The sequence below is a fragment of the Sminthopsis crassicaudata genome, chromosome 4, assembly GCF_048593235.1.
Source record: "Sminthopsis crassicaudata isolate SCR6 chromosome 4, ASM4859323v1, whole genome shotgun sequence".
Lineage (NCBI taxonomy): Eukaryota > Metazoa > Chordata > Mammalia > Dasyuromorphia > Dasyuridae > Sminthopsis > Sminthopsis crassicaudata.
The window spans coordinates 38,858,250-39,002,428 of NC_133620.1; the positions used below are offsets into that span (position 1 = coordinate 38,858,250).

Here is a 144,179-nt window from a genome sequence, read left to right on the forward strand (position 1 = left end):
TTCGGGTTCCCTTTTTTAGATGGAGGAACTGTACAAATCAAAGAAGAGGTATCCGGGGTGGAGGTTACTCCAAGGTATGAATTGCAAAGTGGAGTCATGTTCCAGAATGAAGATTATTTTATCAGTTCATCAGTTAGAAAATTGAGGGATCTCTTCATTTCCCACCCAGCTGAACATGTTTGGACTTTCACTATGCCCTCAAGAATTATCATCTTCCTGCTAGATCATAGCAGCTCTGAAACTCTCACATCTCCTCAGTACCCCTTGCAATTCCCCAAATAGAAGAGGGTGCAGCTTGGACAGTGGAGAGCTCCTCCCAGATCCTCTACTGAAGGAGGGCACTTAGGGCATCCATCTCATAATTTCCCATCTGGCTGCATTTTTTTTAGACTTTCATCATGTCCACGAACTAAGTACCCTTTCCCCTCTGCCCCTTTCAGCTTCCTTTTATATACTCTATTCTCCAATTAGATTGTGATGGAGGGCAGGTACAGATTTTTTTGTGTTTCTTTATGTTCCTGATGCTTAGCAAAATACCTAGAACATAGTAATTGCCTAATAAATGCTTAGTGATTGATTAAAAAGGTTTAAGGGCATGATAGAGAAGTCCTGGAGAACAGCCTGAAGATTAGTCCTCTGAGTCCAAAGTCAGGCACACTAGCTGTTCCTGAATCTTCCACACTTCCACCCTTGAACTTTCTTTCCACTATACCAGGTGTTGGAGATCAAATGATGTAACATATGTCAAAAGCTTTGCAAACTGTAGCATGCTATAAAAATGGTAGCTGTTATTGTAGTTCATGTCAGGTACTCCAGAAAGGCAAAGACAAGATAAATGCTGGGATTCTTCTCCTCTCCTCACTTGGTATTCTACTCCCTCCCCATCAATGGGACTATCCTTTCCATTTGGACTTTGTTTTATTGGTTCAAGCCAAGTGATACTAGGTCCTAATTGTGAGTGTGGAATATGTGTATTAAAATATATATGTGTGTGTATGTATGTATATGTACACATATATGTATATTTCTATTGTGTATACACAATGTGTGTGCAGATATATTTATCCATGTGTATATGTTATATTTGGAGAGGGAATGAGGCAACTAGGTGACTCAGTGGACAGAGTACTGGCCTAGGAATCAGCAACAGGTAAACTCAAATCTAGCCTTAAATAATATCCATGTGACTAAACAAATCATTTAATCACTGTCTGCATCAGTTTCCTCAGCTGTACAATGGGAATCATCACATACTTCCCAAGATGTAGTGAGAATCAAATGGGATAATAATATTGGTAAAATGATTAGCATAATGTGAGGCACATAGTAGGTGTTTCTTAAATGCTTGTTTCCCTCTTTTCCCTCCTTAAAAGAAGTATCATAACAATTGTTATCTCCCAGGGTTTTTGTGAAAATAAAATGAGATCACATTTCCAAAAGCCTTTTGCAATCCTTAAGGGTTTATAGAAATGAAAGCTACCATTCTCACCCTCATCTTCACTATTATGACATAGGTAAAATGTTTGTTTGTTTTTTTTCCCTCACTTCAATTCTACAAGTCATTCCCATAAGAAGCAAATTTAAACCTACTAATTAATTTTATAGGATTAGGGCTATATCTGATCACAGATGTATGGTTAGAAATTAAATGCTATATTGAATGACACAATTGTAATTCAGCTACATTGAATTACACAACTGATAAGCCTTAAACAACAACAAAGAGTGGAAGAGATTTATATTATATGCCTTTTAAATAATAGAGCAGATTTTGCCAATCTATTCTTCAAGTTTGGTTGAATTAGGCATAGGTGCTATTAATACAATGATTATATTTCCTAATAATCACAGCTACAATTCTTTATTCTGTACCACAAAACACTTTTTTTTTTGTCGGGGAAGACAGGATGTCCAGACATGTAGTTTAAGTCATGTAGGGAAATATCATGAAGAAAGTTGAGCTGCCAATGAAGATTAGTAACCATTGTGAAATTATAAAGCTGAGAGTTTCCAAGAACATTGAGAGGCTAAAAATTTGCTCAAGGTTACGTTGTCTATTTGTGTCAAAGGACAGGATTTGAACCTATCTTTCAGGCTAGCTCTTTAATCATTATGTCACACTATTCCTATAGAGTAAGAACTATCTTGTTTCCGTATGATCTCGAAAGAACAGGATTTCTTAGATTCGGAGTAGGGACTCTGTGATGGCACAACTCTTGGAGAGCCACTATCCCCAAGATTTGAATTGTCCATTCCTCAAAAGCAATCACCAAAGCTAACTTTCTGATCAATGCAGATTCACACAAAATATGTCTCACAATTTGCCAGTTTTAATTATAGAGAATATATTTTTCCCCCTTGCCCTTAACTAGGTCATTTAATAAAAATTTCATTTTGTTGAGATGTGAATCAAAGACATTGACCTCAGGCCTTTGACCCATTCATTCATAGCATTCAAAATACAGTTTAATGGCTCCCAAATTCTTTGCTAGGGTCATCTTTTGTCAAACATTGGCAATTCAGTGAAAGAGTAGTTGTTAACATTAGTTGCCATTCTCTCTTTTTTTCTGGCTGTGTTCCCCCTCTCCCAACCCTCCACAGCCATCAGAATAATTGGGCATTAAGGATAGTCCCGAAGGAAACCTGCAAGGATTGGCTGTCCCACTGTTATCTCAAAAGTAGCTTTTTATCACTACATGAATATTTGTAGCCAATTAATTCTTCATTATTGGAAGAGATGTTGTCAAATAGTCTCCCTCTAAAATTCCATTTAGAAATGTTAAAAATAGAAAAGCCACCAGTTAATCACTAAACTCTTCAGCCAATGGGCAACAAATGCTATTTCCAGAGTTAACATCACTGGTGATTGAAGTTCACTCAAAATTAGAATTGAGTCATGAAGGGCTATATTTTAAAGCTGACTCTTTCACTGACTGATAAAGCTAGAGTTGGTTAAATTGTTTTATATCTATCTTTACTCTATTTTTACCATTTATCATTTGTATTTACAAAATGGGAATATCTTCACAAGGAAGATTTCCCCACTCACCACTTCCACCACCAAGGATGAGTTAATGTTTAAACTTAGAAAGTTTTCCTGGTGACTGGTATTCCCCCACCCTCCAATAACTCTGTACTTATTTTGTATTTGTTTAACAGTGTATAGTTTCTCCCAATCCAATCAATAGAATGTAAACTCTTAGCAGGCAAGGAATATTTCATTTTCGCTCTGATCACCAACATCTAGCACAGGGCTTGATATAGGAGTGAAAACTTCAAAGATTGGAAGAGCGTAAATGTAGAACTGAGGTTATCCAGGCCAAGGGTTCTTACCCTGGGATCCATGGATAGATCTCAGACGAATTTGTGAACTCCATTGGGGAAAAAAAACAATGACATAATCTTTATTTTCACTAACCTTTGGTTTCCTTTGTAATCCTAAATGTTTTATTCATTTAAACACATTATTTTGAAAAAGCATTCATAGGTTCCCCCAGACTTCCAGTCAAAGGAATCTATGATACAAAATGGATTAAAACCTCTTGAACTTGAACTCAATATAAATGAGTAAACTGAAGCCCAGAGAGGGAATATAGTAAGAGCTAACATTTATATGCTGCTTACTATTTGCCATGCTCTTTAGAGTTATTATCTCATTTGATCCTTACAATAACCCTGGGAGATAGGTGCTATAATTACTCCCATTTTATAGATAAGGATCCTGAGGTGGAAGCCAAATGATTTGCTGAAGGTCACAAAACTAATAAATATCTGAACTCAGATCTTCCAGATTCCAAGCCAAAAATTCTAGCCACTGTATCACTTGCTTCCCTTAATAACTTAGTTAAGGATACACAGGTGGTAAATAGCAGAGCTGGGATTTAAGTTCAGGTTTTTTGACTTCATATTTAGTGTTCTTATCAATATGCTATTTGTTTAGCTAAATAGAATTAAAAGGGAACATAGTGTTATTATTGATTCCAGAGGATAAATTAGTGAATAAAATGAAAAAGCTTGGTCGATTTTGTATTGTTTTGAAAACTAAAATGGAAAAAGATTAAAGCAAATGCTTAGTTCATTATCATTATTTTGCCCAGATTAAGTCCTCTAGAATTGATAGAAAAAGAACATTGGACTTCAGGTTTCCAAACTAGATTATTCACTTCACCTTCAAAACACTTGAGATATCATTGCTGTGGGATTTCCCACACCTGAACTATTATATTAATACTGCCCATGTCCAACCCACCCATGAATATATTTTAGTAGAAATTTCAATGAGTACATGAGATAGTTGAGGAGCTTTAAGTTATCCTAGAGGCCAGCTAGTTCAACCTTTATCATCTCACAGATGAAGAAACCCATCCAAGTAACAAATAACACTGTATGAATTATATAACTGGTACCCTGACTCAAGATCGTCTCATCTTTCCATGGCACCAGGCTACTTCCTAGTCTTGGGAGCCTTCCAAAATTCATTACCTGATAGCTTTGACTATGTGGATCACAACAAAATGTGGCAAGACCTCAAAGAAATGCAAGAACCAGATCAACTTATTTGACTCTCAAAGAACCCATATCAAGAAGCAAGATTTGGAACCAAACATGGAACAACTGCTTGGTTCAAGATTGGGAAAGGAGTATGAAAAAGCCATAAATTGTCACATTGTTTATTTAACTTATATGCAGAGAATATCATGTAGAATGGCAGATGGTGAATTAAAAAACTGGAATTAAGATTACCAGGAGAAATAGCAACAATCTCAGATATGCAGATGATACAATTCTGATACAGAAAGTGATGTTGGTAAAAGAAAATTATAGCAACTAACTTGAAGCTTAATATATAAACAAACAAAAACTTAAGATCTTGGAATCTGGTCCTATTACTTCCTGGCAAATAGAGGAAGAAGAAATGGAAACAGTATCAGATTTTATATTCTTAGGCTCATACTTCACTGCAGATGGTTACTGCAGTCATGAAATTAAAAGGCACTTTCTCCTGGGAAGGAAAGCCACAGCAAATCTGGTGAGCAGGCTAAAAAGATGAAATATCATCTTGTTAACAAAGGTATTAGAGTCAAAGCTGTGTTTTGTTTTTTTGGGTTTTTTTTCAGTGCAAGGTGTGGCTGTGAGAATCGGACTATAAGGAAAGCTGAACATTGGGGAATCAAGGCTTTAAAATTGTGGAGCCCGGAACACTTTTGAGAATCCCTTAGATAGTAAGGAGATCAAATCAATCAATATTTAAAGAAATTAAATCAAACTATTATTGGAAGCACAAACACTGAAATTAAAGCTGAAATATTTTGGCTACATCATGAGAAGACAATACTCATTGCAAAAGACCCTAATGTTGGAAAAGATTAAAAGAAAAAGGAGAAAGGCAAAACAGAGGACTAGATGGAGAGACAGTGTCATGGAAGCAATAAACATGAGCTTGGACAGACTTTGGGAAATAGTGGAAAACTGAAGAGTCTGGTATGTTCTGGTCCATGGGGTTACAGAGTTGGACTTGATTGAACAATAGTAATACTTTCTTTTTTGGTTGGATCTCTCTAAATTTAGCTGGATTGGTTTTCTTATGGCAGATGTACCACCATGCTATTGTTGAGCAATATTCCAAGTCTTTCCAGGTTAGTAGGTCATGCCCAAGAGAACCTATGGACAGTCACCTGCATAGAAGCATTTGAATATACTTCTTTGGAAAAATTAATAAGAAATAAAATTAAAGATATTATTGCTTGGAATAAATGTCTGAATGACATCAATGATAATAATAGCAACAATAATATATAACATTTATGTAGCATTATTAGGTTTTGAGTTTTTCTCCTACTGATTTCCCTTTGATATTAAGGCTACATATTGCCAGAAACTAGCAATTATGGCACCTGGGGCAAATAAACATTAGAAAACATGCCAAAGAAAAGTATCATAAGAGGAACCCTGGGATCAACTTTTAGAGACAAGTTCAGATGAAAATAGCACCTTTAGGAGGACACACTGCACCTTTATGTTTATGAAATATAAAAATACTGTGCAAAAAAAGCTAGAATACCTTAGGGTAGAGACTCTTTTAAGTCACAGATCCACTTGGCTATGTAGTGAAGCCCTCAACTCCTCAGAATAATAAATAAAACATTGAATGTGCAAAAATAAAGTGCATAGAACTACAAAGGAAAACAATTATATTATATTTTTATTTTTTAATTTCATTTTATTAAGATTCATTTTTTCCCTTTGACCCAGCATTGCTGCTATTGGGCTTATATCCCAAAGAAATACTAAAGAGCGGAAAGGGACCTGTATGTGCCAAAATGTTTGTGGCAGCTCTTTTTGTTGTAGCTAGAAACTGGAAGTTGAATGGATGCCCATCAATTGGAGAATGGTTGGGTAAATTGTGGTATATGAAGGTTATGGAATATTATTGCTCTGTAAGAAATGACCAGCAGGAGGAATACAGAGAGGCTTGGAGAGACTTACATCAAGTGATGCTGAGTGAAATGAATAGAACCAGAAGATCACTGTACACTTCAATGTTGTATGAAGAGGTATTCTGATGGAAGTGGAAATCTTCAACATAAAGAAGATCCAACTCACTTCCAGTTGATCAATGATGGACAGAAACAACTACACCCAAAGAAGGAACACTGGGAAGTGAATGTAAATTGTTAGCACTACTGTCTATCTACCCAGGTTACTTATACCTTCAGAATCCAATACTTAACGTGCAACAAGAAAATGGTATTTACACACATATATTGTATCTAGGTTTTATTGTAACACATGTAAAATGTATGGGATTGCCTGTCATAGGGGGGAGGGACTAGAGGGAGGGGGGATAATTTGGAAAAATGAATACAAGGGATAATATTATTAAAAAATTACTCATGCATATATACTGTGAAAAAAATTCTAAAAAAAAAAAGATTCATTTTTTACACCAAATTTTGAGTTTTAAACTTTTTCTCTTCCTCTCTTCCCTTCTTCCTCATTAAGATGATGAGCAATTTCATATGGGTTATGTATGTGCAATTATTTAAAAAAACATATACATGTCAGTTGTGTTGTATCACAATATTTTTTTTTGCCTAAGGCAATTGGGGTTAAGTGATTTGCTTAGGAAGTGTTAAAACAAATGAGGTCAAATTTGAACTCAGGTCCTCCTGATTTCAGGGCTGGTACTCTATCCACTATGCCACCTAGCTGCCCCCACAATATTTTTTAAATGAGAATTTTTGAATCAGAGATTCCATGTTAAGAATCTCCACTCTAGGGCAAAACAATTTTAGGAACACAGCTCTACCCATAAAATAAACCTAAATCTAAACATCTCCTTTTGTGTGATCATTAGGTGTACCTAAAACACAGCAATGGCCATCTAGCTTTAGTTCATTTGATATGTCTGAAATGGAAGTGAATGTAATTTAGCCTAAGCATATAGAACCCTTCCTTGTACAGCAATTTGTTTTTTAGATTCAGACTCAGGAGGGTAGGAACAAAGGTTCTGAGAATAAATAATGCTGACCACAAAGCCTTCCTTTTAGCCCACTTCCAGATGTTTCCCTGAAATCCCAAAGCTTCTAGTAACCCCTGACCCAGGTTTTTTTTTTTTTTTACTTTCTGAAGTAAAAGGTGCCCTGGGACTGCCTGGTCTGTGTCAGTGAGTAAAGGGTGACCTCTCAAAGCTTTATGTTGGCCCAGTTTCTCCACAGCCTGACCCTTGAATCTCAAGTTCATTGATCCCTGTATCCTGCAGTTTATAGCTTTTAAGAGACAAAGTCAAACACTTAACATTTAACACTCACTAGCTGTGTGATCTTGGACAAGTAACTTAACCCCACTTACCTGCCAAAAAAAAAAAAAAAAAAAAAAAGGAGGCAAAGTCAGAAAATGAAAAGTAAAACAGAATTCTCCTCTTCTCATCTGCCATATACTCCCATTCCTTCTGAGGCATCAGCCTGCTTAATTCAAAGTTTATTAAGAACCAATTATGTAGAAAGTCTGACAAAAACAAAACATTTCCTTCTCTCAAAAAACATAAATTCCGCTAGGTAATAAATACAAAATGAATAATATACCAATAAATACAAGGTAATCTGAGAAGGGAGAGAATGCTGACAGCTGGCCAGAGAGGGATTGGGGTAGTGATTAGTAAAGGCTTCCTAAGAGACTTGAGGGAATATATGAATTCTGAGAGGTGAATGATGGATATAGGAGTGGGGAGGAGCCATGTATTCCTGGCATAGAGGACAGCCTATGTAAATGCATGGAGTCTGGAGATGACACATCTAGTTCTCTGAATGATGAGTAGTTCAGATTGCCTGAAAGATAATTTGATAATAAAAAAATCAACCTGGATCAGCACATGAGAGACAGACCAGGATGGACTGTAAGGGCTAAGCTGTGAAGCTTGTTGTTTACCTAATACACAATATGGCACTCTTGAAGATTTTTGAGCAAGGGAAGACCATGATCAGAGCTGTGATTTAGGAAAACTGGTAATTTTGTGAAGAATTGATTGGGGAGTGGTGAATGGAAGTAGGGAGACCAATTAGGAGGCAATTACAACAATTTAAATGAAAGGTGGTTAGGGTCCAAAGTGGGATGGTGGCTCTGTAATCAAAGAGAAGGGTATAGAGGTAAGAGATATAGCAGAGTAGACTTGACAGGTCTTGGTAACTGATTGAATATGATATAACTATGGGATATTATTGAATATGAGTCAACAAAGGATGATTCCAAGCTTATGAACTTGAGTGACTTGGAGAATGATGATACTTTCAATGGAAAGAAGTAATTGGATGAGAGGCAGGTTTAGGGGAAAAGAAAATAGGAGGGAGTACATTTTTCAGAGTACCGAGTTTATAATATTGTAGAAATATCCAGGCAAAGATTCCAACGAGTGGTATGACATGAGACTGGAGTTCAAGAGCAAGAGTTGAGAGCTGGAAAATATAATTTGGGAATCGTCCTACTAGAGATGACACATTATTCCAATCAATCCCTGACCCCGCCTTAGTTTCTACCTCTAATGTAATAAATATTCCTTCTGGAAAGGCCCAAAGGCTAAAAATATTTCCCTTTGTGTATTGACTCTCCCATTGCATAAGTACTTTTAGTTCCTTTCAAGGCAGAAGGATAGGTGCTTATACCTACCCACCTCCAGCATTAATTCTAGCAGTAGTAATACTTTTGAAAAGGAACATGATACTGAAATAACTCCAAGACCAAGAGTATCATGAGGAGTCATGGGAATGAGGCAGAGGATGTCAGGCACCACTGCTAAAAATAGTGAGATGGAGATCAAAGCAATAAGACCCTCAAAGAGCTTGCATTCCGTAATGGGAAACAACACATGTGCCCATGAGAAAGTAATTTTTTCATATTGACTAACAATTGGAGATATTAGGAATGTGTTAATAGGTTTCATGTAGGTTGGATTTCAAAAGAAATTAGGAATTCTAAAAAATCAAAGCAAAGGAGAGAGTTGGCCAAGTATGGGTGTTCAATATTGTCTAAGCAATGTGGATGGTAGGTGAGTGTAATCCAGCTTTGAGTTATATGCTCCACGTTTTCTACTTTTATAATTTTAGACAGGCCATTAGACTTGTTGAAATTTCAACTTTCACATTTATAAAATGAGGATGGTAATATTGACACCACCTAACTTGGTGTAATGGAAAGAGCTCTGAATTTAAAATTAGGAGAGACTTGGGTTTGAATTCTGCCTTCACTATATAGTCAATGCAAGGCATTTAATCCCTTTAAGACTCAGTGTTCTCATCTTTTTTTTTTTTTTAACAGCTTTTTATTTTCAAAATACATGCTAACAATAGTTTTCAACATTTACTCTTGCAAAACTTTGTGTTCCAAATTTTTCTTCCTCTCTTCCCCCACCTTCCACACCTAGACAGCAATTTAACATTTGTTAAATTTGTGAAATTCTTCTCTACATATTTCCATAGTTATCATACCGCACAAGAAAAATTAGATCAAAAAGGGAAAAAATGAGAAAGAAATAAAAAGCAAACTTACAACAAAAAAGGTGAAAATACTATGTTATAACCCATATTCAGTTCCTATAGTTCTCTTTATGGATACAGATAATTCTCTCCATCATAAGTCCATTAGAATTGGTCTGAATCACCTCAATGCCAAAAAGATTCACATCTATCAGAATTAATTATCACATAATCTTGTTGTTGCTGTGTACAATATTCTCTTGGCTCCAATTACTTAATTTAGCATCAGTTCATGTAGGTCTCTCCAGGTCTTTCTGAAATCATCCTGCTGATCATATTCCATAACTTATGCCATTCTCTAACTGATGGGCATCCACTCAGTTTCCAGTTTCTTGCCACTATAAAAAAGAGCTGCCACAAACATTTTTGCACATGTGGATCCTTTTCTGTTTTTTATGATCTCTTTGGAATACAGATTCAGTAGAAAGTATCCTCATCTTTAAAAAGTAATAATCATTACTTAATTCACTGTATAACTAACGGCTAGTTGTACCCTAACTCAATGAGAGGTTCCATTGAGATAATGTATGTTCAGTGTTTTTTTTTTTAAATAAGGTGATATATGTTGTTGCTGTTGTTATTTATCCTTCATTCACAAAGGCAACCATGATATGAAGGAGGTGATGAAACAATAAGTTCAGGAATTGGATTTAAGTGAGGGAAGGCTATCTAAAGCCAACCCCACTTTCTTCTCCAGAGCTATCTAAGTTCAGAGGCAAAATATAGATTAGGACAACCTTAAAGCATTGTATAAATTCTAACCATTATATCAGCCATTATTGTTCTTGAGAGACAACATGGCATAGTAGAAAGAGGGTCAGTCCTTGGCTAAGATGACAGGAAAAAATAATGATGAATGTTAGAGGGGATGTGGGAAAACTGGGACACTGATGCATTGTTGGTGGAGTTGTCAAAGAATCCAGCCATTCTGGAGAGCAATTTGGAACTGTGCCCAAAAAGTTATCAAACTGTGCATACCCTTTGATCCAGCAGTGCTACTACTGGGCTTATATCCCAAAGAAATACTAAAGAGCGGAAAGAGACCTATATGTGCCAAAATGTTTATGGCAGCCCTTTTTGTAGTGGCTAGAAACTGGAAAATGAATGGATGCCCATCAATTGGAGAGTGATTGGGTAAATTATAGTATATGAAGGTTATGGAATATTATTGCTCTGTAAGAAATGACCAGCAGGATGAATACAGAGAGGCTTGGAGAGACTTACATCAACTGATGCTGAGTGAAATGAGCAGAACCAGAAGATCACTATACACTTCAACAACAATACTATATGATGATCAATTCTGATGGAAGTGGATATCTTCAACATAAAGAAGATCTAATTCAATTCCAGTTGATCAATGATGGACAGAAACAGCTACACCCAGAGAAGGAACACTGGGAATTGAGTGTAAAATGTTTGCACTATTGTCTTTCTACCCAGGTTATTTATACCTTCGGAATCCAATTCTTACCATGCAACAAGAAACTTGGTTTTACACACACCTATATTGTATCTAGGTTAAGCTGTAACACATTTAATATGTATGGGATTGCCTGTTGTTAGGATTACCAGGTGAGAACTCAGGTTGTCTGGACAGTGACAAGATGAGAACTCAGGTTGACTTGACAGTTCTTTGGCTCAGACCTTTGGTTTGGGCCTTTAAAGGAAGTTTACACCTTAGGAATTCTAAGAGGAGCAAGCTCATTGGTTGGAGTACTTCTTCCCAGAAGCCCTTGCATTATCCCACGCCCATTATCTGGGAGGATAAAAGAGGCAACATTGGGCCTGGATGAGCAGTCTGGATTGGGGAAGGACAAGAGCTGGAGGAGATTCAGAGCCAGGATTCAGGAAGAAAAAGAGGCTGGCTGGAGGCTCCAGAAGCCTCCCAAGAAACCTGCTCATAGAGGAAAAGATTATACAGAAAAGAAACCTCCTCCCAGAGAAGGATTACAACTGACAGACAATCAGAACTTTATAATTTGGCGACCCACGTGGGGCCAGGACTTTTCCTTATCCTGACAAGGACTTATTCTGAGCCCTTCAGAGGAGCTAGACTGGACCATAGCAATTTGGTGCCTGAACAGGGACAGACACAATCCTGATTCCAGTGGAAAAGCCTCCAATCCAGATCTCAGTCTCTCTGACCCAGAACCGTGAGTAACAAGAAAATTTTATTAAAGATTAAGTGAGCGTGCTAATAGATAAATAAGGAACTTAACTTGTTAAGGGCTAAACCAGCAATCTTTTATAGCTTATATAGATGTTAGCTAAAGACAACCCCTCGACCTCAGCCGACTCAGCCCCAGCCCCAGAGGCAGTCTCAGCTCCAGCCCCATTCAGGAGTGGTACTATAGAGAATATAATTAAGATAATCGAGGAGCAGAGTTTACTTGTAACCTGGGTACAGATTGCTAAACTCTTGGCTGCATTAAGACACACGTCCCCTTGGTTCTTAGAGGAAGAAAAGATAGATATAGATAAATGGAAGCTAATGGGATTTGAAATGAAAGAATTTCATGCAAAAAACGGGCCTCATTCAATTTCTGCAGAGGTATTTTATATCTACAACATAGTTCAATTAGCCTTAAACTATCAAGCAAGTTGTAGGAGAAGGAAAAGTTTTAAAAATGAACAGAGGAGGAAGTGTGAGGAAAAAAGGAAAAATCAAGATCTTGCCCTAGGGCAAGAGGATTTAAATGAGGAATTAGGGTGTGATTCTCTTGAAGAAGCTTCAACCCCGCCTAGAGAGCAGATTATTGACAGGCCCACATCAACTCCACCTTCAGAGGTGGAGGAAGAAGGAGGAGGGGAAGAGGCAGAAACACAAACAGAATTGCCTGTGAAGCAGCCTAAGCCTATGACAAGATTAGAAAAAGCATTGGTTAAAGCTAAGAGAGAAGGACAGGATATAAGTGATTTTATACATGCATATCTTGTGATTGAAGATATTGACTCTGTAGGTAAAAAAAGGAGAAGATATGCACCTTTAGATTTGAATAAAATTAAAGATTTGAAAAAAGGTTGTACCCTTTATGGGGCTACATCAGCTTATGTTAAAATGTTACTAGATGATTTGTCTTATGAAGTCCTAACCCCGAATGATTGGAAATACATAGCAAGGACATGCCTGGAACCTGGAGAAAATTTGTTATGGCTTGCGGAGTTTCATGAATTATGTAAAATCCAAGTCAGATACAATTTGGAAATAGGAGTTAACACAAAATTCACTTTTCAGCACTTAGCTGGTGAAGGTTGGTATGGAGAGAATTCAGAACAGATTAATTATACCATTACAATATATGAGCAAATTGCTAAGGCTGCAATAAAAGCTTGGGGTGTCCTCCCTGGACAGAAAGATCGGGGAGAGGCTTTCACTAAAATAGAGCAAGGTCCCAATGAACCTTTTGAAGATTTTGTGGGAAGTTTGCAAACTGCTGTCAAAAGAACTATTGGAGAAAATGCAGCTACAGAAATAATGACCACACATCTGGCTAAGGAAAATACCAATGAGATTTGCAAAAGAATTATATGGGGATTAGACAAAGATGCTCATTTAGAGGAGATCATAAGACGCTGTGCTACAGTGGGAACAAATGCTTTTTATGCCTGGATGATGATGAATGTGGAAAGACAGGGTCCCTCCTGACAAGGGACTTCTAGAGAAACTCGGCGATGTTTTCAATGTGGAAAAATTGGACATCTAAGAGCTCAGTGTAAGTATGGAGATACAGTGAGAAGACAGGGTGAGATAAGACCTAAAACTCCATGTCCAAAATGTCACAAGGGTCTCCACTGGGCCTCCGAATATAGATTGAGCCAGAGAAATGAGAGGCGGGGCCCAGCTTCAGCCCCCGGAGCACCTGGAGAGAGACAGAACAAGAGAAAAACCTCAAAACAAAGGAGAAGATCTAAGAAACATCTGACACTGAAAGAGCATGGCTGATAAGAAGACTGTTAAAGAACTTTAAAAACCAGCAGGATCATTGGATTTCCTAACACAAGATGAGACTAATGGACAATGGACTTATGGACATTTATAAATTCTCAATTTATGATTATTTGATCATGTTATTTGTTACATACTTCTAGCATGTATTATGGTACTATGTTATGTAATTATGTGTAATACCTCCCATATTGATGGATTTATGTTTCAAGGTCATGACTACCCTATGTTCTAAATCAAAAGAAAGGGGGAGATGTTAGGATTACCAGGTGAGAACTCAGATTGTCTGGACAGTGACAAGGTGAGAATTCAGGTTGACTTGACAGTTCTCTGGCTCAGACCTTGGTTTGGGCCTTTAAAGGGAGTTTACACCTTAGAAATTTAGGAGGAGCAAGCTCATTGGTTGTAATTCCCACAAGCCCCTGGGAGTACCCACTAGTCCATTCTCTGGGAGGATAAAAAGAAGCAACATTGAGCCTGGAGAACAGTCTGGATTGGGGAAGGACAAGAGCTGTAGGAGATTCAGAGCCAGGATTCAGGAAGAAAAAGAGGCTGGCTGGAGGCTCCAGAAGCCTCCCAAGAAACCTGCTTATAGAGGAAAAGATTATACAGAAAAGAAACCTCCTCCCAGAGAAGGATTACAACTGAGACAATCAGAACTTTACAGCCTGTCATCTAGGAGAAGGAGTAGAGGGAGGGAGGGGAAAATTTGGGAAAATGAATACAAGGGATAATGTTGTAAAAAAAAAATTACCCATGCATATGTATTGTCAAAAAATTATAATTATAAAATTAATAAAACAAAAAAGAAAGAGGATCAATCTTGAGAATTGAGGTCAAGTTCCACCTTTGACACACATTGAGTGACCCTTAATTGACTTACCTCTTTAGTGCTCTAAGTCAACTGTAAAACCAAAAGTTTCAGAGATCATTCTAGTTTGCATTAATAGAGAGAAAACATGATGAATGAACTATTTATTCTGCATTGGTAACAGAAGTCTCCATAGTGCATATCCTACAATAAAGTCACAGATCTCAAAAAAAAAATTGTGCTCATCAAGTATCATCATGTTTCTTAGTTGTCTGTATTTATACTAGATTATAAACTACCTGAGAACAGGGACTGTATCTTATCTAACCTTTATATAGCCCTACTATCTGACACAAAGTTCTACATATTAGAGGCTTAATAAATACATGTTGTATTATATCAGTCCAGAAAATCCACTTCTATATAAAGAGTATGTAAAAGAGATTGAGCAAGCATTATTCCAAATTATTTAGATTGTAATGAGATTTTAAGGCTCAGAGAAATTAAATAATTTTTCCCATGGGAGTTAACATGAGAACCTAAACTTATAGAACATTAAGTTTGGAAGGAACCTTCCAAAATGATCTGATGGGCAGAGATGGACAGTTTGCTGGCATCATGAATGAAATGCAGTTCTTTGAATCAGGAAAAGTCAAATCTGAAATTTGCCTCAGATACTTACTAGCTGTGTGACCCTGGCAAAGGAACTGAACTGCTTTTTGCCTCAGTTTCCTCATCTGTAAAATGGTGATCATAATAACATTTACCTCCTAGGATTGTTGTGAGGATCAACTGAGGTAATCTTTTGAAAACCTTAGAGTGCTATAAAATGCTAGTTATTATTGTGGTTATTATTATTATCATTTTCCCATAGAAGGGAGTATAATAATTCTAAAGAGAAAAAATATTAATGCATAGATTCAGTTTTGTAAAGTATGCTTTCCCAAGAAACCAATCAGTCAGTCAGTCAGTCAATCAATCACTCAGTATTTATTGAGTTTTTGAGATGTGCAAATCTATGAGCTAGGACTTGTGAGATCTTTCTGATCCTTCAAATGTCATGTGTGAGGTTATGAGCAGATGGCTGCTCTTCTTTAGGGAATGGTAAAGAACAACTTATCAGAATGGAATTCTGCATCTAGAGAAAGAGCTGATACATAGAAGGATATGATTTTACATATATTAATGTGTATATGCATGTCTAATATATACACATTTGCATGTATAGACATGTATATATGTTCACATACATATATGTATATACACATGTGTGTGCTAGAACTGATACAATGCAACAGCCACTTTCTTAAGTCACATTTGTCCATTAAACAAACATTTATTAAGTATTCACTGCATTCAAAGTACTTATACTATAGGACCATTTATTCCATTTAAAAAAAAAAAACTTTGTCTTTGATTTTATCTATATGAGAAATTCTGTTAGGAAACTCCTGCTACCAATGAGCTCTGACCCAAGCCTAACTTTGTTTTAGTCATAAATTCCCATGAATATTTTGCCAGGAGACATCAGAAAGAGAGGGTACAGTTTGTGGGGAAAAAAAATGAAGAGTGCCAGAGTTAGAATAACAGGTTTTGGATTCGAATGTCACTACTTGATTTAACTTGGACCAAAAAAATCAGTTCTGTGGTCTTCAGTTTCCTCATCTGGATTATAATAATCTCTGAGATCTTTTCCAGCTCTGAATCTATGATTCTTTGAGCCCAGATCTTTGGGGTTTGGAACTAGATGGCCTGGATGAGACAGTGTCATAGAATGAGGAGAGGTCATAAAGGGCACCATGAGATACCAGAAGGCACCAAATGAGTAAGGAGGGGCAATGGCGTCAAAGAGAAGTTGTAGTATGGGAAGAGTTCAATATGCCATTTCTACCAGTCCATCTTGTATATAATTGGGTTCAAATCATTTCACTATTCTAGAAATGTGCTATCTATAGTATTTGGTTTGAGGGTTAGGTAGAGTGATAATAGCATTTATATGCTATCTTAATGTAGTATTATATTTATATAGCATATATATATAGTATTTAATATGTAGTATTATATAGTAATAGTATTTATATAGTATTATATAGTATATAGCTTTGTAAAGCCACATATCCTCCCTGAAACTCAGTTTCCTCATCTGTAAAATGAGGGGGTTGCATCAGATGCTCTAGGAGGTGTCCCTTCTAACTCTAAAATATAATATGATAATGCTAGATATTTAACAAAGAAGAGGAAAAAATAACCTAAAATGTTACTATGGTCATGTAAATGTAAGATTAATTAAAATAATGTATGAGAATTAATGCTGTTTATGGATAATTGCCATGTTCACCATAACTATAAATTCTGACTAGTATATACCCGCACTGAATTCTTTTAAAAAATTATTAAATTTTTAATCTGTTGAATATAATAAGCATTTCCATAATAATACTAAAAAAGGATGATTGCTCATGAAACTGCGTATCTCAACTTACTATTTCTTTTTCCAAACAGAATAAAGTTATCATGTAAATTTTTTTCTTCCCTTCCTCTCCTGCTCTAGGGATTGCTACCATTAGACACATGCATGTGTGTGTATATATATGTGTGTGTGTGTGTGTGTGTGTGTGTATGTATATATGCATATACACACATTTTGTCTGTATATGTATATGCATACACAAACATATGTACATAAAATCATTCCATATATCCTTCTATATATCAGTTCTTTCTCTGGAAGCGAGTTCTGTTCTGTAGAGCTGTTCTCGTTACTATTCCCTAAAGAAGAGCAGCCATCTGCTCATAGCCTCACATACGACATTTGAAGGAGAAGAAAAATCTCAAAAGTCTTAGCTTAGAGCTTTGCACATGTCAGAAACATAATACTGATTGATTGATTCACTGACTGATTTCTTGGAAAATTATATTTTACAAAATTGAATCTAGGCTTTGAATTTTTTTTCTCTTTAGAATTATTATATTCCCTTCTATGGGAAAATGATAATAATAACCATAATAATAGCTAGCATTTTATAGCACTCTAAGGATTTCAAATGATTATCTCAGTTGATCCTCACAACAGTCCTAAGAGGTAAATGCTATAATGATCACCATTTTACAGATAAGGAAACTGAGACAGAAAGCAGTTAAGTTCCTTTTCCAGGGTCATACAGATAGAAAGTATCTGAGGCAGATTTCAGACTTGGCTTTTCCTGATTCAAAGAACTGCATTTCATTCATGATGCCAGCAAACTGTCCATCTCTGCTTATCAGATCATTTTGGAAGGTTCCTTCCAAGCTTAATATTCTATAACTCTGGGTTCTCATGCTAACTCCCATGGGAAAATTATTTAATTTCTCTGAGCCTTAATATCGAATCATAATCTATATAACTTGGAATAATGCTCAACCTCCCTCACCTGGCACATCGACACTTTAATACTTGATCAACTCAAGAGTATTGATCTGATCATTTTGGGAGAATTTGCCCCTCCTCAGGCAAATGGTGGGCCCTTGCCCCCGGGGTCCCACAATCATATGCCCAACCTCTTGCAGAAGAAAGCTCAGTCCACTAATGCCAGTCAGCGTCTTCTCTGAAACATTCAAGGAGCTAGACATGGTAATATACCCCCATAATCCTTGCTAGGGGGAAAGCTGCAGGCTGTTAAATTGGATCTCTGATTTCCTCAATATAGGGAACTCCCAGATGAGGGGAATTCCTTGTATCAGCAGAGTCACACACCCAGTCCTTGGCTTGTTCTGAATCCTTGGCAAACCCCAACTATTGAATTATAGAAGGAATCTTAGCAGTCATCCAATCCAGGTCATTGATGAGGGAACTGAGGCCATGAGCAATCTTTATCTTTCTTCCCCTAACAAAATTGTTTGTTACATCTGATCTGAGCTTAATTGCCTTTTAGTGCTATTTGCATTTGTTATTTTTAAGATTGAGTCTGTGTGTGTATGTGTCTTAGTCTGTCTCTCCTTCTATCTCAGTCTCTGCCAGTCTGTCTGTTCCTCTCTCTGTGTCTCTCTCTCTCTCTCTCTCTCTCTCTCTCTCTCTCTCTCTCTCTCTCTCTCTCTCTCTCTCTCTCTCTCTCTCTCTCCCTGTCTGTCTTTGTCTCTGTATCTCTGTGCCTCTGTCTGTTTCTCTCTGTGTCTCTCTGTCACTCTCTCTGTCTCTCTGTCTCTCTCTGTGTTCTTCTCTCCCTGTTTGTTTTTGTCTCTGTCTCTCTGTCTCTGTTTCTGCCTGTCTGTCTCTCTCTGTGTGTCTCTCTTTCTTTGGCTCTGTCTCTTTCTGTGAGTATCTCTGTCTCTCTGTCTCTATCCATGTCTCTGTGTCTTTCTGTGTCTCTTTTTCTCTCTGTCAGTCTCTCTCTGTCTCTGCATGTTTCTCTGTGTCTTTCTGTCTCTCTTCCTCTATCTTTCTTTCTCTCTGTGTCTGCCTGTCTGTCTCTGTGTCTCTCTTTCCTTGGCTCTCTGTCTATGTATCTCCGCCTCTTTGTCTCTTTCTTTCTGTGTCTCTTTTTGTGTCTCTTTTGTGTCTCTTTTTCTCTCTGTCGGTCTCTCTCTGTGTGTATCTCTCTCTATCTCTTTCTCTCTGTGTCTCTGTTTCTGTCTGTCTGTCTCTCTTCTAGCCTGGAAGCTCAGAGCCTTGCTCCCAGACTTGTCCAATCTTCCCCCCCACCCCCAGCCAAGGACAGATTTAGCCCATTGCAGCTCAGAACTTTGTAGTTCAAGAGATTTGCCGGCCTCAGCCTCCACAGTAGTAGGAATTCCAGGCGTGTAGCACCTTGCCTGGCTCTCCTTTCTGTTGCTGCAGAAACATAGAATGAGAGATTTTTAGAGCTGGAGGAGGCTTCCGGAGCTAACTAAGACCCACCGATTTCCCCAAAGAAATCCCACCGCAATGAACCCAACAAGCAATGATCTGATCTCTTCCTGAAGACCTCCCAGTAGAGGGAAATCCATCCTTTCTCAGGATAGGGTTTCCAACTTCAGGCTGTTTCTAATTAAGAAGTTGTTGTTGGTTTTTCCACTTGACCTTGAGCCTAAATTTGTCTCTTTAAAAGTCCCATCCATTGTTCCTATTTTTTTTTTTTTTTGCTACAGCCAATCAGAATAGCCACAATATTACCCTAAAGCCCTTTCTTCTACAAGTTGTCTTGTGCATCCCTGGATTTTCAACCAATCTTCTTAGAATGAACTCAAGGCCTTCACGTCTTGGGTTGTCATTCTTTTTGGGTCACTTTCCGGTTTATTAATGTCTTTCCCAAACTGTGATATCCAGAACTGAACACAGCCCTAGAAATGTGGTCTGATCAGGGGAGAGTACAGCCAGGAAGCCCAGTGAATAGAGTGCTGGCTGGGCCTGAATTCAAATCCAGCTGCAGAAGCTTACTAATTGTAGAAGCCTAGGCAAGTCATTTAATCTCTGTTTGCCCCAGTTTTCTCAATTGCAAAATGGAGTAATTGCATCTACTTCCTGAAACACTGTGAGGATGAAATGAGATGATATTTGTGAAGTGCTTAGCATGGTGCTTAGCACATAATAGGTACTATATACATGCTTATTCTCTTCTGTCCCCTTCCTTCCTTATTTCTGGAAACTCTATCCCTTTTAATATAGCCACCTGGGACTCCATTTTACATTGACTGGTATTGAGTTTGCAATCTGCTGAAACCCTCACATCTTTGTCAGGCAGATTGCTCTCCTATCATGCTTCTTCTATCTTGCTTTGGGAAGTCCATTTTTGCAACCCATTTTTAGACTTTATATCCATCCTTATTTCATTTTATCTTATTGGATTCTGTGCAATGTTGTAGATTGTCAAGGTCTTTTTAAATCCTGTCATTCAGTACATTAGCTATCCCATCCAGCACTGTCATTAGTAAATATAAGCATGCCATCTGTGCCTTTGTTCAATTCATTGATTAAAAAGACTTAAAAGCCTAAGGAGAAGACAGCAATGTGACAGTGAATAGAATACTTAGGGTTTGGAGGGATGAAGACCCTAATTCAAATCTAACCTTAAACACTTAGAAGCTGGATGACCCTGGGCAATCACTTCATCTGCATTTGGCTTTATTTCCTTAACTGTAAAATGAGAATCCTAATGGGTGCTATGTCCCAAGCTTTCTTTTTTAAGTGTTTCCTAATGTACTCTCACTTAAAAAATATATTATTTTTTCAAGTCTTAGAATAGGAATTCGAGTTGAATTTATGGCTAACTCCTTATTCTAGATTACTTTTTGACTTCAGATTGATGTTAGGGCTGAGCTCTGTGAATTTGTGAAGGGAAGTTCTAGGCTGTTCCCGTTGCTGCTTTCTCAAGGTATTGAGTAGTATGTTATTATTGTCTCTCAGAAACAGTTCAAGTTGGAGATCTGAAAGCTTTCAGTGCCCCCCAAATGGTCTGATTAAGGACAAAGTCTGATTGCTGTCCCCTTAGCCTGAGCTCTGCACAGTCCTGATCTAGGTTTAGGTCTGAGTAACAACAGTGTTTAGAATGCTAACTGACAGCTCCTTTTAGCCGGCTAGGAATCTCTGCTGATTGAGAGCGACAGAACTGAAGGTTCCTTTTGGACCTGGAATACCCTTACTCCTCTGCAGGCTTGAAAGTGGACTAGATGCTGAAACTAGCACTCTACTCTGCAATTAGATTCTGAGCCCCCATGCTGCTTGCTTCTATACTTGCTTCTCTCTTGGTAAACAATCCAGGGCTCCACACTACTTCTTACCCCTGAATTCCAGCTTTAAATGTTTTGCTTTGGGTTTGTGATACAGGGCCCAAAGCTGCCAGTTGGTACCTGCTCCTGTCATGTGCCCAACCATGGGCTTGATTCACAGAGCATCTTAGGTGGCTCAGAAGATAAAGTGCTGAGAAGACTTCTCTCCATGAGTTCAAATATAGCCTCAGACAGTTACAAGCTATGTGACCCTAGCAAATTATTTAACCTTGTTTGCCTGTTTCCTCTTGTATAAAATGAACAGGAGAAGGAAATATCAAACTACTCTAGTGTCTTTGTAAAAAAAAAAAAAAAAAACCGAATGAGGATTCAAAATGATTGGACAACAAGATGGATTTGGGGACCAGTTCTTGTTCTGGTGCATAGTGTTTTCTTGTGCTAGGGTGCTCCACAGAGCTACACTTGGCCAAATTCTATCCCCAGTGTCCACAGATGTCTCTGTCTATCTTCCTATGCAGACCTGGGCTGGATAAATTAATCAATGTGACTTTTTTTTTCTTTGACTTTTCAGTATGTTTATGTTCAAAATTAGTTTTGGGGTGTTTTAGTGGGAAGATTTCTATTCAGCTATCTTCATCCTATTTGCAACTTTGGCCAACTTTTGAATTCATCCTCAGAAATTTACCCTTGCCTTATCTTCTTTACATCTTTTAAAAATCTAAATTGGTTGGCAAAAGCCCTGTTCTTCTACATCTATCTCTTCAGATAATTCTCATTTCCCCCCTTCTTATCTCTTTTTATTTTCTAAGTTTCATAATTGAATTTTTCATCTATCTTTGGCTTACATTTTCTTTGGAAATTTACTTCAGGGATTACTACCTAATATTCTTCTGAATACTTTGAAATGTGCTTTTGCAAAATTTAGAGTGAACATTTAAGTATATCTGAGGGTCCTTTATCTTGAAGGGTCATTTGTATATTATCTTAGCCCTGCTCTTCTTCTTCTTCTTCTTCTTCTTCTTCTTCTTCTTCTTCTTCTTCTTCTTCTTCTTCTTCTTCTTCTTCTTCTTCTTCTTCTTCTTCTTCTTCTCCTTCTTCTTCTTCTTCTTCTTCTTTTGCATTAGTTCCTATAAGTCTTTCCATGCTTTTTCAATTTCCAATATTTGTAGTCTATTATAGTACAACAATTTTCTATTATATTTAAATAGTGCATTTAAAAGTCATTGAGGCAGCTGAATATTGCAGTGGGTAGGCCTGAAGTCAAGAAAACCTGAGTTCAAATGCAGCTTCAAATATTCACTAGCTCTGTGACCCCAGGAAAGTCACTTAGCTTCTGCCTACTTCAATTTCCTCAAATGTAAAAAGGGGATAATATTAGCAATTATCTTCTAGGATTGTTGTGAGAGTCAAATGAGATAATATTTGTAAAGTGCTTAGCCCACTTGGCACACAAATGGTGCTTGATAAATGCTTGTTTCCTCCCCTCCCATCATCCCCCAAATACTTCCTTTGTTTTAATCAACTTTAATTGGTTGTTGGTTTGTTTTTATTCCAAATTCTATTTATTTAATAGAAGCCCCTTTAGTACCAAATGTAGCTAATAAATTATTCAACTGATCTGTGACCTCTTCTGGAGCAAAAATGCCCTGATTTCTCTCCAAAGTGGTGTCGTTATTGATCAATAAGAAAATCCCCAAACAGGGAAATTGCAGCATGTCCCTTCTCAAAATGATGTGATTTGTAGTAACGTGATGAAAGTAACTGGATGAAAAACCAGCAGTGGAGCCTTGGACATCTTCCCATGCAGCCCAAGCTTGGCTTGGCACAAATATGACTGGAAAATGTCATCTTTAAAGGAAATGATGCCCCAGAAACAAAGACAATAACATTCACAGAGCTATTAGCACTGGCAGAGTGCTTTACAGAGATGTTCTCAGATCAAAGGAAAGTGAGTTTAGAAATCATCAGGTGCTTGTGCCCAAAGAACTGGGAATGAGTTCATTCAGCATTGGCACGTGAGAGCTTAAATATTGGCTTTTGAGGAAAAGAAATCATTGGAAGACAAAGAAAAGTAAAATGTTTTTTCTCATTTATTACACTAAGGGATGTTTAAAAAAAACATCACTTTTATGTTCATTTAATAAATTCCACAGAATGATAGGAAAGAAATGAAGATAAAAGCGAATGGAGTAAGGGACTTTATTTCTCTGTGTTTCACATTCAGAAGTTCCATAGCAGTATTCCAAAGGTATATGATGTCAGCACCCTTTCATAGAGAGTAAAGTGGTTTAGGATTTTCTTCAGACAAAGATGAGTTGTATTCATCAACTTATTGAGGTAATTTTTGAGAGGTAATCCATTGAAAATTGGCAAATTCCATTTTGATATAATTGTTCCCAGACCTCCCTTCTTTCTCTCTCTCCTTCCTTTCTTCTCCCCCTCCTTCCTTTTCTTCCCTTTTTCCTTCTTTCCCTCTCTTCTTTCTTCTATCCCTTCTTCCTCTCTCCCTTCTATCCTTTCTTCTCTCATTCCTCCTTCCTTCCTTTCCATGATTCTTTCCTTCCTTCCCTCCCTCCTTTTTCTATTTCTTTGCTCTCTACCTCTTTTCCTCCTTTTCTCATTCCTTCCTTTCTTTTTTTCTTTCCTTCCCTCTTTCTCTCTCTTTCCACCTTCTCTTCTTTCCTCCCTTTCTTCCTACCTTCCTTTCTTCCTTCTTTTCTTTCTTTTTTTTTATAATATTATCCCTTGTATTCATTTTTCCAAATTATCCCCTCCCTCCCTCCACTCCCTCCCTCCATGACAGGTAATCCCATACATTTTACATGTGTTACAATATAACCTAAATACAATATATGTGTGTAAATCCCATTTTCTTGTTGCACATTATTTATTAGCTTCCGAAGGTATAAGTAACCTGGGTAGATAGACAGTAGTGCTAACAATTTACATTCACTTCCCAGTGTTCCTTCTCTGGGTGTAGTTATTTCTGTCCATCATTGATCAATTGGAAGTGAGTTGGATCTTCTTTATGTTGAAGATATCCACTTCCATCAGAATACCTCTTCATACAGCATTGAAGTGTACAGTGATCTTCTGGTTCTGCTCATTTCACTCAGCATCAGTTGGTTTAAGTCTCTCCAGGCCTCTCTGTATTCCTCCTGCTGGTCATTTCTTACAGAGCAATAATATTCCATAACCTTCATATACCATAATTTACCCAACCATTCTCCAATTGATGGGCATCCATTCAACTTCCAGTTTCTATCTTCCTTCTTTTCTTAAACAAAACAAATTTCCTTCTCAGCATCATAAGTAACCCAAACATTCCATTTATTCCCGATGAATATGATTTGCAAATAACTAAGCAGCCAGTGTTCTGGACTTTTCAGCTATACTTGTCCTTTCAAAGGTTAATATTAAGGACAGCTGGGATGTGGGCAGCCTCTCTGGGTCTCTTTTTGAGTTTGCCATCATATAAATAAGGCTCTTATTAAAAAGTACTATAATTGCTAGCCTATATACTTAAAGTTCTATAAACCATCCCCTACCATAGGTCTGCTCTCTAGGCTAGGGAAGACATTGCTTACACAAGTTTTGTGATTCCTGGATTGACAGGGTTATTTTCCTGTGCTCTGATTACTTTTCCCCAAATTCTTGCTTTCCATTTTTTACTTTTCCATTTACTTTACTGTAAATGAATGACTCTTGCTGTCATGCTCTGCTTGAGCAGCTGATTTATTCCTATGTAAGAAGAGAGATCTTTTCTATGTCTTTCTTTATTATGAGCTACAGCAGCCCTCTGTACTTATTAAGTAAGCTTCTAGTCAAGCATGACATTTTGTATCCTCACAATTAGTTGGGATTTAATTTTGCCCATTATTTACTAACTAAGGTTTTCAATTATAGGGAATCCCTTTCTCCCTTCCATCCCCTTTAAAAACATACCCCAAAGAAAGTTATATCCTACCAAACTACCAAATTAGGGAGTCATTAATCCAAAACCAAATTAACCACCCACAAAAAATTCTTCTTTTAGCAAAAGAAGAAGTCCATAAAATAGAAAGTTTCTTATTGCACTTAGTTGTGTGATTACTAAGGATTGATTGGACCTCCATAAAGCTCTACTGCTTTCCTGTCTCATTGGGTCATGGAACTCACCTTGCGCTTTAGAAGCAATGCCCACACTCTTGTCAAGTTCTGCCATGTTGGAAAAACTTTACATATGGCCCTAGCAACATATTGTATCTTCTTTCTGCCGATCCGCTGAACTAGAGAGCTGGCCATTAGGTGAGGAACGCTTTGGCCATGGCAACCCATGAAATATAGGAATACAAAATGACTTTGTGCCCTGCAGGGCCCCTTTCTACTTCTCCAAAGGCAGTGACAGATTGGCAGTGAAGGGGGCAGAGGGTGTTTAAGATTACACAGTTATTTAGGGTATCTATAAATGTTAACTTAGCTATTAATCCACTAAATGTGAGATCCTCACCCCCTGGATATATATTACAGCAGGAACTGAATTATATCATTCTTCATAGAAGGCAACTGACACAATGTATAGAGCCTTACATTTACAATTAAGCAAACCTGAGTTCAAATCCTGCCAAAGACTGTATAGTCCTTAACAAATTACAACTGTTTTTTTTTTTTTTTTTTCAGTCTCTGTTTCCTTATCTATATAATAGGGAACTAGAAAAATCCTCCTTTTCCACTTGTATCAAATACGAGAGCACATATGAAGTTCTATGAAAATTCTGGTTATTATTGTTAACATGTCTTGTATATTCTCAGGGTTTAGCATAGTGCCTGGAAATGTAGAAGCACTTAAGAAATATTTGTTGACTGGCATGAAAACAACAAAAAAAGTTGTAGCTAAATAGAAGAATGGTTCCCAAGTTCTTCTTGGCTAAGCAGATGAATTAGGAGCATTAGTCTAATCATGGATCCAAGAGTAAGAAGAATCATTATTCTAAGAGCAGTTTGGCTAAATAGGTAGGTAAAATAATGCAAAGCTTCTTAACCTATGGTTTACAATCCCATATGGCACTGCATAACAATGTGGGGAGTTTACAAAATGATGATTTATTGTCTACCAAGAATTAGACAAGAATCTCCCAATGAAATAAGCTTACATTTAAAACACTCAATGATCTTAGTGCAAAGGTGGGCATAAAGGAAATGAAGAAAAATACATTGAATAGCACAATTCTGGAATATGAAATAGAAAATTCCAAACACTTGTAGACTATATGGAAGCCTCACGAACATATATTGCTGACACTTTCTTTAAGAAAAGAGTTGGGATGGGGCAGCTAGGTGGTGCAGTAGATAGAGCACCAGCCCTGAATTCAGGAGGACCATCATTTAAATCTGGTCTCAGACACTTAATACTTCCTAGCTGTGTGATCTTGGACCAGTCACTTAACCCCAGCCTTGGAGGGGGGGGGGGGGAAGAGTTGGGAGGCAGTGATGTGTCAATCACCTGATAAGATCATGAAATACAAAATTGATTATATTTTAACAGGAAGGAAATACCTGCTTACTGGTAAGGGCGTCATTTCTGAATCAGCTTATCTGTACAGTCAGACCCCTGACTTGTTAGGACCAAGATCAAAATTGATATCAAATGATATGGAAAAGAAGGATCAGATGAAGATATGTCATTCAGGTAAAGGGGTGGAACCCTGATGTTTATTTAGATGCATTGTATGAGATCCAGCAATCATCTGGTGAATCAAGCCTGGAGGTGAGGAGAATAATTTGAGGTGTCTCTGTAGATTTGGGAGAGGATAATTGAAGTCACTGAAATTAAGAGCTCTCTGGGGCAAAGCTGGGAGTTACCTCTCCATTTCCTAATTTAAGTCTTTGAGTTAGTTTCATTTATAACAAAAAGTCCATTTGGATGTGATCCTCCACTGAAAGGATATGAGTCGAGGGTATCATTAGAGTTTGTCCTTCATTCTTGAAGAGGAACAAGACATCAGGGAACTAATACCATGACATGAAAGTGAATGGGATTGAAGTGAAGGAGAGTTGTTCAAGGCCTTCTGCCTCACTTTCTCCTCTCAAGACATCTGGGTCCAGTGGATGGATATAGCTCAAGGCCTCTTTTAACTAGTCAATGCACACACACACACACACACACACACACATACACACACACGTAAAGAGAAAGAGATAGAGAGACAGAGAGACAAAGAGACAGAGACAGATAGAGAGACAGAGAGAGATAGAGAAATCTGAGAGGGGAAGACTCTCAGTGTTTCTGGCCAAAACAGAAAAAATTGCTATTTACATGATATTTACATGTTTACAAATTACAATGTAAATTGAAATTACATTTACATATCAACATGTAATGTTTATATGTTTTAAATACTAAGAACTGTGATTCTCAGCACCTTCATCTTCCTTTTCACTGCTCTATTTTCTTTTCTGTGGGATCAGAAATGGTCCCTAAGAGGAAAAATAATTTTTGCCTGTTTCATATTAAATTTATCACTCGGAAACCAAATCACTATTTACCTCTATGGTCATACAGTTCTTCTTGGACAGTGTAAGAAAGCCATCCCAAAAGATTTAGATATGATCCTGGAGATTAACACAATAGAATATAAAAGGTAGGCAGAATAAGCATTTTTAGTATGTTCTGTGTGCCTCACACTTGGCTAAACTCTTTCCAATGATTATCTTATTTCTTCCTCACAATGCCTGGGAAGTAGGTATGATTATTATTCCCATTTTATAGTTGAAGAAAACTGTGTGAGACAGAAATCAAATGACGTGCCAAGGGTCACCCAGCTAGTAAGTGTCTAAGGGTGGATTTGAATTCAGGTCTTCCTGACTCTAAGCTTGATTAACCACCTAATACTATATAAATGTATATCTGATTTCTGCTGGACCCTCAGTAGACCCCTTTAGGGCAATGACCTTGTTTGGTTTCCACTTGGGACTTCTCCATGCTTAGCTCAGGTGATTTTCAGATGGTGGAAGGTAACACATTTATTGAAACAGATGCTTCTCTATGCTAGATGTTCCAAAGTGTTAGAACTATTCACAAGAGAATGACTCTTGATCCTCATGGCATTGTTCTCCTATCATCTCTAATCATGGCATTGTGCATAAAATACTGGACCTGAAATCCAAGTTCAAATTCCACCTGAAATAATTATAAACTGTATAACTGACCAAGTCATTTCATTTTTCTTCATCTATAAAATAGGAATAATGGTATCTTTAATACCAACTTCATGGGGTCACCATGAGACTGAAATTAACCCAGAAAAATATTTGTCAAACTATAAATCACTAGGTAAATGCACTTTATTATTATTATTATTCATTCACTTCCACTTCTGAGCTGAACTTTTCTCAGTCTTACACATAAAAATGTTTTTCTACTGTTTGCTCCCCTCACTCCTCACTGCAGGGGCGATAAAGGGATGGAAAAAAACCAAACCTCAATTTGAAGTAGCATCTTTGGAGCTTCAATAGTTATCATTGGGATAACTAATCCACCCTGTTTGCTACTGCCAAATTTTGGTTTAATAATTCCATTCACACCTCCACCCAGAACACATCATTTAAAAAAAAAAAGTTGAGTTCCACCCATGTTTCTTCCCATCTCTCATGACTCATCACCATCCTGGTCATTCACTGTTACTTGGGAGAGTTGGAATCTACTCAGAAAGATTTACAAACTACTTTAGAGGCTGCCAAGATGGCATATAAATGGCATTGACTACCACCAGATCTTTAGTAAACTCCTTCCATTGTGACCAAGCTTGGCTTTCAAACTGGAATTTCTGTTACTAGTTGACTTTAAATGTGAACCATCAGACCCTTCCCAGTAGAATAAGTAATGAGTCTGGTAGTTTTTTAGTCAGAACTCCCCAATATCATGTCGCTCTATTCAATCTTCTATAGTTACTGTTTTGGGATTGTAAACTGGCTTTCCCAATTCCTCCATTGGTGGTTGAAGGCTGAAAAAAGTTTGTAGTCAAGGAGTATCTAGACCTCTGGTGTCAGTGGGACCAACTTCAGTACTTCATAAACTGGGGAACCAAAGAACCATAAATAGGAAACCACTAGGAGCCTCTGTGTTCCTAAGCTTCTCATGTGGTTCCAGTCTCTGACCCCATAACCAGGTATTCTGGATAGGCATATGGTACATCATCCATTGTTGGGCACATTCAGTGTTTGAGTATAGGCCAGAGATTCTTAACATGGAGTCCAAAGATCCTCAAGAATTCCATGAAGATGTTTCAAGGGCTTATGAACTTGGATGAGGAAATATATTTACATCACAGGAAATATTTTTACTAATCTTTAACTAAAATTTCATATTTCCTTCACTTTAGAATTAGGCAAGAAACAATATTTTGAAGAGTCCAAATTCTTTATTAAACAATCAAGGGAGTTGGTTCAACAAAAAAGTTTAAAACCCCTGATTTAGACTAATAAGAAGACAAGTTTTCAATGATATGATCAATATTGACCCGTTTCCCATTGTTCTCTTTATTAGCTAATTTCACACACTGTGCATGAACAACATAATGGCAAAATGGACAGGCTTGTGATGTCTGCTTGTCTGCCAATTTTTTTTTCTTTTCAAAACCCCTTGTATCTCTTCATAGTATTTCAAGATTCTATGGAACAAAATTTGAAAAATGCTGATTTGGTCCAATTTTCCCATTTTACAGATTAACAAACTAAGATCTAGAAAACTGAAGAGTTAGTGAGAGGAGAGATGAGACTAGAATTCAGAGCATCTTGACTCTAAGCCTACCAGTCTCTTTGCAATAATATTCTTTTCCTCAATTTCTTTCAAATCCATTTCCATTTGTTCAGAAATAGTCATCATCTTCCTTATAATAATATTTCACCTCTAGTAAAACTCCTTTATCAAACAAGTGGTACTTTCAAACCTTCATGATGGATAACAAGATGGTATAGTGGGTAGTGCAACAGACCTGGAATCAAGAAGATCTGAATTCAAATCCCTCTTAGCTACTTACTTAGATTCTTAGTTATGTGCCCCCAGACCTCTGTCTGCCTCAGTTTCTTCATCTGCAAAATCGTGAGAATAATAGGATTCCAGTAAGGAATCAAATGAGATATTTGTGAAATATTTTGGAAAGCTTAAAACACTATATAAATGCTAGTTATGATGATGATGGTGATGATGATGATGATGATGATGATGAAGGTGATGGTGATTATGAAAGAGTTTGACTTTTGTTGGTAGATGCCTTTAAGAACCCAGGGTTGATCACCTCCCTGAGGCATCAGAATAGGAGTCTTAGAAAGATTATTAGACTTGAAGTCCAAAAGACTTGGGTGTGAATTCTACCTGTGACACTTACTAGCTGTGTGACCTTGAACAAATGACTTAACATTTCCTAGCCTCTGATTTCTTGGCTCTTGATTAAGGATAATACCTTCAAGCACCAACCACCCACATAAGAAAATATATGTAAAACAACATGGCTTAATATTTGTCTAGAAAGTGTTCCAGGCTCATATTCCAGGTTTTCCAAAGCATTCTCCCTGCTCTTTAAGCACACCCAATTTAGCTGGAGGAACTAGAGTTGTTAGAGAAGCATCTGAGGCTAAACTGTGCAGTACTGACCAGAAGGATAACAGGTGGGCAGGGAAAGAGGAGATTGGGGTGTTTGGGACAGTCTTCACAGAGAGTGGAACCTGGCTTGATCCCCTGAAGATTAAAACAAACCACAGATTCTTTGATCCACACCTTCTGGATCAATCCCCAAATTCTGTGCCAGTATTCATCTATTCAGTTACACAGACAGCTCGTAGATGAGCCTGTTCATCTTCCTCTCACTCCAGCCTTATAACACAATTGATGATGCTTCTTAAGCCCCATCAGTCTTCCTTTCCCTTTTTCAGGTTAAATAGTGTTCATTGCTTTCAAATTTTCAATTCTTTAGGGTTTTTAAATTGTTTTTTCTTTTATGCTCTTTAATTTTTCTGTTCTTTCTTTGGAATTAAGAATCCAGCCATGATGATCTTTTAGCCAGGATTCTAATTCTAAGATTATTACCCACGTGGAATTTTTGACTCCAAGATCATCTAAGATAGATAATTTACTGGGTCAGGTGATCAGACCTAGAGAAATCCAGGAGTCTGGGATTACAATTTGAGGAGATTTTGGATTGAGAACTGGGACTGTGCTCTAAAGGAACTGAGACAAGCTATAAAACTAATAAAGTAGCCCCTCTTGGTCCCTCCATCCAGTCCTCAGACTGAAGTGGTAATGGGAATAGGGGAGGAGTATAGAATTATGTCTCTCATGTGTTGGAGACTGTATGTGTGTGTTCAAATCTTTTGAAGTAAATATCTTTTTATAAAAAAAGGAAGGAAGGAAGGAAGGAAGGAAGGAAGGAAGGAAGGAAGGAAGGAAGGAAGGAAGGAAGGAAGGAAGGAAGGAAGGAAGCAAGGAAGGAAGGAAGCAAGGAAGGAAGGAAGGAAGGAAGGGAATGAATGAGGGAAGGAGAGAGAGAGGGAGGAAGGAAGGAAGCCAGAAGAAAGAAATAGAAAGGAACAAAGAGAGAAAAGAAGGAAGGAAGAAGGAAATTGAGATCCAAATAGATTTGGGCAATCAGTAATTAATAAATGTTTATTTAATGCCTAAAATGTGAAATATACTAAATACTGAGGATACCAAAAAAAGGCAAAAGACAGTCCTTGCTTTCAAAGAGTACAATCTAATGGAATGATAACATTTTGCTGTATCTATGGAACTAGGTTGGGAGGAAAACATTTTATGATTTTTAAGGAGATATCAAAATGTGAGTTATTCTCACTATTTAAAATAAAATAAAAAAATATATTTTTAGAATGAATTCATTATGTTCTAAGCAAAGGTATTTCTCAGCCACATCTATAACCTAATTGCTTTTTGTGGTTGTTGTTATTGTTCAACAAAACAATAGAGAAAGTGATAGGCCTGGAGTTGGGAAGACTTGAGTTCAAATCCAACTTCAGACAGAAGCTTTATCACCTTGGGCACTTAAATCACTTAACCCTGGTCTGCCCTCAATTTCTTTAACTGTAAAATGCTATTATATAGCTTCTGTCTCCCAGAGTTGCTGAGAGGATCAAATGAGATACCTGCAAAGTGTTTAATACAGAGCCAGGTGCATGAGCTACATAAGCTCTAGTTATTATTATTATTATTATTATTATTATTGTTATTATTATTTTGTTGTTGACAGGATGAGCCTTGTTGAAAAGATGGGCCTTTATTTCATAGAGAAGTTTGGGATCTGCATAATTTCTCAAAGGCAACAACCAGCATTCCATTCTTGCTCATGTGCACTATCTCTTTAAGACAGATAAGATTGCTGAATGAGATCTATCAGAGAAGTATCTGAGGGGGGAAAGTAGGCTGATCAATAGTTAGAGCAAGGGATATGTGCTGGACATTTGGACCCTCACCAGCCAACTAGCCTACCTGCTCTGCTTCTTAGCCAATATTCCATTTCCCATCCCCATGTTGCTATGTGCTCCATTGTTAGCCACATGGGATGGAGGGAATGGGATGATGGTCCTCAACATCTTGGTGATGAATTGATGGAAAGAGATGAGCAATAGTTGCCAGGATGGACAGGTAAGAATGGTTTGAAATCAGCTTTGCCTCACTGACCAGAATAACAACCTTGATGAGCTCCCAGATCCACGGGAATACTGAAGCATTCAAGTTGCTCAGGCCATCTATTTTGAAAGGTCTGAAAAGAGTAGTTATTTAGAGTGGGAGACAACTGGTACTCAGGAAACTGAAAGTAAGAAAGGGGACATTTAAGATTTGCCCTATCCCTCCCTCCCACACGCCCCCACACACCCCTCTCTCCAAAATGGAGAATTATTCATTCATTGACTAATTTTCCTAGGGAAGAGGTGGAGGCTCAGCCTTCCAGAACATGATGAACCAGAACAGTGCCCCACCCCTTGAAGTGCCTGCTGTTGTAGCACAAAACAACAATTCATAGATCCTTGCCATATCTAATTCATTTCAAACTTTGGAGGAGGTTGTTTTGTTTTGTTTTTGGTTTTGTTTTTGTTTTTAAAGGATTCATCATTCATCATTAAACATTCAAAAAAACACAAGACATGGTCCCTCATCATCTCTATCTTATGAACATCCTAACTCTCTTCAAGAAGTTGATCTTGATCATCACCTGTTAGAATTCTCCCCTCACCACTCATTTTATATCTCTTTTGTCTATGTCTATTTCTTTTAACTTATCTTTGACTGTGTAGAATGTAAGCCCTTTGAATTCAGGGACAATTTTAATCATAAATAACGGCTATGGAATCATAATAATGGCTAGCACTTTTATAGCACCTACATATATATATTGCACCTATTTTATAGCACAGCCAGATATTGTGATAAGTACTTTACAAATATTATTTCATTTTATCTTCACAACAACTTTGAGAGGTAGGTGCTATTGTGATTCCCCACTTCACAGATTATGAAACTGAGTCAAACAAATAGTGACTTATCTGAAGGGATTTGAATAAAAGTTTTCCTCACTACTATTTATAAAATATGAATATATTATATGTATATAATATAATATGAATTATATTTTTATCCCCAGCATGTAGTAGTCAACAAGAATCAATTAAAATAGGAGCCTAAGGTGCTAAAAAACTAGGAAGACAAAGAAAGATCAGAGCATATAGAACCTGCCTTCAGGGTATGAACAATCTAATGATTCAAACCCAGCATCTTTCCTCCTTCTATTACTTCTTCTTGTTGTTTGTATATCATTCTCAAAGGGAACCAAAGAGATGATGTCATGAATTGGATTTGAATGAGGGAGGACTGTTTGAAGTCACCTGCCTCACTTTCCCCTCCAGAATAATCTGGGTCCAGTGACCAGATATAGATCAAGATAATTGGAGATGGGCCCCTTGTCTATTACTTGACTATTTGAAAGTAAGATATTCCTGGAAATTAGCTTGCAAAAGAGTGCCTTCTTCCAATATAGGTGCTAATCGTGATATAACCTGTGCAGTGGGTACCCAGTCAGCTCCCTGACCACCCGTGGGGTGCTTTGGGATTATTGTAAGAGACAGGACTTGAAATCTTTTGGCTTTGCTTTGGCTGGGGGGAGGGGAGAGAGGGGAGGGAAGGGAAAGGTGGAGTGGCTTTCTCAACTTCCCTCTCTGGGCCTTGGGGACATTTTTGCTCTGCTTGTACTCAGATCTCAGCCTCTGGGCCCCAGTACAATGGGCCAGTGTTTTAGGCAGTGAAGGAAGGAGAGGAATGTGTGTGAGTGGGGGGAGAAAAGGAAGGGGGAGAGGAGGGACTGTGTTGACTTTATTTAAAAATACTTTTTTGGAAAATATTTCAGATACTGCTAGGTTTTGTAGAGCTTTCTTCCCTTCCCCCTGCCTCTCCTCCCCCAGTTTTAAACATAAATGAAGATTTTTCAGACTTGGTTGGAGGGAAGCTAGAGAAAGAGCCCCACTGTTACTGTCTGTGCCAGAACCACCTGCATGAATGTTCAAGGGAAAATGGACCCAGGGGGAGGTACCAGAGGGAATCCTCTGGAGCCAGGCTGCTCCAGCCAAATAAATTAGTATCAACAGGCCAGGATGCATTGTAGCCCCACGTAGTTTCTTCAAAACCAGCTACAATACTCAGCAGGAGGAGGCATTTGGGCTCTGTCCTGATCCTTGTGAGAATGTGGGTATTGTAACTCTTAGGAGGATGAATGGATCCAAGTCTCCTCTTCAGCTTTCATGGTGTTCAGGGAGAGGGAGCTGAATCCTACATTTAGAGGCTGTGCGATTGTTCTCCCCATTTTTTAGTTAAAGAAACTGAGGCTGAAAGAAGTTACATGATTTACTGCTGGTTACAAAGCTATAAAGTACCCAAAACAGGACTTCCTGAATCACTTGTGTGATCTTGGGCAAGTTGTTTAATCTTGCTCAAACTCACATTCCTCAAATGAAAATGAGTGGATTGGACTGGATGGACTTTAAAAATTTCTTTCCAGCCCTAAATTGATGATTCTATGATCCTTGCTTATTTGGATGGGAATGAGAAGGAATCTTGGTGAAGGGAACATAGTGTAACAGCTATGTTAATATAAAAATATGGGGAGAGAGGGATGGAATAGGGAAAGGAGAAAGAGAGAATATAAGACAAGAAAAGGGAGGAAAGGAGAGGAGGAGAGCAGAAGAGAGCAGAGGAGAGAAAAGGAGGAAGACAGAAGGGAGAGGGGAAGAAGAGAGAAGAGGAGAGAGAAAAAGGGAGAAGAAAAGGGTAAAGGGAAAGTAAGAGAGGACAAGAATAGAAAAGAGAAGAAAAGAGAATAGAAGAGGAAAGCAGAAGGAAAAGGAAGGTAAGGGGAGATAAAGAGAGAAGAAGAGAAGAGAGGAGAAAAGAGGAGAGGAAAGAAGAGAGAAAAGAATGAAGGAGAAGGGAGGAGAGAGAAAAGTAGAGAAGAAGAGAGAAGAGAACAGAAGAGAGAAAAAAAGAATAGGAAAAGAGGAGAGGAAAAGAGAAGAGAGAAAAGAAAGAGAAGAGAAGAAAAGAGAACAGAAGAGTAGAGGAGAAGGAAAGGGAAGGGAAGGGGAGAAGAGAAGAAAGGAGAGGAGAGGAATATCACTGAGGTGCCACTACCACCAGTCACTGCCACCAAAGGTGGCCCAAGAACCTTAGGAACAGCAGAGCCCTCTAGACCATGAATCTTGCTTCGGGTACAGCTCTTGTAATCTTCCTGGGGAAAGCACCTTCTGGGAAGATTTGATTTGGCAATTGACTGAGAGTGTTAGAGCCCCTGCTACCTCAGCAGCCACAGCTCCAAGTCCTTGGTTTTATCAGTGGAAAGGACACTGAAAGAGATGCATGTGTGTCTACTTTGCTAATACACCTGGAGGATCATGGCATCCTTCCATCTGTTGCTCAACTGAAACTTCTTGTATGGATTTCCCCCCAGTAGAATGTAAATATCTTGAGAGTAGGTATATTCTCTTTTTTATATTTGTATTATCTCTCTCCCCACCTCTCCCCTTTAGAGAACTTTGCATATAGTGAAGTGTAATGAATATTCTGTCTCTTTTTCTTTCTCCCTTTCTTCCTCCCTTCATCTCTCCCTCCCTTCTTTTCATTTTCTTCCCTTCTCCTCCCTTCCTTTCTCTTCTCTTCCCTTCCCTTTCCTTTTCTTTCCTTTCTTCCTCTTTTTCCTTCCTTCTGTGTTGAAAGATCACTGGATTTGGAGTCAGATAATCTGGGATCAAATTTTGGCTCAGTACTTCCTATTTGTTTAACCATGGGCAAACTGCTTAACTTATCTGGGCCTCAGTTTTCCCATCTGTAAAATGAGCAGGTTAAATCAGGTGACCTCTAAGGTCCATTCCAACCCTGAAGCTATAATTCCAGGGACTAGAAAACTCCTAAAGGGAAAAGCAGTTTATCCCTCTTGGCATTGTCAAAAGTTCATAGATTTAGAACTGGAAGAAATCTTAGTATAATTAACTCCAACTCCTACATTTTTCCAAGGTCATCCAGGTAATAAGTAACACAAAGGTCTGGAGAGAGTAGATTTTCAGCTCAGATTTTTTTTTAAAGTGACGCACATACTGTAATGTCTGACTCAGAAACCCTGGAAAGATTTTCTTTCTAGCAATTGTGTGTGTGTGTGTGTGTGTGTGTGTGCACCTGTAGCCATACCAACCTCAGCTTTCCTGCTGGGAGAAGCCAGAATTCATGCCTTCACTCCCAAAATTTATTCGTTTGATACTTCCTTACTCTCATGCACAGACCTCATCACTCTAGACTCATATCCAGCCTCAAAACTGGATTTTTTGTACATTTCACTCCTTCCACAAAGACATAAGCATCAAATTCCCAGAAACCCTGTAGTCTATACTACAGCAATACAGGAATCCTTTCTACACCCTCCAACAAGCAAATGTGCATGGTGGAGAGAATAATTTACTTGGGATTGAGAAGATTCAAGTTCAAATCCCACCTCAGACATTTCCTGCTGTGAACCTGGGCAATTCACTTAATCTCTCTGAGCCTCAGTCTCTTTATTGGCAAATTGGGAAAATAATAGTAGGAAATGAGTAATCTGTATGAGTAATCTCATAGGATTGTTGTGAGGATTGAATGATTTAATGCATGCAAAGTCAAACCTCACAGCATTATATAAGCGAAAGCTGTTCAAATATCATCATTATTACTACTGCTATTACCCAAAGTATAATACAGTAGCCCAGAGTGAGTTTCATCATACCTTTAGTATTTCACTCAAACTGAACTAATAGCTAGCATTTGCATAGTGGTCTAAGATTTATAGAGAACTATACATATATTATATGTATTTTGCATATTTGATATAAAATATAAACAAAATATCAATTAATCTGCACAACAATCCTGTGAAATCCCCATTTTGTGGATGAAGTGCAATTGAATGACTTGCCCATGTTCAAATAACTAGTCAGTCTTTTTTCAAAAACTGAATCTGTGTTGTCTTGGTTTAAACCACTATCCATGAGTAGGGAAGCTTTCATCTTCTCTGTTTCTGAACTGAACCAATTCAACACTATCTAGACAATTTGGGCCCTGATTCCCACCCTGTCCCCATCATATTAGATGCTAAACTAAGTACAGGTAATTTATCAGCACATCCCAGTGCAGAAGTCCCTGAGATCAAGAGATCCTCCATTTGTCAACAAGCCAGCTGGCTGGCATTATAAGCATGTGCCACCATGGCCATCTTAGATCTTCCTAAGTCAAAATCCAGTATTCTGCCCATCATCCAAACAATTTCCTCACACTTCTTGTACATGACAAGCCATTGTTCGACTTCTGTGTCCAGTGTTGGCAAATCACTACCTCTAGGAGCAACTCTTCATTTTTAGAAAGGTTCTCCTTACCCCCAATTCTATTCCTTTGTCTTTGCTACCTATGTTCTCTTTCTGCCCACTGTGGTCAAGCAGAGCATGTCCAATACCTCTTCCATAGGATTATCCTTCAGAAATGAAGACAGTTATGTTTCTTCCTATACCAAGTCTTCTTCAAACTAAATACCCACAATTCCTTCAATGGATCTTTTCATGACCACAAATTGTCAAACCCTGATCTGATCCTATCTCGTCCCACCTACAAGCTCCAGAAGTTCCCCGTTGTCTTTAAGATCAAACATAGTTTTCTACATGGAATTTAAAGCCCTTCCTTCTCAGTCTGGTTCAAGCCTACGATCAAGGCTTATCCTTCACACACCCTCCATATCGGCCAAACTATCTCTTTACTTTTCATTGGAAGCAACATCCCAGCTCTCATTCCTAGGACTTTGTACCAATTGTCCCTGTGCCTGAAATATACTCCTGCTTCAGCCTTTTAGAGTATCTTCAGCTCTCAATTCCAATGCCTTCTTCTCACCCCAACTGCTAATAACTCTCTGACTTATTTTGAATTTAATTATATGTACATATTATTTTGCAGATAAAATTCAAGCTCTTCGGTATCTGTTATATAGTATATACTGTTATATAGTATATCTGTTATATAGTATATATCTGTTATATAGTATGTACTTAATAAATGTTTGTTGACAACCTCTCAAGGTTGGTATATGTACTGAAGATATTTCTAAGCAGATATATTAAGTGAAATTGCATATAAATATTTCTAAGCTGACTGAAATTGTGTCTCCCTATTTCCTCCCTACTTGTATGTTAATGAGTTTAAAAATATATACAGTCGTGTGCTAGGTCTCCCTCTAAAATTATTATTAATATTGTCTCTTGTCACCGTCTTAAGTCTAAACAATCAATGAAACTATATACAGACATATATATATACATATATATGTATATATATATATGTGTGTGTGTGTGTATATATATATATATATGGTTTGTTGCACATGCCGATTTCTAAGGAGTAAATGCTCACAATGAAAACTTAACAATCAGCTCTTCCTTCAAATATACCCTTGTATATCAAAGACTAAATTAAATTGGAGAAAATATTGACCTTACCCTGCTTTCTTCTTATTTACCCTTTAAGGATCTTTATTTGTCCAAGGGGGATGTTTTTACACTCCTATTTCTATTAACACAGTGTCATTATTCTGTAACTGTGAAAAGTTTGTGATCTCTTTACAATGTGTGAACCACTTTGTCAAAAAAGAAATAGTTGATGGACTAACCAAATAGCTAACTACTGACTCCAGGCGTTTTAATTAGCTGGAGAAGTTTAAGTAGGAAACTAACCAGCTGCAAAGCAGTCAACCCAAGGAAAACTATAAGCTCAGACCCTCCTTGTGGAGTCCAGTCTTTGTATTTTTACCAGAGGAGAGCAGATTGTGGGAGGAATGAATGCAGAGAAAATATTAAACTCCTTTTCTTCCACCACCCTTATTGTCCATATTATTGGAGAAACCAGATCACTAACATATAAATCATTCATTCAGGAGCAGAACAAGACAAACATGGATTCAAATGGATACAGAAAGATAACCACTTGAAAAAGGAAGCTCCCTTAAGAAACATGACCCCTCCCACCAGAGAGGATCATAGGTTATGGACTCAAGAAAGGATTTCCAACAAACAAGTTCTGAGTTTATCCTTTAGTCATTTATATTCTCTGTGGTCAGATTCTCTCTGCCCTGGTCCTGGGTTAACATGTGAAAGAGTATGCCCCAAATCTGGAAGTGGGAGAGTGATGTTTTATATTGTTCTTATTATGGCACCTTTGTAAATGCCCTTTTCTTAAAACCTAACAAATATTAAAAAAAAACTAATTAATGAAACATGGGCAAAAAAAGGATTACCCTAGAATCCTAAGCAGGATTGGTCATCTTTGCCTCTGAAGACACTAAACTACATACATGATTGGAGGAGTAACCCCAAATTCATAGAAGTAGCAGTGTACAGTAAATAGAATTCTGGATTCAAATCTCAGCTGTGACACTAACAACCTGAGCAAGTAACAGCTTTTTTGCACCTAAAGTAACTCCTTGAAATTTACCGTTATATACCAGACCAGTTAAGATTTGATATGTGTGTGTTATGTATTAGTATAGACAGTGCTCTATCTTACCAGCCACTCTATAATTAATAATATCACAGATCTAAATATATATATATATATATAAAGATATATATGTATATAGATATAAAGATATATAGATATAGATATAGATATAAAGATATATGTATATATACATATATAAAGATATATATATATAAAGATATATATGTATATAGATATAAAGATATATATAGATATAGATATAGATATAAAGATATATGTATATATACATATATAAAGATATATATAAAGATATATATGTATATAGATATAAAGATATATAGATATAGATATAGATATAAAGATATATAGATATAGATATAGATATAAAGATATATATATATATAGCACATTTATAACAATAACAAGAAGTTTGTTAAGGTGAGACTTGTCATTGATGCTCCAGATTCAAAGTTACAGAAAGGAATGGAGAGAGCCTTAATCCCACATTCCTTTTCTTCTCCTTGTCCTGAGGTGTACAAAGGAAAATTGAGTAGGAAATTACAACTTAACAGCAATGAGTTGACAAAATTATGTAGGCTTTAAGAATTTCACAATGGCCTCTTAGCATGGGGTATAAATTAAAAAGGTAATATTTCAGATTCTTCTTTGGTGAGTCCTATATTCAAAGCACACCCAGTTTCCTTTTAGGTGACCTCTTGACTTAAACAAGAGTCAACAAAACTTGGCTAAATAACACAATTTTTTTAAGGACTAGGTAATCTAATAGGCTATTCTAAATGCCATAGAACAGGAAATATTAAGAAAATATAAGGAATATAAATATATGTTTTGTCCACAAAACATTCTTTCGAGATACTAGATTTGAGACAAAACATATGTAAGCCCTAGACCTTGAGGTATAGGAAAAGATCACAAGATTTAGAATTAGAAAATTGGGTTGGTGTTCTATTTCTGTCACCAAATTCTCCATGTAATAAAGCCATTTAACATCTCTAGTCATTAAAATTAATTGTTTACAGGCTACCATGAGACTTTTATATATTTTCTGAATCTTTTGTAGATTAGAGTATAGGCTGTCCTATAGCCATTATGTGTATTGTTATCTTAAACACCTGTATAGCATACTTTCTTTTCATTTGTGGAGACTTCAATATGAATATAATGTAGCTATGTCCTGAGCTTTAACCCAAAGGCAACTCTGCAGGGGAGAAAAACAAACCAAAGTGATATAATTTGGCAATAGCCTCTCAATTTGGATCAGATCTGTGCAAGCACAGAGCTTGGGCACTGCATCTTAGGTGGTATCTGTAAAATGAAAGGGTAAGACTAGATCAAAGCTGCTTAAACCATGGGTCATCACTCCATAACTGAGTGTGGAAGTCACAAAATAATCGATCTTAAACTTGGCTGAAATAACACACTTTTTATTAAGGACTAGGTCATTTCTAAAAGCATATCCTAAATGCCATAGAACAAAGTTATAATTTATTATCAGTAAATGTTTGATTTATGTGCCTATAGTATATGCCTATATACCAAGGCATTTCTTAGATGAAAAGGAGTTGTGAGTGAAAAAAAGTTTAAGAAGCCCTGGACTAGATGATGTCCAAGATCTCTTATCTCTTTAAACTTATGATTCTATGAGCTAATATCTCTTAGGCAATGGCATTCATAATGTCCAACTTTGTCAAAGGAATTGATATGCAATATGTCAACTGTTTGCTTGGTAGGAGTTGTCATTTTGAAAAGGGGATGGGGGAAGAAACAAAAGTATTCCAAAAATGTATGACTGAGAAGATAAAAAGCCTATAACATAGAAGTGGTGCTTTTCATTCCTTGTGCCGCTAAGTTAAAGAGTAACTTAACTAGGCAGTTACAGAATTCTGTTCTCTTGTAGAGGCAGTTTTCCCCACTGCTGCACATTTGTATAAATTAGTTTAAATTCAATAAGAATAACCTTCTTTTGGGAGGGACCCCTAAGTCTCTATTAGTTCTTCCTTCGTATATGTACTCAAAGATGACTTTGTAAGATTGTTGGGTGGATTGGGTACATTTTCCCCAACCTGACCATAAACTCTGACCTCAGAGCCTTAGACAAGACTATATCTAAGATGAGGTTGCCTACAGTTCCCGACTCTTTCCTTTGTTACAGGACTTTATGATATCTCAAAAGGCATTTGGCATCTTCCCCTTCCCAGGCACTGACAGAGCAGGGTGGAGGTCCCAGGGCAGCAGGAGCCAGGAATTATTCAGTGGAGGTCACAATGACCAGCGATCCTTGCTCATCTCTGTATTTTGACTGGTCTTAAGGTTTGCTCTGGGTTCACTGACTTCTTCATGGGAGAAGTAGGTTCTTCTTTTGGTTTTCAATTTATGACTTTACCACCCCTTGCCCTTGCACCTGGGGTAAATTCTATTTTTTGATTCTAATCTAAGACTTCTTCCTAGCAAGGGAGAATAAGCTAAAAAAAACCAACTGGATAAAGACTATCAAGACAGTCAAATATGGGACTGGTAGTTTTATTTCCCCATAGAAAAGAGAATTCTAAGCACTGAAGCATTTTAGAATGGTTTAATTAGAATCACTGTTAATCTCTCACTACTAGTATAGTCGGTTGGGATGATACTATTCAAGACTTATTGGACATTTATGGCTTTCTTGTAAGAGCTTAGAATTAGTCATTTTACGTTTTATCTCCGTTGAGCACCAGCTGAACAATGCCCAGTTGGTGCCTTCTTTCCAGGTCTCTTTACTTCTCTATTTATTTCTCTGTGTTTCTGTCTCCCTGGCTCTCTGAATCTCTTCAGGTGAATCATTTCCTTTCTGCTGCCCTGGGACCTCCACCCTGCTCTGTCAGTGCCTGGGAAGGGGAAGATGCCAAATGCCTTTTGAGATATCATAAAGTCCTGTAACAAAGGAAAGAGTCGGGAACTGTAGGCAACCTCATCTTAGATATAGTCTTGTCTAAGGCTCTGAGGTCAGAGTTTATGGTCAGGTTGGGGAAAATGTACCCAATCCACCCAACAATTTACAAAGTCATCTTTGTCCCTTGAAGCTAAAAAGAAGAAGAGATCTAAAGATTTGGGACCATCTTTTAGGATATCTGTGAAATTCTGGCTCAGCAGTTAATTAAATCATTTTTCATCACCTTACAGAATGAACCCCTGGGATGTCATGGCCAATAGGAACCAATCAGACAATATCAGGTATACGCTGAAGTAATTGTGGTGCAATGACCTTTCCATCATACGAGCTTGGAAACAGAGCCCATCCAAGCTGCCATGAGTTTGCCTGGAATGCTGTCTGATCATTAACTTAGGTAGAACTATGACTCTAAATCAGCCACTCCCCTTCCATGTTTCCATATTAGTGGTTTTTCCCAAAATGTGGTACTTAAAATTGAACATTATAACCCATATATGGGCTGACCACATCTGGAGGGCATGTAATATGTATTATGTGTGTGAATGTGTATGTGCCATACATATCTTTCAATGTCCCACAACAGAGTAGTACCTTGTTCGAGGAGTGTTTGTTGAAAGGAATTGGGTGGTAGACTAATAAAATGTTATAGAGTTGCTATAATAGAGTCACCATAGTTTTTATTTTTTTTACTTTCTTTTTTATTATTATTATAACTTTTTATTGACAGAACATATGCATGGGTAATTTTTGCAATATTGCCCCTTGCACTCACTTCTGTTTCTGACTTTTCCCTTCCTTCCCTCCACCCCCTCCCCTAGATAGCAAGCAGGCTTATACATGTTAAATATGTTATAGTATATCCTAGATACAATATATGTGTGCAGAACCGAATAGTTCTCCTGTTGCACAGGAAGAATTGGATTCAGAAGGTAAAAATAACCTGGGAAGAAAACAAAAATGTAAACAATTTACACTCATTTCCCAGTGTTCCTTCTCTGGGTGTAGCTGATTCTGTCTATCATTGATCAACTGGAACTGAATTAGACCTTCTCTTTGTTGAAGAGATCCACTTCCATCAGAATACATCCTCATGGCTTGGTATTGTAAAGGAACAGAAACTGAATTTTGAATGTCCAGAAACAGAGTCGAGGGAATGTATAATAATGATGCTTTCTTTGTCTCCAACGCTCCCTCCAATGGATCTGGGATCTCATCAGTGTGGCCAATTCCTTTTGAAGTGTATAATGATCTCCTGGTTCTGCTCATTTATTTCACTCAGCATCAGTTGATGTAAGTCTCTCCAAGCCTCTCTGTATTCATCCTGCTGGTCATTTCTTACAGAGCAATAATATTCCATAACCTTCATATACCATAATTTACCCAACCATTCTCCAATTGATGGGCATCCATTCATCTTCCAGTTTCTAGCCACTACAAAGAGGCTGCCACAAATATTTTGGCATATACAGGTCCCTTTCCCCTCTTTAGTATTTCTTTGGTATATAAGCCAATCACCACAATTTTTAGTAAAGGCAGATATTAAAGCCTAACTTTCATATCTGCATACTGGAGTGGCTGTTCAGTTCATATCTGACTCTTCTTGACTCTTTTGGGGTTTTCTTGGCAAAGATATTGGGCTGATTTGCCATTTTCTTCTCCAGCTCATCTTACAAGTGAGGAAACTGAGGCAGACAAGGCTAAGTGGTTTGCCCAAGTTCATACCATTAGTATGTGTCTGAGCCTGGGTTTGTATTCACAAAGAGAAGTTTTCCTCAAGCCAGGACCAGCATTCTATTCACTGTGCCACCTAATTGCCCATATTTAGGTAGATATTTGTAGCAGCAAGGACAAAAATCAGTTTGGTAAGTAATCAATTATTTTTTTCTTGCTAAAGGCCATATTGAGAAAGTGGATTCAATTTATAGCATGAGGAAGTTTAGAAAGTAAGTTTTGTAATCAGGAAGGGCCTTATAATGGCATTCAAAGAGAGAGTGTTCATGCTCCTTATCAAGGGAGTGTGAAAAATAAAATAGATTTTCATTTATCTAGATTAAATCTATTATGATCTGAAGGTGAAGAAACATATTTGATGACTTGCGATTTGACTGCTTGATTTTTTGCTGGACTTGAAATTAGGAAAGCCAGAGTTCGAATCTTACCTAAGACCTTTATTAGCTCTGTGACTCTGATCAAATAAATTTTTATTCCTCAGTTTTCTTATTTGCAAAATGGGAAAGAGGTTGGACTCAGTAGTCTCAAAGATCTCTTTCAGAGACTTTTTGGGGATAGGAAAAGTTAGGAATAGCATAGTTGTTTTATCTAAATCTTTAAAAATGTTGACGCTCTCTCTTCTAATGATCTTTTTAGTGAATTTAACTTCATTCTATCAAGTGATAAGGAGGTATTTACCTAGTGATGGGAAAAATATCATATCACACCCTTCTTTTAATTTTTCCCCTGCCTTGGTATATTGCATTTTCTATTACTTGTACACACAATTCAATCCAACTCACCCATCCCGAGGATTACATTTTGGCATTCTGATTCCGCTGAATCTATATCACGTAATATATAATCATTGGAACTGCAGAGGAGGGGTAGAGAGGCCAGATTCTCTTGGCAGCTGGGCTATCTGGTTAGGAACGGAAGCAACTTACAAAGCCTTGGACATTCAGTTCTGAGATTTTACTACTGAGTCAACAAGATCTTAATTATGGATGTGGCCTTGGAGAGTCATTTATGCAAGAAGAACATGTTATTGAATGGACTAGTGATTTTATTCATGGCTTGGTATTGTAAAGGAGCAGAAACTGAATTCTGAATTCCAGAAACAGAGTCGAGGGAATGTACAATAATGATGCTTTCTTTGTCTCCAACGCTCCCTCCAATGGATCTGGGATCTCATCAGTGTGGCCAATTCCTTTTGACAAAATAGGTTGAAATCTATTTGCAGAACACTACGGATTCAAAACTAAAATCAAAGATCCCCCAATAGTAGATTGTCAGGCATGGTGGAGAAAATGATTTATTTGGATTGACAAAATTCAAATTCAAATCACACTTCAGACATATCCTGGCTGTGTGATCCTGGGCAATTCATTTAATCTCTCTGAGCCTCAGTTTCCTTATTTGCAAATTGTGTGCTTACCTCACAGGGTTGTTGTGAAGATTGAACGAGATAATGAATATAAAGGCTGTAGCAAACCTAAAAGCATTATATAAATGCAAGCTGTTAAAATATCATCACCACCATCATTATTATTACTACTACTACCCAAAGGATAATATGATAGCACAGAGTGAGCAGGAAAAGGCATTTACAATGCATTATGTAAAGTACTTTGCAAACTTTAAAAGCCCTATCTAAATGTTAAGTGCTATTACTACTACTACAAACAAGGAATGATCCAGAAGTGGTATAAAGAATGTCTGTTTATCAAAGAAAAATATGAACTGAAGGGGGAGGGGATGAATTGGTCACAGAACAAGTGTGAGGGTAGGAGCCTACCTACTCTTGAAGTCAGGAAAAAGTGGAGAAGGCTTCCAACATGTTAACTCATAGGGAAGATAAGGGATAAGAATTTGTACATACAGTGGTGTGTTAGAGTTACCCATTCATAAGTCCCACTTGTTAAATTTTTAGTGCAAGCATTTATGCCTCAAAAATAAAAAATGCTACAAAGTAGGGCTTGATTTTTTGTTTGGTTGATTGTTCCAACTTAAGAAAAATTTATATATATTTGCCAGATGGACTGGCATTCTGCCCATCAAACACTTTTGATGTTAAAGATAAAGATTTTTTTTTCTTTTTGCAAAGAAGATACTTGCTACTTGATAAAGATTTTAGGATTATAGATTTAAAGCTAGCTTATTTCATAAATCTGACTATTTAGAGGTGTTTCTCCTTCAATCAATTTAAATATTTTATCTAGGTTTGATTTTTTAAAAGTCATTTAAAATAATTGAATTGATATTTAACAGTTGTGAAGTTTGATATAAAATAACCTTCACTTACATTCAACTTAATTTGATTTAAATCAGGGAAGTGACATTCAGAAATACCTTACAACTCAATCAAACTGATCTATTCATCTATTTCGTGATACAACCTTCCGTGTCCTATCTGTAATGCCTCTGCAAGTTACTCCCCATGTCTGAAAGCACAGCTTAACACAGTGCTTAACACATTAAAAGCTTAATAAATTCTATCTGGCTGATTGAGCATCTACCTACCTATCCATCTATCCAATCTTCCATCTATCTATCTAGAAAATACTCCCTCTTTACCTCTGCCTGATAAAGTTCCCTACTTTCATTTAGAGCACAGGTCACTGTATTCATACACAAAATTTTAACATCCAACCCCCAATTTATGGGTACCCTATTTGTTTCCAGTTTTTTTTCTATAACAAAAAGTGCTGCTGTGATATAATAAAGTATTTTGTATAGCAAAGTGCTATATAAATGTTGACCATACCCAAATGGGGAAATCTAATCCTCATTTCTTTGTGTCAAGGTTGGGGTCTTTCTTAGATGAAAGGCATAAGAAAAGGGGAACATGATATTTGTGATCAAGGACTATCTAGAGGATGGCTTAGGCTTGTTAGCTTGACCCAGAAGGACAGAATTAGGTACAATAGGAGAAAGCTGAAAAGAGGCCAGTTTCAACTTGACTGCTCAGTCAACAACTAGAATTGTCCACAAGTGGAATGGATTGCCATAAGAAGTAGTAAGGCTCTCTTCGTAGGAAACCTTCCAGCTGAGTTTCATGTCTACTTGTTGGATATTTTAGAGTAGAGATTCCTTTGGAGATATTGATTAGACTAAATGGAATGTGGTATCTTGTAGGGAGTGATTCTCTCTCTGTATGTATGTGAGAGACAGAGACACACAAAAAAGACAGAGAGGGAGAGGCTGATGGAGAGAAAGAGAGAGATAGAGAGGGACAGAGACAGAGAGAAGAAGAGAGAGGAAGATGGAAAAAGGGGAGATGGAGAGAGAGACATGGAGAGAGAGAGAGAGAGACAGAGACACAGAGAGACAGAGAGACAGACAGAGGCAGAGACAAATGGAGAGAGACAGGTAGAGAAAGAGATTACTTATGAGGGATTATGGCTAAACCAACTTGAAACTAGGAAAATCTGGATTTGTCTCACCTCCGACACATAGTGGCTGGGTAACATGGGCAAGTCTTAACTTCTTAACCTCTCAGTGTTCTAGGCAATTCTCCAAGACCAAAAGTCAATGACCTACCCTGATTGAGAAAGGTTTCTTTACCTGGGAATTCCCTATACACATGAAATCACTGTCTTAATCCCTATCTGATCCTGAATCCAGCCCAGTTACTTCCTCAGTTTGAAGTGTTCTTTTTGCCTTGGACTCAACCCTTTGCATTTGTCTTATGATCTTATCAAATACTGCTTGGTATCAGAGTCTGTAGGCTTCTTGAATGCAGCCATTTTTTATTATTTTTCTATCATTCCTACCCCCAGAATCTGCAAAAAGTGGCCTCATAAGATTGTTGAATTGAATTATTGGCCGCCTGTGGCCCAGAACAAAACAGAATCTTCAGCAAACTTAAAAATAGCAACCCCTGTTTTGTAAGTATGAGAACTTGAATCATATTCCTTAATGGCATATTATCCAGTTACCAAAAAAAAAATTCTTTTAAGATGAGCCAGATCTGCCAAGTCAACACTCCATTGTGTGTCATTGTAACTTTTCAGGTTTTCCCCCTCCTAAATCTTATTTCCAGTTGACAAATCTCAAAGGTTTCCCAAGAATAAGCAATTTTGAAACCCACTCATGCATTCCTCTTCTGTCTAGGACTCACAAAATACTTTTTTTACTTTACAGTATTCTAGGCACTCATTTTCGGCTTTCCTGTTTTCACCAGAGTTCCATTCAAAAGTAGTGCCTTCACAGAGTATAAGAAAATTGAACCTTCGTTTCATAAATTACTTCAGCAGACAAGATGATTTAAGAAGTTGGCAATTTTGAAGAAATTTGGTTCTTTTTCAAGAACCCTAAAGATATAATTGCTTTTAATGGATTCAATGAAGTAGCTAATTTCATAATTCTAATCACAGCCATTAGTGTGTCTGGGTTGTGTGTGTGTATATCAAACTCAAATAGAAATGGTTTATATATTTATAAATGGTTTATAATATTTATAAATAGTTATGTACCAAACAGTACATAACGATCCTTTCAGGATATTTATTGACTTAAAAACATAAATTAACATTATGCTTATTCTATTTTTATTTATTGTTAAATTTTTCCTGTTGTTGTTCAGTTATGTCCAACTTTTCATGGATGGAAGCATAACAGGACTTTCTATCTTACACTATCTTTTAAAGTTTGTGGAAGTTCATATTCATTGTTTCCATGACACTATCTATCCATCTCATCCCTGCCACCCCATTTTTTCTTTTGCCTTCAACCTTTTCCAACCTGGGGTCTTTTCCAATGAGTCCCATCTTCTCTTTATGTGGCCAAAATATTTAAGCATCTGCTTCATTATTTGACCTTTCAATGGATAACCTGAATAACTTCAATGACCTTCTTTAAATATTGACTGATTTGATCTCCTTGCTGTCCCAGAAATTCTCAAAAGTCTTCTTCAGCACCACAATTCAAAAATCTGTAGCATTCCACTTTCCTTATAATCCAATTCTGATAGCTATACATTAGTTGTGGCAAAACATAGCTTTGCCTATATGGACCTTACATTTTAATATGATTTTGTGTTCAGGAGTGTTGTGGGCCTATGTTTGACACCTCTGCTATAGACAATGAAGCTGGCCTTGTGTACATGCTCTGCATAAATACATACATTTTCTAATGTATACATGGAATCATATATTTGGGCCTGGGAGGAATTTTAGAAGTTGTCTATTCTGACTTCTTAATTTTACAGATGAGGAAACTGAGGCCCTGAGAATCCCAAGGCCACACATATAACAAGTAAAAGTTTGAAGATTTGAAATCAAGTCATCTGACTCTAAACTCAGAATTCATAGTATCAATCAACTTATTTTATTGAGTACATTCTTTGTGTTAGACAACTAAGTGTAAATTATAAGGAGTGAATTAATGCCTAATCACCAGGGGGTTGCATTTTAATAGGGAAGACACAAGTACATAAAAATATATGCAACACAAATATACCATTAATAAATTTAAATTGTATACAGTGTTGCATAATTGAATTAAATAAATGTTTAATACAAGATAGTTTGGGAGGCAGGGTACTAGAATTGGGGAAATCAGGAAAGACTTCTTATAGAAGGAAGTGTTTGATTTGTATCTTAAAGGAAAGGAGGGACTTTATGAGGTAAAATTAAGAAGTGAGCAAATTCTAGGCATGTGGGACAGTAAATGTGAAGGCATGGAACTGGGAAATAAGAGCATCATATGTGAAGAACAGCAAAATCAGTTTGTCTGATCTATGTGAATCTTTCCTTTTATAGATGAGGGCCAAAATTCACAGAGCTTAAGTAAACTCACCCAAGAGCAGTAAGTGATAGAGCTTGAATTTTGAACTTAAGTCTTTTAAAGTCAAATCTGGTACTAGTATTTTCCCTGATGAAATTATCTCCCATCTATCTGGTATATATCTTACATGTAACTAGTTATTTCCATGTTTGTCTCTTATAATAGAATGTGATTTTCTTGAAGGGATGGGGGATTTTTTTATCTCCAGCACTTAAGCACTTGGCTCAGCACATAGTGCTTAGTAAAAACTTGTCAATTTGTTCCATCTTATCAGTGGCATAGAATTGTTATATGCTGTGGCAGCTTTTTCTTAAAATGATGAGAGTGAGGAAATAAAAAGGGCCAGGGATCTCTATCAAGTACTTTTGTGCCTATATAGAAGTTTATAAAGAATCATAACTAAGGTTGAATTTTGTCATGAGGCACTGAAAAGAGTGTGAACTTTCTCCCTCTATGACCCTCTGACTGGCCTGAATCCATACTTCATAATTCCTTATTGATCCTGGACAATGGCCCCACACAATTATAATGGTCACATTGCCTTCTACTAGCCCCAGGATGCCACTCTTTACACTGGATGGGGGATGGAATAAAGGGAAGGTAAAGAGACTTGCCTAGGGTCATACAACCTTGGACTTCCTGGCTCTAAGGCTCTCTATCCACTACCTCTTGTTGCCTCTAAAATCTAGAATACAAAAATAAACTGTAAATCAACTTCCTGAATACCACATGTTCTTTTGGCTCCTCTTATGACATTTTAGGATCTTGAATTAGGAGGGACCTTAGAGAATATCCAGCCAATTCTCTCATTTTACAAAAAAGGAAATGGAATAGAAAAAGGTCACACAGTTATTAAAAAGCAGAAGTAGGTTTTGAACCCAGTTCCCCTTATTTTAATGCAAATACTGAGATGGACTATGTGATTTTATCCATTTTGAAGTTCCTTTCAAAGATACAAATCAAGATCCATTCATACATGCCCATCCTATATAACTCTTGTCTTTATTGTCCGAAAAATTTACTATAGAGGATCTACCCAACAAACTGGAAACTTTTTTCAAGTTCCCCCAACATCATCAGGACAGCAGAGAAACTTTTGTTATTCCCATTACTTTTGATTGATATAGTTCTGATGAGTGTCAGTTGATTGGTTTGCTCCAAATTGGGTTCCTCTGTGAAGTCAATGGCAATCTTTGTAAAATTTTGAATTGGATTGGAGAAGATTTAAGATTGAATTGACAATTCTGGAATCAAAGCCTCAGGTAAACAAAAAGAGCTCCCCATTATCATCTGTACTATCCCATTCCTCTTTCCCTCAAGTGTTTCTATAGGCTGAACAATGGATGATGTTGTAGTGAGTTCTCAACCTCACCATGTCTTCTAATGGCTTTGCTTTTTGAGAAGAGTCCCAAGAAACAACACTCAAAGGAGATTCTTTTCATGGTACCAATTAGAAAACCTATTAGATGACATTATGAGATTTTGAAAATCTACCTTTCAGAATTTTTTTGAGGGTTATTGAGCATTAATGTGGCAAGCATTAGCTATTTTAATAATTTCTTTAAAAATACCTTCTTCAGAGGCATCTGTTCTAAAATATTCAGAACTTAGCAAATAGATTTATTAGGGTAAATGTTCTGAACCTTTGCCAGAGGCATTTACATTTTTATTTAATAATAATAGCTAATATATACAGTATTTTTAAGTTAGAAAAGTGTTTTATACATATATTCAACTTTGATCTTTATAACAATCCTGGAAGGGAAGTGCTATTATTATTAACCTCATTTTGTAGATAGGGAAACTGAGGCTCAGAAAGGTTAATTGATTTGATCAAGGTCTAAACCAGAATTTGAATTCAAATAGGACCAAATACTCCATCCAAGATGACACTTAGCCGGCTAAAATCATCTAAAAAGAAGATGGGGTGGACATGAAGGTGTAAGAGATGGTGTAGATGTTTACTAAAAAAAAAAAAAAAACAAAAACTAAAGGATTAGGGCATAATGTAGTCTTTGAGGTCAGGTTTCAAGATCAGCTGGCTAATCACAATCCTCTGGTTGGGAAGGGGATTGATTGTTCACATTATGGAAGTTTTTTGCTTTACAGATGAATTTACCACAAAATTTCTTTAAGTAAACACCTATTGTATTGTATTTTATGACTGATTCAATTCTCAGAAAACAAAACAATCCAATACGATTCCCATTTCTTGCATGCAAAATTCTTACACTTGTGTTATCTGTATTTCATCTTTAGAGATGAAAAGACCAAAATCTTCTTTGTGACTAGTCTGGTTAGAATCATAATCTTTGACTTGTAAAGGAGAGAGCGAGAGAGAAAGAAAGACAGAGAGACAGAGGCACACACAGAGAGAGACACACACAAAGGATAGACAGACTGGCAGGCAGACAGACAGACAAGCAGAGAGATAGACAGAGACAGGGAAACAGACAGACAGAGAAAGACAGGGAAAGACAGAGAAAGACAGAATTAAAGAGGAAGAGGGGAGGGAGAGAAAGAGTGAGGGGGAGGGAGAAGGAGAGAGAGATAGAGACAGAAACACACACAAAAAACAGACAGATATTCACAGACAGAGACAGACAGAGAAAGAGTTAAAGAAGGAGAGGACAGAGATGGTGGAAGAGAGGAGAGATTGAGAGAGAGAAATGGTGGAAGAGAGAAGGAAAGAGAGAGAGGGAGAAGGAAAAAAAGAGAGAGGGAAGGAGAAGGGGAGAAATAAAGAGGACAGGGAGAAGGAGAAGAAGAGAGGGAGAAAGAGAGAGGGGAAGAGGGAGAGAGAGAGAAAGAAAGGGAAGGGAGAGGGAGAGGGAAAGTGTCCCAGAAAAGGGTGCATCTGAACCATTTGTCTTCTTTTCTGTCATAGACCATGAAAAGGGAACTCCTGCTAAGAGGAATCTATCACCTTCTATCTGACATCACCTGTCATCTTCAGGACAGCCTTAGTCACTGAAGACCAATCAAAAGCTCCCTGAGTCATCTCAGCAATATCTATTTCTTTTATCAAGGCACTGGAGCATGAGGTCAAGTTTCATGGGAAGTGCCCTATTCAGCAAACAAAAGGTTCCTCTAGTTTTCCCTGAGAAACTAGCAAAAGAAAAACAAATTGAAGGCTCAGGAGAAAGAAAGCAAAATAAACTTAAACATGAAGTTTAAAGGGTTGTAGGAAGAAAAAAAAAAAGGACCGTCTTTGGATAATGTCTATATTCTGTTATGCCAAAAGTTTACATTCTCCTGATTGGAAAATACATAAATGACTTTTGGTAAAGTAAGTCATAAATACTTGGAGTTTGCAAAAGAATAATTTGGCTTTTACCTCATTTGATCATTGTGAAGAGAATCCATTTGTAGATATGGTATCAATGGCAAATATACAGTATTAATTACTAGGATCATGAGAGCATAGATTTAGAACTGGCAGAGACCACTCCATCCCTTTACAGATGGGGAAACCAAGGCTCCAAGACATGACACAGGCAGTTAGGTCCCAAAGTCTCACAGGCAGTAACAGAGCTCTGATTCAACTCTCATTTAATAGAACTGGATGGATTTTGGCTAAGTACGAGATAGAGATGGCTTAGTAGAGTGAGCACAGGTAGCTCATTTAAACTGTCAGTGCACTAATGGTCCAGGGTCCTCTCCCTCATCCATATACATTCACGTAAATACACCCCTCGAAAGCCAAACAGGTAGAGAACACAAAAAAAATTAAACATGAAAAAGAAATGAATGCATTGCCTTACACAATGAACTATGTTTTTAAATGCAGTCATGTCCAATTACAGTGCCTTCAATTTTAATTAGCCTATCAATTACTATCAAAAGGATGAAAATCAGAGGCACTCAGCCAAAATGCCCATCGGTATAAAGAGAATTTGTTAAGTTAAAACATTTCTAATTAGAAATAAGGGTTCCCAAGTCCACAAATAGCCCTAGTTAAGGGTATAAAATAAAGCTGCAGTTATGCTGATGTAGATCCTTTCTGTGTGCATCCATTCATACAGCCTCAGGGAGAGGCTAATATGAAGGAAAGGGCCAGTGGAGGGGGTGTAGGGGGGAAAGATGAGGGAGGAGGGAAGCTGGTTCTATATTTTCATATAAACTTTTAGGCTATTCAAACATCTCCAGGCTCATTAACTTGGGAGAAGAGTCTACGGGCCCGGGTGCTGCCTGGGGAGCCCAGGCAGAATCTCCCAAAGGACCTCGACAGTCCGGGAGAGACAATTGCATCCTTGATTCTAGTGGTTTCTGGCCCCTGATCCAGCTTGGACGAGGACCAGTCTTGCTAAACGTTGCATGCCATCCCGCATGTCCCTTATCATGGCCCATGCAGGCTTCCTGGCAACTCATGGGGCTGAAAACGTTCCAGACATTCTTCCATCCAACTTCCCTCAAAAGGCCGGTTTCTTCGGATCCGGCCGAAATGCCGCCCGCCTCTTGTGGATAGGGAGCTGAGTAATTCTTTCATCAGCATAAGGGCCTTAGAGCAGCCAGCCCCCCCCCCCTTCCCATTTTACTATTAAAGGCTTAACTGAAACTTGGAGCCTGTCAGAGCCCTTCAAGGGTACATGAGGACAGCCTATGGTTATTGGGACAGTGGAGCTGATGCTGCCTTTTATTTCATGGGACACCAAAGTGACACAGATGAGATACGTTCCTGGTGCTTGCTTCAGGAAAATCTCTCACAAAAACAATCAGGACATTGAGGATCAAAAGTTTTATGAAGTGACAGATTTACTTCAAGAACTCTTTTCAATCTGCAGTTTTTGGTTAACATGTGTATTTGTACATATCTGTGTATATATACACTCACACACACACACACATACACACACCCCTTTGGAAATGAATTATATAGTTTTCTCTTTCCCAGTCAATGGTTTTCTATCTATGTCTATCTCTATCCTCACCACCCCATTTCAGTCTCCATCTCACTATTTCTCTCCCCTTCTATTTGTTTTTTGTTTCTTCTCCTCCTCCCTCCTTTTCCTCTTTCTTCTCCTCCTCCTTTTCTTTTCTGTTCTCCTCCTCCTCTTTCTCCTCCACTTCCTCCTCCTCCTCCTTCTCTTCTTCCTTTCCCTTTTCCCTTTCTCTTCCTTTTCCCCTTCCCCTTTCCATTCTCATTCCCTTTCCTCTTCCCCCTTCCCTTTTCCTTCCTCTCCTCCTTCTCTTTCTTCTGATCATTCTCCTCCTCTTCCTTCTCCTTCTCTTCTCCTTCTTCTTGTTTTCCTTGTTTCTCTCTCTCTGTTTCAATCTCTGTGCATCTCTTTCTGTCTGTGTATGTCTGACTCTCTGTGTCTCTGTCTCTTGCTGTGTCTCTGTCTATGTATCATTGTCTATCTCTCTCCCTGTCTCTTTTTATTTCTCTCCTTCTCTCTCCTTCCCTCTCTCTCCTTTTCTGTTTCTCTCCCTCCCTCCTTCTCCTGTCTTTGTTTTTTTTCCTACCTCCCTCTCTCTGTGTCTCCCTCTGTCTCTCTTTCTCTGTCCCTAACTTCCCTCTATCTCTGTTTTCCTTTCTCCTCCACCTTTGTCTCTCACCTGATCTTGTCTTCTCTCCTCATTTTTCCCTTGTCCCCCTCTCTATGTCTCCCTTTGTCTCTATATCTCTGATTCTTTCTCTCTTCTTCTCCTCTCCTGTACATACCAGAACAACAGGGTTATATGCCATCATGAATTCAGTGAATTACAAATGAAGGGACAAGAATAGGAGGAGAAAAAGTGGAACTTCTTTCACATATGACTGCATCCTTTCACGATCTCCACGGATCATGGGATATTCACAACCACCAGCAGGGATTTTAACTTGCCTGGAATCTATCCCCAACACCCCCCCCACCGCCCTTTCCAATCCCAAGGCCTCTGCCAGACTGTAGGTCTCTTTCAGATATACAGCCCACACCAACATCTTTCCCAGCAACACAAATCCTCAATGCAAAGTCCTTCATGGAATTTCTCACTGTATCAGATGTCCGTTCTGGCAACATCCCTGGGTCAAGGGTCACATGTTCTGATGATAACCTGAATTTGGATGGTTCTGACCAAATGAGGCTTCTTGTCAGGCATTTCTTTTCAATGATCCATAAAATGCTGAACAAATTAGAGCCAGTCTATATTCAGCTTGTGACTATTTGGAACAGAACTCAAGGTCATGGATGCCCCCTCAGTGACAGGGGCTGACTGAGTAGTTCAGGGATTGTCTCATACTTCAAATATATAGTACAATGTCTGGAAAACAGCCCAACGCTACCTAAATAGTTTTCCCTTCTCCTTTAATCCTTCATCTCTGCTGTGAGTAGCCTCTGGGATAGTTTTTTCTTTTTAGTTTAAACAAAAAAAGTTTTTAATCTCACTACAAATATTCCTGAAATGAAACCATTAATCAGATTTCCCATAAAATATATTTGATATTTCCAAATTTACAGACTTCTTTTTAGTTCTTGCCCAGCAAAGGAAAGCCACCAATCTTCTTTTTTAGCAGAGGTCTGGGGCCTGGCATTGTGATTGTAGATTTAGAGCTGAAAAGGAACCCTAGAGGTCACCTTGTGGAACTTTTTGATTTTTACAGATGGAGAAACTGGGGCTCAGAGAAGTGAAAAAGCTTATCCAAGTTTACATACCTATAAAAAGTAAGACTGGGATTCGAGCCCAGATCAAAATCCCAGGATTCGTTCCATTACTCCATAGTATACTTTTTAAAAATAGTTTTTATTGAGATGTTTTGTGTTTACATTGCCTAAATTTTCTGTTACTCACCTTCCCAGAAAGCCATATTTTAACACAGTGCTTGACACATGATATTATTATTATTTTTTTATTTATGTCTGATTCTATGTGATCCCATTTGGTGTTTTCTAGGCAAAGTAGTTTGCCATTTTCTTTTCCAGTAGGTTAAGATAAACTGAGGTTAAGTGACTTGTCTAGGATTACAAAGTTAGTAAGTGTTTAAAGCCAGTTTTGGATTCAGGTCTTCCTGATGTCAGGCAGAATGCTCTATTCACTGAGCCTCATGCATCTGAAATATAATAGGTGCTATATATTCACTTCCCTTTCCCTTATAACAATGAATTATTTTTTAAGAAAAAAAAAAGAAGGAAAAGGGGGGGAAATCCCACTAAAACCAAGCAACATATCAGAAAAATTTGACAATTTTTGCAAAGCTCCATACCTGTGGACACTACTACCTCCTTCACTTTTTCTTTCTTTCTTTCTTCCTTTCTTTTTCTTTCTTTCTTTCTTCCTTTCTTTTTCTTTCTTTCTTCCTTTCTTTTTCTTTCTTTCTTTCTTCCTTTCTTTTTCTTTCTTTCTTTCTTTCTTTCTTTTTCTTTCTTTCTTTTTCTTTCTTTTTCTTTCTTTTTCTTTCTTTCTTTCTTTCTTTCTTTCTTTCTTTCTTTCTTTCTTTCTTTCTTTCTTTCTTTCTTTCTTTCTTTCTTTCTTTCTTTCTTTCTTTCTTTCTTTCTTTCTTTCTTTCTTTCTTTCTTTCTTTCTTTCTTTCTTTCTCTTTTTCTTCTTTCTTTTTTGTTGTTGAGGCAATTGGAGTTAAGTGACTTGCCCAGAATCACACAGCTAGGAACAGTTAAGTGTCTGAGACCAGATTTGAATTCAAATCCTCCCTATTCACTGCACCACCTAGCTACCCCCTCCTTCACTTTTATAAAGCAATTGGTGGTAGTATCTTTTCATATTTTCCCTTTGTGGTGAAGCTTATTTTTGTCATTTTACAACCTTCATTTTCTATTTTGTGGAAGTTGTTCTTTTCAGTTATATTGTTGTCATGATTGTGTATATCAGGATGGGTTGGGGATGGTGATAGAGCTTTGTTTATTTCATTTACATGTAAATGTAAATGTTTCTCTGTATTTATCTTACTATTTATTTCTTATTACATTCATTTTACAGTTGTTTAGCCGTTCTCCATCTATTTTGTTTCCAGTTTTTTATTATTACAAAAATGCTGCTAGCAATATATTTTGCTCTATGTGGGAGCCATTATAATGATTGGTAGCCTTTCTGGGATATATCTCTTCAGTAGAATCTCTGGGTCAAAGAGTATAGATATCTAGCTACTTTTTTTAACAGAATTTTAGATTAATTTCCAAAATGTGTTATTGTTGTTGTTGTTTTGCCAAATCACAACTCCACTAACAATGCATTACTATGATTCCCCCACACACACTATCTCTCTAAAAATGATTATTCTCATCTTTTATCATCTTTGCCAGTTTTGGGTATAAGGTATAACTACAGAGTTAATGTGACTTGCATTTTGATTAGTGATTTTAAGCATTCTTTCAAATAGCTATTAATGATTTTCAGTTATCCTTTTGAAGAATTGTTTATTCATATCTTTTGAGCACACATCCACCAAAGAATAATTCTTGGTCTTCTTGGAGCAATACTTTCTAATGCTGGCCAGAGTGTGGAAAAACTCATCTGGATAAACATTGGGTCATGGAATTACCTCAAAATAGCATGGAAGATTGTTCAGAACAGGAAATTCAGCCAGTTCACACTGTCTTTTTTTTTTTTAATGCTCCCCAGGGGTATTTACAAGGATCCCAGAGATGCCTAAAATTAGCTGACCCTGTTCAGCATTACCAAATGCTGACTCAAGATGGTGATACAAGTAGTGCTTGTGACCTCACCAGACAACTCAGTCCTCCAAAATTGTCCTATGAAGGGAAAGCCCACACACAGCTTATATTGCAGGACAAAGAATATGAAAAGCACATTCAACCAGTCCAGAAGCCTTGTATTCCATTGATCTAGATTGTGGTTAATATTTCACAAAGATGGAATAACCTCCTGAATGATCTATGATACTTACTTGGATTTCTACATTATCACTTTAGTAATGAAAACAAGAAAAGTTAAGCATCCTGGACGAGAAAATAGAGCTAGCTAGATCTTGAAGTCTTCATAGACTTTGCAATGAGAAGGATCACAGGCCACCCTTTTGCCTTAGCTTTTCCCAAAGATTTAACTAGGAATTTTTTTTTTACTTCAGATGAAAAAAAATGTTGGAGAGTAGGTAAAGCAGGAAAGGATGGAAATAAGTAATTATTAATCACTGTGTATAAGGCACTGTGCTAAGGACTTTAGATTCATTTGAATCTCAACATAACCCTGAAAGATAGGAGATATTATTATTATCATCCCCATTTACACATGAGGAAACTGAGGCAGACAGAGATTAAAGTGATTTGTCTATCTGAGAACTTAAGTCTTTCTGACCCCAGGTCCAGTGTTATTATCCACCTAGCCGCCTCTGCCAGTGAAGGAAATGTCTTCCTGACAGTAAAAGCAAAGGGAGAGTCTGATTGGATGGGTAGAATGTATAAGGGTGGAGGGAATTTCAATATAGGAAAAGCAATAGTATGAAATAATGGATAATATATCAGACTGAGAGGCAGGAAGACCTATGTTCAAGTCTTATTATAAAAACCTTAATTTTCTCTTCTGTAAAACAGACGTGGCAGGATGGGCAATTGTACTCAATGAAGTCCGAGATCTCTTATAGCTTTAGATCGATATTAAAACATTTTTAAAGTTAATAACATTTTTTAAAGATCTGTATTTTGTGATCCATTAAGAGGTAGTCAGAGCCTCATCTTTTGAGGGATATAAGGAGAGAGTAAGTGCCACAAGAGAGGCATAATGATATGGATAGCAATATACCCCATGAGAGGGGCTTAAAACTCAAGGAGATGATTGAGCTTGGCACTGCCCCCATAAGATCATAAGAAAAGGTATAAGGACTTAGCTGACTTAGGAAGGGAGTGTTTTGACCACCTCATAAAGCAGGAACTTTGGGAGAGAGAGAGAGAGAGAGAGAGAGAGAGAGAGAGAGAGAGAGAGAGAGAGAGAGAGAGAGAGAGAGAGAGAAAGCAGTAGTGTGTCAAATTATTCTGATGATCAACTAATTAGGAATATATTCAAATAAATATCATTAGATAGAATTATAGAGACATCCAAAAGTTTATTAAGTGTCTACTAGATGCTAAGGACTATGCTTTCCAACAGTGGTGTCAAGCTTATACCCACTTTAATAGAGTTCAGATTGCACTTGAGAGTTTTGGGGCAAGTAGCCTTTGGTTGCTTTACAAATAATATTTATTTTGATTTTTATAACAACCCTGGGAGGTAGGCGTTATTATTTACAGTTGAGGAAACCAAATGAAACAGAGATGAACTGATTTGTCCAGAGTCATATAGCTAGTAAAAGAGCAAGGCTATATTTGAATTCAAGTTCTCTTGCCCCAAGGCCCAGGGCTGTAGCCATTGTACTTTCTAGTTGCCTTTGGAATTTGGGAAAGGGAATTATAAACAAGAGCATAGACATAGGAGGTATATGGTGGGTAAAGGATCTAGTTTGGGTGAATTAAAGCATAAGTGGAATTGATGGATATGATAAAAGGCTAAAACGATAGATTGATGCCAGAGAAAGGGGGCTTTGAATGCCAAGTCAAGATGATTGGATTTGATTTAGGAGTGAGTAGAAGCCAGTACAGAGATGGCACCAGCAGTGACACAGAGAAGATGAGTCCAGCAATAAGGTAAAGGGTGACTTGGAGGGAAGCCTTGTAAAAGTCCAAGAAGATGAAAGTCTGTACAAGGCTGACTTCTTCCAGAACTCTGGAGATTTATTTGTTATAAAAACTTTTTTTTTTTTTACATTGAAGAATGAAATTTTCCAACAAGAGCATATTCACAAGGGACAAAAGAATGAGCCAATCTGGCCAATTTAGTGCAACTGTCCATTCATAAATATTTGTTGAATGGAAGAAGGAAGGAGGGAATGAATGGATTCAATGGAGAAAATCAGCCACAATTTCTTTTTGACTGAATCGATTCAGCCCACAAGATTGAACCAGTGGGTCCCATTAGGTTCAGATGCAGGCCCAAGTCTGGCTCTTGACAATGGATTCTGACCTTCCCCCTGACACCCATCCTAGGCTTGACTGGACATTCTTGAGCATATGCTCAAGTCATCAGGTGTGTCTGGAAAATTCATTGCAGAGGTCATTTCTCTGTAGGTGCTGGTCTCTGGTATAGATAACCTTTCCCCATCTGTTTATTTTAACTTCCTGGCTTATTTCTCACTCCTAAATGATTCTTTTGGTGACAGAATCAAGCAACTATGCATCATTGAATTTCTATTTCTGTAGCCTCCCCAGATGAAAGCCCCGTGGAATGTGGGATAACCATTTTTCTTTGGTTAGAACATACAGTGCTGTGTTTCTAATTTAACTTTCCTTCTCATTCATCTTTGTGTGTGTGTGTGTTTTGTTTTTCCTTATTTATTTTTAAGGGACTTTTAAAGCCTTTCTTTATTGATAAATTGCACAACCAATAATTGGGAACAGAACTGCACGATGTGCCAGAAACACAATTTCCCAATGAGCTCTTAATGGGAAGAAGAATCAGTCATGGAGAAATTAATTGAACTTTAATTACAAAAGAGCCAAGATTACTCTGGGGCCCAGTAACAGAATGAGAAGATGTTCGCTTCTAGGCTGCCGGCCAGGATTCAGCTTGGGTTGGTGGATCCTGAAAATAGTTAGTATTTTGTAGTTCTTTGGAGTTACTAGAAGGGTTCGATCCCATTCCTTTCACAATCGCCTCCCTAACAAAGGTTCCCTTTATAGTATCACTGGGTTAGATCTTTTGTTAAAGCCAAATAGGACTCAAAAATCAGCTTTCCCCCTCAATTCTTCAAGATGTTCCCCTTGAGGCTTTCCTGATCATTCCCTTTCCCATGTAGACTTAGAGATGATGTTTCTCTCCTTTGGCACAAGCTAAGAGCTAGGATTGTACGTGCATGCACACCCTTGGGGGAACAACCCATTGGTTCTTATGGGTGTGCCTATGCCTGGCACCCAGAGTATTCTGTACCATACTGGACACTTCATCTCTAGGATTAACTTTTCCCTTTTCTTTTTCTTTTTCCTTATTTCCTTACCATTGCAACAACTCATACACAACTTCTTTTCCTTATGTAATCTCTAATATAGTCTTACCAACTTCTCCTTTGTTTTACCAACTACTTTTTTATTGTTAAGTTCTCCCTTCCCTTTCAGACCCTCTCCTCTTCAAATCCTTCTCCTTAAGTTTGATATTTTTTCCTTTTCTAGTCCTTCTCCTTTTTTTCTTTTTCTTTTTTCTTTTTAGCTTAAGGCCTTTCCTTTTCCTTCTTTAATTTCTTACCCACCCAAATTTTATTTCTGATCTTTTCCATAGTCCAAAGATTGAGATTCATATGCATTTATTTTTGTTACCTGCTTTTCTTTCTCCCCTCCCCTTCATCCAATAAAGAAGGAAAAAATTAAGAAAAGCAAAATCTTACAATGTGATTTGATGACTTCCCTTTCTGGAATCCATTTCCTAGGTGATGTCCTGAATGTCACTTCTAGTCTGTGAAACATCTTTGTAATATGCTGCAACCTAATTATATATAGCATATGAGTCTCCAATACTCTTTGATCACTAATTTTTTTCCTTTGGAAATTGTGATGTTCCATGGTTTACAGCCATATCACATCACTGAGAGAATACTGGTGTGGCAAAGATGGGGTTTTGTGTCAAGGAGATGCTTAATATCATTAAAAGCATTGAAAACTTTATAAATGCAACCCAACCTACTCGTTTCCTCCTATTCAATCTTAGGCCCAGTCCCCTGTGTATGGGGCCTGTCCAAGATGGATGCACAGATGCTAACTAAATTGGATACACATCCAATTCTACGGTACATTCTAGACAAAAGATAATTTTTGTCTATTTGGATTTGCTTGTGTAGATTTTAAGGCTGATCCCATTTGAGAGATCATAGATTACATTAAAGAGGTTTTATAGTGTACTGGGGTTCAATGTAATAAGCACGATGTCTTTCAAAACAGTCTGGAGGACTTTACCTTTTATAAAGAATCTCTTTTCTTTTGAACTCTACCCCGTAAATGTATCCTATGACAGTAAGAAACCTCTTTGGCAAGAATGTTTCTCCTTGTTTTATGTTTCACTTGGTAATGATTATCAGAGGATTGTTAGCCAGTTTATCTCTGTGTTTACATCTACCAAGGACTTGTGTGATTGTAACATAAACATGGCAGAGACTTTTAGATTTTATTTTAAGACAAATTCTTTGCTGTAATCCTATCCATCTCCAGACCATTCTGCCTCCACTCCAGCCATGCTCCTCAACCTCTTCCCACCAGAACTATTCATACTAGTCCTTTAAGTCCTTGGACTTTGATAATTAAGTTTTCATCTTATCTTCCAGGCAACCAGACCTTCACATCATTTCACATTCCTTCTCTCCCTTTCAGCTCCCTTTTTGTGTGTCACCATTAAAATGTAAGCTCTTTGAGGGCAGGGATTATTTTACTTGCTTATATTGATCCCTAGCACTTAGCACAAAGCTAAGTAAGTGTTTTGTTATTCAGTTATAATCAACAAATATCAAATACAGGGAGATCTTGTATTCTCTACATTTTTTCAGTTAAGAAAAGATATAGTCTTCTGTAGAAAACCCTTTGGAAAGCATGTTTGTTATTGTCACATATTTTCTTTAAAAAACAAGTTATTGATCTCTTCTGTTTCTTACTAATCATAGTTGTCTCCGATTTCATTCCTATTCTGAATCCCAGAGAGCCACCTCATAGGATATGTGTAGATAGTTATGATAAAAGTTTTATAGAGGCATTAGTTACTTCTTTGCCCTTTGAGGTCAATGCTAACATCAGTGATTATTTTCCTAGTGTTTGCTATGTTGTCCCCTTTCAAATACCTTGAGAATAAATCTCCGAATGCTGTCAAAGTTGTGTTACCTCCAGCATGGATTTCTTCTCTGTGTGCTTTTCCTCTTCTCATCTTTATCTTCTTTACTTCCATCTGCTTTATCATATAGTGCATTGGAACCTGAGGTTTTAAGAATTCAAATGTACTAATGTCATCATGGACAATAAAAATAGATTGCTGCACAAATATTAACAGATCTGATCTATTTCTTCAACCATTTGTTATCTTTCTAGTTTTATACAAAACTATTTGGGAGGTAATCTGGTTTAATTAGATCTTATAGAATTCTTTCAGAAAACTAATTTCCCCTTCAATAAGTATTTGTAATTTTCTGAAATTAATACAGACTTTAACTGTCCACCATTCTCTTCTAGAATTTTTTAAAAAATGATTCATTTTAGTGGGTTTTTTTGGCTTAAGTGATGGTAAATTTTCTTTCTCATCTCCCTCCCCTAGAGTTAACTTTTTTTTAATATGGGAAGACAGTTAAATAAAAATATCCTATACAATTTCTTCATCCATTTTTTACCTTTCTAGTTTTATACAAAAATATTTTGGGGGTGAGCTGATTTAGTTAGATCTTATAGAAACCTTTCAGAAAACTAATTTCCCCTTCCACCAAGTATTCATAATTTTCTGAAGTTAATACAGACCTTAATTGTCTGTCATTCTTTTCTAGAATTTTTAAAAAATGATTCATTTTATTGGTGTTTTTTTTGGCTTTATGTGATGGCAAGTGTTCTTTGTCATTTCCCTCCCCTGGAGTGAACTTTTTTTTTTAATAAGGAAAGACAGTTAAATAAAAACATCCTATACAGTCAGTATATGCCAAGATAACATTTTTCCTTAATAGTCTGCTGGCATCAATGCCATAAGGAGGGAAACAAATTGCATTATCTATTCTCCATCAATGGAATTTTTTTCTGTTAACAGTTTGTTAGTAATCTTTTTAAGACTTTGTAGTCATTGTGGATATTGTTCTTTTGAATCTCTTATTGGTTTATATATCTCTCCCTGTTTCTTGGAATTTCTCCTATTCATCAATCTTGCAGCATGATAAAATTCCTTTGTAATCACATCCTGTATTTTTTTTTACTATTCTCTAATTTAGATTTGGTTTGGTTTGTTTGTTTATTTGTTTTGTTTTTTGCAACCACAAAAGTTCTGGTGTCATGATCATTTTGGTGTATATTGTATTTTTGTTTGTATATGTGACTTCCTTAGGGGTATTTTTGCCCAGTAATGGGATAGCAGAATCAAAAGATATGAATGGGTTAGTCATTATTTTCACATAATTCTATATTTAAATCCAGAGTGAATGGAACAGTTCAGAACTCCATAAATAATGTATTTGTGGGCCTATCTTCCTTTCCTTCAATATCTAATATTTTTATTTTTTGGGTCATCTTTGCCAATTTGTAGCATATGAGGTAAAAACTTAAAATTATTTTAAATTGCACTTCTCTCATAATTAGTCATGTCTTCAAATACTCGTTTAGAGTTTATTTGTTTTAAATGTTCATATCCTTTCAATTTGTGTCAATTTCTTATGTAATTTGGTTTCAGATGTTTAGTGATATTTGGTGCAAATATTTTTCTTTACTGTAGTTTTTTTCTTTTTATTCTGTCTTAGATTATTGTATCCATGTAAAAGTTCTTTAATTTTATGAAATCAAAATTAATAATTTCCTCTCCATTTTCTGAAATATATATACCTTTATTTTCTTCTAATCCTTTAATGATATAACTATTTTGTGTATCTGTAATGTTTTTCTCTAAAATGTAATCTTCTCTGAGAGCAGGTTTCTTGGGGAGCTTTTAGGAGCAGCCTTAGTTTCAGTTCAGTGTGATAATCACCTCAAATGCAGCCAGAAATTAAAGTCCAAATCCTTTATTTTCACTTTCCAAGTATTGTCTCCTTCCTTGGGCCCAGTTAGCTTTCTTAAAGGCCTATCTCTCTCCTTGGTTCCAAGAGCTTTTGCTGCTAGTCCTTTGCCTCTGCCAGCTTCGGCCTCTAGCACTTCTGAATGTCCAGGACTAAATCCTTGTGAATCTCTGGAAGTGCATTCTGGTTGAGGCTCCTAGCTTATATATGCTCTCTTAAAGGTGTGAGTGAATCTTGTGGAATTGTAGTAAGTAGTAAGTACATCTAGAGAACTATTAAGCATCCTGCTAAACAATCATTGTCTCTATCAATTCCACTGACTTAGCACTTTGTAAGAATTCTAACACATATCCATTTGACCTTATTTGCATATATGACATGAGATGCTGATCTAAATCTAATTTCTGTCCAACTGCTTCCCAATTTTATCAGCATTTTTTGTCAAGAAGAGGATGCTTCCCCCAGTAATTTATATGCTTTTTAGTTTTTAGCAAATAGTGCATTACGATTTTAAGTTACAGTTGTTTCTTGTCTATGATTTTTTTTTCCAAATGAGTTTATAATCCCAAATTGGTGTTGCTTCTGTAATTTTCTGCTTGTCAACAAGATCAAGAGTTTCTTGTTTAATATTGTTTCTGGCCTCCTATAACTAATTTGTTGTGGAAATAGTCATAATCTATTTCTTTTCCTTTATTAATTTCACACTTTGGGGCCATCAATAGTTTTGTGGGCTTTTGTTTTGTTTGTTTGTTTTACCATCTTTATCCTTTTTTCAAATCTGGTGTTGATTTTGAACTTTCCTCTTTTTGGAATGACTCATATCAATAACCAATCATTTTCCTGTTTATTAAGATATAACCAACTTTATTTGTATCTTTGTTAATCCCATTTTTCAGTATTAATAATTTGTTAGAATAGCGGAGAGTGGAGCTGTTACAATTGCATAAGGTGTCTTCCCTTATCTTTGAAGTTGGCTTTAGTTCCATCTATAACAGTTTAACAAGTCAATGGGCTGACTGTACATAGACAGCTGGTTTACAATGATTGATCAGCATACATCAGGGACTAGTCATTTCCTGTGTTGTAAAGTTGAAATCAATTTAGCTCATTGCTTTATTTTTCTTTCACCTATTTTTCAGCACCCCTGAATAGGTTACATAGGTTGGGAGAAAGTGAGAAAAATGTCACCAGCTTTTTCATTCTTCTATAAACATCTTGTACTTGTTATTTGCTTAGGACAGAGGATGAAGGGAATTTAAAGTTCAAGCAATCTGTGTGCTATACATGCCTGTCTTGTGAAGGAGGATGTGATTCTTTTCAATAGGGCATGGGGAGGAAAAATGCTTATGGAAGTCTCCTGGAAGAAGTGAATCTTGAAAGATTCTAGTGGATAAAGTGTTTCTAGAGAGTTTTGCTTGTTCTTCTTTAACAAAAGATCCAACCCAGTGCATCTTATAAAAGGTGTCTTTGTTAGGGAAGTGATTGTGAAAGCAATATAGCTTGTATGCCAACAATGGGATTAAATCCACTAAGTAATTCCACAGAACTACAAAATGCAAGCAACTTTCAGAAACCACCAATCTAATGCCAGCCAGCAGCCTCAAAGAGAACATCTTCTCATACCTTGTTACAATAGTCTAGGTTGGAGTTTTTATAATTATACTCAATGTATTATGTCTTTATTCTGTTAAAAATCTGGTTTTGGATTTAACACCAACTATCTGATCAATCAATGTTCTGACTGCACACACATAGAACAGTTCGGGATTGATTCGCACAATAGTCATATACTTTGGGACTTCTTGAACTTTTTCTACTCACAACCCCTTTTTCACCCAAGAAATGTTTGGGTTTTTTCCATTTTTTCTTCCTTCCTTCCTTCCTTCCTTCCTTCCTTCCTTCCTTCCTTCCTTCCTTCCTTCCTTCCTTCCTTCCTTCCTTCCTTCCTTCCTTCCTTCCTTCCTTCCTTCCTTCCTTCCTTCCTTCCTTCCTTCCTTTCTTCCTTCCTTTCTTCCTTTCTTCTTTCCTTTCTTTTTTCTCTTTCTTTTTTCTTCCTTCCTTCCTTCCTTCCATTCTTCCTCCTTCTCTTCCTTTCTTCCTTTCTTGCTTTCTTTTTTCTCTTTCTTTTTTCTTTCTTTCTTCCTTCCTTCCTTCCTTTCTTTCTTTCTTTCTTTCATTTTCTTCTTTTCTTTCTTTTCTTTTCTTTCTTTCTTTCTTTCTTTCTTTCTTTCTTCCTTCCTTCCTTGCTTCCTTCCTTTCTTCCTTTCTTCTTTCTTCTTCTTCTTCTTTCTTGCTTTCTTTTTTTCTCTTCTTTTTTCTTCCTTCCTTCCTTCCTTCTTCCTTCCTTCCTTCCTTCCTTCCTTCCTTCTTTCTTTCTTTCTTCTCTTTCTTTCTTTCTTTCTTTCTTCTTTTCTTTCTTTCTTTCTTTCTTTCTTTCTTCTTTCTTTCTTTCTTTCTTTTCTTTCTTTCTCTTTCTTTCTTTCTTTTCTTTCTTTCTTTCTTTCTTTCTTTCTTCCTTCCTTCCCTTCCTTCCTTCCTTCCTCTTCTTCCTTCTTGCTTTCTTTTTTCTCTTTCTTTTTTCTTCCTTCCTTCCTTTCCATTTTTTTCTTTCTTTCTTTCTTCCTTTCTTCTTTCTTACTTTCTTTTTCTCTTTCTTTTTTCTTCCTTCCTTCCTTCCTTCCTTCCTTCCTTCCTTCCTTCCTTCCTTCCTTTCCTCCTTCCTTCCTTCCTTCTTCCTTCCTTCCTTCCTTCCTTCCTTCCTTCCTTCGTTCTCTTCCTTTCTCTTTCTTTCTTTCTTTTTTGCTGAGACAATTGGGGTTAAGCTGACTTGCCCAGGATCACACAGCTGTTTTTTTTTTTTTTTCAGGGTATTCAGTTCTATTTTTTTTTAACAAAGTTTTTTATTTTCAAACATATGCATAGATAGTTTTCAACATGGATGTGGTTATTTTCCTTAAAGAATTAAATCTTGATGATATATTTATTTACCTTTTACTGTTGCCATTTTTTTTTGCAATCCCCGTATTCAGTTATGCAAACCCATATAGAGGTCATGAGCCACAGTTTCAGAAGATTTGATATATGTTATCATTTTAGGAAGGAAGGAAACAAGTGCTCACCAGGAACCTATTATGTACCAGGCACTGTGTTAAGCACTTTACAAATATTCTCATTTAATCCTCATAAGAACCCTGTGAAGTAAGTACTATTATTATCACCCAATCAGGGAAACTGAGGCACACACAGAAATTAGATGACTTTCTCAAGATCCGACAGCTAGGAAGTGGGACTAGATTTGAACTTCTTGGCTCCAGTGATATATCCACTGCACTTTCTGGACAACTCTAATAGTAACAATTTGTAAAGTCATACCCAAGACCTCTGTCACTCCTGAACCCTCTGGAAAGTATTCCAAGTTCTAGATAATTTGAAGGTCAGAATCCTCTTGAAACCATAGCTTTTGAACCCCCAAAGATGTTTACTAGCCATTCTATGAACACAATTCAAATATTATAATAGTATAAACTATAAAGTAGAGCGTTATCTCCCACTATAAACCTTGATATCACTTTCACAAACACACACACACACACACACACACACACACACACACACTCCTTTAGTAAGAAGTGTGAACCTATATAAGGATGACACTTGGAAAATATATCCATGAGGAACACAGGGCTATTGAATACAGTTTGGGGACAATATATGTGCCTGATGTGGCAGAGCTGTTGATGTTTGCTGTTAATGTCATATTATTCTGCTGGGTCTACTCTTCACCAGGCAATGCTCCCCCTACTCCTAGCTTGACATTGCTTCTCAACTATTTCCTACTGTCCCATAGATCAACATTATTCCCCACTGGGCATCTTACCTATCCTACCTCTAGTTTTCAACCATCTAGCTATCCTCAGGTTCACGTATAGGAAGCTACATGGCAGTAGAGAAAATGCTGGACTTACAGCCCAAAACAAAAAACAAAAGATCTTTGTGCTTGAATCCAATCTCAGATACTTTCTAACTGTGTGACTCTTGGTAAATCATTTAACCTATGTCTAATTCAGTTTCTCATCCATAAGATGGGAATAATAATAATAACAAGACCTACTTCAAAGAGTTGTGAGGAAAAAATGAGGTAAAATTTGTAAAACAATTGGCAAACTTCAGAATACTATGTAATATGAGCTTTTGTTATTGTTATTATAGTTACCTAATGCCCTATCCCTTAGCTTATTAAACTGTGGTTTGCAATCTCATATGGAGCTTCATAACTGAATGTGGGGGGGTTTCAAAATTATGACTTGTTAGCAGTAAATATTTAATTTATATACCTATTTTCTATGCTTACATATTCAGGGTCATATAAAAATTTCTTGGGCTGAAAGGGGTCGTCAGGGGAAAAAGTTTAAGTAAATCTCTGCCCTATTCAACATTCACTAAAGATATTTTGGTTAGTGCAGGGAGAGCTATAGCTATTTCAGCCAGCTTCCATGTTCAATTCTTTTATTCTTCTTATTGTCTTTGGATGGATTGAATTTGAATTGAATTTGTCAGGCCTACCTGCAATTCTGCCCTACATTCACAGAGTGTGTCCTCCAAAGTTCTGTTCTACTGAGAGGTCTGCAGTATCCCTTAGCCAGTTATTTCAGCTGATAGTGATGAAAGTCTGCCACTCAACCAGACCTCTCATAGAACATAGCAGATGGCATGCTCTTTGAACTGCTTCTTTAAATTTCCCTTCCTCACTTCCCTGTGTCCAACTCACAGCAAGTATAATCAAAAATCCATTTTAGTTCTTAATTCTAATCATATTCCCTTTGTTGAGGCAATTATTCCTATGGCTTAACTTCTTCAATCGGAAAAGGTAAGTAAGTAGTAAAAACTTCAATGAAGAAACTTTTAAAATTTTCCCTTTTGTGTTTCTATACATAAGACAAAATTAGGGCTAACTGGAGAAGACTGAAAAGGTCTCAATCTTTTGTTTCACTTAGCGTCACTTTACATAAGGTGTACTCAGTTTCATTCCTATTCTTGAAAAAAAAGTACTTGAGGTATTCAATTATAAGCCTTTTGGAGGTTTTACTAACTTTTGGTCTCTTTCTTAAGCTATACTTAGATAGATAGATAGATAGATAGATAGATAGATAGATAGATAGATAGATAGGTAAATAGTTAGATTAACTACCAGCAGTTAAATTTGTGTTTATAGATTGACCAGCAGCTTTGCTATTTTAACTCCTTAGTCTCTTTTCTGCTATTTTGTTCCTGCCATTGCAAAAACAGAAGAAGATAAGAGACCAAAAAAATGAAAGATTTTGTTATTGTTGTTGTTGCATTTTTCTTTATTTCATAAATTTCCATGATTGAAAACTTGATTATCATTAGCCAGGCTGGTGTTTGGAAAGAGAGAAGCTTTAAATTTATATCTAACCTGCCAGAGCTTGCTACTTGTTGTCAAAGCTTTGTCACTATAAGGTTAATTTGAGGGACAGTCTGGTGAAGTGAAGAGAAACTGGGCTTGGGGTAAGAAGACATGGATTCAAATATCTTTCCAAATAAGTTTTTCTACTTATTAATCACATGATCAAAGGCAAAGCACTAATTTCTCTGTATACCAGTTTCCTTATCTATAAAATGTGCATAATACCTGTACTTTCATCCTCACAGTGTTGTTGTAAGGAAAATGCTTTGAAAACTGTTAGAAATTATAGAAAAGCATCAAAGCCATTGCTATTTTAAAAACATTAATTCCCTCTATTTTTTTTTTTTGGTCTCAAAGAGGAGTTACTTTAATTCTACCATTAAGTTAGACTTTTGTTAAGAAGATAGTGCAGCTAGTCAACCAACCTCTTCAGTTTATTTTGCAACACTGAAGTAATACATGAGAAAGCAATACAATATTTTCTGCTAACCAGAAATGGGAAAAAGGAGATTGAAGAATAACATATAAGAAATTCTTCTTGTTGTTACTGGGCTTGTATCCCAGAGAGATCTTAAAGAAGGGAAAGGGACCTGTATGTGCAAGAGTGTTTGTGGCCGCCCTCTTTGTGATGGCCAGAAACTGGAAACTACGTGGATGCCCATCAATTGGAGATTGGCTGAATAAATTGTGGTATAGGAATATTATGGAATATTATTGTTCTGTAAGAAATGACCAACAGGATGATTTCAGAAAGGCCTGGAGAGACTGACATGAACTGATGCTGAGTGAAATGAGTAGGACCAGGAGATCATTGTATACTTCAACAACAATACTATATGATGATCAATTCTGATGGACAAGGCCCTCTCCAACAATGAGATGAACCAAATCAGTTCCAGTAGAGCAGTAATGAACTGAACCAGCTACACCCAGCAAAGAACTCTAGGAGATGATTATGAACCACTACAGAGAATTTCCAATCCCTCTAATTTTGTCCACCTGCATTTTGGATTTCCTTCACAGGCTAATTGTACACTATTTCAAAGTCCAATTCTTTTTGTACAGCAAAACAACTGTTTGGACATGTGTACATATATTGTATTTAATTTATACTCTAACATATTTAACATGTATTGGTTAATCTGTTATCTGGAGGGGAGGAAGGAGGGAAAAAATTAGAACAAAAGATTTGGCAATTGTCAATGTTGTAAAATTATCAATGTATATATCTGGTAAATAAAAACTATTAAAATAAAAAATTTTTTTTAAAATAATAAAAAAAGAAATGCTTCTTCTCTGTCCTTATATAACAAGGGAGAAATAGACCATTCCTGCTTATCTTAATAACACTGGAGTAAACAATTTTTGAATGGTGAAAAAATAGACCTCAAAGCTCTTGGGGTTGGAAAAATATTCCACGGTCTTTTATTTTTCCCTTCTGTGGGTTTGTTCTGTAAATTATGTGTGAGACAAGCATATGCAGAACAGGGATGTTAAGCTAATTACTTGTCCTCAGATATTTGGTTACCCACTCTAAGTAACCCACATACAGTAGCATTTGTACAGAATGAAGATCTGCCCTTTAGGCAGGATTAACTGTTGAAGTCTCTTGTTTCATCAATTAAAATTTTTTTATTCCAATATTTGTACTTTTCCATTTAGGATAAAGACATGTTCTTCTTTTTGTGGCAGCATATAAATAACACGTAATTTTTATGATTCAAGTTCTCATCCTTCCTGGATCAGGTTAGATTTATACCAATATTGATTTTCATGATTACTCATCTGTTATCATTTATGGGACTACAGAAAGAAATGTCTTCACTTCTCGACCTCAATTCTTAATTAAGCATCTTTTTTTTCCATCAAGAATCAGGCCTTCTAGCAGTTTGAGTTGGAAGGGGGAGGGAACATTGGCTTTTTTTTTAAATGATCCTTCCCCTCAAAAAGTAGACTTGTCAAGGTATAGAATCATATATGATAATTAGAAACAACTGCAAATATTTATATTCCTACTACGTAAAAGATACTGTTCTGGGGACTGAAGGTACAAAATTAAATAATTTCTATCTTCAAGGAATTTAAAGAATACTGGAAAGATCCAACATGTACACAAATGTATCACAAAGTTATTGGAGATAGAAATCACATGAGCAACTGATAGAATAAAGGTAAACTTTGTGGAAAAGAAGACATTTGATCAGGAGAACAAAGATTTTGAGAGGTGAAGAGGGAGAGCATTCCAGATATGGGTACTGGGCAAATGTATGGAGGTGGGAGATGATATATTGAGTTTGATTGGAACATAGAAAGATTAATTTGGTGTAAATGTGAGAAAATAGTTTTGAATCAAATTTCAGAAGGCTAAAAATACTAGAGTAAGGTATTTGTATTTTACTAGAAGACTAAGTAATTTGCTTACAGGTAGCAGCTGTTTCATTTTTGTTTTTATATACCTAGGTCAGGGTCTAACCCACAGCATGTACACCAAAGTAAGCTAATTCTCTCCTCAGTTGAATTGACATTTTGTCTTATTCCTACATCATAAAATGCTCCTGACTCTTGTGTGTTCTTTTAGCTAAACTAATCTCTGTGACTTTCCTGATTACTGTTTTATTACTTTCTTTGATAAATATGTTTGCTTTTTATCCACGATTGTCTTTTGTGCAATAAGTGTGTGATGGGAGGGAAGCCAAGTTGACAGAGATTAAGCTACCTGTTACCTTCTGGGTAGAATTTTCTCTCTATCCCTTTTCTGACCCATTTGGAACCAGGGAAAATAGCTTTTATAGAGAAACTTGAAAATAGAATTGTTGCCCTAGATCATAGATATCTGGTGTGTAATGGATATAATTGTAGCCTGATATCTGTCTTAAAGATAGGAAAGCACAGTGAGCTCCCAACCACAGTTCTTTTCTAACACCCAAGTCATAAGTGGAAATAGCAGGCTAATCAGAAATACAGAGCTCTAATCCCTACAATACAGCAGCCAGCTGGTCCTTTTTTAATAAAAGTCTTCATTTGTCTTTATTTTTTATATTTTCACTTTTTGACATAGAAGCTAGCTTCTATGAGGTCCTGTACCTCCCCTCCATCCCAAAGATTTGGAGTGAAATCTGGTTTGGCAAAGCTAAATGAATACCCCTGCTAAGATGTTTGATCTTCAAAGTGGGGGCTGCATAACTCCAATGGTGTGGGCCATAACCTCAAAGCACCTATAGCATGATCTCAAGCTAGCAAGTGGGAAGAGGGGTATGTGGAATCCTTCCATTGAGAGTCAACCGTGAGGTTTGTCTCCAATACAATTACATTACCCTTTCAAACAGTACTGCCCTCATCTGCCCTGCCTCAGAGCTGACCTCTTAGGGTCATTACATATTACAAGCTCTTAAACTACTCCTTTCTGCCCCAAGTACTAGAAAACCATGGCCTAGGTACTCACAGCAATGAAGCACATGTTACTGTGAATATTCCCTTCCACACAGTATACCAACAACCTGCTTTCCCCAACCTTCACCATCACCTCTTGGCTGTAGCATAACCTTTTGTTAATGTGTTTTGTGTTCCTGACCAGTGGGCTAGTGAGTAAGAGCCCATCTCCATTCACACCCTTTCCCCTCCTAAGACAGAATGAAAAGCATGTCTATGGATAGACATGAATGGATTGTGATTTTTGTGGCAGATTTCATTATGTTATTCCCCTACACCCCAACCCAATTCTTCTCCAAACCTATCTATTTCTATAAGGATATCATTCTTCTGCTCTCCTAGATTCTCATTCTTCTCATGACCTTTGATTACGGATTCAATTAAAATTGGTCTGTTCAGAGTTATCTATGACCCCTTAATAACCAAATCTGAAGTCCTTTCTTTCTTTTTCTTGGTCCTCATCCTTTTTCTTCTATCTAAATATTTGACCTTGTTGACTACTCTCTCTTCCTGAATAATCGATCTTTTCTTAGTTGCTAAAAATAACAAATATATCATCTACAAAAACTGTATCTGAATAAGTTTTTTAAAAATTGGAAATAGAATTTTTAATCCGTTTTAAAATCTTTGAAACAGAGTTTCATTTGGGTTTTGAATAAATTTGCAAAAAAAAAAAAAAAAAAAAAAAAAAAACCCAACATTTTAAATGCAGCACCAGCCAACTTGTTTGCAAGAACAATTGATAAACATCAGGAATAATGAGCCTTCAGTAGCTGAATTTTGGAAAAATCTTTTGAAATAAATTGGTGGTGAAGACTAAAAAATCAGTATCATATTTAAGTGAAGTACAAATGATACTTGATTTTTTCTATTTGGATTTATGGTATTTTGGGAAAGTTGCATTTTTCCATTAGTTATAATAAACATTTTTAAAAGTTATCAAAATAACCTAAACTTGGAATCAGACCTTTGAATTGCTATGTCCTTAATAATAAAGAAGCATATCCAATCATATTGCCTTCCTTAAAATATAATTATTAATATTTTAACATGAGCAAAAGTCTCTATACCATCAAGAAGCAAAATGTTATTTTGAAATATCATTTTCTATTTATCTCAAAGTTTTATAAAACCCATAATTTCCAGAATAGTATTACATATGTAAATTTACAAATAAATAAATATACTACATCTATTGGGGGTGCATGCTCAATGTTTCTATTATAGACATATACAATCCAAAAATCTTGGAAACTATGGCTTATAATAATTATGGCTATCAGTTACTCTAATGCTTCTTATAGCAAGCATTTCTGCTTGCATTTTGTGCAAATAAGGAATCTGAAAAATGGTTGCATTATTTAAATTTGTACTATTTGAAATAATAATTACATGTAAAATATGATTGATAATTGGTTCTAGCCCAATGGAAATATGAAATGAAAATTTGAATAAGATGACCACTTTATGGGATTCATTATTCAGACTAGTTGTGATTTACTTGTATTCTAATTGGTTCATATTCTCAGGTCAAAGAGTATTTCCACCTCAGACCTCCCTTCCTCCCTCTATTTTAGTCAATATAAAAGAAGGTTCTAGAGTACAACCACTTTGATTTTATATTATTTATAGGTTGATAACATTTATGCTATAGCAAAGAAACATTGCCTTTGTTTCCCCTTAATAAAGACAATTTTGTTGTTTAATCATTTCAATTGTGTCCAACTGTTTGAGACCCCATTTAGGGTTTTCTTGGCAAAGATACTGAAGCAGTTTGCCATTTCTTTCTCCAGTTCATTTTACAGATCAGGAAAACAGGATTAAATGATTTACGCAGAATCATACAGTTAATAAGTATCTGAGATAAAATTTGAACCCAGCTCTTCTTGATTCCGTATTTAATGCTTTATCCCCTGTTCAATCTAGCTGAGAAAAGCAAGAATAATGGGACCCAGTTAGATGTTCGAGATCTTCTAATTCAAGCTTTTTTTTTTTTAAACAGCTGGAGAAACTGAGAACCAGAAAGTAGAAGTGACCTGCCTACAAACATGAAGGAAGTTGAGGGGAGCTGAAAATATGACTCATGGTCTTCTGATGAAGTCTTCTTTCCCATGGTGCTTCTCAACAAGTCTAGGTATAACCAGGAGTGAACATGGACTGGTTATATAGTGAGGATAAGTAATAACTGATGGACAGGCTCAATGCAGACCCAGATGGTGGCCTCCAGCAAGTTGCACTGGTTCTTTCTGGAGAATTTATGGAGGATTGTGTACAAGAATCACACAGAAGGAGGTATGAGTGACTCACCCAGAATCATACATCAATGTGTGCCAGAGGCAGGATTTGAATTCAAGTCTTCCTGACTCTGCTAGGAATCACATGATCTTCTTTGTCTAAGGGTTGGGATGGGCAGATTGTTGATGTCAGAACAAGAAGGTTCATATTAGCTACATTCCATTTTTAAAAATTATTATACTCTGATTCCATCTCTTGATATTTCATAGATCCATGATATCATAGAACTTGATATTTGCTCCAATTATGCCATTAACAGCTCATCCCTGGCTTCCCATTCTGTGCATTTTTTTTTCATTTCTCATGAATCCTTCCCAGAGGATTCTAAAAGTCTCTTAATATGGTTTGGATACCAGCAGAGCTGTATACTTTGTCCATCACTCTCATGTGACAGAGCCATATTTTCCCCCCTGGTCACTGATTTCTCTGATGACATCCTTTATACAACTTTTTAAAAACAATTTATTTATAATGCATCACAGTGGACTAATGTCCATCACACCCTAATCTATCACATCTTTAGGCAAGTCTCCACTTAAGTTCTTAAGAGACTGTCCTTCTCAATGTTCCAGCAGCACATCACCAGAAGAATACCTTTATTAAAAAATTTGCCTTTGAGATAGAAATCTGAGCTCACTAAAAGTACTGCACAGTTTTCTAAAGACTAATTTCTAAAGGTATATTGATATGGGGGTAGTTAGGTGGTATAATAGATAATGGAATAAACCTGGAATTAGGAAGACTCCTTTTAACAAGTTTGAATCCAGCCTCAGACACTTACAAACTGTGTGATCCTGAGCAAGGCACTCATTCTATTTGCCTCAGTTTCTTCATCTGTAAAGTAAGTTGGAGAAGGAAATTATCTTTGCCAAGAAAATACCAAATGAAGTCACAAAAATCAAATATGGTTTTGGAAAAAAAAAACTCAATAACAATCGCATAGCAGATAACCAGTCTTAAAGCCAGGAAGACCTGTGTTCCAGTATTACTTCTGACTCTGTGTGTTGCCCAGTCAAGTCATTTAATCTAGAAGTATTCTAAGCAATACTACAAGACTAAAAGTTGTAGAAAAGGTGCCAACCCATATTAGTATAAAGAATTTCTTTATTTGGAAGTTCTCCATACCAATGAAATCACAGAACCAGATTTAAAAATCCCTATTCAGTTCTGGGCTTAGTTCATTGCCCATTCAAGATTTTTAATTTTTGACTTGCCAGTTGCTCTTGGTGAGTAACTTCTTATGTCAGTGAAACTCAAGCTGCTTTGGAATATCAAAGTTAAGTGGTGTAGCTAAGGTTATGTATAGGACAGTCTTCCTGGTCTCAAGACACTCTCTCTCTCTCTCTCTCTCTCTCTCTCTCTCTCTCTCTCTCTCTCTCTCTCTCTCTCTCTCTCAGGCTGGGGTCATATAAAAGAAGGTTTCAGAGGTAGGATTTGAAAACAGGTCTCCTGGACTGCTAATATGGCTCCCTATCAGTTACTCTAGTGTTTCCTAATGGTTTTTATTCCTCAAACTCCTTTCACAACAACAACAAAAAATGTATTGGAAATTGAATATAATTTTCATATTATCATTTATTCATTAAGAGCTTTCAGTGACTACAATAATAACTTTTGCTCCCTAAACTTCAAACTAAAATTTATATTATTTATTATAAAATATAAATTATGATTTATAATTTATAATTATAAAACTAAACATACAATTATGAAACTAGAGAAGTATCATAAATATTTTATGTAGAACATTCTATAAGAATCAGAAGAATAATTCATTTGAACTTAAGTGGAGACTTGCCTAAAGATGTGATAGATTAGGGTGTGATGGACATTAGTCCACTGTGATGCATTATAAATAAATTGTTTTTAAAAAGTTGTATAAAGGATGTCATCAGAGAAATCAGTGACCAGGGGGGAAAATATGGCTCTGTCACATGAGAGTGATGGACAAAGTATACAGCTCTGCTGGTATCCAAACCATATGCTAGTGTCTACAGGACTTCACATTAAATTTCTTTATTTTATAAATGTTTCTAAATACAAATGACAGTTTAATGAAATAAATTATATCTTGAAGGATATTTAACATAATGTAATAATCATGTATAAACTTAATTTCAACATTGAACATTTTTTATTTGAACAAAGTTTGCAATGTTTGCCTTAACACTATCTTTAAATTTGGTTCTCCATCCAATTTATTTCTATTATTTGGATTTAAAACAAAAATAAAGTGAAAATATTTATAAATGTGGTAGAAAATGGTAGAATTTTACAAGTTCTTTTACTGAGAAATGGAAATTCATTTTGTAGTTTTGTTTCCAACAAACTGATGAGGATGAATAGCTTATGATAAAAACTATTTACTTTTCTACTGGTTAATGACAAACATTATATAGATTAATAAATGGATTTAATATTCAATTATATATATATATTGTTTGTTTTTAACAACATTTACATATAAGCTAGTCTTTATAAAGAATCTTTTCAGATGTCATGTTCTTTTTTCTACCAAAACAAAAAGAAGTACTCTTTCACAATTTTTTTTTCTGAATGAACAACTAATACTGCTAACAAGTTCCTTTAAAAATCTATTAGTTAGAAGAAGAGAAATATAGATGGATAATAAGTAAAAATAAGAAAATAGACTTTACTGCATTGAGAAACAATATGATATTTGTTTCTGATGATTTCAAATGGGCCTTGTAATGTATATAACCAAAGATCAAAGTTTGGAAGCAGCCTGACATTTGTGCTGCAAGAATATAAATCCTGGTAACATCTTGATCACACATTAACACCAGCTAAAACCATCTTTAAGTTTGGTTCTCCATCAATTTGATGAGCTCTGATTATAGAGTAGCAAAAGGGAATAAGGGAGCTACTCTGGTGCCCATACAGAATGCAAATAAGGGTATGAGCATGCTATTTGATCATCCAGTGGGAAATGGGAGGCTCTCAAATATAGCAACCTTGTGGTAGTTTGAAAACAATTTGATGAGAGGTTGATAATCTCCAAGAACACATTGTACTTAGTCAGAGGTGGTCAGGGTTTGGTAATCATGGCAAGAATACCAAAAATCATCATATGCAAGATCATAACAGTTTCAAATTGCTGAAGAAACAAACCTATAATACTTCAAACATATGTGTGCTTGTTGTCATAAAGGGGAAATATATTTGTAACAAAATCAGGCAATTACTTGCTTTTTAAAGCAGAAACCTATTAGACTATTATTGGAAATTCCCTAAGGAGTTCAAATCATTAAATGAGAATACTCCCTCTGTCTCTCAGTCCAAGATACAGGTTTTAAAGGAACAACAAAAACAACAAAACACAGACTATGTTTTCAATAAGAATTCACGTACTCTAGCTCATTTAAAAATAGTTCAAAAATGTGTTATTTCAAGTAAGCCATCATTTCCTATGTACTAGAAAACACAAACAGTAAGCAATTAACTTTGAGTGACAGGCCTGCTAGACCACAAGGACCAATTTGGGGGAGAACTTCTGGTTACATTTTTTTCCCAAAGAACCATAACATCAATGTCCAATGAAACGGCCACACATGTTTGCCTTTGTTGACCTTTCAGGAACTGGCACATCTTGAGCCCTGTGTATACTTTAAAAACATGATTCTGCTAAAGAGCAAACTTATTTACATTTTAATAACACCTCAGCCTTGCAAGAGCTAGCCTTTTTTTCCTTCCTTTATGAAAGCAGCTTTTGCATTCTTTTGCAGTTCCTGACTTCTCTCTGCTAATCTGAGTGGAGCAATATTCTTCAAACTTTTTGACCTAACACCATTATTAATAACACACTTTTGAGCATTGTCTATCTCTTGTATATCTTGTCTATCCAAGATGCATGCTGAAGTCCATGCACTTTTGAGCACTGACTCCCATAAATGAGTGGGTATGTGTGTGTCTGTATGTATATGTACATATATGTATATTTCTATAAGTGTATACACAAACACACACACACACACATATATATATGTGCATTGTATATTTTGAATTTCTATACACATACTACTATCTAAATGATCATGTAAATTATAAAACTTCTTCATTGTAAGTGGCCTCAGAGACCCTTTAGGCCACCCAATACCTAAATAGAAATCTTCTCTATAATATCTATTCAATGATGTCATACAGGATCCATTTGATTGTCCCCCACTCCTACCCCTGCCACTGTCATTGATCATTATAAAATTTAAGCAAAATAGAAATTTAAAAAGAATGAGATGAAAATGAAATAATATTTGTGGTGGTTGTTATCAAGTTGTTTTTCAGTCCTGTGCAACTCTTTGTGATTCCACTTGGACTTTTCTTGGTAGAAATATTGGAATGATTTGCTATTTCCTTCTTCAGCTCAAGTCACAGGGGAGAAACTGAGGCAAAGAGGTTTAATGATTTGCCCAGTGTCACACAGTTAGGAAGTGTCTGAGACTGGATTTGAACTCATGAAGTTCAAACTGATTCCAAACCCACTGTGCTCTATCCACCTAGATCCTAGTCATAAGGAATTTATTGAACAGAAAGGTGATGTGGCCAGGCCCACCCTTTAGAAAAAGATTGTTTTAATGGAGGAAAGACTGGAACAGGGAACCTGAGATCTGGAGATCAAGTAAGAGGCTACTTAAATCAAGAGGGAGATGATAAGGGCCTTCACTAAGGAAGTACATTCCCTTTGGGTGTGGCTTCACCCACTGAATTGAATTCTAGGACTCTTTCTCTAGACTCTTAGAAATCTGCCCTCACACCTAGGGGCTTCTAGACTCTTCTAGTTTTCTCCAAAAGATTTTTTTTTTTCTCTTTTCTACCTAGCAACCTGAGGTTCAGATCCAGTCCATCAGTTCTTCCATCTTTCCAGGAAACCAAAACAATTATTAGCCATTTTACTTCAGGCAAAAATGTCCCTCCCCCCATATGACAATGTCATGTTTCCATGTGTTCCTTATATTTCTTCCTTCTGTTTAGATGGTCTATAATATGGGTCCTGATTGACTCAGATTGAATGTAAACAGCAATCATTTTTGATTTGGCCAGAAAACCTTAGGGTCTTCCCCTTCAAGATTTATTTATTTATTTAGATTTTTGTTTTGGCTAGGTGAAAAAGGAGATTTTTTTGCTCAATTGTTACCTAGCCTTGATCACGGAATGAGTGTGACCTCAGTCAAACTGAGACCTATAGCAGATCCTAACTTAAAAAAACAAAAAACAAAACAAAACAAAACAAAAAAACAAGGGCTCCCACTGCATCCAGGATCATCCCCAGTTGTCCTGCACTATATCTGATCACTGGACCCAGATGACTCTGGAGGGGAAAGTGAGGCAGATGACCTTGCACAGTCTTCCCTCACTTAAATCCAATTCACTTGCACATCGCAGTGTCACCTGATAATATCAGGATCCTCTTCAAGAAAGAAGGACAAACAACAAAGTACATGAATAAAGAGAAAGGGACAGAAGTGAGAGATGTCTTGCAAATAGAGAGGACAGGATTTGATACCTTATTGGATATATGGGGTGAGGGAAAGGAAGAAATCAAGAATAGTCGAAGTTAAACTACAGCTTCTGTGAAGAATCCATAGCAAAGAGAGGAAATTTGGAGCTTCCATAATGGAAGAAAGAAGCAGAATGAGGGAATGTGGGAGGACTAAGAGCAGGTGTGCTTGGGTTAGAGACAAGTCCCTCGACTAAGGGTAGTGGTGCAGGAATGAGATAATAATAGTAACAATAATAGCCAGCATTTTATATTATTTGCTTTGCAAAGCACTTTACATATATTGTTTCATTTGATTCTTACAGTGATCTTGACAATATATGTTATTATTATCTCTGTTTTACAGATGAGGAGACTGAGGTTATGCAGGTTAAGATATTTGCCCAGAGTCATACAACTATTAAGTATATAAGGCAGGAGTTGAACTCGGGTCTTCCTGATTCCAATAACTATAATCACTAGCAACAACCAGGTTCCATGTCCCTTATCCCCACAACCTAATAGTATTTGATTACTTCCCCACTTGTCTTGGGGTAGGTTCTTCCATTTCACTTTCTATATAGTTCATTTGTTCATTTGTAGCTGATAATAGCTTTCCTCTTGCCTTTATTCTTTGTCCTTCCCTAGTTTCCCAGGTCTGTGTGTGTATGTGTGTGTGTGTGTGTGTGTGTGTGTGTATGTGTGTGTGTGTGTGTATGTGTGTGTGTGTAAGCCTCAAAATTTTCCTGCCATCTCCTAAGACTGTGATTTAAAAGACCTTAAATTTGTGACCCTTTCATTTTGTTGTCTGGAGCGTACTCTGTCTTTATGCTCACCAGATTGATCCCAGAGCTGTGTAATAAACATCATTTTCGCTGAGCAGTGAAAAAAAATTCTGCTTTTCCTTCTCTTTCCAGCATGGATTCATCATTACTCATTCTTTGGTAAAGGAGAACTAGATTGCTGAACATTTTGGAGGTTTGCAAACAAAGGACTGTGGGTTTATTCATTATTCCCAAGCAAGATGTTCATTGCTGAACTTTGAAAATCTAGGGACTAAACTTGGGAACAACTTGATTTCTCCCCTCCTACCCATCTTCCCTGCCAAAGGAAGGACTGCTGAATCCAACCTCCCCCATGTCATCTGTCTCAGTTAAGGCCAGTGTTCTTATGAGTCAGCTGTCAGAGGGATACTTATCCTAAGGGTAGGAGAAGAGGGGGGGGGGGACAGTGATTAAATACCCCCTGCCATAAAGCAAACAAAGCCTAGTGACTCAAGTCCAAAGCATCAAAAAGCTGGAAGGAAATTGGGTGGATACATTAAATGCTTTCCCAATTTTCTCTGTCTATATTCATCATGGAGCTTTATATCCTCTATACATATGAATCAATAAGTAGCTAGCTCATCTTTAATCATCAAGTCAGACATAGGTCATCATGGTCTTAGAAAATCACTATACATCACTTTTCTGAGCCAGACTGAAAGATCAGTAGAAAGAGCAGGACCCCCCAAATCAGAAGAGACTACTTCTGCTGCTTGCTACCTGTGTGACAACTAGTCAACACTCATCTCTGGGCCTGTTTCCTCATCAGTCAAGTCAGGGAGCTGGACTTTATGACCCTTGTGATTCCAGCCAGTTCTAGATCAAGTATTCTAGAATCCAGTATCCTAGCCTGAGAGCATCATATTCCAGGTGGGATTCTTCCTAATCTCTTCCCTTGAATTAAGTCAACTCAACAGGTGTTTGTGAAGCATCTACTCTGTACTGTGTTGGGAATATAAAGAAAAACAAAAGACTGTTCTTGTTCTCAAAGAGCTCGCAGAGGGAGACAACAGGCAAGCAAGTATGTACAAACAAGCTATATACAGGATAAATCAGAGATAAGTCTCAGAGGAAAGGCTTCTTGTGGAAGGTGGAACTTTATCTGAGGGAAGTGAGATGTGCAGATGAGGAGAAAGGGAGTTATAAACATGGAGGACAACTAATGATAGGATCTGGAGTGTTGTTGGAGGAACAGCAAGAAGGCTTTTGTCCCTGGATAAGAGTATGCAGAGGTGTAGAGGAAGAGTGAAATCCACATTGCTTGAACCCAAATCCAATGTTCTTTTCCTCTGTAGAGCTGCCTCCCTTTCCATAGAACATCATCTCTAGGCTGCATATCACCTATTCTGGTGGCAGTCCTTGGTTGTTTCAGGTGTATTTCTTTCTTTTCTTTTCTTCCTTCCTTCTTTCTTTCTTTATTTTCTTTCTACCTTTTTTCTTTTCCTCTTTTCTTCCTTCCTTTCTTCCTTTTGTTCTTTTTTCTTTAATTCATTCATTCATTTTTTTCTTTGTCTATCTTTCCTCACAATAATCCTGTGAAATAGATTTTGTTATTATTCCCATTTTACAGATGAGGAAATTTATATAGTTAGAGATTAATGACTTGCCCAGGATCATACCACTAGTAAGTGTGTAAGATGGGATCTGAACTTAAAACCATATAATTTTTATTTGACAGGAAACATCAAGTCCAAACCACACCCCAAAAGAAAACCCCTCAACAATATATCTGGCAAATAGTTATCCATTAGATGCTTAGCAAGACCTGGGATTGTGGGGAATCCATTACTGAGACAGCCAATTCTACTTTGGGACAGCTCTAATTGTTAGGAATTTTTTCCTAACCTCAAGCCAAAATTTGCTTTTCTGCACTTTCCACACACAGCTCTTGGTTTTGCTCCCTGAATACAGAGACAAGTAAATACGAAATAATTTCACAAAAAGTATTTTATCAATAAAAAGTAATTCTAAAAATATTTTTTATTCTCAAAATTCCCTTCCAGTGCTGACATTCTCTTTTACATGCTCAAATTTCGTTTCCTGAGCTAATATTTATAATTTAAAGATTCCTTTCCAGTCCTGATATTCTTTGTCCCAAGATCCTTTTCAGTTCTGACATTCTATGTTCAATGTTCTAAAGTTTCTCTCAGCTCTGACATTTTACATTTTAATAGTCTAGGAAAATGAGAGTATAATTGAGGAGATCAAGAAAGATTATGGGTAGAAAGGCGGCATCTGAATTGAGCCCTCTTAGTGCCTATATTGTGTGTTTCTGATGATTACACAGTTGGAGTTATTATATATATTCTAAGAATGGCTAAAGTTTAGCCCGACTTGATGGGAGGAGTATTGTATGATAATACCTGATATGGCTGAATGTTCCCTAGGAATGCAAAATATTCTGTTGGTAATAATAGATATTGTTTACATAGTGTTTTATTTCATTTGACCCTCCCAGCAACCTAGTGATATAGCTGCTATTACTATCACCATTTTGCAAATAAAAAGACAGGTGCTCAGAGATTTATGACTTGCTCAGGATCACACAGCTAGGTTCAGGTCAAATTTGAGACTAGGTCTTTCTAACTCCAATTGAAAAACTACAGAGCCAAGATGTCTCACCCAAATCACTTATGTATATCTTTATTCATATATGTATGTATGTATACATAACACACAAACACATGCATATATATAAATACACAAATATACATATATACACACAAGTCTCTGTGTATATATATATATATATACACATACATACATATATATTTATAGTATTTTATTTCATTTGATCCTCCCCTCAGCAGAGTAATATAGCTGCTATTATTATCACCATTTTACAAATAAAAAGACAGGTGCTCAGAGATGTTACATCATTTGCTCAGGATCACACAGCTAGCTGGAGATCAAATTTGAGACCACGGCTTTCTAACTCCAGTTGTATATATAACTTATGATCAGGTCCTGGGTCACTAAGATTGACAGAGAAAGCCTGAAGTACCAATAAAATTACTCCCTGAGGCAAGCAGGGAAGGGTACAGGTAGAGATCAGTTCAATATTATAGTCCCACCCTCTGTGGAAGTCATGAGTAGCCCCATATTGCTATGTCCAGTCAGATATACAAATTATATCAAACACTCATGGTTAAATTTCCCTTATAAATCTGTTCATGGCCTACCCATCTTTTGCCCTTTTGGATTAAGCCCATCACAGTACTCTGCCTCATGGTGTCTTTCCTCTCATCCTCCTACCATGCCTCTTGGTATCTTTCTCCTTCTTATAGCTAACTAACTTTTAAGATTCAAAACTCCTCTATGCATTGAACTTGTAAGCTAAGAGCATACTTTCACATCATGGAATATATCCTTTCTCCTGGTTAATTGAGAGTTCCACTAGGAAAGTTGTCTTTTCCATTGTTACTTGCTAAAACCACTTTTATGTCTAACTATATGCTCTGCCAAGTCTATTTTATATTTACCACTTTGGGTGTCTATTTTACCTCTTCATTTTATCTGCTACTTCTTCTTATAAATAAACCTACCTTTTGCCAAAGAAAAATGAATTTTTCACACGATCAAACCCTAACATTTGGTAACAAATGTTCTCTTCAATCTCATCATCTGGTTCTGTACCCCAAACACATCACATATGTACATACATATTAAATCTATAGAGATATATGTATATATGTGGGTAAAAGTATGTATATGTATATAGGCATATATATTCTATTGAATTATAGGATAACTCAATATTTCATTTTATCAGTTGTGGAAATCACAACTGAAATACATGACAGATAAAATGAAATACTGAGCTATTCTACAATTCAATAGAAGAAATAAGGAAGATTTCTCTAAAGGATCTTGTTACAGATATATTTAAGGAAGTTGATGGATCGGCAAAGGAAAATTAATTATTTTATTCTAAATGAGGAGTACTTTAAAGAATCATTTTTCCCCCTACTGTAGAAAGCCAAAAAAACCATGCTTAGTTTGTTTACAATTTAGGAGGAAATAGTGTGCTTATTATTTCTACCCTTGCTGTGCCCTCTGATAGAACAGAGCAAGAATAAAGTATTGTTGCAGAAATCATGGGTCAAAGTGGGATTTCCTGGAGATGTCTTGCCCCATAGAAGCTTTCCTGTCTTGTAGAGAATGGGCATTGTTGTATTAGCCAACTGGGTACACTGGAATCCTCTGACAATACCAGGTTGGCCTTAGACCAGGCGCCGGGTACCTGGGGAATGAATGTGTTTGGGCAGCTTCCTGGTGGAGTCATCAGTTCAGCACAGAAAGTCCTCCAGAAGCCAAGCTCATCTGAACTGTACACACCACACCTGACTTCCTCATTCCATGCCCTCAGGCTTTTGCATAGATCATTCTTCTCTCTTTGAAATGCCCTCCTGCCTCCTTTCACACTGGTCTCCTTCCAAAGCCAGCTCAGAGCTTGGGAGAAGCTTGGCTAATTCACCTGACTTATGCAAGAGAATCACTTGGGTAAGTAGAGGAGTTATTCTTCCATTTGCATTCTTCTTTGATACTGTTATATCAGTATCAGTTATATCAGTATATTTGATTCAGTTTGCTACACTAGTCCTTTACTCTGCTGTCTACCTGAGTATTCTTATGTCTAATGTGCATCCTGTTTCCCTATTAACTCTTGAAGGGTGCCAAATCTGCCTTCCACTTCCTTTGTAATCCTCCCCACTGATACTAAAAGCTCATCTAGATGGTGTTTTGCATTTACTAGAAAATGTGATTTATACTTGATCTTTACATCAGGCTGCTGAAATTGATGGTGGGAATCATCTCAAACCTATTTTAGAGTTGAAAAACTAAAGCTATTAAGTGACTTATCAAGAGATTAAATGACTTGTCCCAGGTTACAGGGCTAACACACACTAGGGCCTGGAACTGATGTTCAGGCAAGTGCTCTAGTACCTGGTGCTGCTTAAATAGATTTTGTTAGACTCTCAAAATTCCTTATTTGAGAGAGCGAGAGAGCGAGAGAGAGAACGAGAGAGAGAGCGAGAGAGAGAGAGAGAGAGAGAGAGAGAGAGAGAGAGAGAGAGAGAGAGAGAGAGAAAAGAGAGAGAGAGAGAAAAGAGAGAGAGGAGAGAGAGAGACAGTAAGTCAGAGAGAGAGACACAGAGAGAGAGAGAGAGAGAGAGAGAGAGAGAGAGAGAGAGAGAGAGAGAGAGACAGTAAGTCAGAGAGAGAGACACACAGAGAGAGAGAGAGAGGAAGAGACAAGAAACACAGAGAAACAGAGAGACAGAGATAGAGATACACAGTAAAAGTGACAAAAAGTGGGGGGGGAGAGAGAGAGAGAGAGAGAGAGAGAGAGAGAGAGAGAGAGAGAGAGAGAGAGAGAGAGAGAAAGAGAGAGAGAGAGAGAGCAGAGTCAATGGACAAAAAGGGCAAGAGAACAGCAGCCAATGATTATATTCTTCAGTTATAGATTGTAAATTCCTTGAGTGCAGATATTGTTTCATTTCTGCTTTTTAATATTGATAACTGTTAGTTTTGATTCACTTCTGTTTCCACATATATCTCTCTTCTCTTTCCCTGAGATTTCATCTCCTATAACAAAATAAAAGAGACCAACAGAGTGGATAATGCTCTATACCCATGATCCTCTATTTCTGAAAAAAGTTGCAAAAGGTGCATTTTTTCATCTTTTCTTGGGACCATTCATGGTTGTTACAATTATACAGTATTTGGGATTTCTTAATGCTATTATTCTTTCTCTTAACAATTTAGTCATTGTATGTCTTAAACTGGTTCTAGTTAATTCATTTCGCAACGGTTATATATTGTTATGCCACAGTTCTCTTTTATTGTCCTGACTCAGTTTCCCTAATTATCCCAACTCAGTTTCTCTAAATTATCCTGCCTTGGTTTCCCTAATTGTTCTGCCTCAGCTTATAATTGTTCTGCTCAGTCCTGCAGAAACCACCCCTCCTTCTTAATCAGAATATTTGATAAAGATAAAAGATCTGATATTTTAGAATATCAGAATGCTTCTCCCCATCCCAAGCTATCAGAATATCAGATACCATCTTATCAAGATGCCTCTCCCCATCTCCATGATGTCATCCCATCTCCTTGCCCCACCCTGTCAGAGTCCATTCCCACTTTCAGCACCCTGAGTCCGCCCCTGCCTCAGTCTACCCCCTGAATCTGAGCCACGTGTATATATGACATTGAGAACTCACATTTTTGCTGGATTCTTGGAGACAATAATCTCATTCAGCCCTGGGACCAAATCATGGATTCATTTGGTCCCAGTAAATCTTTCCCTTTCAAATAAATTATTAAGTCCTCTCTAATCTCTATCTTGTCTCAATTTTTCTGACATTATAATATGTCTTTTCATGCTTCCCAGTAAATTCATATTCATAATTTCTCACAAGGAAAAAAGTACTTAATAAGCACCTACTGTGTACCAGATGCTGCCAAATATTGTCTCATGCGATCCTCACAACAACCCTGTTAAAACGGTGATGATACTATCCATATTTAACAAGTGAAGAAACTGAGGAAGACAAAGTTAAATAATTTGTTCAGGATCACATAGTTAGTAAGTTGTCTAAAATTAGATTTAAACTCATGTCTCCCTGATTCCAGACCCAATGTGCCACATAGTTGCCCCTAATACAAAGTGTTAAGTGACATGTTCAGAGTGACATAATCAGTAGTATATGACCAGTCTTTATCATGCATATAATAAACACTTAATGAAAAAGTGTTGAATCAAATTGTTATTACATTTGTACTTTGAGGTTGTACCCTTCTAGTGTTCTTACACCTCACTGTGAGAGCTGCCATTACAAGCCTCTTTGCTATTTGTTGTACAGGATGCTCCATCTTCCAAATTCAAGAATATTTCCCAGCTGTCCCCTATGCCTGGAACTCCCTTCCTCCTCATCTCCTGGCTTCCCTGGCTTCCTTCAAGTCTCAGCTAAAATCCAACCTTCTACCAGAAACCTTTCCAGCTCCTCCTTAAGGCTTATGTCTTTCCTCTGAGATTATCCCCAATTTGTCCTCTCTGTATCTTGTTCACATCTTGTCTGACTATTATCTCCCCCATTAATGAGATCCTTGAGATCTGACTTTTGCCTTTCTTTTACTCCTTTATACTCCTGTATACTTTATACTCCTACTCCTATACACTTAACACAGTGCCTGGAACATACATAGTAAATGCTTAATAAATGTTTATTGACTTGCTTATAATTTATATAAAATCTTGCTTATAATTATATATATATCCATATATATATATATAATTATATATAATTTAGTATATAATTATATATGTTACATGTATAATTATATATAATTTAACATATATATATGTAATCTTGCTAATAATTCTTCTCAACTTTTAAAAATTTTACAACTTAATTGTAAATCCCTAAAGGCTCAGGACTATGACTCACATATACATACATATATAAATACACACACACACATACATACACACACATATATCTCACTCTCATATTGTAAGTTCACTGAGGAGTTTAATGATCAGTTCAGGGAAAATTCTTAATAAACGTTCGTCAGTTGAAGTAGCACCTGTTCTATGTGGTAAGCCACAGATGGGTGACTCAGAGGCAGAAAGAGGGGATCATTTAGCCCCAGGGGACTTAATGTGCTAATTCAAAAGACATGCTGTCTACCTCCAAGACAGGGAAAAGCAATGGCAGTGCTGAAGAGCCTTGAGCCTATGCCATATAAAATCATTTGAAGGAACTGGAGGTGTTTAGCATGAAGAAGAGATGACTCAGGGACATACTTTTTTTTTTTCTTTTTTGCAATCTTGAAGAGAGATTAAGCTTTTTTTCTGCTTGGCCCCAGAGGGCAGAAAGAGTAGCAACGGAAGTAAATTACAAAGAAACAAACAAACCCTATGAAAAGCAAAAAATCCTAACAATTTAGAGTCACTCCAAAGTGTAATGAGTGGCCACAAGAAGTATTAACAATAATTAATGTTACAATCAAAATAATAAATGCTAATATTGAGAGAGCTTTGCAAAGTTTGCAAAGTACTTTATATATGTTATTTCCTTTGATCCTCACAGGTAACTGAAGCTGATAGGTTAAGTGATTTGGCCTATGTGACACAACTTGTTAGTATCTAAGGCAGGATTCTGTCCAGTTCTGAAATTCTGAGAAGGAACTCACAGCTGTGTGTGTGTGTGTGTGTGTGTGTGTGTGTGTGCACATACATCCATATGTGTATACATATATATGTACATATGCAGCTAAAGGGCACAGTGAATAGAGAACTGAGTCTGAAGTCAGGAAGACTTATCTTCCTGAGTTCAAATCTGCCCTGGGACATTTAACAGTTGTGTGACTTTGGGCAAGTAATTTAATCATGTTTGCCTCAGTTAACTCATTTGTAAAATGAACTGGAGAAGGAAATGGCAAACCACTCCAATATCTTTGCCAAGAAAAACCCAAAAGAAGTCACGAAAAATTGGATATGACTGAAATAACAGAATAACAACAATGTGTCTGCATATATATGTATGCACTATGTATACAAGTATATGTATAGATATGCATACATGCATACATATGGGGAAAAAACAATCACATACTAGGAAACTCTCAAAACTTTTTTTTGCAGTCAAGGATTCATTTCCCTACCTTCCCTCATTCCCTTCTTCTCTCCCCCTTTTGACCTTTTTCCTCTCTTTCAGAGCTGAGAAATGGATCTTGTTGATTTAGCTCCTCTTGAAAAGACAGGGGACAGATGTACATCTGAAGTACTTCCTAGTCATCAATAATTCATCCTGTCAAAAAGTCAGAGAATCACTGTATCTTTTGGGTCATCATCTTGGTAATGGTTGAACTACATAGCTGATGGTCCTTCGTGAACTAAGCAAACATTATTGGATTAGGACACAGGTGGCTGAAAATGAGTTATAACCCCACAAAGTTATGATGAGGAATCCTTGTGCTCCTAAATTTATCTTATGTGGTAAGAGACACACAGTAGGCTATTTTCTTCCTTTTGAAAATCTCGGCAAAGAGAGGAGGGTTCCTGTTTTGTACACATTATTACAGAATTAGAGTCTCTTTCTTTGGTTACAAATATGGAAAACCTGTCATTGTTAATGAGTAAGATGGGCAGACTGCCCTGAATGTGTGGGAGCTCTGGATCACATTCTCCAGAAAGTACACTAAATAATCCAAACCAAACATGGTCCAAAGGATTAGATTTCATTCTTCACACTTGCATCCCCATCCCCTAGCATACATATTGCCCAGAACACAGGAGGTCTTTAATAAATGCTTATTGGTTGGTTGGTTGATTGATTCATTGAAGCGAGGTCAACCTCACTCACAGAAGGAAACTTACTTTAGACTGCATTCTTGTTCTGGGTCACCACTAGCTAACTCTGTTAGGCTTAGTCTTACTGCAGGTTTAAATGTCTGTTGACTTGAAGATGCCCAAAGGAGATAATATATGAAAATATATTTTTAGACTAAACGTATGATTTCATTGGGATGGGGAACTTCCAATGATTAAAAAATAACCTCTTTTGACTGACAGTTAGTAGAGTGCATAGAGTGCTAATCCTGGAGTCAGGAAACCTTCAGTTCAACTCAAGTCTCAGCCACTAATGCTGTGACATTTAATCTTGGTAATCTTCATCTTTAAAATGTGGATTAAAATGGTATCACCTTCATAGGGCTGTTGTAAGAATCAAATGAAATGATTATTTTAAAGTGCTTAGGAGAGACTAATATTAATGTCAATGTTAAACTATCATAGCAATTATTATCACCACAGACAGGTACAAGTTTGTGAAGACTGAGTTAGCACCCTGGATACCTTAGAATCAGTCAGAGTCAGGATAAGCAAAAGTCCTTGGTCTTTATTCTTGGTCTTTAGGAGTAGAAGGGAATTGGATGGACGCAGGATCTCCACGACCTTCCTTCCTTTCCTCTATTGCCAAAAGTTACTCTGACTATTCTTACTCCACTCCCTAGTCCCTCTTAAAATTCTCTCTATACACCAGAATAGTGGGAAGGGCCATTATCTAAGCATATTCTAATAGAGTATTGTCCAATAAGTAATTAGCCTTAAGTGTTCCATTGCCTAAGTGCATCTAGTAAGAGTTTCAGTTCTTTGCATCTCCTAATTTCTTTTGTTTTAGAACACAGGTTGTCACACCATCCCTGACTTCTCAGAGAGGTGAGAACCCCAAAAAGGAGATGATTACGCCCTCCCTGACTTCTCAGGAAAAACACCAAAGGGAAGTGGGGAGTCAAGTCAGATATTACTAATGGGTTTCTGGGCTGAAGGGTCTTGTTAGAAACAAGTATGCACAAACCCATCAGCATGGGAGTTATTACAGAAGCATATATCAATAATGCACAGGCTATTAGTGTAGACTCCCCTCACAGCCAGTGCAGACTCAATGTGGTGTAACAAACATGAATTGTACATGCAAGTAGTGATATAACAAACAATATGGATCAACATGATGTTATAAAAAATTCCCAGAAGTCCTAGAAGGAGGGTATGTAAATAACAATCACATGCATACCTCTAGCTACCAAGAGATAGTCCAAAACCAATCTATTGTCCATTACTTCACATTTCAGGGAATCCAATGATCCCTGGAAGTTTTTGAAGTCCTGCAACAGTCTTTTTATATGATAGGCAATCCAATGATTCCTGCATATTTTGAAGTCCTGCAACAGTCTTGTAATTTCTCAGAAAACCCAATGATTCCTGCAGATTTTGAAGTCCTACAACAGTCTTATCATGTCTCAGAGGATCCAGTTATTCCTGAGTGTTTTCAAGTCTTACAACAGTCTTATCATGTGTCAGAGAATACAATGATTCCTGAGGGTTTAAAAGTCCAACAACAGTCTTATCATGTCTCAGAGAATCCAATGATTCCTGAGGGTTTAGAAGTCCAACAATTTTTAATGTCCATGAGTCAAACACCATAACTGCCAAGCTCTTTCAGTGGTGGGCACAGTCAGCAAACGAACCACCCAATGTTTCTTGGGTCTTCTCCTTCATTTCAAGGGTCTTCTCCATCTCTCTCCAATGGACAAGGTGAATACAGCTCATTGGCACCCATCTGATTCCTTCTCCATCTGTAGAGATACAAGCTAACCCTCTTCCCCAAGAAGTTAACCTATCTGGTCCCTTCTATTCACCACTTTGTGGGTCTCTTCACATCACCTGGTGATTATCTAAAAATAGTGGAGCTGCTCACATTGGACACTGCCCTTCTGGTGGGTTATAAAACCTGTCTAGTGCATCTTTGTCAAAAATCAAGAAGTTAATAGTATAAAAAGCTAGATTTAGAAGTTCTCTAGGGTTACCTGTGGCTCCCCCTTTCTTTTGTTCTTGGAGGAGCATCTTAATGTCTCTGTTTCTCCTCTTTACTATTGCCTGTCCTTGAGGATTGAAAGGAATGCCAGTGGTGGGTAAAATCTTATACTGTGCACAAAAGTGTGCAAAATGTTTAGAAGTATATGCAGGTCCATTATCTGTTTTTATTGCTTGTGGCACACCCATAATTGTAAATGCTTGTATAAGGAATTCAGTGACCACTCGGGCTGTCTCTTTTGCTTCTGGTATTGCAAAAGTGAATCCTGAAAAAGTGTCTACCACAACATGGATAAAAGACAGACGACCAAAATATTGATAATGGGTCACATCTATTGCCAAATTTCATTGGGTCTCAAATCACAACGGTTCTTCCCTGGAGGGAGTGTAGGAATGTAAGCTGTACAGGCTTTTACTATACTCCTAGCTTCCTCTCTTGTTATTCCAAATTGTAAACATAAAGCTTGACCAGCCTGATGATATTTAGAATCAGATTCTTGGGCTTCTTGAAATAAAGAAGTATTGGCTAACATAGTTAGAAGGCTATCTGCCTTTGAATTACCATCAAAAATAGGACCTGAAAGTCCACTATGAGAGTGAACATGAAAGACATAAATCTTACCTGGATGCTTTCTCACTTGCTCTTGAAGTTCCTTAAAAAGCTGATATATATATATTAGAGGCTACAAATTTTATTTGGGCTGTGGCAATTCTTTGTACCATACCTACTGAATAAGCTGAATCAGATATATTTATATCTCCTGGATAATAAGTAAGAGCTAGAATGATTGCATATAATTCATTCTGCTGAGTTGACTGAAAAGGAGTTCTGATTACTCTCTTTATTGTTAAGTCATGAGAGTATACAGCACAAATATTATGTTTGGATCCATCTGTAAAGATAGTTGGTCCTTTAAGAGGAACTTTATAAACCTTTTCTTCAAGAATCCATCACCAATTATGTAATAGTCTGTTTATCTTTAATGGAGACCCGTGTGTAAAATTTGGAGCTGTGACCAATAAAATTTGCCACTCTGGGATGGTTTCACAGCACACATTAACTTGTGCATTAGTATAAAAGGTGTGTATCTTGTCAGGTCTTATCCCAGATAATTGTACTGCTTGCTTAATGGCCTTTAATAAAATTCTAGCCACAAGCACTGGGTAAGGAATAAGGCTTTGTTCTGGTTGTGCTGGGAGGTTCACCCACTCTATCACACTGGCTCCTTGATGAAGGACTGATGTGGGTGCCTCTTATCAGCAAAAACTGATAATTCCAAGGGGTTTTGAGTGACTCTTTCAACCACATTGGATAAAGCAACTTCTCTCAAAGCCTCTTGAGCTTCTTTTGTAAGCTGGCGTGGTGAGTTTAAAGCACTGTCTACCTTAAAATGTCATACAATGGTTGCAATTGACAGGTAGTCAAGCCTAGCACAGGACGCATCCATTGGATATCTCCTATCAATTTCTGGAAGTCATTTAAGGTGTTTAGCTTCTCTGTTCTTAAGGAGAGTTTTTGTACTGTAAGCACTTTAGGATATAAGTCATATCCTAAATATTGAAAAGGAGCATGTCTTTGAATTTTTTCTGAAGCTATGTGCAATTTATAATTCCTTAGTGTTTCTATGGTTTTTTGTAGACATGCTTCTAACATTTGTTCCTCAGGTGCACATCCCAATAGATCATTCATGTAATGTAATAACATTACTTTTGGAAATGCTTTTCTTACTGGAGAAAGAGCAGTAGCAATATACATTTGACACATAGTAGGGCTGTTTTTCATTCACTGTGGCAAAGCTGTCCATTCATATCTTTTATAAGGCTCAGCTAAGTTAACACTGGGCACTGAAAAGGTACATCTTTTCATGTCCTCCTTTTCTAGAGGGATAGAATAGAAACAATCCTTAATGTCTATAACCCACAGAGGCCAATCTCTAGGCAATTGAGTAGGAGATGGAAGTCCAGGTTGAAGAATTCCCATAGTTTCCATCTGTTCATTTACCTTTCTTAAATCAGTTAACATCCTCAATTTTCCAGATTTCTTTTTTATAACAAATACTGGGGAATTCCAAGGACTTAGAGAAGATTGTAAGTGTCCTTGGTCAAGTTGCTCCTGTACTATGTCTAATAAGTCCTGAATTTTATCGCTACCTAAAGACCACTGTTCTAATCACACTGGTGTATCAGTTTTCCATTGGATAGGAACAGGTGAGAGTGGTGGCAGGCCTTCAAAAGCAGCCCTGACTAAAAAACTGAAGTACTCATTTTTAACCCTAATTGTTGTAAAATGTCTCTTCCCCACAGATTGATAGGGATTTTTTCAACTATAAAAGGAGTAAAAACTCCTGTTCCACCTTCAAATATCCAATTCAAAGGGGTAGCTCTACCTTCAGCTGCTATTGATCCTCCTATGCCAGACATATAGGTGTCTGCCTTAGTCTTTGGGCAGTGACTGGGCCAGTTGGCACCTCTAATAACTGTACGATCTGCACCAGTGTCTACCAATCCTTCTAATGGTATGCCATTTATATAGATGGTCAGCATAGGTTGATCAGCTGTCACAGCTGCTGTCTAGTATATTCCTGGATTTTGCTGCTAGGAGTCAGAATATGGATGACTATCACCAGGTTGCTTATTAGGAGACTGTATCACTAAACCTGATGCTACTACTTTTCCAGGTTGATAAGTCACACATTGTCTACCTGTGTTAGTGACTGAGATATTATCTACACATTCCCCAGTTTCCCACATCAGTGTATGGATGGACACTGTTTTGTAAGTACTCTCAGGAGGTGAAATGGTCAAGCCTACTCTTTCTGGAGGCAAGGGATCCATAGGCTGGAGAGGAACAGATTTCACTTCTCCAGGGGGTATCTCAGTTGTCTCAGCTGCATAAAACTTTATTCTCCCCAATTGTAATCTCTTTCTCCCATAAGGTTGCTTCCTGGCTGATTGATCATGTCTGGGTACTGGACTTCTAGGCACTCTCTGGGTGTAGTATCAGCTGCCATCATGCCCCAAGTGTTTTTTGCCTGGGGCTCTGGGACTAGGCCCCTCATCCTATTTCCCTGAATCAGTCTACATTCTGACGTCCAATGGAAGCCTCAGTTGCATTTTGGACATGGAGTATTGGGTCTTGTTCTCCCATCCTGTTTTCTAACTCTGTCTCTATGTTAACATTGAACTTTCTGATGCCCTACTTTACCACATTGAAAGCATTGATGAGTCTCTCTAGAAGTCCCTTACCAAAAGGGACCATGTCTTCCCATATTGGGATCTTGGGAAGTCTGCATTATAGCCTGGCTATAAAAGGCTATAAAAGGAGCATCCTTGCATAGTCCTAGTATAATTCTTCTACAAACCTCATTAGCATTTTCTTTAGCAAGTTGCCTTATCAAAATGTCTGTTACTGCATTTTCATCATCAGTCCATATCAGGAGTTCTCAAACTATGGCCTGTGGGCCAGATGTGGCCTGCTGAGGACATTTATGTGGCTCGATGGGTTATGGCAAATGGGCTGAGGGGCGGAGACAGAGTGTGAGTTTTTATTTTTACTATAGTCCGGCCCTCCAACAGTGTAAGGGACAGTGAAGTGACCTCTTATTTAAAAAGTTGAGGACCACTGGTCCATATGATAGCTGTCTGCAAACATCCCACAAAAATCAGCAAAGGGTTCATTTGGCCCTTGTGCTATTTTTGTGAAGGCGTCACCCTTGTCATTTTTACCAGGGATAAAAGCCCATGCTTTTGCTCATATGCTGCTATGGGGTAATTAATCTGTACTGAAATGTCTGTATAAGAACCTACACCTGTTAGTTGGTCACAAATGATTGAAGGATTAACTCCACTATGACTGTTTTGTTGGGCTTGTATCCTACAGAGCTCACTATATTCAGAAAGCCACAACAAGTTCTGTCCAGGTTCTAAGCATATCCTTGCGATAGATTTTTACTAGGGGTTAAGACTTCATAAGCCAAATTCTGTAATAACATCTTAACATAAACTGATATAGCCCCATAAAGACTACAAGCCTTTTTCAGGTCTTTGAGGATTTCTAGATCAAAAGGAGTGTATCTTCCTTCTTGACTTGAAGAGTTAAATTGTCGAATGACAGGATACATTCCTATTTTCAAATCAACTGTATCCTGTCCTTCTGTGGCTTTAAATAGTGCCTTTTGCAATCTAGTCATAGGAAGGGGTGATTGCTGGGGAGGAGGTGCTGGTGTTATCACTGCCCCTCCCACTCCTCCTCCTCCCTCCATGCCGGAAAGTGGAGTTGATGGGGGGTGTCAAGGATCTGCTCCAGAGGCAGAGTTGAAGCTGCCTGGTCAGAGTGAGAATCACCAAGCCCTTGAACCTCACTTAATTCCTCATGCCCTCTGGTGATATTGCCAATCTGTCCTTTGTTTTCCTCTTTTTCCTCACACTTCCTCATCTGGCTGTTCTTAAAACTTTTCCTTTTTCTATAATTTGCAGGATTCTTTAAGACCAATTGTATTATGTTGTATATATAGAATGTTTCTGTGGAAATTGGATGAGACCCTTTATGATTGTAATATTTACATAGTTGATCTCCTACAAGTTTCCAATTATCTGGCCCTATTTCTTCTTCCTTTAAGAACCAGGGGGATGTGCGTTCTAATGTGCCTGAGAGTCTAGCAATCTGTTCCCAAGTTACAATAAAGCTTTGTCCCTGATCAACTTAAGTATGCTTTCTATAGCGCCCCTTCTGGGGCAGGGGTGGGGGTGGGGCTGAGGATGGGGGATAATCTTTTCCTAATATCTGGCCCATTTCAGCTAGAAAAGGTTATTAGTTTAGTCCTTAACAAAGTAAGTTCCCTGTTTGTCTATTAAAATACTCACCCTATTTCCTGGTCACCAGGGACTTCTTCAGTGAAATTAGGGTCCTTGGTTCGCATGTTGGGCACCAAATGTGAAGATCAAGTTAGCACCCTGGATACCTTAGAATCAGCTTGAGTCAGGATAAGCAAAAGTACTTGGTCTTTATTCTTAGCTAATAAGCATCAGAGACTACATTGAAAGCAGCCCTAGAAAGCAAAGTACCAGCAGATGGGAGAAGTGGAGCCAAGAAAAGCTTGCTATAAGAGGTCATGTTTGAGGTGAGCATTTAAAGAAACTTCTACCCTTTCTCAGACTCAGGAGATGGTATGTCATATATGAGGGATAGCGTTGACCCTTTAGAGTTTGTGGAAAGAGAGAAATGTGTTAATCCAGTGGAGCGGGACATTTTATGAGGAGCTTTGAATGCCAAATAATAAACCTGTATGAAAGCACCTTTAAGTCAATGATTGCTCTGCTTTTTTCTCTGTATCCTCAGAGCTTAGCACAATGCTTGGTACATAGTAAACACTTAATGCTTGTTGAATGACTTATTGATTAACATGAAAAGCCAGGAACTGAGGCTATACAAAAATAATGTAAAGAATAATGAAAAAAGGCTCTTTTAGGGGCAGCCACATGGTGCAGTGGATAGAGTATCAGCTCTGAAGTTAGGAGGACCTGAGTTCAAATTTGGCCTCAGACACTTAACACTTCCTAGCTGTGTGATCCTGGGCAAGTCACTTAACCCCAGTTGCCTCAGCAAGAAAAGAAAGAAAGAAAGAAAGAAAGAGAGAGAGAAAGAAGGAGACAAAGAAGGAGACAAAGAAGGAGAGAAAGAAAGAAAGAAAGAAAGAAAGAAAGAAAGAAAGAAAGAAAGAAAGAAAGAAAGAAAGAAAGAAAGAAAGAAAGAAAGAAAGAAAGAAAGAAAGAAAGAAAGAAAGAAAGAAAGAAAGAAAAAGAAAGAAAGAAAAAAAGAAAGAAAGAGAGAGAGAGAGAAAGAGAGAGAGAAAGAAGGAGACAAAGAAGGAGAGAAAGGAGACAAAGAAGGAGAGAAAGAAAGAGAGAAAGAAAGAAAAGGAAGAAAGAAAGAAAAGGAAGAAAGAAAAGAAAGAAAAAGGCTCTTTCAGGTAATTTCAGAGCAAGAGGAACAAGGATGGTTCCAAATAATGTAATGTTAACAGATGAGAAAGAAAAAGTTAATTCCATCTTTCTTATCAAGGAACATAATCTTCAGATGGGGAAGAATACATGATTAATTGAAATGTTTTTGCTTTTTCTTTGAAGTCCAAGATAGTGAGGAGAAAATAAAGAAATCAATTCTCTGCTTAAGGGCTAGACTTCAGATTCAGACAAATCACATCCTATCATATTCAAAAAATTTGCCAAGTGACTGTACAATTGTGGCCAGTGAGTCATCTTGGAGGAGCTCCAGGAAATAGAAATGGCTCTAAGAGACTAGAAATGAGCAGATACCATTCCTATTTACCAATAGGGACAAGAGGTACATTCTGCAAACTATTCAGTGGTGAGCTCAATGTGTCTGCTCACAAAATTCACAAAATAGATTAAAGAGATGGCTTAGAAGTACTTAGAAGGGGAAATAGTAGTCACTAGGAGTCAGCATGAGGTCACCAAGAAGGAGCCATGTCAAACTAACCTCATTTCCTTTTTTGATAAGCTATGGTAAAGTAAATCAAGGGAATGCTTTAAACATAGTATATCTGAATTTCAATAAAGTCTCTGGTGATTCTACCAGGGAAGAGATAAAGAATATGCACCAGATAGTGGTATAGTTGACCGGATGCATTGCCTATACACAAAGCATTGATTAATGAATCTATGTCAACCTAGAAAGGGATTTCAGTGGTCCACTGTCACGTTTTCTTTAATGTCATCCTGTTCAACATTTTAAAAATCAATGACTTGCAGAAATACATAATACAAGTCATGATTCTCCAATTTGCAGATGACAAGAAGCTGAACATGATTGTTGATATATTGGATAATGGAATCAAGTTTCCAAAAAAAGATTTCAACAGACTTGAATGATAGTCTGAAATTAACCAGATGAAATTGAATAGGGATAAATAAATTCTTACATTTAGATTCAGAAATTTAATTACACAAGTACCTTCAGCAAAAGCGAAGCAGTTCATTTCAAAATGCCATAGGCTTTACTCCAAGCCCCATATGAGTCAATAGTATGATGTAGCTGACCAGAAAGTTAATCCAATTTTAGGCCACATTATTTATTTTAAAATACAGTATCCAGTAAGCAAGGCACTAGTCCCACTGCGTGCTATGCCATTCTGACCACATCTAGTACATGGTGTTCAGTTCTGGAAACCACATTTAAAAGAGACATTGACAAATTGGAATATGTCCAGAGGAGGGCAGCAAAGATGGTAAGGGAATTTGAAACTGAAATGTGATGAATGGTTAAAGAAACTGGGGATATTTAGCCTAAAAAAAAAGTAGAGAAGAATTCAGGAAGACATGATAGTTTCTTCAAGAATATGAGGAGGTGTCACATGGGAGAAGAGTTAGACATATTTTGTGTAACCCCAGAAAGCAATTGGCTAATAAACATTTATTAAATGCCTACTGTATATTAACAGGCATTATGCCAAATGCTGAGGATATAAAGAAAAGCAAAAGACAGCCCCTGCTATCAAATGGTTAATAAACATTTATTAAATGCCTACTGTATATAAACAGGATGCTGAGGATATAAAGAAAAGCAAAAGACAGCCTCTCCTATCAGAGTTCACAGTCTAATGGAAGAGACAATATGCAGACAATTATGTGCACATGAACTATAAATAAGAATAAAGAATAAATTGGACATAATCAACACAGAAAGCACTAGAATTTAAAGGGGGATTTGGAAAGACTTTTTGTAGAAGGTAAGATTTTAAGGTAGGATTTTATCTGAGACTTTAGAGAAGCCAAGAGAAGGAAATAAAGAGGAGGGAGTTTCAGGCATGAGGGGCAGGCACTTACAATGATTGAACCTGAAAGATAGCGAGGACACCAGTGTCACTATATCAAAGAGCATGTGGTGAGGTGCGAGGTGAAAGAATAATATATGGATGGAAACAACAAGAGGAAGATAACCTTTTGGCTGAATTTATGGAGGAACTTTCTAACCCTGGAAGTTGCCCAGAAACAAGATAGAGTTCTTTCTGAGGCAGTGAATCTTCCTGTTATAATAAGTATTTGAATAAAGACCAGATAATCACTTGTTAGAGATATAGCCATGGGGATTCTTGCGTGAAGTAGGTTAGATTATATAACCTCAGAGTTTTCTTCTACGACTAGGAAACTATGACTCTTTCATGAAAAGGGAAACTTTCTTGACACATATCATGACACAAATTCAAAAGACAAAAAGAGATGCTAGATTTGACTTGAATCTCAGTACTCTAGAGTATCATGGATTGATGAATAATTGCAATAGATACTATTATGGGCCACTTATTTTTATATCTCAATACTTCAAGGATTTCTGTTTCCATTGATAGGCATAGCCTGACAGAGCCTGAAACCCTTTATGTCTTAGTAAATAATATTTGTGAATCACTGTAGGCTGAAAAAATCCTTAATCTATGGCTCATCTTCCAATTAAGTGAGGAAGATTGACCTTCGTTTCGTTATTTGTAAAAAAAAAGAAATTAGAAGAGGTGACCTTTGAGCTCATTTACTAATATAGAGCTATGACCCCTTGAACCAAGTCACAGCACTACCAAATTACAGAATTTCAGAGTGGGAAAGTACATGATTCAACCCATACTTGAAAAAGAATTCCCATTATTCCACACTTTACCAGTGAGTCTTTTAGACTTTGTTTGAAGACCTCCAGTGAAGGAGAAGCCATGGCCTTCCAAGGAATGTCGTTCTATTTTTTAATTGCTTGGAATATTAGTGAGAGAGCCTCACTGTGGAAGTTCTTGTATGGCAGGTCCCCCCATCCTTTTCAGTGTCTGATCAAATTTGAATTTCCCATGAATAACCTAAGGATGGAAAGAGTGGAAGACCTAGAGTGAGAGGACTTGAGGATTGACTTTATATATGTTATATTTATTGTGGCACTGGGAGAACCTCAACATCTCTACAGTTGAATTCAACAGACAAGAGAAAGTGAAAAGGGAGGCAACCTAGAAACCAATATAAGGAAGTAAGAAAGTTCAAGACATGAATAAGAGACAGTTAAAAACCCAATATGGTTTAAGGATAAAGTAAATTGAGGGGAAGAATAAGAGAAAGCTGGGAAGAAAGTTCAGGACATAAATAAGGAACAGTTAAAAGCCCTATGAAATTTAAGGATAAAATAAATTGAATGAAAGAATAAGACAAAACTGGAAAGGTGGCTTTGGCCTTGAATGACAGTCCAAGGATTTTGAATTTATTTATTTGGAAATGGGGAACCATTAGCACATAACAATTTATCAATGTTAATTGTAGGGATCTAGGGGAGACTGGGACTGGAGTAAGAGGTGAGGGGAAACTACATAACTAAGCAGAAGATCTTCAGGAGACTTGTATCATTCAGCTTTTAGGAATATCACAGATGCCAGTAAAATTTTGAGAATGGCATGTGTGCTAGTTAGTGCCAACATGGAACCTTTGCCAGGCATAGAAATCTGTTTCCCTTGTTCCACTCACATTTTTGGCTATGTCTGGCCCTGTTGATATTTTTCTTCTGTGCTGTTCTTTTGGGTGGGGATGGGAATGGGGTGGGGGGGTGGGATTGGAATTCCCAGCAGAGTTCGCTCAAGGAGGAATGAGCAAGGCAGCAGAGAACCGAAGTCCCAGGAGATGACAACAGCCAGACTTTTCTCATTTTGTACCCAGCATTGGGATTCTTTCATAAATGTTAAGAAATGATTATAAATTAGAGTGCCTTCTGATGGTGAGAGCTAGAGATTGAAAAGTGATACTTGACTTCTGTTCTAACTCAAAGGATTATGAATCCAGAATTGTAAAGGACCTTAGAGAACAGATGATGATGATGGTAATGATGATTATGTTGATAGCTAACATTTATATAGAACTTACTATATGCCAGCCACTTTACAAATATTATCACTGTATGCTCAAAACTATCCCAAGAAGGAGATGCTATCATTATCCCTATTGTTCAGATGAGAAAACTGAGACAAACAGAAATTAAATGACTTGCCCAAACTAATAAATATCTAAGGACAGTGTCTGAACTCAGGTCTTCCTTATTCCAGGCCTCATGCTCTGGTTCAACCCACTCATTTTACAGATGAAGAAACTGAGATGAAAGCATTTGAATGGCTTGCTGAAGGTCATGCAGACAGTAAGCATCAATTGAGGCATTTGAACCTGTGTTCTCATTGTTTAACAGTGACTGAGTTGCCTCCAATTCTGTTAATTCCCAACTTGGACATCAGAGAAATGGTCATCAGAAGCCACTGAGTTCTTATCTTCTAAGGACCCTTCAATTCAAAGGAAGAGTTGTAGGTAATTAGCCTTTATGTAGTTTAGTTAGTTGTATGTAGACATGTTGAAGGAGATGGGCCTCATCATTTATGGAAATGAAGATTCCCCTGTGGTGCCTTTGATGCTGTACATGCCAGCTAAAATTGGTGCATTTGGACGGGAAATGTTGAAGCGGAACATTGGTGTGGTTGTAGTGGGATTTCCTGCCACTCCAATTATTGAATCCTGAGCTAGGTTTTTCTTGTCAGCAGAACATACCAAAGAAATACTTGATACTGCATTAAAGGAGATAAATGAAGTTGGGGATCTGTTGCAGCTGAAGTATTCCCATCATTGGTTGATACCTCTGTTGGATCGGCCCTTTGATGAGACTATATATGAAGAGACAGAAGATTGAGCCCTCTTGGTGGCCTGTAAAGGACACCCTCCCTTACCCAGGACAATATGTGGCCTTTCTTGCCTTGCTTGAAGAGAGGGTAGTTACCCCTTATTTTTTATTTATGGACCTGAGATCTCATTGAAACTTAGGATAAATTCTAAAGATAAGAGAACTGGAGAATGAATCTATTCTAATCTCCTCATTTTACACATGAGGAAATCAAGATCCACAGAGACTAAGTCTGTGCTCCAAGGTCAAAGATCGTTGAACAAAAGTGGAGTTGGAAGTCTGGTCTTCTTATCTACAGATCTGCAACTGCTCTCTACCTTGTGTAGTTTTAAAGAGATCCCTAGGACATGACCTGTTCAGCATCATGCAATCAAGATGTAACAGAGGTGACACTTCAATCAACATCTTTGTGGTTTTGTGGCCATCTTCTTCTTATATACCATCCAAGTAACATATTCAAAACATACTCTATTCCTATATGAAGTAATTTTTAGGGAAAAGATTGTTAAATCCCAAAAATAGACAACAAACTTTAAAAATCAATTTTTTAAAAAAATCAGAAATCTCTCATTGCAATTTAATCTGTGGAGAAAGGATCACAGGATTAAGAGCTGCAGGGATTTTGGATTATCCAGTCCAAGCTGTTCCATTCATTCACAGATGACAGTATTTGAAAGTTGGAACCTCAGTAGCCAAATCACTATAATATACTGGACAAGTAGTGTGTGTTCAGTCATTTTTTGTTATGTCCAACTCTTTGGGACCCCATTCTTGGAAAAAATATTGGACTGGTTTGCCATTTCCTATTCCAATTATTTTATTAATGTGAAAACTGAGGTAATCAGGATTAAGTGGCTTACCCAGGGTCACCAAGATATTAAGTATCTAAAGCTGGATTTGAACTCAGAATAATGAATCTTCTTGACTCCAGGCCTTAACTTCTATACCCTATGGCATTACTTAGCTGCTCCAAAAAGTGTTATTTCCAACCCCAATTTGAAGACCTCCAAGAAAGGGGAATGCACCATACTTCTGGACATCACATCTCATTTATGTTCAACTCTAATTGTTAGGAAGTTTTTTCCTAATATCTGTCCCTGGTTCTGTTCTCTAGGGCCAAATAAAACAATCTAGTTCCCCCTCTAAATAATAACCCTTAACATATCTAAAGTAGCTAACATGTCCTCCAAACCCACTATTCCCATCTATTCTAACATAAATATACCATATTTCTCAACTGACATGAACTCACCTTTAAGCATTCACCATTAAGCACCTACACATTGAGCTTCCATTCTTCTGGAGGGATGCAACAGAAGAGTAAATATTAAACACACATACACACATGAATATACACATATACAAAGTCTTTTGACAAAGAGCTCTAATGAGAAGGGGAAGAGAAATCAAGAAAGCTTTCTATTTTCAGAAGGGGAAACTGGAGCCCAAAAGATTGAAATCTCCTTTCAAACCCAAGTCTCCTGATTCTAAATCTAGTACTAATTTTACTATACCATGCTATGTCATCTGTCTTCATCCTGACTCTCTATAATCCCTGAGTGAGGAAGGGACCATTCTTGTTTTTGAAACAATAACAATTTCTTCCCCCCCACCTCAACACCTTCCTTTTCCCACCCCTTGATTTCTATTGCCTGAATTAAACAAAGGAACTTTATGAGAAAATGAGTGAGATGCTAAAAGTAATAGATGCTGAAGTAATCAAGTCTAGGATTTTTACTCTTTTGTGTATCCAGGACATCATTGGCAATCTATCCACTGAATCCTATGGAACCCTTCTCCAAATAATGTTTCTAAATGCATAAAATAAAATATATAGAATTATTAAAGAAACTAGTTATATTGAAATATAATTATCAAAATATCTTTTTAAAGTCTAGTTTGTAGATCCTTATTTAAAAATTCTTGTTCTAAGAGAAGGTTATAAATCTTAATTATAAATACCCAAGGAATCATGGAGATAGGGATGGGGACAAGAGAAAGGCCACAGAGCAGCTCAATGACACCACACACACACAGACACACACACACACACACACACACACACACACACACACACATACATGGACAGTAACTGATATTTCCAAGCAAGTGCAGCTCACCAATCTGTCATCTTCAATATTTAGAAAGCGCTGCTTACATAACACAAGTAAACTCGTTAAATCTGATCTCCTAGCCACAATCTTCATGTATTCAAATGTTTTTCCAAAACTTAGATGGATTTAAATTATTTTGACAGGGAACATCCTGGTCCCTCAGTTTCCAAGCAACTTGTTAGGAGAACCTGATTCACAAGATGGTTGATTTTTCTCTCTCTTGAAACTTAAATGTAGCCAAGGCTGGCCTTGATTTTCCTTTCTTCTTCAGGCCAAAAACAGTTCCTCTTTTCATTTCAGATTTAAACCTTTGTAACTTTGCCATTTGTCATTGAAGTTTGCTGTTTCAGCATGTTTCCTTGGTCCATCGCCAATCCTGGATGTTCAGGTAGCAGCTGTGGTTGGGAGGGCCTTTCTGGTAACATTCCTTTGGCATGACTTTTCCAATGCTTTTTCTTTAATGCAGACCTCCCTGTCTGTAGTTACTCATGTCCCTGTCACAGGGACTTTGCTGAATGGTAGGGAAAGAACCTAGATTTCTATTCCATAGAATCCCAATCAATCATCATTTCTTAGTTCCCTTTCTCTAGCTCTGAATCACGGGATTTTATATTTGAAAAAGGTATCAGCAGCCAACTTAGACCCATGAAAGTATCCTGTTCACAAAATATCTGATTATATTATAGCTGGTCTTCTAGATTCTGCTTGAAAACCTCCAATGAAGAGACATCTGATTCCTCCTGACTCCATTCAGCTATTTGGGATAAATGTAATTGTTAGAGTTGTTGGGATTTCTTTTAAAATCATACCTAAATCTGTCTTTTTGTTATATTCATTCACTGCTGCTAATTCTGCCCTCTGGGACCACATTGAACAAATCTATTTTCCTTTGAACCTGACCCACTCTTCAGTTACTTGAATCATGTCATCTTTGAGTCTTTCCTTCTCTAAATTAAACTCCTGCAGTTCTTTCAACCAATTCTTATGAATCATGGATTGAAGCCCTATCACTAAAAACCATCTAGGATGAGTTGTTATAAAAGATAATGTGTTTCCCTTCACCGGAGGTCTTCTAACAGGCCGAGTGACCATTTGTTAGACATGTGGTGATAAGGATTCCTTTCCTGTAGTCATTGGGCTAGATGACCACTGAGGTCTCTTACAACTCTAAAATGTGGATTCTGTGGCCATTCCAGCTGCCTTGCGGTATACTGTATTAAACACAATACTCTATATTTGTTCTGACCAAGACATTATTACTGAGAAACTCATCCCACCTCTTGTTCCCAAAGGTGCTAGTTCTGAAATCTTATAAAGTCAATGTTACTTTGAAACACCGATGGTGACATTCTTACAAAACACATGAATAGTGAAGACATTCTTCATGATGTTGCTGCTTTAGCAAAATCAAAGGCTTTGGAAATTGTATTTTCATACACACACACACACACACACACACACACACACACACACACACACACTATAAATCAACCATTATCCTGCATCAACTAAGGTCTAGTGATTTATTATACCTATTTATTGTCTAAGAGGCCATTTAGTTAAATCCAGAGAGGCCTTTAGTCAATAGTCAATATACATTTATTAAGCACTTTTTATGTGCCAGCTAGGTGGTGCAGTTGCTAAAGCACTGGGCTTGGAATCAGGAAAAATCGTCTTCATTAGTTAAAAACTCACCTCAGACACTCACTAGCTATGTGACCCTGAGCAAGTCATTTCACCCTGTTTGCCTCAATTTCCTCATCTGTAAAATGAGTTGGAGAAGAAAGTGGCAAACCATTCCAGTATCTCTGCCAAGAAAACCCCACATGGGATCACAGAGAGTTGGACATGATTAAAAACAACATACCAACAACAATAAAATTATGTTCCAAGGGCTGTGCAAAGTGCTAGCCATATAAATAAGAACTTAATGAAGGAAGTGTACACACAAAAGGAAGTTGAAAGGGGGTAGAAGTATGGGAGGAAGAGAAAAAATGGTGGAGAAGTCAGTCAGAGTAGTCCTGAGGGAGCATGGTCTGGTGAAAGATGAGGAGATGTTTGATCTGAGCTCTCTCCTTAATGGAAATTTGGAGTTCATGACCCTATCTTCCAATCAGAGGGGCAGAGGTTAGTAATGAGATGGAGAATCAAGGCTAATAAGATCTTATATGATGATGAATTTATCCCATGACACTACTGGTCCCAGGAGGATGACAATCTGCTTAGTCCAAAAGGAGTCCACATCCATATCCAGTCTCAGAGGACTAACGCAATACATTTCCTCTGCATTAGATCAGACTTTTACTTACTTTTAATGCACAATTAATCCATAAATGGGTAGCCAGAACCAACCCATATGGAGCTCTCCCTTGTGGGAACAAACACCTCCAGCTTTTATCAATAGAATCCCACCATTTAGCACTGGCTTAAGTCATTATTATGTCATTATTTTTTCAGCCAGACTTGTCTCTACAGATTGACTATAAACACCTTGAGGGCAGGGACCAGGTCATATATGACTCTACTCAGGGGGTGATTAAATGTTTAACAACTTCCTAAAAGCAAGCAGAAAAATTGTAAAGTTTAATCTGTACCATTAACACTTTATTACTTTAAGTCTAGACAATCAACAACACAATCAAACCATAATTTGCAGCCTTTGCCAAATTTTGAAGTGTAAATCTCACACTGGAAAATTTAACAATCAGCTCTCATGAGCAGGTAACAGGTCCTTGCTTCTATCCTTCTTAGCACCCACTTACTGGGTACATAAGAAATGATGAGTTCGTTATTGAATTGAACCAGGATTAGATTCCTCTGAGGCAGTCAGAACTAGAACCAGAAAACTTTTTTTTTTTTAACACAAAATGATAATGTAACCTGCATTGTTGCCTTTTAACTGACTCAAATCTCTTCCCTCTCCAATCCAGCCTCCAAAGAACAGTTGAAGAATTATTCCTAAAACAGTTCTGTCACTCCTCAGTGCAATAAATTTCATTGGCTCCCTATTACTTCTGGGATCAAATACAAAATTCTCTGTTTGGCATTCAAAGTCCTTCAATCCTAAATCCAGTGTTTTCTTTCCAGGCTTATTTTACCTCATGTCCATTCATATATTCTAAATTCCAGTCAAACCAACCTTCATGCTCTTCCTTATTTAGCCTCCAGAGAGTCTCTTTAGTCAATAGTCAATAAACATTTATTAAGCACCTTTTATGCTCCAGCTACACAACAGTGGCTAGAGCACTGGGCTTGGAATCAGGAAAAATCATTTTTCATTAGTTCAAAATTCACCTCAGATTCTCACTAGCTATATTTTTTTGTGCAGGCAGATCCTCATCCCTAGAATGCACTTTCTTATCATTTCTACCTCTGAAAATCTTTTGCTTCTTACAAAACTCAAGTGCCATGTCCTTAGAAGATGGCTCTTCTAAGCCCTCAAATACAGGCTCTTTCTCATCAGAATTACATTGTACTCATTTAATAATTTGCTTATAGTCTCCCCTTAAAGAATGTAAGCTCTTTGAGGACAGAAATTGTCTATCATCTTAACTTTATATCTGTAGTTCCTGACACATTGCCCTGTAAAAATAATAGTTGCTTAATAAATGCTTATTGATTTATAACGGGACTTTTTTTTGACAACTGAATTCTACCACTAGTCTGGCTTGAATCCCATTCCAATCCAACCTGAACAATAAGTACTTTTTACCCATCTTTCGCTGCAGGGTCCTATGCTATATATATTAGGAACACAAAGATAAAATGAATATTAGTCTCTTTCTTCATGGAGGAAGGTAATTCTGTACTTTTGTGGGATGTAATTTGGGGATCGATTTCCAAAATTTCCAATCTTAGAAACTGATGACAGATGAACAAAAACTTTAAAAGACCCATATTGTTTGTGAAGTATAAGGGGAAACCTCAGAATCATTTTAATTTGCATTTTCTAATTACTAATGATTTGGAGTTTATCTTCAAAAACTTATTTGTAGTTTGAATTTTTTTTGGAAAAATAAACATTTTTAAACCTTTTATTTATTGGAGAATGGCTCCTTGAGTTTTATATTTTATGTCCTTTCCCTGTATGTCTTGAATCTTGGCTTTTAAAGGGAGATATTTGGTGTAAATATTTCCCCATGTTATATTTCTTTTTCTAGTTTCAGTTATTTTATTCATGCAAAAAAAACCTTCATGTTTTATGCATTCAAAATGGACTGTTTTGTCTTTTGTAATGCTCTCTATCATCTTTTATTTGGTGAGACTTTGCCAAATCTGCTTAGTAAATGTTGGCTGACTCCAAGAATGGAGGAGATTGATGTAGATTTTCAACAGTTAACTTTTGAGGCAAATTATCATTTTAAACAAGTCTTCATAACATTTAATGGGAGGCTTATGTATTTATATAAATTAATTTTAAACCATGCATTTTAGTACAAAATATTGTGATTACTAGGGTTACAAAAACTTCTGTCAGAGAGCTAGATGGAAAGGGCTTTGTTATTGACTCCCTATTACTTCTGGGACCAAATACAAAATTCTCTGTTTGGAATTCAAAGCCCTTCAATCCTAGAGTTAGTGTGTCTTTCCAGGCTTATTTTATCTCGTACCCATTCATGCATTCTAAACTCCAGCCAAACTGGCCTTCATACATAACATCCCATCTTCCATCTTCATGCTTCTGTGCAGGCTGACCCTCATCCCTGGAATGCATTTTCTCATCACCTCTGGATTTTGGACCATTTGCACCATCTGGAAGAAAGAAGAGCAACCCTAGAAATTGACATCTTTCATCACCTTTCTCTTTCTTTCCCCTGCCTGCCCTCTGGTGGAAGTGTGAATGAGCAAGAAAATGATCCAAAGTAGAGCAAAGTAATGAGTGTGTAACTTGATCCTTGTTCATAAAGATAGAATTTATTGATTCTTTCATTTACCAAGCATTTATTAAGCCCCCACTATGTGCTAGGAATGGATATGCAGTAGAGTATGGACTGAGTGTCCTGGCACACCATAGGGGTGCTTTCCCTTGAGCTTCTTCAACTGAGACTTGTATAGTTACCATCTTGAAGACCCCTCATCAGCCTACTCATCCTGAAATTTCATTGGAATTACACGTGAGGGTATTTCTTGAGGGAAGAGAAAGTACTCAGAGGATTGCACCTTCAGGGAGTGCCCCCTTCTGGCCCACTACACACATTTGTGGTTCAAAGCATTATTCTAGATGCTAGAGGAATTGCAAAATTTTAAAAAGTGATTGTACCTCCTGGCACTTACTATCTAGAATTTGTCCTTCTTTAAGCAACTTCTGGATAATTTCCATTGAACATCTCAGGATTTTTTAAAAGCATATCTGGGGTGGAGTCTTGGTTCACAGCAGGAGGATATATGAAATGGCCTCTTAAGAGTCTTTTCATATCTATTATATCATCATTTCTATAGGTATTGGAAAGGCAGCTCTGTAAATCTAGGTGGAGATAGTTCTTCTTTATCCTCTCAGAACATACATTTCTTTCCTAGCAAGGGAGATATTCCAAAGTATATTTTTTTCATCCCAGTCAAAACTCTGATCCCGAGAATATTCAATCAATAAATATTTATTACGAATTGTCTATGTTCTTTTCTCTGTGTTAAACTCTGCGAATATAAAGAAAGGTGAAAACAGACCTCTGATCTCAAAGAACTCCTATTCTAATGAGGAAAGCAAAGATATACAAAGAAAGTTGTCTATCTACATGCATGTGAATACATGTATGTATATATGCACATAGGCATACATATATTAACTAGGTAGTACAGTAGATAGAATACCAGGCTTGGAATCAGAAAGACTCATCTTTCAGTTCAAATTTGGCCTCTGACTTCCTAGCTGTATGACCCTAGGCAAGTCATTTAATTCTGATTGCCTCAGTTTCCTCTTCCGTAAAATGAGCTAGAGAAGGAAATCATAAACCACTCTATTATTTCTGCCAAGAAAACATCAAATGTTGTCACAATGAATCAGATATGACTGCTACATATATATATATGCACTATATATATATACACTATATATACACACATATTTGTATATGTGTACAAATATATGTATATGCACATATATTTATATGTATTTATATACACATATATGTGTAGACAGATGAATATGTATATATGTATATAGACAGATTGATAGATAGGTAGAAAGATAGATAGATGAAAGATAGATAGATAGATAGATAGATAGATAGATAGATAGATAGATAGATAGATGGATGGATGAAGGTCATCTTAGAGGGGTAGCACTAGCAGTGGAGGGAATGGGAGAGCTGGGAAAAGTCACCTACAGAAGGAACTGAACTGTGAAAGAAGCCAGCAAGCAGAGAATCTCTTTTCCTGGCATACCTGTCTTAGCTATCTTGATCCTAAATCTAAATTCACTTTCTGATAGACTCTTGTTGCTCAAATTCTTGTTTTCTCCACCTCCTGACCTCTCACCCTCACTTTAAGCTAAATGTTCTCTCTCTCCACAGTCACTTCTAGGAATCCCTTGGAAGTTTTTAAGAGTTGGTGCAAATGGCAGCTTCTGAAAAAAGTCTTTCCTAGTTCCCCAGATGCTAATGCCTTCTTTTCTAAGGTTACCTTTTAATCACTCCATTTATATCTGGTTTCTATATATTTAATTAGATCTCCAATTAAAATGTAAACCCCTTAAGAGCAGGAATTGGTTTTTAACTTTTTTTTTTTTTTTACATCCCTAGGGTTTTAGCATAGTGTTGTACACACAGTAGGTGTGCTTAATAAATACTTGTTGATTGATTAATTAAATAATAATGATTCATTTGCTCTCACATCCAGAGTGTCACCTTCATGAGTTTTTAAGGTAGACCTTACTTTCCTATTTGTGTTCTCACTCCTTGTCCCTCAGTTCCTTCACTACATAAGTGTTTCAAGCAGATGGGGTCAGCTTGGTTGAGATGCAGTAATCCAATGAGGGAAGATAAGGAGTTAGAAACTCGAGACTGGTTTCCTGTTTCTAAGACCAGCAGGATATGACAGCTGCTGAACCAGCACATTCAGCCTCTGGAGAGAAGAAGCAAGAACTTTCTGTTACTGAATGAATGACCTCTCTCCTCCATTGACTAAAGGGGTCACATGAACCAACTCTGTGGTGGGTCAAAGTCCTTTGCTCCTTGCTGGGGGAATAGAAGCCCTTGTGATGAACAGGAGGAGAATGCCTTTTCATTTTCTTTTATTAGTTTTAAAGACTGGACACTCTCTGGAGAGGCAAAATCCATTAGCCCAGGCTGCTCCAATGTCTCTGGCAAATTAATTTAGGCAGTTTTAATACAATTTTATTATATAACCCTTAAGAGCTGTGCTGGTAAATGCTCTTCCCATAAATACCATTGTGTATGTGAACACCTTCAGAGTGAATAAATTTGAATTATTATACAAACAATAATTTACACATCGATGACACCAGAATATCCAAACCTGTTTTCTCTTCTTTTCCGGTAATTAGTCTTTATTCATTTTGACCTCTCTTCCCCACTTGACATAGCAGACTGTTCCTCCTTTCTTGCTGTGTGCTGTTCCTCCCATTGTTCCTCATTCTGTTTTTGTTTTTTTCATCAGTCTGATCTCTCTTATTCTAACTCCTTTTCTGGTTTTTCTCTGTTCTTTAATTGAGAGTATTTCCCTCTAAGATTTTATTCTTAGCTATTCTCTTTCTTATTCTAAACAAGGCTCTCTCTTGATTTCTACTTCCAGGTCTGAATGACCTCCTTCTGTATGGATGACACCCACATCTCTTAGACTTCCATTCCCAACCTCTCTTCAGAGTCCCAGTATGACATTTCTACTTCTGAAGTTTACCTTCTGTGTTATCGTGGGCAAGTCACAAGCTAATCTCAGTTTCCTCATTTGTAAAATGAAATAATTGGATTTGATGGTTCCTGAGGTATCTCCCAGATCTGAGCTCTAAAATGTTTGAACTCCTATCGTATGTGCATCTAGGACCTGATCTTCCCTATGTCCAAAACTGAACTCATCATTTTCCTCTCCTGTTTCAACCTTCTCTATAACTCTATAGCTAGATACATGAATATATACATACATAGATATATAGATAAATACATAGTTACATAGATACATAGATAGATACATAAATAGATACATAGAGATAGCTAGATACATGAATATATATACATAGATAGATACATAGATAAATACATAGTTACATAGATACATGCATAGATAGGTAGACAAATAGATACACAAATACATAGATACTTAGATACATAAATACACAGATAGATAACTAGATACATAAATACATAGATAGATACCTAGAAACATAAATACATAGCTAGATACATATATAGATAAGTAGATAGACACAAAAATAGATACATAAATACATAGGTAGGTAGGTAGATAGATAGAAAGAAAAAAGTTGATACAAAGTGGTATCAAAGGAGTCTGAGGAAAAAGGCACCACTAGCAGATAGCTTCAAGAAAAGCCTCATGACATTAGTGCTGACTCTTAAAAGAAACCAGATAATCTAAGAGATGGAAGTGGAGAGGGAACATCCGAGAGGTATGAGGAACAACCATTACAAAGGCAAGGAGGCAGGAGATGAATTACCATGTATGAGGAAGTGCTATTTCTATTGAGGGCACTGTACTCCCACTTGCCAAAATCAATCAAAAATCACCTTTAATTCTTCCCTCTTCTTGACTCTTTTTTGTAATCAGTTGCTAAAATGATATTGACTCAATATCTCTTCCTATCTGCATCTTTTCCTTCTGGAGAGAAAGATTTCCCAGCGGATAGAACAATGGATCTAAAGTCAGAAAAACACAAGTTAAAATCCATCCTCAGACCCGTGCTATCTGTACGATTTTGGACAAAGCACCTTACCTCTGTTTCTTCTCAACTATAAAATGGGAATAATAACAACATTTAGCTTTCAGGGTTATTATAAGGACTAAATGAGGTAATATTTGTAAAGCTCTTCACATAATGCCTAATACATAGTAATTGCTATATAAATGCTTATCTCCCCCTTCTACTATCTTTTCAATCCACCTATTTCAAAGCCCCATAACTTTTGGACTAAAGTAGCCCTAATTGCCTCAGTTACTCAATCTATAAAATGATCTGGAGAATGGAAAACTACTCCTACATCTTTACCAAGAAAACTCCAAATGGGGCCAGGTATGAAGAGTAAGGAATAATTGAGATGAGTGAACAGCAGCAAAAACAGCCTCTTAACTAGTCTTCTTGTCACTTGACAGAAGACAATAAAATCATATAATTTTGAGTAAGGAGTAAAGGAGATTTTAGCAATCATTTACTCAGTTTACAAATGAAGAAACTGAGTTGAACCTCTTTCTACTCCATCCTTTTCACAGCTGATGAACCACATAATTTTCTTCCTCAAAAACTTTCAATGGTTCCATAATACCCAATGAATAGATTTTCAGTTCCTCATCTTGACAGTGAAGGCTCACCACAATGTAGCTCCCACCTTCCTTTAAAGTTATAGTGTACACTATATCCTTTCATATATTCTATATTCTGGTGAGATTAGACTACTCCAGTCTTCTATTCTCAGCCTTCTCTCTCTCATGTCTGAACAAAACTTCTATCTTTACCTTCCACTGCAATCATTGCCTTTTAACTTCCTCTCAACATCATTTTTCCCTCCAGAATTTAACTCTGTTACAATAAAGCCTTTATTATACTTCCCAGCTGAAATGGGATAACTCCCTTCTCAAGTTTTTTGTAACATTTTGCCTATAAGTTTGTGGCTATTTGCTTGCCATATTAGATTGAAAGTTACTTGAACACAGGATTTCATCATATTTCATCTTTGCATCACAGTATCTTATTCATAGTGTGTGCCTGATAAATGTTTGTTGTACTGAATCTAATTGAATTCTTCAGAATTCTAAAAATGGAAAAATACTGCCAATAGGAAGTACTAACTTTTTAAATTCAGCTGATAAATCAGGCAGTTTCCTCTCCAAACATAATTTTAAAAATCAGTTATGCCGGTTGTGGACTAAATAATTGATTTCCACATTTCATTCTGTAAATTAAATTATAGACTTTTGAGTTATTAGGAGAAACGGCATAGTTAGCCAATAAACCTTTCTTTTAAAATAGCTGCAATCTTATTTATTATATGTATTAACATTTATTCCTGCCTCAAATTCCATCAATCAAATTTCCATTTCTAATACTTTTCTAAAAATAAGTAAAAAATATTTGGTTCTAACAACAATGCTGTGAAAGAAATGACAGACTATCTAGATTGCTGAACATAGAGTGAACTAATTATACCCAATGAACACCTTGAAATGACTGTGATTATGGGATAAAGTTAAAAAAAAAAAAAAAAAACAGAAACCCAAAGACTTTTCCTACAATCTGACATCATTGAATATTAGTCCCCATAAGTTTTTAATTTCTACCAAATTAAGTATAATCTATTTCCAGGATTCAAGGTGCCATTGTCAACCTCCATTTCTTTTTATCCAAGCCCTTCTCTATGCCTGGACCATATATCCCTTCTCCTAATCTATCTCCCATTCATCTATTACTTCTTTAAGACTCAATTTAGCTCACCTCTCAAAAACATCTTGTCTGATCTCCCCATTTAGTATTCTTCTTCCCATGTTCAAATTACATTTTATTTGTTCTTTTTTTGTCCACAAAAAAGCCTCCACCAATCTGACTCCCTGAAGAATGAAAGTGCCCTAAGGGCAGGCACTATTTTGTGTTCATTTTTTAATCAAGCACATAGTAGGCACTTAGTAAAAAAATTGTTGAATTTTAATTGAACTGAAATTGAAGTTAATCTTAGAATAAAACTCCTTTGTATGTTGCTAAGAAAAAAATTTAGGCTCAATACTAAAGAAAAATTCCTAAATACTAGGACTATTCAGAGGGAAAATGGAAGGCTCAATAGACAATGGTTTTGGCCTCCCTGGACATCTTTAAGTAAAAACTGGCTGTCCATTTGGATAAGTTGTAAAGAGTACTCTAATTCATGGACAGGTTGGACTAGAAGGCCCCTAGTCCATGAAATTAAATTCATTCCCTTCCAACTCTAAAGTCTGTAATTCTTTGTTAGAATTATAGAGATGAAATGAATCTAAAATGTTTTTGATACAGGGAGAAAGGCTACTTGAGCTGATCCTTAAAGAGAGTACAAAGATCTGATTCAAATCTCACCTCAAACATTTACTAGCTTTGGGATACTGGGCAATTCAACATCTCTTGGTAAAATCGAGAGAGGAACAGGATTTTTCTGAGTAAAACACTATATATCATGGGTGGCAAAATAAGGACTCAATGCAAGTCTCTTGACTTGATTCAGTTTTTTTTTTCTATTATTCACAATTAGCTAAGTGAACATTGGAATTAAAATAAACATACATACACATGTATGTATGCATATTTGTGTATATACATATATGTATATTCATATATATTCTGATGTTTTCCTTAACTCAAAATCAGTCAATTGTTAAGCAACTACTATGGTCCAGGGACTATGCTGAATACTGATGACACAAAGAAAAATAAAAAACAGGTCCATTTCTCAAGAAAGTCACAGTCTCTTGGGTGTTGTACAGCCAACAATCTGTAGAAATCTGATATAAACAAATTAAATGGTGTTATTTGTCCTTCATTTGTGGAGAGAACTAATGACATCATGTAATGATGCCTTGACTTGTGTATGAATTAGATTAAAGTGAGGTTGAGTTGTACAAAGTCATTAATTTTATTCTTTCTTCCAGAGTCAACAGAGTTTAGTACAGACAAAATTCAGGATAACTGGTTATAGCCTACGATGTAATGGATAACCTTAGTATTGTCACTGTCTGACCAAGCTCTAAGTACTCCATGGCATCTGCTTCAGCTCCCTTCATGGCCATTGGAACAAATTGTTCTCATCTACCCATTCCACTGAGAGAAGTCTTCACATGCTTGGAGAAGACACCCCTCAAATCTACCAATAGTTTATATCCCATTGATTATCTTTAACCTGTTTTAGCCTGTCTTCTGAGACAGAAAAAGAAGATTGTACTGTATATGTGAAATCATAGCTGTTATGTAAAGATTGATTTTTAAAATATAATAATTCAACACTTTAAATCTATGTTTTCTTTTCATTCCTTTATGTTCACTTTTGTGCTTTAAAAAATGCTTCATTGATCATCTTTCTTCCTTTTTTTTTATTTTGGCATCTACATTGCTAATTTCTCTCACTCACCCATCTCCATATCTTTCTCTACCTCCCCACATTAAAAAAAAATTAAAATCTCAGTATTTGTAATATATGAACAGCTAATCAATTAACTCATTAAAAATTCACACATTAACTATGTACAAAAATGTATATCTCACTCTGAGCCTCTGTGATGTCCATCACTCCTCTGTCAGTGCTCCATCCTCAGATCCTATGTTCACAGAGATTTGGTAGCTCAGCACAAACATTCTCAGGCTGGACAGGCTTCAGGTATTGCCATAGAGGTGACCTATGTGTCTATATTTCTTTCTGAAGAACAACAACTCAACTAAATATATAAGGGCTTGACTACAAAAAGACGGAGTAAAATTATTTTCCAGTTCAAGATAACTTAGAACTTCCAGAAAGGTCTGTTTCATTTGGACAAACTGGGAGCAGAATCCAGCACAAGTGGTGTTCAGCCAAATCCACTAAAGAAAATAACTCCTCTAAAAATAGAATTGACCAAAAAAATGAGGTACAAAAGCTAATAATTCCTTAAAAATTAGAATTGGCCAAATAAAAATTAATGTCTTTGTGAGACATCAAGAATCAAAGTCAAAATCATGAAAAGTAGAAAAAATATAAAATACCTCATTGAAAAAAACAACTGAGCTGGAAAATAGATCCAGGAGAGAAAATTTAAGAATTGTTGGACTATCATGGTCAAAAAAGAGAGCCTGAATAGTATCCTTCAAAATATTGTCAGGAAAAACTGCCCTCATATCCTAGAACCAGAGGATAAAATAGTCATTGAAAGAATCTACCAATCACTTCCTGAAAGACAACCCAAAATGAAAGCCCCAAGGAATATTGTAGATAAATTCTAGATCAGGTCAAGAAGAAAATACTGCAAATAATCAGGCAGAAACAATTCAAATATCAAGAACCTACTGTCAGGATTACACAGGACTTAGCAGCTTCTATATTAAAAGATCAGAGGGCTTGGAATATGATATTCCAGAAGGCAAAGGAGCCTGGATTACAACCAAAAATCAACTACCCAGAAAAACATAATTTTCCAAAGTAAAGACTGGATATTCAATGAAATGAAGGACTTTCAAACTTTCTTGTTGAAAAGACTAGAGTTGAACAGAAAATTTGATCTTCAAATATGAGACTCAAGAGAAGCATAAAAGAGCAGAGTGAAAGAATAAAAGGAGAGAGAAAAATATAAAAAGGAAAAATAGAATGGAGGGAAATGCAGTTTGTAATCATAACTATGAATGTGAATAGGATTAATTCTCTCATAAAATGGAAGCAGATAGCAGAGATTGAAAATCAAAATCCTAAAATATGTTGTTTACAAGAAACATATTTGAAGAAGAAAGACATACACAGAATAAAGATAAAAAGCTGAAATAAAATAGATTATGCTTCAAATGAAGTAAAAAAAATCAGGGGTAGTAAACCTGATCTCAGATAAAGCAAAAGCAAAAAATAAATATGACTAAAAGAGACAAGGAACAAAACTATCATTCTCAAAAGTACTATACAGTTCTTCTTCTTCATCTTCTTCAACTTCTTTGTCTTCTTCATCTTCTTAGTCTTTCTTTTCTTCTTCTTCTTCTTCTTCTTCTTCTTCTTCTTCTTCTTCTTCTTCTTCTTCTTCTTCTTCTTCTTCTTCTTCTTCTTCTTCTTCTTCTTCTTCTTCTTCTTCTTCTTCTTCTTCTTCTTCTTCTTCCTTCTTCTTCTTCACTTTGGTGAAGCAGTTGGGATTAAATAACTTGCCTAGAGTCACACACCTAGGAAATATTAAGTACCTGAGTGTTAGGTTCTTACTAAGTGCTAATGAGATAATGAAATATTAGGTTAGCACTAAGTGCTAAGTTGGTACTTAACAATTCTCTAATTCTGGCCTTTACTGGGACTTTTACCCCTTCAAACTTCCGGGGAGGAGCTTGCATGCTTAAGAGGAGCAAGTTCATTGGTTGAAGTATTTTTTTCCAGAAGCCCCTGAGTTATTCCATGCCCATTCTCTGGGAGGATAAAAGAGGGCAGCACTCTGGAGGAAGAGAACTCTCTACTCTAGGTCAGAGTTGGTGGCAGTTGAGACAGCAGATCTCCTCCCAGAGAGTGATCGGCAGTCTCTGGAGAAAACAGAACTTTACATATTGGCACCCAACGTGGGGCAAGGACTTTTGCTTATCCTGAAAAGGACTTATTCTGAACCCTTCAGAGGAGCTAGCTGGGACCTTAGCACCTGAGGCCAGATTTAGACTCAGGTCCTCCTGACTTCAGGACCAGTGTTTTATCCATTACACCATCTAACTGCCCCATAGGTCAAAGCTTCTTAAACTGTGGGTCATGACCCATGGAGTCAAATATCTAACCATAGGTTTTTTAAATTATGATTTATTATCAGTAAATATTTGATTTATATACCAATTTATATACTTAAAATATACGCCTATATATGATACACACACACACACACACACACACACACACACACACACACACACACACACACACATATTGTTTTGTGTAAAAATTTCTTGGCCAAAAAGGTTGCAGGTGGAAAAAGTTTAAGAATCCCTTCCATAGACTATGAAATAATATCAATACTAAACATATATGTGCCAAGTAGTATAGCATCCAAATGTTTAGAGAAGTTAAGTGAATTACAGGAAAAAAAATATTAAGCAAAAACTATAGAAGTGTGGAACTTTATCCCCTCTCAGAATTAGATAAACCTAACAACAAAATTGTTTTTAAAATTCTTTTTGAGAAGGAAATTAAAGGGATAAATAGAAAATTTAGATGATAGACCTCTGGAAAAAAACTGAATATAGGTAGAAAAGCATACAATTTTTCTATATTGCACCTACATAAAAATTGATCATGTATTAGGGCATTAAAAACTTCACATTCAAAAATGTAGAAAGGCAGAAATGTTAGATGCATCCTTCTCAGATCATAGGACAATAAAAATTACTTGTAATAAAGGGCCACAGAAAGATAAATTAAAAATCAATTGTAAACTAAATAATCTAATCCTAAAGAATGAGTGAGTCAAACAACAAATTATAGAAACATTCAATAATTTCATAAAACAGAATGATAATAGTGAGACAACATACCAAAACTTATAGGGTACAGTCAAAGCAGTTCTTGGGGGAAATTTTATATTTCTAAATACATGAATAAAATTAAGAGAGGAGATCAATAAGTTGGGCATGCAACTAAAAAAAAAAGCTATAAAAAGAACAAAATTTTAAAAACCAATTAAACACCAAATTTGGACATTTAAAAATCAATGGAGAGATAAATAAAATTGGCAGCAAAAAACTATTGAAGTAATAAATAAAACTAAGCTGATTTTATGGGGGGGGAAGAATAAAATAGATAACTTTTGGTTAATTTGATTTTTAAAAAAAGAAAACAAAATTACCAGTGTCAAAAATGAAAATGGCAAATTCACCACCAATGAAGAGCAAATTAAAGCAATAATTAAGAGCTATTGTGCCCAGCTGTATGCCAATAAATCTGAAAATCTAAGTGAAAGGGATAAATATTTACAAATATATAAATTGTCTAGATTAACAGAAGAGGAAATAAAATACTTACATGATACCATTTTAGAAAAAGAAATTGAACAAATCATCAGTGAACTCCATAAGGAAAAAATCTCCAGGGCCAGAGGTATTTACAAGTAAATTCTACCAAATATTTAAAGAACAATTAATTCTAATACTAGATAAACTATTTGGGAAAATAGACAGAGCCCTATCAAATTTCTTTTATGACACAAACATGGTGAGGATCCCCTAATCAGGAAAAGCCAAAACAAAGAAAATTATAAACCATTTTCCCTAAAGATATTGATTCAAAAATTTTAGTTAAAATATTAACAAAGAGAATACAGAAATTTATCACTAGGAAAATATACCCAGCATCAGATAGGATTTATACAGAGCTGATTTAATATTTTAAAATATTCACATAATTGACAATAATATTAATATCAATAACAAAACCGAAAGAAATCTACGATTATCTCAATAGATACTTATTCCCATTAAAAATACCAGAGAGCATAGGAATAAATGGAACTTTCCTAAAATAAATAGTATGTATCTAAAACCATTATCTATAATAAGGATAAGCCAGAAGACTTCTCAATAAGGCTAGGGGTAAAAAAAGGATGCCCATTATTACCAATATTATTCAATATTATACTAGAAATGTTATCTTTATCAATAAGAAAATAATAAGAATTGAAGGAATTAGAATAAGCTAAAAGGAAACAAACTACCACTCTGTAGATATGATAGTAAACTTAGAGAATCCTAAAGAATCAACTAAAAAACTTTTTAAAATTAATAACAACTTTAACAAATATGAAATAAAACTACATAAATCATCGGCATTTCTATATGTTACCAGCAAAAACCATCAACAAAAGTTAGAAAGAGAAATTCCATTTAAAATAACTATAGACAACATACAGTATTCAGGAGTCTACTTGTCCGGACAAACCCATTAAGTGTATTATTAATACAATTACAAAACATTTTTCATATGAAAGTCAGATGTAAACAACTGGAAAAATATCAATTAGTCATGTATAGACTGAGCTAATATAATAAATGACAATTCCACCTAAATTAATTTACTTAATCAGTGCCATACCAATCAAACTATCAAAAATTATTTTATAGAGCTAGAAAAAATAATAACAAAATTCATCTGAAAAACAAAATGTCAATAATATCAATATAACTAATGCAAAAAAAATTCAAAGGAAGGTAGCTGGCATTAGCAGATCTAAAACTATATTTAAAGTAATCATCAAAACTATTTGATACTAGTTAAGAAATAGGATGGTGGATTAGTGAAATAGATCAGGTATACAAGACACAGTAGTAAATAACTAGAGTAACCTACATTTTGAATTACCCAAAGACTCAAACTTCTGAGATAAACTCACTATTGGGAAAAAATGCTGAGAAAACTGGAAAAGAGTATGGCAGAAATTGGCATAGATCAACACCTCACATTCTATAGGTCAAAGGGTCAAAGGTCAAAATGGGTATGTGATTTAGACCTAGAAGGTGATATCAAAAGCAAATTAGAAGAGCAAGGAATAGTTTTACCTGTCAGAGCTATGGAGAAGGAAAGATTTAATGATCAAACAAGAGATAGAAAACATTATGAAATGTAAAATGGACAATTTTGGTTATATTAAATTTAAAAGATTTTGTAGAAACAAAACCAATGCAATTGGAAGGTAAGCATTAAGATGGAAAACATTTTTTACAGTAACTGTTTCTGATAGAGGACTCATTTCTCAAATATATAAAGAACCAAGTCATTCCTCAATTTAAATGGTCAAAAATATGAACAGGCAGTTTTCAGATGAAGAAACTAAAATTATAATAGTCATTTGGAAAAAAGGCACTAAATCACTATTGGTTAGAGAAATGCGGATTAAAACAACTCTGAAGTAGCATCTCACACCTAGAAGACTGGCTAATATGCAAGAAAAGGAAAATGAAAACTGTTGGAGTAGATGTGGGAAAATTGGTTGGTGGAGTGGTGGAGAACTGTAAAGGGCTAGAACTGAGCAATGCACTTGAATGATGAAGCACGTGAGACTAATTGCCAATTGGACGGTTCCCTATTAACTTGTTTAAGGTTGACCCTCCCCAGCTGTTCTGTGCTGACTTGATTGGTGAGACAAAGAGAGGGAAGTGACTTGTGTGGGAGGAGCAAGAGAAACTTGGGTGGTGGAATTCACGCTCACTTGCACTCGTGACCTGGCATTGGGGGCGACGGTAAAGATCTAGAATAAAGACGTTTAGTGATCCTGACTCCTGCTGATTTCTGGAAAGACAGAGTTCCAGCATTTGGCGTCCAACGTGTGGCTGGCACCCTACTTCCACCGAAGTCCTCCTGTGACCAGGAGATTAGGTGAGTATTCTAATAGAAATAAGGAACTTACCTTGTTAAGGACTAAATCAGCAATCTCTAGTAACTGAGATGGGGCAGATGTTAGGTAAATCCTGGGCCTCAGCTGACCTTGCTCCAACCCCAGCCCCTGCTTCATCTAGCAATGCTATAGAGGATATAATTAAGATAATTGATGAGAAAAGTTTACTTGTTCCCATCCCACAAATGAATAATCTCTTACACTCATTGATTTGCACGTCCCCTTGGTTCTTAAATGAAGAAAAACTACGTATAGATAAATGGAAGCTAGTGGGACTTGAAATGAAAGAATTTTACTCAAAAAATGGGAATTGTCAAATTTTCCCAGAGGTATTTTATCTATACAACTTGATTCTATTAGACTTAAGCTATCAGCAAGAGTTTAGAAGAAGGAAGAGTTCTAAAAAGGCACGGAGAAGGAAGCGTGAGGAACAAAAGATAGAAGATAGGCAAACTCAGGACATTGCCAGAGGGCAAGGGGATTTGAATGAGGAATCTGAGGGTGTAGACTCTGATTGTCCGGAAGAAATTTCAACCCCACCTAGAGAGCAGATTATTGATCAGCCCACATCCACTCCACCTTCAGGGACTGAGGGAGGAGGAGTAGTGGGAGGGGCGGTGACCTCATCAGCGCCCCCCCCTCCTCCCACACAGAGCCCCCCCTCCCAACAACTGCCCACTCCTGTAACTAGATTAGAAAGAGGGCTTATTGAAGCAATTGAAAATGGAAAAGAAGTAGATAATGATTTCAAACTTCAAATTTTTCCCGTGATTCAACAGCGTAATTCTGCAGGTCAAGAGAGTAGAAGATATGCTCCTTTTAATATGGATGTCCTTAAAAACCTGAAAAAATCTTGCACTGTCTTTGGGGCTACATCAGATTATGTTAAAATGTTAATACACAATTTGGCTTATGAAACCTTAACCCCTAGTGACTGGAAAGTCATTGCAAAAGTGTGCTTAGAACCTGGACAAAATTTGTTGTGGTTTTCTGAATTTACTGAGCTCTGTAGAATTCAAGCCCAACAAAATAGTCAAAGTGCAGCTAATACTTCCATCACCTATGACCTACTAATAGGTGTAGGTTCTTATGCAGACGCTTTGGTACAGATTAATTACTCCATAACAGCATTTGAACAAATTTCTGCTGCTGCTATCAAAGCATGGGCTTCTCTCCCCAGTAAAAACTACAAGGGTGAGACCTACACAAAAATTGTACAGGGACCAAATGAACCTTTTGCTGATTGTGTGGCACGTTTGCAGACAGCTGTCATACAGGCCAATGGTGAAAATGAAGTAACAGACACTTTGGTGAGGCAACTTGCTAGAGACAATGCCAATGAGGTTTGTAGAAGGATTATACTAGGACTACGTAAGGATGCTCCTTTAGAGGAGATCATAAGACGCTGTGCCACAATGGGCACAAATACCTTTTATAGCCAGGCTATGGTGCAGACTTCCCAAGATCCCAACATGGGGAGACAGGATCCCTTTTGGCAAGGGGTTTCCCGAGAGACTCGTCAATGCTTTCAATGCGGTAAAGTAGGCCATTTGAAAGCTCAATGTTGGCATAGAGACATAGTGAGAAGACAGGCTGGGAGAACAAGACCCAAAACCCCATGTCCAAAATGCAACAGAGAAGCTAAACACCTTAAATGACTTCCAGAAATTGATAGGAGATATCCAATGGATGCGTCCCGTGCTAGGCTTGACTACCTGTCAATTGCAACCATTATATGACATTTTAAGGGGAGACAGTGCTTTAAATTCACCACACCAGCTTACAAAAGAAGCTCAAGAGGCTTTGAGACAAGTTGAACTGGCTTTATCCAATGTGGTTGAAAGAGTCACTCAAAAACCCTTGGAAATATCAGTTTTTGCTACACAAGAGGCCCCCACAGCAGTCCTTCATCAAGGAGACAGTGTGATAGAGTGGGTGAACCTCCCAGCACAACCAGAACAAAGCCTTATTCCTTACCCAGTGCTTGTGGCTAGAATTTTATTAAAGGCCATTAAACGAGCAGTACAATTATCTGGGACAAGACCTGACAAGATATATACCTTTTATACTAATGCACAAGTTAATGTGTGCTGCGAAACCATCCCAGAGTGGCAAATTTTATTAACCATGGCTCCAAATTTTGCACACGGGTCTCCATTAAAGATAACCAGACTGCTACATAATTGGCAATGGATTCTTGAAGAAAAGGTTTCTAAAGTTCCTTTTAAAGGACCAACTATCTTTACAGATGCATCCAAACATAATATTTGTGCTGTGTATTCTCGTGACTTAACTATAAAGAAAGTAATCAGAACTCCTTTTCAGTCCACTCAGCAGAATGAATTGTATGCAATCATTCTAGCTCTTGCTTATTATCCGGGAGACATAAATATAATATCTGATTCAGCCTATTCAGTAGGTGTGGTACAAAGAATTGCCACAGCCCAAATAAAATTTGTAGCCTCCAATATATATCAGCTCTTTAAAGAGCTTCAAGAGCAAGTGAGAAAGCATCCAGGTAAGATTTATATTTTGCATGTCCATTCCCATAGTGGACTTCCAGGTCCTATTTTTGATGGTAATTCAAAGGCAGATAGCCTTCTAACCATGCTGGCCAGTACTCCTTTATTTCAAGAAGCACAAGAGTCTCATTCTAAATATCATCAGGCTGCCTGAGCTTTACGTTTGCAGTTTGGAATAACAAGAGAAGAAGCTAGGAGCATAGTAAAAGCCTGTACAGCTTGCCTTCCTTTCCATGCTCCTACACTCCCTCCAGGGAAGAACCCCCGTGGTTTGAGACCTAATGAAATTTGGCAAATGGATGTGACCCATTATAAATCTTTTGGTCGTCTATCTTTTATCCATGTCGTGGTAGACACCTTTTCAGGATTCACATTTGCAATACCAGCAGCAAAAGAGACAGCCCGAGTGGTAACTGAATTCCTTATACAAGCATTTGCAATTATGGGTGTGCCACAAGCAATAAAAACAGACAATGGACCTGCATATACATCTAAACATTTTACACACTTTTGTGCACAGTATAAGATTTTACACACCACGGGCATACCCTTTAATCCTCAAGGGCAGGCAATAGTAGAGAGAAGAAACAGATATTAAGACACTCCTCCAAAAACAAAAGAAAGGGGGAGCCACGGGTAACCCTAGAGAACTTCTAAATTTAGTTCTCTATACCATTAATTTTTTAATTTTTGACAAAGATGCACTGGCTCCAGCAGACAGGTTTTATAACTCACCGGAAGGGCAGTGTCCAGTGCGAGCAGCTCCACTGTCTTTAGATAATCGCCAAGTGATGTGGAGAGACCCAGAAAGTGGTGAATGGAAGGGACCAGATAGGTTAACTGCTTGGGGGAGAGGGTTTGCTTGTATCTCTACAGATGGAGAAGGAATCAGATGGGTGCCAACGAGCCGTATTCACCTTGTCCATCGGAGAGAGATAGAGCAGACCCTTGAAACGAAGGAGAAGGCCCAAGAAACATCGGGTGGTTCCGTTGCTGACTGTGCCCACCACTGAAAGAACCTGGCAATTATGGCGTTTGACCCATGGACATCAAAAACTGTTGGACTTGAAAATCCTCAGAAATCATTGGATTCTCTGAGACATCATAAGACTATTGTAGGACTGAAAGTCCTCAGGAATCATTGAATTCTCTGAGGCATCATAAGACTGTTGCTGGACTTCAAAATCTTGTGGGGATCATCGGATTCCCTAACATATAAAAAGACTGATGTGGGACTTCAAAAACTTGTGGGGATCATTGGATTCCCTAACAGTGAAGCAATGGACAATAGATTGGTTTTGGACTATTTCTTGGTTGCTGAAGAAGGGGTATGTTTGTCTGGTGTTTACATACCCTCCTTCTAGGACTTCTGGAAATCTCTTACAATACCATGTTGATTTATATTGTTTGTTATATCACTATTTGCATGTACAATTCCTGTTTGTTACACCACATCGAGTCTGCACTGATTGTGGGGAGAGTCACCACTAATAGCCTCTGCGTTATTGCTATGTGCTTGTGTAATAACTCCCATGCTGATGGGTTTGTGCATACTTGTCTCTAATAAGGCCTTCAATCCAGAAACCCGCTAGCAAATCCCCACTTCTCTTTGGTGCTTCTCATCTCCCTTCCTGAGATGTCAGGGAGGGCGTGATTATCTCCTTTTTAGTGCTTTCATCTCCCCTCCTGAGAAGTCAGGGGGGGCGTGATCACCTCCTTTTTGGGGTTCTCATCTCCCTGAAAAGTCAGGGATGGCGCGACCTCCTGTGGTCTAAAACAAAAGAAAGCGGGAGATGTAAAGGGCTAGAACTGAGCAATGCACTTGGATGATGAAGCACGTGAGACTAATTGCCAATTGGACGGTTCCCTATTAACTTGTTTAAGGTCGACCCTCCCCAGCTGTTCTGTGCTGACTTGATTGGTGAGACAAAGAGAGGGAAGTGACTTGTGTGGGAGGAGCAAGAGAAACTTGGGTGGTGGAACTCACGCTCACTTGCACTCGTGACCTGGCGTTGGGGGCGACGGTAAAGATCTAGAATAAAGACGTTTAGTGATCCTGACTCCTGCTGATTTCTGGAAAGATAGAGTTCCAGCAGAGAACCTACCATTCAGGAGAGAAATTTGGAACTATGCCCAAAGAGGAATCAAACTGTGCATAACTTTTAATCTAGCAATATTCTTAATAAGCCTGCATCCCAAAGATATCATTGAAAAAAGAAAAGAAAAGGACTTACATGTACAAAAACATAACAATTTTTTAAATGTGAGCAAAGATTTGGAAATTGAGGGGATACCCATCAATTAAAGAATGGGCTGAACAAGTTGCGGTATATGAATGAAATGGAATAGTAATGTGCTATAAGAAATAATGAGCAGACAGATTTCAGAAAAACCCGAAAAGATTTACATGAACTAGTGCTGAGTGAAGTGAGCAGAACCAGGAGAACATTGGACCCAGTAACAGCAACATTGTGAGATTATTAACTATGATTGACTTAACTCTTCTCAGTAATACAATGATCCAAGACAACTTCAAAAGATTCATGATGGAAAATGTTATTTATATTCAGAGAAAGAATTATAGAGTCTGAATGCAGATCAAATATCTTATTTTTACTTTTGTTGTTGCTGCTTCAAGGCTTTTCCTTTTTGTTGTTTCACAACATGACTAATGTAGAAATGTGTTTAGGTGATCACACATATATAACCTATATCAGATTGCTTGTCATCATAGGAAGGGGAAGGGAGAAAAAAAAAAATGGAACTCAAATTCAACTCGAACTCAAAATTTTATTTTTTAAAAATGAGTGTCGGGGCAGCTAGGTGGCACATGGATAGAGCACCAGCCTTGAATTCAGGAGGATCCCAGTTCAAATCTGGTCTCAGACACTTAACACTTCCTAGCTGTGTGACCCTGGGCAAGTCACCTAACCCCAGCCGGGGGGGGGGGGGGGGGGGGGGGGGCGGGAAATGAGTGTCTTTACATGTAACTGGAAAAAAATAAAATTTTATTTCAAAAAAATTTTATACATCCTCAAAGGAAAGCAGGCAGTATGGTATAGTGGTTCAGTAAGAGAATTAGAGGGAAAATTTATGATTAGTATTCTTTCTGCTGCATTATACTGACGTCTGACTTGAGATTTAATGGCAGAACCAGAAATCTTAAGCCAAAACCAGAATTCTAAAGGGCTAATGGAACCAATAATAATTAAACAAGTTTTACCTATTTCTCTATAATAGATATATAATGAATATCGATGAGACAGAAAGTAGATGAACAGGAAAATTATCTACTGCCTTACTACAGTGCAAACAATAATAGTTTATATCTCTATAGTGCTTTCAGATCGACAAAGTCCTCTCCAACTAAGGGCCCTGCAGTATAGGTAAAGTACATGTTATAATCCCTAGTTTACAAATGTGAAAACTGAGGCTCACAGGTAAATTAATTTATATAAGGTCACATGGTTAGTAAGACATGACTCTGACTGGAATCCAGATTACCTGAATACTGGTCCAGAATTTTTTCCCTTATCCCATATCACCTCTTGGTCATTTAAATTCATTGAGCACCTGATAGATTTGTTAAAGAGTAAAAATAATATTATGTTAGGCAGATCCTAAAATAGTTGGATAGATATCATGGTATATGATCAGAGAGCTTGTCTCAGAGCCAGGACGACCAGTATTCAAGTCTCATCTCACCCATGTGTTGATTATAAGACTGGTCGAGTCACTTAATTATTCAATGCTGTAGGCAACTCTTTATGATTACAAGCTTTAGAGAATGTGCCAGATGGCACTAATAGATGACATTTCTAACTTGGGAACCCCCTATATTACTGAAATTGCAGGTCCAATCCCTATTCAAACTCCCTAAAATGGTAAAAAAAACAAAACAAAACAAACAAAAAAAAAAACTAGCTTAGTAAAAATCAGCAAGGAGTATAGTGAGCTAATTATTCTAACACCACTCATATTTGGAACAAAAGAAATATAGAATAGTAAAGATGGAAGGGATCCACTATAATGAAGTTTATTATTCAATTCCTGACCCTATTTAGCGGTTTTCTTCTCTTTTTTTAAAATTAAAATTTTTTTTTCAATTAAGTGGAAACCTTTTTCCAATATTCTTTTTTTTTTTTTTGTAATTTAAAATTCCAAATTTTCTCCCTCCCTTCCTTTTCTTTCCCCTTCCTAATATGGTAAGCAATTTAATATAGGTTATACTATGCTATAATACAAGACATTTTCCTATGAATTATATTGTGAAAGAAAACATAGACCTCCCCCCAAAAAATGCAGAAAAAAGCTTAAAAATATCATTTGATATTTTGATCTGCATTCAGGTTCCATCAGTTCTTTTTCTGAAGTCATCATGAGTCTTTTGGAATGATCTCAGATCACTGTATTCCTGAGAAGAACTAAATCATTCACAGTTGATCATTATACTGCTATTACTAATATAATGTTCTCTTGCCTCTGGTCACTTTTGCATCAGTTTACATAAGTTCAGGTTTTTCTGAAATCTGCCTGCTCATCATTTCTTTTTCTTTTTTAAAAAAAATTAATTTTCTTAATAGAATTGTATATTTTAAATTTATTATTATTATTATAGCTTTTCATTTACAAATCATATGCTTGGGTAATTTTTCAACATTGACCCTTGCAAAACCTTGTTCCAACTTTTTCCCTCTTCTCACCCCCTTCCCTAGATGGCAGGTAGTCCAATATATGTTATAGAATTATATTTTTTTAAAAAAACATGCATTCATCTACGCAAAACCTTGTGTTCCAAATTTTCTCCCTCTCCCCCCTTCCCAAGATAGCAAGCAATCTGATATTGGTTAAATATAGGCAATACTTGGAAACAAATTTCTGTATTCATTATGCTCTGGAAGAAAAATCAGATTAAAGTGGGGGAAAGTGAGAAAGAAAAACAAAGCAAATAAACAACAGCAACAATGACAAAAAGATGAAAATATTTTGATCCACATTCATTCTCCCAGAGTGAATTTTTCTGGATGCCCTACTTGTCATTTCTTATAGCACAATAGTATTCTATTGCAATCATATATCACAACTTGTTTAGCCAATCCCCAACTGATGGACATCCTCTCAAGTTCCAATTCTTTGTCACTATAAAAAGAGATGTTATGATTTTTGGGGTACAAATAGATCCCTTTTCTTTTCATTTGGAGCTTTTTTGGGGGGGGAGGAGGGGTTTGGTCAAAGATACTGGAGCAGTTTGCCATTTCTTTCTCCAGTTCATTTTACAGATAAGAAAACAGAAGCAAACGGCGTTAACTAGCTTGCTCAAAGTTTCATAGATAGAAAATGTCTGAGGCCAGTTATTTTTGTTTTTCTTAACTCTAGATCCATAATTTTATCCATCTGGATGTTTGACAAGGAAGAATGATAAATTTGACATTAGAAGACTTACTTTACCTCAGCTTTACCACTTTATTTCTGTTAAAGCCACTTAACTTTTCTTGGCATCTTCAAATGTAAAATCAAAGAATTGAACTTGATGATATCAAGTGTCCTTGCCATCTTTAAATATGAACTGTAATCCTATATTTAGCCAGGAGAAGTAAAGAAATGACCAGCATAGAGGTGGTAAAGGGTAGTTGTCTTCAAGTATTTGGAAGACTACGTTCAAGACAGAATAGATTTATTTCTCTTGATTTCAGTGGGAAGAGCTAGGAGTTATGGATAGAAGCTATAAAGAGAAAATTTAGATTTGACATCAGAAAAAAAACAAACAACTTTTTGCCAGCTAGAGCAAGTGGAATGAGCTACCTTAGGAATTGATAAGTTTCTTCCTCTATGAAGAATTTCAACCAAAGCCTGAATAGCCACTGACCACTACTTCTTAAATCTTTCCACATAAGATAGTTACTGATGTCCACTGCAACTCTGAAATTCTGAGAAATATTTCAATGTCACCTTGGTAGAAAGTTTCCAGTGGAATGCCCCCTCGGGATCTGATTTTGGCTCTGAACTGTTTAATATTTTATCAAATCAGTGACTTGAATAAAGGCATATATGATATACTTATCAAATTTGCAGAAGAATAACTAACACACTGGACAAATATAGGAAGTTAATGTGATCTTGAAAAATTATGAAACTGTGTCATATTTAATTAGATTTTAGTCAATAGGCATAAATTAAAGCTGTATGCTTGGGCTTAAAAAAATCTACGAAAAAAGTTCAAGATGGGAGAGGCATGGCTAGACATCTTTTCTTCTGGGAAAAGCCATGGAGATTTTAGTGAACTACAAAGCTTATTATGAACCAAAAGTGTGGCAGGTCAACTAGTAATGCTCCCATTAGTTTAGACTGCATTAAGAAAAACAAATGTCCAGGAGTAAGAATATGATATCTTTCTTTTACTCTTCCCTGGTCAGACCACACCCCAAATCATTTTTTAAATTCTGGCCCTACCACATGAAGTAAGATACAAACAAACTGGACAGTATTCAGAGGAAAGTAATTGCCAGATAAAGACTGATAGAAAGAACTGGGGATGTTTAGCCTGGAGAAGAGAAGACTTAGAAGGGCACATAATAGTTGTTTTCAAGTTTTTAATATCTCACTATATAAAGCAGCCATTCCCAAACTTTTTGGTCTCAAGATCCCTTTAAAATTTTAAAAATTGCTGAAGACCAGCCTCCATCCAAAAGTTTTTGTTCATGTGGATTATAATGATTAGCATTTACCAAATTAGAAACTAAAATGTTTTACATTATTATGAAAATAGTTTTGATCTAATGAATCCACTGGAAAGGTCTCAAGAACTGCCATGGGTCCCTGGCATCATATATTGGGAACCACTTATATAAAAGAAAGATTAGATTCATTCTGCTTGCCAAAGTCAAAATGGCAAAAATTTGAGAGGGGCAAATTTGGGGTCACTTAAAGAAAAAGTTCCTAATAATTATAGTTGGACCAAAATCCAATTGGACCCAAGTACAATGAGTTTCAAGGCACTCTATAAGCATAGAGTATTATATGCCACCTTTAGTGTTCTCAAAATCTTAGGCATCATAAATGAAAGCCTAAACTCTCTTTCTACTTCCAATTTCCCATCTGCAATAGCCATTCACATATCTCAAAATGGATGTCCCATGGATATCACAAAGTCAAAGTGTTCAAAAGTGAATTTATTATCTTTTCCCCCCAAACAACTTCTTTTTCCAAATACCTCATTACTATGAATGGTACCATTATCTTCCCAGATGTCCATGAGCTCGATCTAAGTGTCATCTTCAACTCCTCACTTTTCTCATCAACCATATATATTCTGTTGCCAAGTTCCATTGAATTTCCAAGCTTAACATCTTTTGCATACTCCTTTTCTCATCCCTACTATTGCCAGTGCTATGGAACCAGCCTTCATCACTTTAGACCTGGATTATTAGGCCAAAAAATGTCAAAATTATCTTCCAGCTCTATATCTGTTCCTACATATCTATTTATTATAGCTGAACTAACAAGACTATTTGGAGTTGGGAAAGACTTAGATTCAAATCCCACTTACAACTCTTAACTAGCTCTCTAATGTAGAGGTCCTGTTGTCTCTCAAATTATAATCCTTCTCTGGGAGAAGTTTTCTTTTCTCTGAATCCTTTTCTCTGTGAGCAGGTTTCTTGGGAGGCTTCTGGAGCCTACAGCCAGAACGAAGGTAGAATCTCCAATCCTCTTCTCCCCCTCCAAAAGTGTGGGATTGTTGGACTTGCGAATCCACAGGACATCTTCTCCTTGACCCAATCCAGACTACTTCCTTCCAGACTGCTCCTCCTTTTATCCTCCCAGAGAATGAGCTTGTGGGTACTCCAGAGGCTTGTAGGAACTCCTTACTGACCAATGAGCAAGCTCCTTTAAAGTATTCCTTCAAAGGTATAAACTCCCTTAAAGATTTGAACTAAAGGTGTGAACTCTGAGCTAGAGAATTGCCAAATGCCAACTTACCACCTAATTAGAACCTAACACTCTAACTACAGACAGGTTAATTAATCTCACTCTGTTTTAGCTTCCTCATCTGTAAAACAGCAAAAATAATAACTGTAGCATCTACTTCATGGAAATGAGAGAACTATTACACTAAAATGAATAGAGTGTTATGCTTGGGGTCTGGAAGACCAGGGTAAGAAAATCATTAAAGGTGTCAATGTAGGAAAGTTTTCAAAACTTCCTTGAGCTTTAACATGCATCAGAAATTGTGTACGGGAAAGAAGCCCTATAAATGTAATGAGTATGGGAAGGCTTTTAAAACCTCCTTGAACCTTACTGTATATCAGAGAAGTGAGATTGGAGTGAAACCTTATGAATCTAATTAATTGATAATGCCTTTAGTTGGACCATAGGCCTAATGACTATCAGAAAATTCATTCTGCAAATGAAGGCATATAAATGTTCCCATATATTTACTGGCTGTATGATACTAGGCAAGTCACAGTCTGCTCTTATATAAAATGAGAGGGATAATGGTATAGGTATCATACTGCCCTCATAATGATGCAATAGGAACTGTGTCCTCCTGATCTTGGGCGGGGGGGGGGATATGGGGGTAGGAGGTGAACCTGGGTTGGAAAAATCTAAATCCTATCCCTTTCTGACCTCTGGGAGCAACTCCATCCTCCTATTTCCAGGGGAAATTCCATAATAATCTTTACCTACAATTCAATTAGAGGTCTTGGCCTGGGGCATAATTACCACCTATTATTGATTAGTCCCTCAAATTCATCTTGAGATCATTCTCTAGCCCCAGGTCATAGAAATCTAATATAATCAAAGGCTGTACCCCAAATCTTTTCTAATTTCCTATCAGGATTTGGCCCATTGGGAAGCTATTTCTCAGTGTAAACCCATCTTTGCCAAAAACCTACCTTTGCTAAATTCCTTTCCAAACTAGCCCTCTGGGAAGTTGTTTCTCAGTGTAATAAACTCATTTTTGCCAAAAAACCTCACTTGCAGATCAGGACTGTGAAATTCTTTTGCAAAAACCTGCAATGCTGGCCAGGGGACTCCATTGATGTTAGGGTATCTCTCACCCCTCATTTCTCAAGCCTCAACAATAGGATTGTCCGGAGGGATCCAAAGACATGATGTAGAGAAGCAATTTACCCATTTAGAAGAAATGTCAGTTAATCTTGTAGTCTGAGACTCAAATGAAAAAATATATGTAAAGCACTTTCTAAGCCTTAGGGCATGGTAAAAATGCTAGCTATCATTATTTGTAAAGGGTGCCCCCAGATGCCAAGGCTTTTGCTAATACTTTTTTTTTTTTTTTAATTTTTTGACCTTTTAAAGCTAAAGTTATTTCAAAGTGGGGATTGACTTCGTGTTTCAGAGTCTTGAGTGAAGAATAACTAATTGAGTTTATCTTTAAAATTTATTTTATATAAGTTTATTTTTCATAGTTACAGAATCTTGGCATTGGAAGGAACACACAGAGTCATCTGGTGTCATCTTTTTCCACAATATACTCTATACAATGAAAGAGCCATCCAGACTTTGTTTGAAGACTTTCACTGAGGGAAAGCCCAGTACTTCCTGAGACAGTCAAATTCCAATTTGGGATAGTAATAATTGTTGAGAAGAATTCTCCAGCTATCAAATCTAAATTAGTCTCTTTACAACTTTCCCCCATTGCTGCTAGTTCTGCCTTCAGGGACCAAACAAAACAAATTTAATTGCTCTTCTGGAAGTATTAATTAACTAATTAATTCTTGGCCCTGAGTACTTTAAATTAAATTATTTCCTCTTCAGGAGCAACCTAGCGTGAAGATCAACCACACCCAAAGATAATTACTCTTTTAAGAGATTGATAAGATCTTTTTATATAGGTAGTCAATAAACCTTTGTAACTTCCATTGAGTGGTTGTGATAAAGTTGATGTAGCAATTCCTAGCTCTAAATAAACATGTGATAAATTCACAATGGCCATTCTTTTTGCCAAAAGGAAGGTTTATTTAGGGGAAGAGTTTATAGACAAAGTAAGAGATAAACTAGGCATCAGGAATGGCAAATATGAAAGAGTTAGGAGAGCATATAGTTAGCAAGGAAAACACAAGTTCCCCATGGGTACTCACAAATAGTTTAGATCCATAGAGGAGTTTAGCAGACTAACCAAAGTTAGCTAGAGTAAGAAGAAAGGCATTATTAAAGAGAAGGCACTATGAGGGAAAGAGAGTCCCTTCATAGTGGGCTTAATCCTGAAAAGGATTTATTTAGTGAAGATTCTTCATCTTTGAAGGGGGTTGTGATCCCTTTAAGAAACTGTATTTCCTATTGATCTGTGATTCCTTTCAGATTCTCAGTCCCTCCTGTCTGAGGCATATCCTTCCCAGACAAGTTGTCTTTCCAGGATGCCAGAGACTTTGATTCGATTACAAATCCTGGTCCAAATAAACCCTTTGAATTCCAATAGGAGATCCAGGCTTGTGCCTGCCCCCACTGGGTCTGAGCCAATTTGGGCTGTCCCAGCCCCAACTAAGACACTCAATATAAAAGAGCCAAACTAAAGCCCTCTCTTTACAGAGGTTCCAGACATTTCAGCTATGCCATGCTTGAGATGCCAAGGAGCCTCTGCACACTGGAATATTGTTTTCCAGTGCCACCCTCTCTTTACCCTCATCTATTTCCCTAACCAGACTTTATGCTTCTCTGTCAGGATTTCTAACCTTATTTCCAATCCTCATAATAAACCTCTTTTATCAATCTAGGTTTTCAGGTCTATAAATTCCTTTACAGAATACCTCTGCGCCGCCAGAAGGGAGTCCCCAAAACTTCCTACTCTTGCGCCAAATCCTAAGGGGTTGCAGGGGAGCCAAACCTCTCTATTTGGTTCCCTGAACCTCAAACCTGACACTAGACCTTATAATTTAACTCCTTGACCTCTAGAAACTCTAATCTCATTTTGGTTCCCTAAATCTAAGCCTTATCATCATGAGTATATTTTTTACAGAAAAAAAATACAAGCTTGAAAGTTTCTCAGGGAAACTAGGGAAGTAAAGGTGGGAACTCAGAAGGAGGAATCAAGGAGCCAGATGGATTGCAGACCAAGTCCCAGACCAGTTTAAAGATATGCTAATCAATAGCTCATAGGTTGTTTAAAGACACACAGAAGTTGAGGAGTAGATAATAGAGGTTGATAAAGAGTTCCATCCTCATAATCACTCAGGATAGTCTGGGAATTGGTAATATCTGATAATAGCCAGATGGGCTTCTTCCTGATAGGGGAAGAAAATAAGTCTACATCAATTGCTAATCTTCTTTGTAGCCTCCTTTGAAATCCTTCTGGCCCCTTTATAACCAGTTCTGGTTGTTTAGGCAAATGTCTAATCAGCTCAATCATGGAGATATTTTATAGACAGGACTAAGAAATCCAACTTTTTCTATCTGATTTATTATATACTACTAAGGTCAATTACTGAACAATTCCGATCAATTACTAAGTATGGGAATTACTATACATATGAAATATTAAATGTATGATTCACTTATTAGACTTTCATGAATTGGGGAAGGAAAATATAGACTCATTAGCATTATTCATAATTCAGCATTATTCAGCATCAGATTACATTTATTCATGAATTTGCTAATTACTTGAATGTCTATATTCATTGTAGGGGGAAAGCATTGTAAGGGGAAAAGGGAATAAACATTTGTGTAGCACCTACTAAGTGCCAAGCATTATGCTAAGTGCTTTACAAATATTATCTCATTTGATCCTCACAATAACCCTATGAGGCAGGTGCTACTCTTATCTCCATCATAAGATAACTATAAAGTTGAGGAAACTGAAGCAAACAAGTTAAGTGACTTGCCTAAGGTCACACAACTAGTTAAGTTTGAGATCAGGTTTGAATTCTGATCTTCCTGACTTCAGATGCAACACTCTATGCACTGCTCTATTTAGCTGCCTAAGATCTATACTAGAGACTATTGTAATACTTAAGTGCTCTCAAGACCTTAAATACTTTGACAGTTGACAGATCTGCTCTTTCATCACTGTGACTGCATTGCAATACTCTTTCATGTTGATCTTGTCCATAAAGACAGTGGACAGTTAGGTTGTCCATACATTGACTCTTCTTCTTGATAGAAGACTGATCCGTGTCCATCTCTGGTTCTACTTCTCTGAACCTAAGTGACACATTTTAGGAAAGTCATCAATAAGGTGGAGAGCTTCTAGAAAAGGGTTAATAGCTATAAGATCATTACATATGAGAGTTGAAGAAACTGGAGATCTTAAGAGAAAAATTAGAGACAACATGCAAGCTGCCTTCAAGAATGTATATAGTTGACATGTAGAAGAGGGATAAATAGGACTTTTTCTGCTTAGTTCAGTCCCAGAGGGCAAATCTAGGAATAGGTTGTGGAAAGGTAATGGAAAAGTTAAAAAGAAAAAAACAACTTTGAACTTGATAGAAGGAACTTAAACTCTGTCTGAAGTCCTTTCCACATTAAGATATCATAATTAACTTTTAAAAGTTTTTATTGATATCTTTTTGTGTGTCACAAATTGGCATTTTAGTCTACATTCATAGAATATCACTGGGGAATGTTGCTGTTAAAAGATGAAGCTGGCAAGCAGTTGAGGAATGGGGAATATACTGGGCTATTTCCTAAATGTGATCTAACTCAATCCCTTCTTCCTATTTAATTCAAGACCCAAGTAATCATTGTTCTGTAATAAGCACTTTAGTGGACTTTTTCAATAGACCAGTCATCTAGCATGTCATAGTATGACTGATAATATATTTTTTCATTTTCATTAACTACTTTGGGTGGTTAGTCCTATCTCTATTGAATTACTGATGATTTCACTAAAGAGACTTCATAGTATTCCATGGATCAAGGCAATTGTCACAGAAATATTTGCAGTAAGAGAATTACAAATAAAGCTTGGCTTAATAAAAAAAAAAAAGTTCATATTCTTTCCCTGCCATAAATTACTTAATACCTGTATTAATTCTTTTTTAAAAATTTATTTATTTATTATTAATTTCATAATTAATTTTTTGACAGTACATATGCATGAGTAATTTTTTTTACATTATCCCTTGTATTCACTTCTTTTCCAAATTTTCCCCTCCCTCCCTCTGCTCCCTCTTCTAGGTGATAGGCAATCCCATACATGTTAAATGTGTTACAGCATATCCTAGATACAATATATGTTTGTAAAACCAAATTTCTTGTTGCACAGTAAGAATTGGATTCCAAAGGTAAAAGTAACCTGGATAGAAACACAATAGTGCAAACAGTTTACCCTCATTTCCCAGTGTTCCTTCCCTGGGTGTAGTTGTTTCTGTTCATCATTGATCAACTGGAACTGAATTAGATCTTTTCTATGTTGAAGATATCCACTTCAATCAGAATACATCTTCATACAGTATTGTTGAAGTAATAATGATCTCCTGGTTCTGCTCATTTCACTCAGCATCAGTTGATGTAAGTCTCTCCAAGCCTCTCTGTATTCCTCTTGCTGGTCATTTCTTACAGAGCAATAATATTCCATAACATTCATATACCATAATTTACCCAACCATTCTCCAATTGATGGGCATCCATTTATTTTCCAGTTTCTAGCTACAACAAAAAGAGCTGCCACAAAAATTTTGGCACATACAGGTCCCTTTCCCTTCTTTAGTATTTCTTTGGGATATAAGCCCAGTAAATCCCTGTATTAATTCACTGAACCTCTCTGGGACCAAATTTCCTCATCTATAAAGTAAAGAAAGTCTGGAATACTTCTAAAGTAGCTTTAATCTCTAGATCTGTGATCTACGAGGATTCTTCTATCAATTGGAAATTCTTTTGTTTGGACTTGGTATAGGCACTTTCTACAAAACTGTCCAACATTTTATGTAAACATAAGTTTCCTCATCTCCCAATGATGTCATAGTCAGTGACTCATGGAACAAAGTTATCTGTGTGGTCATTTCTGTCACTGAGTTTTATATGATTGTGATGGGGCATGGTAGAAACTTTGGGGAAACTTCAATACTATATTATGGTCTACTGACTCAAATGCTTTTCTTTTTTAGATTTATTGAAATAATTCTAGGTTATTTAAAAATTACTTTTGAAAAGCTTTTAATTTTGAACATTTTTGGTGTGGTTTCTAAAATTGTTCCAGGTTCTCCCATAGCATTGGGCCATTTAGCTGTCTGTACAACAACATCTTATTTCTAAAAGCCTAAAACAGAGATGAGCATCTTCAATCCAGTGGATTTGGGGGCTTATCTCCAGCAAACCACATTTCTTATGCTTTGTGGTAAGAGCAGTGACAGATCTTTCAGAATTGCCTAGTGGGAATGAACTTTCAGTTGCAAATCACAGATCAACATCTTGCCAAAGTAATCTAAAGACAGCAGCAATGTAGGTTTTATCATTGGTGGCTTTGGTTGTGTGAAAATTCATGTCTTCCTCCCAGATTTGCTTTTCAAATGATATCAATTACACAAAACAAATCATTAGCAGTTTCTCTTGGACAGAATTCATTTCCCTAGCTAAACTTACATTCTGTATCAGTATGGAGTTGATAGCATGCCATTGACAAAGCAAATATTAGACATAAGTCTATTGACTTATAAAAGAGTATGATCTTTTATTTTTTTAATTCTCCATAGGTTACAAAACCAATAGCTAGCATTTATATAACCTTTGAGGTCAATGGAACAAAAGGTGAAGCCCTCATGGAAGAATTATGGAAGAGATGGACAAATTAGATGGAATTGGCAGGCAAGATTGAAAAGAACTAATCTATCTACAAGATTTATTAAGTACCAGAAACTGTGCTAAGTGCTATGGATTCAAAGGCAAAAATCAGAGTTCTTGTCCTCAAAGAGTTTACCTACCAACAGGAGAGACAATATGTACATACACAGATAGATATCATACATATCAATCATATCTAATTGCTTTATTTGAGGGAGTGGTCACCTTTCTGAGATCCCAGATCTGAATTATAATGATGATTATGCTCACAGCAAGAGTGACTATATTTAATGCCCTTTCCTTTTTAAAGCTGCTAGACACTAGGTGTAAATAAATCATATCTTTGCTCTTCTTTGGCTAAAGCTACTTGCTAGAACCATATTCCAATGACTGAAA

General features: G+C 36.8%; 1 long non-coding RNA gene across 2 annotated transcripts; it reads left to right on the forward strand.

Annotated features, from left to right (window-relative positions):
* Positions 1 to 11,838: 11,838 nt before the first annotated feature.
* LOC141541830 (uncharacterized) lies at positions 11,839 to 120,455 on the forward strand. 2 transcript variants are annotated; one of them, XR_012481914.1, is made up of 3 exons: positions 11,839 to 12,184; positions 77,503 to 77,792; positions 120,100 to 120,455. It is a non-coding gene; the product is annotated as an uncharacterized LOC141541830 (long non-coding RNA). The 2 variants fall into 2 exon arrangements; XR_012481913.1 differs by lacking the exon at positions 120,100 to 120,455 and adding an exon at positions 112,996 to 113,874.
* The last annotated feature ends 23,724 nt before the right edge of the window (positions 120,456 to 144,179 follow it).